The sequence below is a fragment of the Eleutherodactylus coqui genome, chromosome 13 (assembly GCF_035609145.1).
Source record: "Eleutherodactylus coqui strain aEleCoq1 chromosome 13, aEleCoq1.hap1, whole genome shotgun sequence".
In the NCBI taxonomy this organism is placed as follows: Eukaryota; Metazoa; Chordata; class Amphibia; order Anura; family Eleutherodactylidae; genus Eleutherodactylus; species Eleutherodactylus coqui.
Genome location: NC_089849.1, coordinates 7,965,763 through 8,105,762, shown reverse-complemented (window position 1 = coordinate 8,105,762; position 140,000 = coordinate 7,965,763). Strand labels below are relative to the sequence as shown.

The window sequence follows — 140,000 nt, the reverse complement described above, 5'->3', positions numbered from 1 at the left end:
CCCCACTCCCTCTTGAACGATAGCTGGGTGCCCCACTTCCTCTTGACCAAGAGCTGGGTGCCCCACTTCCTCTTGACCAAGAGCTAGGTGCCCCACTTCCTCTTGACCAAGAGCTGGGTGCCCCACTTCCTCTTGATCAAGAGCTGGGTGCCCCACTTCCTCTTGACCAAGAGCTGGGTGCCCCACTTCCTCTTGACCAAGAGCTGGGTGCCCCACTTCCTCTTGACCAAGAGCTGGGTGCCCCACTTCCTCTTGACCAAGAGCTGGGTGCCCCACTTCCTCTTGACCAAGAGCTGGGTGCCCCACTTCCTCTTGACCAAGAGCTGGGTGCCCCACTTCCTCTTGACCAAGAGCTGGGTGCCCCACTTCCTCTTGACCAAGAGCTGGGTGCCCCACTTCCTCTTGACCAAGAGCTGGGTGCCCCACTTCCTCTTGACCAAGAGCTGGGTGCCCCACTTCCTCTTGACCAAGAGCTGGGTGCCCCACTTCCTCTTGACCAAGAGCTGGGTGCCCCACTTCCTCTTGACCAAGAGCTGGGTGCCCCACTTCCTCTTGACCAAGAGCTGGGTGCCCCACTTCCTCTTGACCAAGAGCTGGGTGCCCCACTTCCTCTTGACCAAGAGCTGGGTGCCCCACTTCCTCTTGACCAAGAGCTGGGTGCCCCACTTCCTCTTGACCAAGAGCTGGGTGCCCCACTTCCTCTTGACCAAGAGCTGGGTGCCCCACTTCCTCTTGACCAAGAACTGGGTGCCCCACTTCCTCTTGACCAAGAGCTGGGTGCCCCACTCCCTCTTGACCAAGAGCTGGGTGCCCCACTCCCTCTTGACCAAGAGCTGGGTGCCCCACTCCCTCTTGACCAAGAGCTGGGTGCCCCACTCCCTCTTGACCAAGAGCTGGGTGCCCCACTCCCTCTTGACAAAGAGCTGGGTGCCCCACTCCCTCTTGACCAAGAGCTGGGTGCCCCACTCCCTCTTGACCAATAGCTGGGTGCCCCACTCCCTCTTGACCAATAGCTGGGTGCCCCACTCCCTCTTGACCAATAGCTGGGTGCCCCACTCCCTCTTGACCAATAGCTGGGTGCCCCACTCCCTCTTGACCAATAGCTGGGAGCCCCACTCCCTCTTGACCGGTAGCTGGGTGCCCCACTCCCTCTTGACCGGTAGCTGGGGGCCCCACTCCCTCTTGACCGGTAGCTGGGGGCCCCACTCCCTCTTGACCGGTAGCTGGGGGCCCCACTCCCTCTTGACCGGTAGCTGGGGGCCCCACTCCCTCTTGACCGGTAGCTGGGGGCCCCACTCCCTCTTGACCGGTAGCTGGGGGCCCCACTCCCTCTTGACCGGTAGCTGGGGGCCCCACTCCCTCTTGAACGATAGCTGGGGGCCCCACTCCCTCTTGACCGATAGCTGGGGGCCCCACTCCCTCTTGACCGATAGCTGGGGGCCCCACTCCCTCTTGACCGATAGCTGGGTGCCCCACTCCCTCTTGACCGATAGCTGGGTGCCCCACTCCCTCTTGACCGGTAGCTGGGTGCCCCACTCCCTCTTGACCGATAGCTGGGTGCCCCACTCCCTCTTGACCGATAGCTGGGGGCCCCACTCCCTCTTGACCGATAGCTGGGGGCCCCACTCCCTCTTGACCGATAGCTGGGTGCCCCACTCCCTCTTGACCGATAGCTGGGTGCCCCACTCCCTCTTGACCGATAGCTGGGTGCCCCACTCCCTCTTGACCGATAGCTGGGTGCCCCACTCCCTCTTGACCGGTAGCTGGGTGCCCCACTCCCTCTTGACCGGTAGCTGGGTGCCCCACTCCCTCTTGACCGGTAGCTGGGTGCCCCACTCCCTCTTGACCGGTAGCTGGGTGCCCCACTCCCTCTTGACCGGTAGCTGGGTGCCCCACTCCCTCTTGACCGGTAGCTGGGTGCCCCACTCCCTCTTGACCGGTAGCTGGGTGCCCCACTCCCTCTTGACCGGTAGCTGGGTGCCCCACTCCCTCTTGACCGGTAGCTGGGTGCCCCACTCCCTCTTGACCGGTAGCTGGGTGCCCCACTCCCTCTTGACCGGTAGCTGGGTGCCCCACTCCCTCTTGACCGGTAGCTGGGTGCCCCACTCCCTCTTGACTGGTAGCTGGGTGCCCCACTCCCTCTTGACTGGTAGCTGGGTGCCCCACTCCCTCTTGACTGGTAGCTGGGTGCCCTACTCCCTCTTGACTGGTAGCTGGGTGCCCCACTCCCTCTTGACCGGTAGCTGGGTGCCCCACTCCCTCATCACTAGTGGTTTGGATGACCCAGTCTCTCAGGACTAGTGGTTTGATATTCTAATGATGAGACATCCAGGCCTCATTGTCAGACACTTCCACCCACTTCTTGTTTTGTTCCTGCATTGCCCTTCTGTCCCACACCCTCTATTGCTTCCTCCCACGTTTATGTAAACCATCGCTCTCCCCATCCTTTTATGTTATCTACACTTCTGCTTATTCTGTCATATCAACAATGTACAATAAATGAAACACATTTTGTGATGTATCAAAGACAATGGTGTTTTTTGCTTGCAGCTTATATTGCAGAAGATCAAAGCTTGCAAGCAGTTGCTCCGCAGTCAGGCCTTCTTGGCGGTGCTTGCTTACATCCTGGCCATGGGCAACTGCCTGAACGAAACCACGGGCAAGGGGAAAGCCAAGGGCTTCCAGCTCTCAAGCCTGACAAAAGTGCGTATTATAATTTAACTCTGTCTCTGGGTTCCGTGACCGAGCTCTGCTCCTCCATCTCTAATATTTTGTAACTCAGGATCTGTATTGTATTGGAGCCTATTTCCGTTACATAATGTCCCCTCCATCATTGTGCAGACAACAAGCAACACGGTTGTTACATGTATTAGCACTTTATGAATTATTATGACCAGTGTTCTCCAGTCTTCTCAATGACCCGTTCATAGTTTGTGTAATGGTCCCGACCAGGAGAAGCCCAAGCCTTTATCCTGCCTGAGGCGAAGTGTGAAATGGCGCCCCACTCACAAAATATCCCTACTCATTTTACAGGCATTGAAAATGCCAATGCACAAGATACCAGGCACATGTGAATAACCGAGACTTATCTGAAATGACTGAGTAATAATGTCCCCAAGAGTGGCCTCAATAGTAAGTGCCCCTTTTAATGGCCTCAGTAGCAATAGTGACCCCCGTAGTGGTCCCAATAGTAGTAGTGCCCCCGATAGTGATTACAGTAGTAATAGTGCTCTAGTTACTGATCTAAGCTTTAATAGTGTGCCCCACAGTGGCCCCAATAATAATAGCATCCCCCATAGTGGCCCCAATAGTACGAGCATCATGCATAGGGTCCTCAATAATAATGGCATCCCCCATAGTGCTCCCAATAACAATAGCATCCCTCATAGTGGCCCCAATAGTAACAGTGTGCTCCATTAGGGTCTCAGTAGTAGTAGTGCTGCCATGGTGGCCCCAGTAGTAGTAGTGACTCCCATTGTAGCCCCAGTAGAGAACTTCTGGTCATGCAGCAACAACTATTCCACCGCTCTGGTTCACTGGCGGCTGCTGCTGTAATCGGTGTGATCCCTGACCTTCATTCCATGTGTCTGCGTTCCTACTCGCAGACACCAGGGGGAAGGTTAAGGGACACAATGATTACAGCAATGGTGGCTGCCAGTGGAATGGATCAGCGGACAGAGCGAGTGCAATTCCCGTAGGGTTGCTGCCCGGACGGCTTGCAGCTAGCAATTATTTTTTTACCAGCCGTTAATATGGCCGGTAAAAAATAATTACCCCCAGGTGGCAACAAGCCACTGCTCATTTTGAGGTACTGCCATCTGAGGTCAGGTCGCTTCCAGATAGGGTGCCCCTGGTCTCTACCCATCTTGTTATCTCGTTGCAACTCCTATTTTTCCTCTCTTCCCATCAACTCGTCTAGACATAGCAGTACGTTCCAATGATCTGGTCTTCTCATAAATGTCAATAGTAAGAAAAAGTGGTAGTGTGATTATTTGTGCTTCATGTAGAAGGTTTGTTGAATTTGATGAAAGTTCTACTTGTACGTGTTCCTTGATATTCATGGTCTTTTTGAAATCCTTGAGCAGACTATGGTTCTTTGGGCTCATCAGAAGAAATGTGATAGGGTGGCTACCCGTGTCTGCCACCCTCTTGCTATTGTGGGCAGACGCGGGCTTCATTCTGCTCCTCCTGTATGGACTCTTAGCTTCTACTTTCCATCAGCACTACAGGAGTCAATCCTCACCAGTATCCTCAGCCCAGCAGCAGGGTAATAGGCTAATGCACTCCTATTTTATTGAGCTGTGGATCCTCCTCTTTTGTTGGTGTGTGTTTGCCTCTGTCACCCAGCATAGGTCTCCTGTCTCTGACGTCTGTGTCAGCCCCGATTCCTGGACTTTTCCTGGATATGTTTGTTCTCTGCCTGCCCAAACTTTGCACTGTATTCTGTTTATAGTCTGGCCTGTTTTCACGGTGCTTTCATGGTACCTCTGACACCTGTGGGTCAGATACCAACCACACTGGGACTATTCCAGGAGGTAGTGGCCTGCTTGGTTTCTGGCAGCGAAGTCCAGATCTCTGTACAGGGGTTAAAGGGTGAATACCGGGGAACCGTCAGGATAACGCCCTTAGGATTAGCCCAAAGCCAAACCAGTTGATTGGCACAGTGGGTTCACACTCACTGTCCCTAACAAAATGATTCTGAAGTGAGGCCCCGGCTTGTCTAGCACCGATGACCGAGCCTTGTTGGATGTCGCTCAGATTGCTGGATTTTCCAACTGAAAGTGGATAAACACTGAAACTGATCGACAGAAGACTTGCCACGTGATTTATGTCGCACTCCGGCGTTATGCGGTTAATTTTCATACAGAAAAGTGCCAAACGTGAGAGGGTCAGGGGCTTTTACACTTAATATTGAGTGTTTCTCGACAACCTTTTGAGTCAAATATTGAGCTAAAAACTATGTCTTCAGCCAGCCAACAAGTAAAAAAAAGATTTTATTTATCAGATGTCGGACAACTTAACTTTTTCTCAAATCTTAAAGGAAATTTCCCTTCTATTTCTTTTTCCCATTTCCATGTTCTTCTTAGACTTGCTTGACTGTCAAGTCGCAAAAAGTTGCCAGCCTGGAAATCTTCACTTGAAATAACAGATGAGCAACCTCCATAACCTTCCACTTGCTCATGACCGCTGTTCCCCGTGTCATACACCGATCCGTGATCATGTTAATCTTGAGACGTGAATGAAAGTAAGAAATATTCCTGCCCAGAACCTGCGAATTCCACCTCCAAAGACACACATTTCATATCTTAAAGAAGTTCATATTTATGAGTCAATAAGTGATTTATGGCGAGGAAGCCATCGTATCTCAGCGTATCCAGAAGCTCTGTGGTAGGAGATCTAACACCTCATTCATCACTGAGAGAGATGCTGACCAAATCATATTTTACTGTTGGGCTTCCCGGTGGAGTTACCACAAAGCTATTAGAGCACACGGGATTAAAGAACATCACAATACGTAGCATGAGGGGGGCCGAAGGTCAGGAGCTGAGTGCGAAGATTTCTAACGTAAATCTCAGGCGTCACCGAAAAAATATAACTCCTCTGAAGCATCAAAGATACGGAAGCTGTGTACTCTGAACGAAGAAAAAAATGTATGTGTATATATAAACACTCTTTTAAAAACCCTCCGCCCCCAGAAAAAGTTGTCATTTTGCTGCAGACCCCATCCTGCAGTCCCATCTCAGGCAGATCTGTAAATGATGAGAGCTGTGGTGATTAGATGGACGGTCTTGTCACCGGAGGACCTAAACGTAGTTCTCCCTTGGCCTATAAGAGACTCTCGGAGGCCCCTTGTGTGTAGTGACCTCTTCTTCCGCTTGTAGAGCTTGTTGGCCACTAGACGCCTCTACGACACAGAGAAGTGATTTCACCCTGTTACCAGAGGGGGCGCATTATTGGAATGTGAGAAGCTGGATGGTCGTATCAATGAATTGTCCCCCACTGGCTGTTCTGACCAGACTGTTAGGGGGTGTTAGGACCAGTGGATGGGGGCACACAAGGTGTAGGACGCCCCCTACAGACCACCAGTAGAGAGGAGCATCTGACCAGACTGTTAGGGGGTGTTGGGACCAGTAGATGTGTGAGGGCACACAAGCTGACCGGGCTCAGGACACCCCCTACAGACCACCAGTAGAGAGGACTGTCTGACCAGATTGTTAGGAGGGGTTGGGACCAGTGTATGGGGGCACACAACGTGACTGGGCTCAGGACACCCCCTACAGACCACCAGTAGAGAGGAGTGTCTGGCCAGATTGTTAGGAGGGGTTGGGACCAGTGTATGGGGGCACACAACGTGACTGGGCTCAGGACGCCCCCTACAGACCACCAGTAGAGAGGTGCATCTGACCAGACTGTTAGGGGGTGTTGGGACCAGTAGATGTGTGAGGGCACACAAGGTGACCGGGCTCAGGACACCCCCTACAGACCTCCAGTAGAGAGGAGTGTCTGGCCAGATTGTTAGGAGGGGTTGGGACCAGTGTATGGGGGCACACAACGTGACTGGGCTCAGGACGCCCCCTACAAACCACCAGTAGAGAGGAGTGTCTGATCATCTGACAAGCACCAGCATTTCAACTGTTCCATTGACCTCCATCCAGAGACAGGGGGCGCCATTGTTACAGCCCCTATGTTCTTATGAGTCATTTCCAGGCGCTTGGCTGAAGGACATTTGGTTTCACGGTCCCTATTACATCTATGGCCCTTGACGCTACTCCGTTTGCAGTGATGTCGAGAACAATGAAACTTGATGGATTCGGGTTGTCTTAATGGACAAATCCAGGTTTAGTTTTGGCACTGACAACGGCTGTGTTCGTGTCTGGAGACCTCGGGGTGAGCGCCTCACTCCTGCCTTTGCTGTGGAGCGGCACACTGCCCCCTACTGGTGTGATGGTCTGGGGGCCATCGCATACGACAGTCGGTCCCCCCTAGTGGTGGTACAGGGATAAGGACAGCTCAGCGATATGTTCAGGACATCCTGCAGCCACATGTGTTCCTCTCATGGCGGCTTCCAAGAGGAAACAGGATAATGCTCAGTGGCACACAAAAGGGGGTCACAGGAAGCCCCCACAACATTGTCACACTTCCATGGCCGCATAAATTGGTCGAAACGCGTTGCACCTATCCATTGACCTCTTACATGAGGGATTTTATCTGTGCATTTCGGTATTTGGACTAATAAAGAAGATTAACTATTTTTGAGTGGGACTGGGAATCCTGCAGAGGAGTTTATATCCAGTGATTGAAAAGCTACTCTGGGACACCAAGGGTGGAGGTACACCCCGCAGTCTGACTACAGGGGAACCTCCCTCTTCTGAGTGATTACCCAGATTTTACTTTCTGCCCTCTTATTTGAGTGCTTAAGCATACATTCTAATATTCCTTTACCCCCACTGTACTGCAATCTGGGAGGCATTCATTTTTTCTGCATGTGCCCCTCTCCAGCACTGGTGGATTATAAGAGGATTTAAGAAGACTTATCTATACGATTCCTTTCAATGCGCTGTCCATACCTATCCTGTAATCATTTGTTGGGTTACATTTAACAATGAATGATTGTTTTCGCTGACTGTCATCTACTGAAAAGAACTAAACACCATCTAGCTGTTTTGCAGCAGGAAGCAGACAGCTCTGAACATTGCTCAGTGGCCCAGGTTAGTACTGCAGTCTGATTCCCATTAACTTCTATAGTAATATAGGCCAATGCACAAAGCTGTCAGCAGCATAACAGCTGGAGGGAGGAAACCCCATTAAAATAAAGCCTAAACAGGGTTCCTGGGTGCTGCTGATACAGGAGACAGGATACATCCAGAGAGAGGAAGAAGAAGATTTCTGTTTATTCAGGATCAATTACACTTTCTTTTACAGCTTCTTGACACGTAGTTTAACCCTTAATTTCAATTGTACAGAGGTCGTCCTGCCTGCCTGTTCTAGGGGTGTTCCAGGGAGGCCGCAGCTGATCTATGCCTTTTTTTGGTGTTGCGCCTGGTTCTACACAGCCCAGCCAAGTGAGCAATATTGCATCATGTTCTTAAAATTTTATTTTAGTGACACGCTGAACTTACTTTTTCTTATATTCTCAAGAAAGACCTTTTGTACATCGCCTGGAGTCACTGAGCGTGTACGGCCGGCTTGGAAGTCCTGTCTCGCTCTATTCGAAGCCTTCCCTACCAGTAGTTATGTTTGTAGATCCATGTTGTAGCGCCTCATTCAGTAAGCATTGGGCAGCGCCGGCCGCGGCTGGATGTTTGATTTCTGAGCACCGACAAGCAGAACGCTAGTTTGTTGGCTCCAAACTTTTTGCACTTTCGAATATAAATAAAACACATTGAAGTGGAGGTGAATGTAATGAGCAGCGCTGTTTGAAGCGTGGGGTGATCTGAGTGGTGGATCCTCATATCCTTATCTAACAGAAAAATGAAAGGAAAATAGCAACTCACTTCAAAGAATCTTAGGAGCAAAAGAAACGCAATGTTTTAAACTGTAATTACTGTAGGCATAAATTATTTTCACAACAAGCCAACAGTCAGCGGGAGGTGATGTCTGTATTACCAGCAAAGGAGAACAAAAGTACAATAAATGTTCAGTCTGGTCCTTGCCTCAACTAGAAGACTCAGGATGGTACATCAGACATTGGTGGATACTAAAACATATTAGATGAGAACCAGCGGTCAATCTATAGTTATTTTAACAGTGTTCAGAAATGGAACACTCAGTTAACACTAGGCAGATTTGTAATACTGCCTTTGTGAAAAATAGTGTAAAATTACAAGAGTTCCCCTTTGTACAAGAATAGAAGTACTATCATACTGCCCCCTATGTACAAGAATATAACTACTATAATACTGCCTCCTATGTACAAGAATATAACTACTATAATACTGCCTCCTATGTACAAGAATATAACTACTATAATACTGCCCCCTATGTACAAGAATGTAACTACTATAATACTGCCCCTTATGTACAAGAATATAACTACTATAATACTGCCCCTTATGTACAAGAATATAACTCCTATAATACTGCTCCCTATGTACAAGAATATAACTACTATAATACTGCCCCCTATGTACAAGAATATAACTCCTATAATACTGTTCCTATGTACAAGAATATAACTACTACAATACTGCCCCCTGTGTGCAAGAATATAACTACTATAATACTGCCCCCTATATACAAGAATATAACTACTATAATACTGCCCTCTATATACAAGAATATAACTACTATAATACTGCTCCTATGAACAAGAATATAACTACTATAATACTGCCCCTTTGTACAAGAATATAACTACTATAATACTGCTCCTATTCACAAGAATATAACTACTATAATACTGCCCCCTATGTACAAGAATATAACTACTATAATACTGCCCCCTATGTACAAGAATATAACTACTATAATACTGCCCCCTATGTACAAGAATATAACTACTATAATACTGCCCCCTATGTACAAGAATATAACTACTATAATATTGCCCCCTATGTACAAGAATATAACTACTATAATACTGCCCCCTATGTACAAGAATATAACTACTATAATACTGCCTCCCATGTACAAGAATATAACTACTATAATACTGCTGCTATGTACAAGAATATAACTATTATAATACTGCCCCCTATGTACAAGAATATACCTACTATAATACTGCTCCTATGTACAAGAATATAACTACTATAATACTGCTCCTATGTACAAGAATATAACTACTATAATACTGCCCCTATGTACAAGAATATAACTACTATAATACTGCTCCTATGTACAAGAATATAACTACTATAATACTGCCCCCTATGTACAAGAATATAACTACTATAATATTGCCCCCTATGTACAAGAATATAACTACTATAATACTGCCCCCTATGTACAAGAATATAACTACTATAATACTGCCTCCCATGTACAAGAATATAACTACTATAATACTGCCCCCTATGTACACGAATATAACTACTATAATACTGCCCCTATGTACAAGAATATAACTACTATAATACTGCCCCCTATGTACAAGAATATAACTACTATAATATTGCCCCCTATGTACAAGCATATAACCACTATAATACTGCCCCTATGACCTGATCGCAGAGTACGTCTGGGGGCACAATCTGTGCATTGTGAACAGGACTGTAAGAAACTGGAAATGAAACCCCAAGAGTTGGAGATGTCGTGTTGCGCGTTAGAAAGATCTTCTACAGATGAACATAATCAAACTACAGGTTTGCAGAATCAAGTTGCAGAGTTGAAAATACAGTTAGCAAAGAAAAATGGTGACTTGGAGTGCCAAATAGGTGAGCTCAAGGAAGAGCTGGAAATGGAGAAAGTTGCTTACAGCCGGGCAGAGAAGCAAGCAGGGATCTTGAAAGTCATACTGGGTTACAAGGAAAACCAGGAAGGACTCCATGAGAGACTGGTGTCCCAGCTACAGAGGAGCTTGAATGAGAAAGCTGAACTACATAAAACCCAGGTCTAGGAGCTGGAATGGAGTCATGCTGTAGTAATGGGGGAACTGTCAAAGCAGTTGGAGCAAACTAAAAAGGTGAAAGAAACGTTGAAAAGTTAGTGTATTGAGCTGACCCAAAAGGTGAAAAGGTGAAGGGGTTGTTGGAAGACCAACATGAATTTGAATGCAAGAGAAATGCAGTAGAGACGCAGCTTCAAGAGCTACAGGTAAAAGTCACTGAAGGTGACAGAAGGCAGACAGCGTTGTCTGAGAAAGTGAATAGACTGCAGGTGGAGCTAGAAGCTCAGACTGAAGAGTCTCAAAGGCTGGTACAAGAAGAGACGCAGCAGAGGCTTGGTCTTATTGCACACCTGAAGACTATGCAAGATGAGAGAGATGTGTTCCTCAAGCAGTTAGAGGAAGATTCAGAAACTAAGAGGAATATGTCAGAGCAGATTGCAACACTTCAGGCGCAGGTGTCAGTTCTAGAAGAGAAACTGGATGAGAACTCTGCATGCTGGGTCACGGTTGAAAAGCAAGACAGGGAAATCCTAGAAGGAGTGGAAACGATAAATCAGCTGTTTTGCCTTCAAACTGATGTCTATGATGAACTTGAGAAGTTTACAGTGAGTCTTCAGCAGGAAGTAGAAGACATTAGTGTGGAGCTTGGTCACCAATGTCAGATGGTGTCCAACTGGGAGAAGAAACAAAAGATGCGTGAACAGTGGCTTACTGAGAAGAAATCAGTGTCTCCTAAAGTTGCAAAAGAAGGGCTTAACAAGCGGGTGCGCACTAAAATGCAAGACTTGATTAGCGCTAAGACAGACTCTGAAAAAAAGAACCCTGGTACGGGAAAAGCTAAAAGGTGTGTCCAACAACCGGTAGAAGGAATAGAGACCTTGTTGGATAATAAGAAAGAGACTGAAGCGCTAACCTTGACGCGCACCCTGAAGGTGGTGTCAGAAGAAAAAGTGGTATTTCAAAAGTCTGCTAAGAATTAAGGCGTGAAGATGAAACCCTGGGAATCAGAGTCATATTGCTAAAAAAGAAGGTTCAGAGACTAGAGAGGTCTAGGGCCCAGTTCAGACAAGTGAAAAAAAGAAGATCCTGTTGAATTCTAAAAAGGAGATAAAAATTGTGAAAATCATTGAGAAAGTGAGAGCTGAGCTACAGATCGGAGGTGAGCAATCCTCTGAAGTTCAAGTGACCAAAGAGAAGACAGAAAGTGAAACTGCTGAAGCAGAGAAGGCCACGAAGGTAGCAAAGACTGGGGAAAAGGCCTCAGAAATTGCTCCTGCCCTGGATAAGGAAGTTGTGCAAACAAATGAAAGTATCTCTGTGATAGAGGGCACACAGATGGAAATAAGGGCACATGCCGCTACTGAAGTGCAGACGGAAGAAATAGCTCCTGCAACAGTTGAACAGATAAGTGATGTACAATGTAAATTATCCAATATGGAAGCTGAGAAGGTTGCTGTTTCAGTTGAGATGCAGAATAAGGACAAAGTCAGTGCTGCTGTAGGTGAGGACCAGAGTGATGTTCCTACCACAAATCATGTACACACAGAAGAAAATGTGAAGGTAGTTCAGGCTCAAGCAAATGGAAAGGTTCTTAGTGTTAGAGAACATAAAGAAATTGAGCTTGAGAAAGTGCCAGTTAGGGCGAGAGACCCCCGAGCCTGGAGTTTTGACCCTTGAGGGCCAAAAGAAAGTGTGATACAGCCTACGGCCTATATCAAAATGAGGGGGAGGGCATGTAGTGGTGCAGTATCAGAATGACCTGCAGAGCGTGCTAGTCAGGCAGTCTGATACCTGGAAAGTAAAAGATAGGGTTAACACCTGATGGGTGTAGCAGGAATTGGTTGCATAAAATCCAGTTCCTGCCAGAAGCAAGGGGGAAGTTACAGCTTGGCAGTGCAGGACAGGCTGCAACCTGAGGTCCAGTGTGGACCAGTTGGGTCTGTTACCCGGTCTGACGGAGGAAGACGCCCTCTCGACGCCCCAGAAGGGGGTAGTGACAGAACCCTGTGGTTTGTGAACCCCAAGCTTATGAGGACTGTGTATGATTTGTTGGATATGCTGTTAATAAAGGCTGGCAGGAGCCAGATCTAAAGAAACTTCTGTTGCTGGAGCCTGTTTTCACGTGAGGTGGCCATTCCGGTATCCCAAAGTGGGCAATCCTGTGGCAAGCAGACCCCAACTTGTCACATTGTGTAAATGTGTGTGTATATGTATGTATATATGTATGTGTGTGTATGTATGTATGTATGTATGTATGTATATGTATGTATGTATGTATATGTGTATATGTGTATATATATATATATATATAATATTGTGATGCTTCTCTCTTGGTTGCTCTTGGTTCTCTTCTATTGTGACATGTAGACCTTCTATCATGACTCTTTAGAAACTCTTCCTATTCTAGGAAGCGATGGGCAGCCGATCTGGAATCTAGAGCTCAGCTATCATAGAGGGGTTCTATCTGTCAGGATGTTCTGTAGTGATAGCCGCCATCTCCTCTCATACCGCTATTACTTGTGGATTGATCACCCGGCTTGTCATATATCCTCTGTGTTCTGTCGGCAGATGTCCCAGCTGGTGAGTAAGGAGAAGCGCTTCACCTTCCTACATGCCCTTGTGGAGCAGATCTTATTACAAGAGCCTGATTTGGCAAAATTTTCTCACGAGTTGACGGAATTTGAAGCCGTTCCTGGTGGTAAGAAGACAGAAAACATTATTCAATCGCATTCATAAAATCTCAGGCCAAGTACAAAGTGCATTGATTTAATGCCCCCTTTTTGTATTCATTTCTCCTGCAGCTTCCGTCAAAGGGTTGAACGCTGAGGTGGATGGTATGTAAATACGGCGGCTGGTAATTAACTGTCCTGGCTATTATCCAGGCAAATAACTGCTGGGGAACGGATGCAATCCCACCATCAGGGGGCATATATAGGGCAAAGAAGGGCCATAGCAAAGATGAAAAGGGGGCACCTTCCACAGCAGCTTGACAGCATACCTGCCCCCAACCTCTAAGCCCTGGTGTGTTATTGCCTTCATCTCTTTGGGTTGATTACGTTTGCTATTGTTACTGTTCTTTCATTACATTATAGGGGTTGTGTCCAGAGGTGCTCCAAGACTTTATGCTGCCTGTGGCAAAATGTGATTTCCCCCCCCCCCCCCCCTCCAAAAACAAACAAATATAAAACTTATTTTACAGGCACTGAAAGCCCCAATACACAAGACATCCAACATATATTTAAAGCAATTGAGACTTGTCTGAAGTGTCTGAGTAAAAGTGTCCCCCCCAGTAGTGGCCCCAATAGTAAAAGTGTCCCCCCAGTAGTGGGCCCAACAGTAAGTGTCCCTAACAGCCCTAGTAGTGATACTGACTCCATTATTGATCCCATTAGTAATCGTCACCCCATTATTGGCCCCAATAGTCCTAGTAACCCAGTCAGTGGCCCCAATAGTAATAGTAACCAGTAGTTATAATGATCCCGTTAGTTTTCCGAGTAGAAGTAATAGCGCCCATTATAGTGGCCTCAGTAATAATAGCGACATCCCCAGTAATTATCGTAAGGCCCATAGTGACTCCAGTAGTAATAGTGATCCTGTTAATTGCCCCAGTAGTAATAGTAACTGCCGTATTGGCCCCAGTAGTAATAATGTCCCCCATAGAGGCCCCAGTAAAAATTGTGACTACTATAGTAGTCCCAATAATAAGTATCCCCCCCACTGGCCTCCAGCCTGGCAGCGACCCAACAGGCGCTTCACTGATTCAGCCTGCAGCTGCAGTCTAGCAGCCACCACTGCTGACTATGTGACCTCTGACCTCTCCCCCCAGTGTCTGTGTTGCGCAAAGGCTGGAGTTTGAGTGGAGGAATGTAGATGCTGGGTGGAAAGGTTATGGATCACAGACTTGGCAACAGCGGCTGCCACCTGACCAGCACTGCAGGCTAGGTGAGTGAAATGCTTGTTGGGTTGCTGCCAAGCCGGCTCACAGCTGGCAATTATTTTGTACTGGACAAAGTAAATACCATCAGGGTGGCAACTGGCTGCCCCTTTTCAGCTCCTGTAGACTATTGCATGAGATGCCACTCTCTAGACGACTTATGATAGGGGCACCCCTGGATGTGTCAAGAAAATGGCAAGCTCTTCTCACCAGGAGAACACCCCTTGTTTCACACCACTGGCAAACAGTGGTTTTGGAAAATCTGGCAAATGCCAGCCTGACATTTCCCCTGCAGTGAAACGTAGTATAACAGAACGGAAGAAGGTCTGCCAGGATGGGAGCAACTCTTACTGAGTGGCTTTATGTTCTGAGACAGAGGGTGGTCATGAGAGGAGACATAATAGCTATCTACAAATATCTAAAAGGCTGTCCAACCTCTGAAGACTTCCATTGAAGGAGAACTCTCCACCTCCCATGGCAACCTGTTCCACTCATTGATCCCCCTCACTGTCTAATATCTAATCTGTGTCTCCTCCCTTTCAGTTTCATCCCATTGCTTCTAGTCTTTCCCTGTGCAGATGAGAATTGGGCTGATTCCTCTGCACTGTGACAGCCCTTCAGATATTTGTAGACAGCTATTAAGTCTCCTCTCAGCCTTCTCTTCTGGAAGCTAAACATTCCCAGATCCTTTAACCGTTCCTCATAGGACATGATTTGCAGACCGCTCACCATCTTGGTAACTCTTCTCTGAACTTGCTCCAGTTTGTCTATGTCTTTTTTAAAGTGCGGTGCCCAGAACTGGACACAGTACTACAGATGAGGTCTGACTAAGGAAGAGTAGGGGGGGATAAGGACCCCACGTGATCTAGACTCTATGATTCTCTTAATACATCACAGAATTGTGTTTGCCTTTTTTGCTGCTGCATCACACTGCTGACTCATGCTCAGTTTGTGATCTATTATTATATCCAAGTCCTTTGCACATGTGAGGCTGTATATCTCACTTACTGCCATTCTATATGTACTTTTTTCAATTTTCTTGCCCAGATGTAAGATCTTGCATTTCTCCTTGTTGAATACCATTCTGTTAGTTGCCACCCACTGCTCAAGCTTTTTTGATCTTTTTAAATCCTCCCTCCTAGCTTTGTGTCGGCAAATTTGATAATTTTGCGCTCAGTTCCTTTATATAAATCATTTATAAAAATGTTGACCAACACTTGGCCCAGGACAGAGCCTTGTGGTCCCTATTTGATACATTCTTCCACTTGGATGTGCAGCCATTTATGACCACTCTTTGAGTAAGATCCCTCATCATCTTTCTCCACCACTGAGAAGAGGCGATGCTACACTTGATCTTGACCATGTCACAGCTGCTCTGGAATAATGATGCCTCCAATATAGTAAGACTTTGGGCCTTTTATTTGCATGGGTTAAAGAGTTAGAAGAACCTGAAATGTGAACGCGGTAAATCCTGTCCCTTCCCAGCAGACTTAGTCCTAACCATGGAAATCCAGAGAGATGGAGCAGAAGGAAGAGATCAGGTCACACTCCGGGGATGGAGCGCATTATTTATCCATGAGATTCACATGACCTGATTACATAAGGGATATTTTTAGTCCCTCTTACTGTAGGCCTTGTATGGCGCGCTTCGGATTCAATCCACCTTGTGATGAAGAGCCGTTATTAGTTGTGCTTTTGTATTTGTAATTTATCTATTATTAGAATAAATATGTATCATTATGTATCTATTTGTAATAAAGTCTGTGGTGTGATACAATCCCCCACGCTCTAGAAGACTGTAATTCCTTTAATTTTTCACAAAATATTAGATTGCAAAACGTGTAACCGTCTGCAGGATGATGATGAAAAGGAAGTGCCTGCAGGAAGGATGATCCACCCAGGGCAGGAGACCTGGAAGCATCTGTAGGATGATGATCTTTTCAGAACAGGAGACGTAGCAATAGCAACAAGAGATGTGGAAGTGTCTGCAGGATGATGATCCTCTTGAGACCAGAGCCATGGAAGTCTTTGCAGGATGATGATTCTCTTGGGGCAGGAGAAAAAGAAGTGTCTGGAGGAAGAATGATCCACCCAGGGCAGGAGACATGGAAGCAGCTGTAGGATGGTGATCTTTTCAGAACAGGAGACGTGGCAATAGCAGCAAGAGATGTGGAAGCATCTGCAGGATGATGATCTTCCCAGGGCAGAAGACGTGGAAGCATTTGCGGGGTGATGATCTTCCCAGGTCATAAGATGTGGAAGCATTTGCGGGGTGATGATCTTCCCAGGGCAGGAGACGTGGAAGCGGTGGCAGGATCATGATCCTCTTGAGACTGGAGACATGGAAGTCTTTGCAGGATGACGATCCTCTTGGGGCAGGTACCATGCAAGTGTCTACAGGATGATGATCCTTCAGTGCAGAAGACGTAGAAGTGTCTGCAGGATAATAATATTCTTAGGGCAGGAGACACAGAAGAGTCTACAGGCTGAAACATGGATATAGCAGCAAGAGATGTGGAAACATCTGCAGAATGATGATCTTCCCAGGGCAGGAGAGGCAGAAGCGTCTACAAGATGATGATCCTCCTGGGAAGGAGATGTGGAAGCATCTGCAGGAAGATAATCTCCCCCCTGCAGGAGATGTGCAGCCCCTTCTCTGTGTCCTCACTCAGTATTTTTAATTTTTTTTTGTGTGTTCTTTTCATCTTTTTACATTTTTTGGTGTTTTTGTTGCTCAGCAAAAATTCTGTACAATAATTTGCAGATCCGCCATCAATGGTGAAATATTTTTATATATGTGTCTGTAAATATTTTGTCAGAATTGGGAAATATGCTGCATTCTGGTTCATGGACAACTTAAACTTTTACATAATGGAAGTATACTTTTCAGGGAGGCTTTTTTTTGGGGGGGGGGGGGGCTTGTTTTTGGGCAGCACATAGTTTTTGGGAGTAAACATATTTTTTTGGGTGAGGTCACAATGTTTAAAGTGGAGGGCAGATACTTCCTTAGGAGGTACTTATAATTATCAGATGGGGGAGGGCACACTTTATTTTTTTGAAGTGGAGGTCACATGTTTCAGGGGAGGGAGCTCACACACGTAGCTATCAGGAATCTATGAAGTCACCAATAAGCCTTGCCTTTTATATAAGGGTTGTATTGTCTTATTTTCATGCTTATTACGCGCTTTCACTTTCATATGATAATATGGAATTATTTAGTAACACTTTCAGTTTTAGGGCTCTCACCCACTAGCGTTTTTTTCACGCTGCAATATCGCTTCGTTTTTTTTTCCTGCAAACATCAATGGGACTTTCTAATGTTAGAATCGCAGAGCAAAAACATGTGATTTAACATTAGAAAGTTCCATTAACATTTGCAGTAAAAAAACGCAGTGATATTGCAGCGTAAAAAAAAACGCCAGTGGGTAAGAGCCCTAAAACTCAATACAGTCCAGACACCCAACCTCACAAGCACCAAATTTTTTCAGGGATGGATGGCCCTGTCCCACTATCAACTCACCAAGCACCCCCCAATCTTCATAACTCTGCTGCTGGCCCAAATGTCCCTTTATCAGCCCCCATCTAGCAGCGTTGGACTCCTCTGGCCTTCAGACCTGCAGTAATTCATTGTGTTGTAGATTTCACCAGCTGTTGAAATCGTTGCAGGAATATCGGCCCCTGCGGACAGGAAGCTTCTTGTAGTTGCTGCAGATTAGATGGCGGTGCTGACATGCTCTGACAGGAAGGGGTCAGCAATTCATGCTGCTTGCACCAAATTCTGCCCTCCCATCAGCAACAGTAATCTGCATCCATCTGACCAGGAGTTGTTTTCCCGCTGCTCAGTGATACAAGTTTTTCGCTCCTCTGCCCGCTGGAGTCTTTCTGTTTCTCTTAGACACAATGGCGCTTGAACTGGTCGTCTGCTGTTATACCATCCGTGCGGAGGAACGGCGAGTTGTGCGTTCGGACACGTTAGTTGGAGCCCCAGTGTTGTATTCAGCTGACTGTGTAGCTCCTGTTGGTCAGAACGATTCCTGACATCCTCCTCCGACCCCTTTCAGTGATGAGTAGTTTCCGGCCACAGGATCCCTTTTCGCTGCATGATTTCCTCCATCACACCATTCTCAGTATACGCTCCACACCGTTACATGATAAACAGGGGGTTTATGGTCAGTAGTAAAACCCCGGCTAGTCTAGCACCGATGTCCGGCCTCGTTGGAAGTCGCTCCGATCGCTGGATTTTCCCATCTAATGTGGATTCACACTGAAACTGATCCGCGGAAAACTGGTCACGTGATTTTATGCTGCACCCCGGGGTCACCAATCGGAGTCTATAATAAATGCCTGGGGGTCTAATAAAGGGGCCATCAGTGTCTATAAGCTGCCTCTGATGTTCTTCTGTTGTTCTGGCGTTCCTTTGTTCCACTGCCGTGTTATTGGCAGATCAGGTAACGGGGATACAAGCCATTAATGAAGTGCGCCTCTCCTGGGAGCACGTGATGGGTCTCATTACATCTAATTACACTGGAATCTCTTGTAGTCATTAATCAGGAGTCCATAAGTAGTGGCACGAGATGAAGTTCTACAGCCGAACGTGCTTTCTGGATCCCCATAAGAGAGCGCTGAAGCCGTGAGATCTCGGCTTTATTGCTATTCCTCCGTCTCCACCACGCAGAGCGGAGTGCGGACTGCAGGCATTAAAAGACTTCTATTGATTCCTCGCTGTTTAGCCGTAATCGATGCGCAGCTGCTGTTACTGAGCCGCGGCGACTTGTCACTTTAAGGACTGTTTGCTAAACAGACAACCGTCAACTATAACATAATTACTGTTAAAGAGCTTCTCCAGCTTACGGAGCGCGGCTCACCCAGCGAAGTGCACAGAGTTACGGCCGCGGCAGCGATTTTCTAATTATCTTATTTTCAGCAACATCTACACTGAAATGATTAAAGTCGTGTCTCGGCTTCGGACAATTTCTTGTCTGTTTAAAGGCTCCTCTGATAATGAGATGATCACATGGCGTCTCGCTGTTGGCAGCAGTCAGACGGATTTTGAGATTTCTTCTTAGTCTCCCTGCAGCGCCACCACAGGAGAAATTAAGCATTACACAGTTTTCACTTAAATCAATGGGCTGCCTGTGTAATGCAGTGACGTGCCTTCATTGGAAAAGGGGTGTGCCTTAAAGGGGTTGTTCAAGGGTAACTTTTGTTTTAATGGTTTAAAAGACTGGAACACCCCTTTAATGAAAGGACTCGTATGGGGGGGGGAAGGACAGAAGTTTTATGGATTTTATGTGAACAACTTTTTGAATGATTTATTATTATTAATCAATTTAAAAACCCTTTTTTCTCATCAGTTTTAGCGAAGCAGTTAGAATCCATCGAGCAGCACCGGAAGTCCTTCAAGAGTAAACACCACAAATCAACGGCGAGTGAAGAGCAGTTCCTGAAGGAGCTGAAGGTAAGTGGTGCTGATGGTATAAGTGCTCCGTGATCGGCGGCAGGGATGATACTCTGACATGGACGGTCACTGTGCCTTATATGATAGCTGGATGCAGTAAGCTTCCATGCATCGGACATTAATTAGTCCTGGCAGACCTGCGTTTGTAACGATATTCTGAATTATTGGAGATTCATAAAAAGATAAGAAAGTTTGCACGTTGTAGCAAAATCCGACTCTTTTCAGAGTCCCGTGCGCCTATAGTAGTCTATGGGAGATTGTGCGCACGGCACTTACAGAGTCAGATTGTTGTCCAGCATGCGGACCTCAGCATCAGGCAGCGCAGGAACCAGGAAGCCGGCGACTATGAAAAATACATCCCGGCTCCCCGTCAGCTCCACCAACAGGAGGATAAGTTAGTTATGGTGCTTGAGGCAGGGGGCCGGTTCCCCTTTAAGGGGTTTTTACCACTTTTAAGACCCAAGAACAAGCACCTTTGTCTGATTGAGTGGCGCGGCGGTCACAAGTGCGGGGCCACTTCACTCATTCTCAATGGGACTGCCGGGGATAGTCAAGCGCTTATACTATTCCCACCAGCCCCATTGAAATGAATGGAGCACCGCAAAAGCGCCATTCGATCTCCGTTTCCCTACAAGTGAGTCGAACGACCCAGCAGCGACAAGAAGAGGAGGACATGGGACCCTTGTTCCTGGCATTGGTGGGGGGCTTCAGGAGTTAGACCCCCATGGATTAGACCGCTGTCATTTATCCTGTGGACGGGTGATAAGACAGTTGTGGTACAATGCCACAATATATATACATATATACACATTATCTGCTGTTACAAATATACAGGGATATTCCACATGACCCCCCCCCCCCCCGCCCCCAGTGTGAGACCCTCACAACTCCGCTAAATGACACTCAGATACACAAGTTTGATATCAATGGAAACAGAAACTCAAATATCTTCATTTAGCAAAACAATGTAACAGTAAGACATCCTTGTGGTCCAACCAATCACAGAGCAGCGCTCATCTCTCAAGCTGCTGAGGTAAGATGAACGCTGCTCTGTGATTGGTTGGACAACAAGGATGTCGTACTGTTAGACAGTTTTGCTAAATGAGGCCCCAAAGTTCTATTCTGCCGTCGTCGTTGCTGGGGGGGATATGAGACAAAATGGCTGCCAGCGAAGACAGGAGAGCGTTTGTGTCCTTGATTTTCACGTCTCCCAGTCTGTTATTAGGGTAAAACGTCATTTTCAAACAGTTTGGTGAAGCTTCACCCAGCAGGCGCAAAATTTGTAAGCGGTGCTCCGATTGTAAGGAAAAAGATTGCATCGGTAAGCAAAAATCATCCGTCCGTGCACTGGTCAGCGTGAAAACTGTGGGGCGCGTCTGCGAGATTCACACCAAGTCTTCAGAAATCCAATGTCAAAGGAAAGAAAGAATCATCAAAGAACCCCACCCCCACCCTTGTTGTCCAGGAACGCCAAAGTAGTGAAGACGTTCTCCGTCAACACGAGGCTGAATGCAACGCTCTATAAAGTTTAGGATATTTATTAATTCAAATGAAGAAAAGTCAGCGGTGCGCCGCGTCACGGGGAAGGTGGATTGTCAAGCTGGAATAATATAGTGACACGTCCGTGATCTGCGGTAATGTGGGGGCGGAGCGAATGTGATTGCATTTACACAGTGGACCAACATGTAGGCGAGCAAACTTGGTGCTCAAGCATGCGTCCCAACGAAAAGGCGCCAAATGCAGGCGTGCATTCTAACAAGCGGAAATGGCACGCAGAAATGCACATCCCCTGGCGAGCGGGTCAGCGCGGGGTTATCGTGTGGCATCTGTCAGTAAATTAAAATGCTATATGAAGTAAGTAACGCCGAACCAGGAAGATACAGAACTGAAGAAGTCATTAATAAAAACAAGCAAATAGAAATATACAATGAGAAATAGGCACAATATTAAATAAAGGTAAAAAGCTTATGGGGTGCGGAGAGCGAGCCACACAGTGGGGAAAATACGGGAAGAATTGGGAAACTCAATGTGAAAATAATGAAAGTGTCGTGGAACACTTGAGATAATAATAATAATAATCTTTATTTGTATAGCGCCAACTAGAGATGAGCGAGCACCAAAATGCTCGGGTGCTCGTTACTCGGGACGAACTTTTCGCGATGCTCGAGGGTTCGTTTCGAATAACGAACCCCATTGAAGTCAATGGGCGACCCGAGCATTTTTGTATATCGCCGATGCTCGCTAAGGTTTTCATTTGTGAAAATCTGGGCAATTCAAGAAAGTGATGGGAACGACACAGAAACGGATAGGGCAGGCGAGGGGCTACATGTTGGGCTGCATCTCAAGTTCCCAGGTCCCACTATTAAGCCACAATAGCGGCAAGAGTGCCCCCCCCTCCCAACAACTTTTACTTCTGAAAAGCCCTCATTAGCAATGCATACCTTAGCTAAGCACCACACTACCTCCAACAAAGCACAATCACTGCCTGCATGACACTCCGCTGCCACTTCTCCTGGGTAACATGCTGCCCAACCCCCCCCCCCCCCCCGCACGACGCAGTGTCCACAGCGCACACCAAAGTGTCCCTGCGCAGCCTTCAGCTGCCCTCATGCCACGCCACACTCATGTCTATTTATAAGTGCGTCTGCCATGAGCAGGAACCGCAGGCACACACTGCAGAGGGTTGGCACGGCTAGGCAGCGACCCTCTTTAAAAGGGGCGGGGCGATAGCCCACAATGCTGTACAGAAGCAATGAGAAATATAATCCTGTGCCACCGCCATCAGGAGCTGCACACGTGGGCATAGCAATGGGGAACCTATGTGCCACACACTATTCATTCTGTCAAGGTGTCTGCATGCCCCAGTCAGACCGCGGTTTTTTATAAATAGTCACAGGCAGGTACAACTCCGCAATGCGAATTCCGTGTGCACCCACAGCATGGGTGGCTCCCTGGAACCCACCGGCTGTACATAAATGTATCCCATTGCAGTGCCCATCACAGCTGAGGTAACGTCCGATTAAATGCAGGTGGGCTTCGGCCCACACTGCATGCCCCAACCTGACAGGGGTTTTTAATTCATAGACACAGGCAGGTACAACTACCTATTGTGAAGTCCCTGTGGACCCACAGCATGGGTGGGTGCCAGGAAGCCACCGGCGGTACATAAATATATCCCATAGCATTGCCCATCACAGCTGAGGTAATGTCATGTTTAATGCAGGTGGGCTTGGGCCCACACTGCATGCCCCAGTCAGACTGGGATTCTTTAGAAGTGGACACATGCAGTTACAACTCCCTGTGGACCCACAGCATGGGTGGGTGCCAGGAAGTCACCGGCGGTACATAAATATATCCCATTGCATTGCCCATCACAGCTGAGGTAACGTCAGCTTTAATGCAGGTGGGCAAAAAATTAATTTGATTACACTGTAGGCGAGGGCCCCAAAAAATTGGTGTACCAACAGTACTAATGTATGTCAGAAAAATTGCCCATGCCCAACCAAGAGGGCAGGTGAAACCCATTAATCGCTTTGGTTAATGTGGCTTAACTTGTAACTAGGCCTGGAGGCAGCCCAGTTAAAATAAAAATTGGTTCAGGTGGAAGTTTCAACGCTTTAATGAGCATCGAAACGTATAAAAATTGTTTACAAAAATAATATGAGTGAGCCTTGTGGGCCTAAGAAAAATTGCCCGTTCAGCGTGATTATGTCAGGTTTCAGGAGGAGGAGCAGGAGGAGGAGGAGGAATATTATACACAGATTGATGAAGCAGAAATGTCCCCGTTTTTGATGGTGATAGAGAACGATGCTTCCATCCGCGGGTGCAGCCTACGTATTGTTTAGGTATCGCTGCTGTCCGCTGGTGGAGAAGAGAAGTCTGGGGAAATCCAGGCTTTGTTCATCTTGATGAGTGTAAGCCTCTCGGCACTGTCGGTTGACAGGCGGGTACGCTTATCTGTGATGATTCCCCCAGCCGCACTAAACACACTCTCCGACAGGACGCTAGCCGCAGGACAAGCAAGCACCTCCAGGGCATACAGCGCAAGTTCAGATCACGTGTCCAGCTTCGACACCCAGTAGTTGTAGGGGGCAGAGTCGTCACCGAGGACGGTCGTGCGATCGGCTACATACTCCCTCACCATCCTTTTACAGTGCTCCCGCCAACTCAGCCTTGACTGGGGAGCGGTGACACAGTCTTGCTGGGGAGCCATAAAGCTGTCAAAGGCCTTAGAGAGTGTTCCCCTGCCTGCGCTGTACATGCTGCCTGATCTCCGCGCCTCCCCTGCTACCTGGCCCTCAGAACTGCGCCTTCGGCCACTAGCGCTGTCGGAGGGGAATTTTACCATCAATTTGTCTGCCAGCGTCCTGTGGTATAGCATCACTCTCGAACCCCTTTCCTCTTCGGGAATGAGAGTGCAAAGGTTCTCCATATACCATGGGTCGAGCAGTGTATACACCCAGTAATCCGTAATGGCCAGAATGCGTGTAACGCGAGGGTCACAAGAAAGGCATCCTAACATGAAGTCAGCCATGTGTGCCAGGGTACCTGTACGCAACACATGGCTGTCTTCACTAGGAAGATCACTTTCAGGATCCTCCTCCTCAGGCCATACACGCTGAAAAGATGACAGGCAAGCAGCATGGGTACCCTCAGCAGTGGACCAAGCTGTCTCTTCCCCCTCCCCCTCCTCCTCCTCCTCCTCCTCCTCAACGCGCTGAGATATAGACATGAGGGTGCTCTGACTATCCAGCGACATACTGTCTTCCCCCGCCTCTGTTTCCGAGCGCAAAGCGTCTGCCTTTATGCTTTGCAGGGAACTTCTCAAGAGGCATAGCAGAGGAATGGTGACGCTAATGATTGCAGCATCGCTGCTCACCATCTGGGTAGACTCCTCAAAGTTTCCAAGGACCTGGCAGATGTCTGCCAACCAGGCCCACTCTTCTGTAAAGAATTGAGGAGGCTGACTCCCACTGCGCCGCCCATGTTGGAGTTGATATTCCCCTATAGCTCTACGCTGCTCATAGAGCCTGGCCAACATGTGGAGCGTAGAGTTCCACCCTGTGGGCACGTCGCACAGCAGTCGGTGCACTGGCAGATGAAACCGATGTTGCAGGGTGGCAGCGTCCGTGTGGGACTTGCGGAAATGTGCGCAGAGCCGGCGCACCTTTCCGAGCAGGTCTGACAAGCGAGGGTAGCTTTTCAGAAAGCGCTGAACCACCAAATTAAAGACGTGGGCCAGGCATGGCACGTGCGTGAGGCTGCCGAGCTGCCGAGCCGCCACCAGGTTACGGCCGTTGTCACACACGACCATGCCCGGTTGGAGGCTCAGCGGCGCAAGCCAGCGGTCGGTCTGCTCTGTCAGTCCCTGCAGCAGTTTGTGGGCCGTGTGCCTCTTATCTCCTAAGCTGAGTATTTTCAGCACGGCCTGCTGACACTTGCCCACCGCTGTGCTGCCACGACGCGCGACACCGACTGCTGGCGACGTGCTGCTGCTGACACATCTTGATTGCGAGACAGAGGTTGTGTAAGAGGAGGAGGAGGAGTGTGGTTTAGTGGAGGAAGCATACACCGCCGCAGATACCACCACCGAGCTGGGGCCCGCAATTCTGGGGGTGGGTAGGACGTGAGCGGTCCCAGGCTCTGACTCTGTCCCAGCCTCCACTAAATTCACCCACTGTTCCATCAGGGATATATAGTGGCCCTGCCTGCCTGTGCTTGTCCACGTGTCCATTGTTAAGTGGACCTTGCCAGTAACCGCGTTGGTGAGGGCGCGTACAATGTTGCGGGAGACGTGGTCGTGCAGGGCTGGGACGGCACATCGGGAAAAGTAGTGGCGACTGGGATCTGAGTAGTGCGGGGCTGCCGACGCCATCATACCTTTGAAAGCCTCCGTTTCCACAACCCTATACGGCAGCATCTCCAGGCTGATAAATTTGGCTATGTGCACGTTTAACGCTTGAGCGTGCGGGTGCGTGGCGGCGTACTTGCACTTGCGCTCCAACACTTGCGCTAGCGACGGCTGGACGGTGCACTGAGAGACATTGGTGGATTGGGCCGAGCACAGCGGAGGTGAGGGTGTGGGTGCAGGCCAGGAGACGGTAGTGCCTGTGTCCTGAGAGGGGGGTTGGATCTCAGTGGCAGGTTGGGGGGAGAGGCAGCGGTGCAAACCGGAGGCGGTGAACGGCCTTCATCCCACCTTGTGGGGTGCTTGGCCATCATATGTCTGCGCATGCTGGTGGTGGTGAGGCTGGTGGTGGTGGCTCCCCGGCTGATCTTGGCGCGACAAAGGTTGCACACCACTGTTCGTCGGTCGTCTGCACTCTTAGTGAAAAACTGCCAGACCTTTGAGCACCTCGGCCTCTGCAGGGTGGCATGGCGCGAGGGGGCGCTTTGGGAAATGGTGGATTATTCGGTCTGGTCCTGCCTCTACCCCTGGCGACCGCACTGCCTCTTCCAACCTGCCCTGCTGCTGCACTTGCCTCCCCCTCTGAAGACCTGTCCTCAGTAGGCGAAGCAAACCAGGTGGGGTCAATCACCTCATCGTCCTGCTGCTCTTCCTCCGAATCCTCTGTGTGCTCCTCCCTCGGACTTACTCCAATTACTACTACCTGAGTGATAGACAACTGTGTCTCATCGTCATCGTCCTCCTCACCCACTGAAAGCTCTTGAGACAGTTGCCGGAAGTCCGCAGCCTCATCCCCCGGACCCCGGGAACTTTCCAAAGGTTGGACATCGGTCACGACAAACTCCTCCAGTGGGAGAGGATTCGGAACCATTGCTGCCCATTCTGGGCAGGGGCCCGAGAACAGTTCCTGGGAGTCTGCCTGCTCCTCAGAATGTGTCATTGTAATGGAGTGAGGAGGCTGGGAGGAAGGAGGAGCAGCAGCCAGAGGATTCAGAGTTGCAGCAGTGGACGGCGCATAATTCTGGGTGGTCGATAGATTGCTGGATGCACTTTCTGCCATCCACGACAGGACCTGCTCACACTGCTCATTTTCTAATAAAGGTCTACCGTGTGGACCCATTAATTGTGAGATGAATGTGGGGACGCCAGAAACGTGCCTCTCTCCTAATCCCGCAGCAGTCGGCTGCGATACACCTGGATCAGGAGCTCGGCCTGTGCCCACACCCTGACTTGGGCCTCCGAGTCCTCGCCCGCGTCCACGTCCTCTAGGCCTACCCCTACCCCTCAGCATGCTGTATTACCAGTAGTGCAATAACAGAACGCTGTAATTAAATGTGCCGCTTATTGGCCTGTGGTTGGAGGCTGACTTCCCTTACGGAATGCACAGCAGAGCCAGGAAACAATTTTGCGCACGCCTGTAGTGAGACATAGGTGCGTATGACTGAGCTAGTGGAATTCACAGCGCAGAAGCAGTCAAGTGGCCAAAGGCCAGTAGTAGGCCTTAAGTATTTTGCTTCTATTTTTTTAAAATGCTGAACTGACACAGCAGACAGATACTGTAGGCAGCGTATAATATTATGTATACTGTTTTCCTCTGGCGGGATGGCAGCGCTGATGTAACAGACAGCAGATCCAGGAAACAATTTTGCGCAAGCCTGCTGTAACGCTTAGCTGCGTATTAATTAGGACTACTACCCCCAGCAGATAGATACTGTAGGCAGCGTATAATATTATGTATACTGTTTTCCTCTGGCGGGATGACGGCGCTGATGTAACAGAGACAGCAGATCCAGGAAACAATTTTGCGCAAGGCTGCTGTAATGCTTAGCTGCGTATTAATTAGGGCTACTACCCCCAGCAGATAGATACTGTAGGCAGCGTATAATATGTATACTGTTTCCCTCTGGCGGGATGACGGCGCTGATGTAACAGACAGCAGATCCAGGAAACAATTTTGCGCAAGCCTGCTGTAACGCTTAGCTGCGTATTAATTAGGACTACTACCCCCAGCAGATAGATACTGTAGGCAGCGTATAATATTATGTATACTGTTTCCCTCTGGCGGGATGACGGCGCTGATGTAACAGAGACAGCAGATCCAGGAAACAATTTTGCGCAAGCCTGCTGTAACGCTTAGCTGCGTATTAATTAGGACTACTACCCCCAGCAGATAGATACTGTAGGCAGCGTATAATATTATGTATACTGTTTCCCTCTGGCGGGATGACGGCGCTGATGTAACAGAGACAGCAGATCCAGGAAACAAGTTTGCGCGAGCCTGCTGTAACGCTTAGCTGCGTATTAATTAGGACTACTACCCCCAGCAGACACGCAGTAAACTGAAGACGGTCACAGGCAGCCCAAATATCGTATTTTTCCCCAATTTTTGGGAAAAAGCCCACTGCCTATATAGCCTGAATATCTCTTTCCCTGCCTCACCAGTACTGGCCCTATACTCTGTACAATGACTGCAGACTGCGGACGCAATGCTCTGCACGGCCGATATACAAAAAAAAAATTGTGCAACACTGCTAAAAGCAGCCTCCACACTACTGCACACGGTCAGATGTGGCCCTAAGAAGGACCGTTGGGGTTCTTGAAGCCTACACTAACTCCTAACGCTCTCCCTATAGCAGCTCCGGCATCAGCAGCACTTTCCCTGATCTCTGTCAGAATGCATCTGTGGCGAGCCGCGGGAGGGGCCGATTTATATACTAGGGTGACACCTGATCTCGCCAGCCACTCACTGCAGGGGGGTGGTATAGGGCTTGAACGTCGCAGGGGGAAGTTGTAATGCCTTCCCTGTCTTTCTATTGGCCAGAAAAGCGCGCTAACGTCTCAGAGATGAAAGTGAAAGTAACTCGAACATCGCGTGGTACTCGCCTCTAGTAACGAGCATCTCGAACACGCTAATACTCGAACGAGTATCAAGCTCGGACGAGTACGTTCGCTCATCTCTAGTGCCAACATATTCCGCAGCGCTTACATAGACAGGGGGGACACAGAAAGACAAAAGTACAAACATTACAGAACCACGGTTAAATAGTAATCAGTTGATGGAAACAATCGGGGTGAGGGTCCTGCTCCAACGAGCTTACATTCTACAAGTAATGGGGTGATGCAGAAGGTAAAGGGGCTGGAGATGTGCACGGTATGGCGAGGTGGAGAGTGAGGGGTTATATATACAGACAATGGTCAGACATTTAGCCGTGTGACGGCAGAATCGGTGTGACTGCAGGAAGCAGTTGATGGTGGCTGGTAGGGATTGCAGTCAGTAGGTCAGGGAGCATGTTATCAGGGGGGTACAGAGGGGTTTGTTTAGGGAATGCGGTATGCCTCCCTGAAGAGGTGCGTTTTTAGAGCACGCCTGAAGTCCTGCGAGTCCTGGGTTGCTCGGATAGCCTTTGGTAGTGCGTTCCAGAGGATCGGTGCTGCTCTGGAGAAGTCTTGGAGGCGGGAATGAGATGACTTAATTTCTATAAAAAACGTTATAAAAAATTCTAATGGATCAACTTATAATTTAAAAAATTAGATATATTTTTAAAAAGTAAATAATGTTCCAGAAGAGAAACGTGGGAAGTGAAAAATAAAATAATAGGCAGATGAGGCTTAAAAGTGAGAATTGGAAGGATGAGACGTGAGCGGAATAAAATCCAAATATAAACTTGTAGAATATTCCTATTATTAGATGTTCTCCGTTGAGGCCAGTCGGTACGAGCGTATCCAGCTGGAATATCCAATCCATTTCTTTAGATTTGAGTCTTGAGAAGTGACCCTGTGTTCCTTCCTCCAGTGGGGCCGTTCGCATCAAAGAGGTACCCTTCTGGTGCTTGCGGGAGACGCCTCGCATACGCTGTGTTTTTGAATTCCGTTCAAGATATTAAAGCAATGTTTGTTTATTCTGGTCCTGGGAGCGTTTACCGTCCTCCCGAAATACTGGAGGCCACAAGGACTCTGCAAGAAGACGGATTATATAACTTGAACTGCAATTAAGAAATTCTTTCAGATGGATGGGTCTATTCTCGCTCTCTAAAAAGATCTCCTTCCTTCCATGATAAATATTAAAACACCACTTACAATTCCGAACATTACGTCTTAAAGAGCCAGATCTGATACTCTTAAGTGGAACAAGAGAGGTTTCCTGATTTAGTGGACAAGAAGGGGCTAAAATGTTCTTCAAGGTTTTATTTTTATGGGAACTGACTGTTGGTTTTTGGACATATCATTCATGAGACAAGGGTCGAGGACGTGGACGTGGACGAGGTCGAAGACGTCCAAGTGAGGGTGTGGGCACAGGCCAAGTTCCTGGTTGTGGGGAATCACAGCTGGCTGCTGCAGGATGAGAAAAGAGGCAAGTTTTTGGACTCCCCAGCTTCATATCATAATTTATGGGTCTGCGTGCTAGACCTTTATTACAAACAGAGCAGTGCGAGCAGGTCCTGTCGTGGATGGCAGAAAACACATCCAGCAATGTATCGACCACCCAGTCTTCTAAAGCAGTCCACTACTCCCGGCCTAGGGACTGCAACTCTGAATCCTCTGGCTGCTGCTCCTCCTTCCTCCCAGCATCCTCACTCCATGAAAATGACATATTCTGATGAGCAGGCAGACTCCCAGGAGCTGTCCTCGGGTCCCTGCCATGAGTGGGAAAAAATGGTTCCTCTCTCACCTGAGGAGTTTGTCGTGACCGATGCCCAACCTTTGTAAAGTTCCCGGAGTCCGGCTGATAACGCTGGGGACTTCTGGCAACTGTCTCAAGAGCTTTTTGTGGGTGAGGATGATGAGACACAGTTGTCTGTCAGTGAGGTAGTAGTAAGGGCAGTAAGTCCGAGGGAGGAGCGCACAGAGGATTCAGAGGAAGAGCAGCTGGACGATGAGGTGACTGACCCCACCTGGTTTGCTAAGCCTACTGAGGACAGGGCTTCAAAGGGGGAGGCAAGGGCAGCAGCAGGACAGATTGGAAGAGGCAGAAGTGTGGCCAGGGGTAGAGGCAGGACCAAAGCGAAGAATCCCACAACTGTTTCCCAAAGCACCCCTTCACGGCAAGCCTCCATGCAGAGAGCTAGGTGTTCAAATGTGTGGATGTTTTTTAGTGAGAGCGCGGATGACCAACGAACAGTGGTGTGCAACCTTTGTCGCACCAAGATAAGCCGGGAGGCCACCACTACCAGCCTCACCACCACCAGCATGCGCAGGCATATGATGGCCAAGCACCCCACAAGGTGGGACAAAGGACATTTACCGCCTCCGTGTTACTCATAAAGATGAACAAAGGCTGGATTTCTCCAGACTTCTCTTCTCCACCGGCGGAAAGCAGCGAAACCTAATGATTCTTTTCACTGCAACAGGAGAAAAAAGCATACTCTATCACCACAAAAAAGGGGGAATTAGCTTTGTCAATCACTCTCGGATATTATTACTCCTCCTCCTAAAACAGCATGTTATCACGCTGAACTGCCAATTTTTCTGCAGCCCAAAAGGCTCTGTTATAATTTTTTTACAATATTTAAAAGTTTCAAAAGTATTTGTACTTTAACAGAAACCAATCTTTTTCACAGGGCTGCCTCCAGGCTCTGTTACAAATTAAGCAACAGCGAGCTGTATCTTTAAAAAATGTTTATGGGTTTCACCTGCCCTCGCGGTTGAGCAATTTTTCAGGGGTACACTTGTACTCTTGGTACACCAATTTTTCTGGCCCTCACCTATACTGTTATCTAACTAATTATTCCGGCCTTCGCCTACACTCATGGTACACCAATATTTCAGGGGTTTGACTATACTCTTGCTACAGAAATGTTACCGGGGTCCGCCTATACTTTTGCTGCAAAAAAATGTTACTGGGGTCTGCCTATACTTTTGCTACAGAAATGTTACTGGGGTCCGCCTATACTCTTGGTGCACCAATGTTTCAGGGGTTCGCCTACACTCTTGCTACAGAAATGTTACTGGGGTCCGCCTATACACTTGCTACTGAAAGGTTTGAGGGGTTCACCTATACTCTTGCTACAGAAATATTACAGGGGTTCACCTATACTCTTGCTACTGAAATGTTACAGGGGTCCGCCTATACCTTTGCTACAGAAATGTTACAGGGGTCCGCCTATACCTTTGCTACAGAAATGTTACAGGGGTCTGCCTATACTCTTGCAACAGAAATGTTACAGGGGTTCGCCTATACTCTTGCTACAGAAAGCTTAATGGGGTCTGCCTATACTTCTGCTACAGGAATGTTACAGGGGTCTGCCTATACTTCTGCTACAGGAATGTTACAGGGGTCTGCCTATCCTTCTGTTACAGAAATGTTACTGGGGTCCGCCTATACTTTTACTAAAGAAATGTTACTGGGGTCCGCCTATACTCTTGCTACAGAAATGTTACAGGGGTCCGCCTATACTGTGGGTGCACAAAGACTTCCCATTGCGTTGTTTTACCTGTCTGGCACAAATACACTGCCTGACTAGGGCAGAAATGTAGGCTGAGGTCCTTGGCAGAGTGAAACTCTGCCATGTTTGGGCACTCTGATTTCTTCTTGTGTAATACTATCTTTTTGTGCTCTGACAGCATAGGCGAGCCCAAGGAACTCAAAGACTTCCCATTGTGGTGTTGAGCTATCTGACACCTACACAGAATGAATAGTGTGTGGACACATAGATTTCCCATTGCTATGTAACTAGCGGCACCTTGGGTCACACAAGGTGGAGGCTGGGACCGAGCCTGACCCTGGGCCCACTCATATACTTCCCACACAGACTAATGCGGGTCCTACCTCGGTCATGGTTTCTTGGCCTTGTTATGCCACCTCCTCCTCCTGCTTGGGGTCAGGGGATCAGCACTGGGCAACAATTCTCTCGTGTTACCACAGTTATCTGAGACACTGGTTTGGGCCAAACAAAAGGAGCGTTACTGCATTAATGAGACATTCACAGCTGCACTAGCATCTGAGTCCGCTTTATGCCCATGATTACTGAGGGTGTGAGCTGAGGTGAAGGTCCTTGGCACAGTTAACTGCCTTGTTTGGGTGCTCTTATTTCTTTATGTGTAATACTTTCCTTGGGTTCCAGGGGCTTGTCTATGCTGTCTATGCTTCCCATACTGGTGTTTTACCTGTCTGGCACAAATACACTGATTGACTAGGGCAGAAAAGTAGGCCGAGGCCCTTAGCAGCGTGAAACTCTGCCATGTTTGGGCACTCTGAGTTTCCTCATGTGTAATACCATGCTTGAGTTCCTTGGGCTCGCCTACGCTGTGGGTGCACAAACACTTCCCATTGCGTTGTTTTACCTGTCTGGCACAAACACACTGACTGACTATGGCAGAAATGTGGACCGAGGCCGAGGCCCTTAGCAGGGTGAAACTCTGCCATGTTTGGGCACTCTGATTTCCTCATGTGAAATACTATGCTTGACGTCCTTAGACTCGCCTATGCTGTGGGTGCACAAAGACTTCCCATAGCGGTGCTTTACCTGTCTGGCACAAATACACTGACTGACTAGGGCAGAAAAGTAGGCCGAGGCCCCTGGTGGGGTGAAACTCTGCCATGTTTGGGCGCTGTGATTTCTTTAGGCGTAATACCATCTTTAAGTTCCTTGGGCTCGCCTATGCTGTGGGTGCACAAAGACTTCCCATTGTGGTGTTTTACCTGTCTGGAAACAAACACTGACTGACTAGGGCAGAAGTGTAGGCAGAGGCTCCTAGCATGGTGAAACTCTGCCATGTTTGGGCACTCTGATTTCCTCATGTGTAATACCATGCTTGGGCTCCTTGGGCTCGCCTATGCTGTGGGTGCACAAAGACTTCCCATTGTGGTGTTTTACCTGTCTGGAAACAAACACTGACTGACTAGGGCAGAAGTGTAGGCAGAGGCTCCTAGCATGGTGAAACTCTGCCATGTTTGGGCACTCTGATTTCCTCATGTGTAATACCATGCTTGGGCTCCTTGGGCTCGCCTATGCTGTGGGTGCACAAAGACTTCCCATTGTGGTGTTTTACCTGTCTGGAAACAAACACTGACTGACTAGGGCAGAAGTGTAGGCAGAGGCTCCTAGCATGGTGAAACTCTGCCATGTTTGGGCACTCTGATTTCCTCATGTGTAATACCATGCTTGAGTTCCTTGGGCTCGCCTATGCTGTGGGTGCACAAAGACTTCCCATTGCGTTGTTTTACCTGCCTGGCACAAATTCACTGACTGACTAGGGTAGAAATGTGGGCCGAGGTCCTTTTCAGGGTGAAACTCTGCCATGTTTACGCGCTGTGATTTCTTTATGTGTAATAATATCCTTGGGGTTCCTTGGGCTCGCCTATGCTGTGGGTGCACAAAGACTTCCCATAGCGGTGTTTTACCGGTCTGGCACAAATACACAGACTAGGGTAGAAATGTGGGCCGAGGTCCTTGGTGGGGTGAAACTCTGCCATGTTTGGGCGCTGTGATTTCTTTAGGCGTAATAGTATCTTTAAGTTCCTTGGGCTCGCCTATGCTGTGGGTGCACAAAGACTTCCCATTTATGTGTTTTACCTGTCTGGCACAAATACACTGACTGACTAGGGTAGAAATGTGGGCCGAGGTCCTTGGCGCCGTGAAACACTGCCATAGGCGAGCCCAAGGAACCCAAAGACTTCCTATTGTGGTGTTAAGCTATCTGACACCTACACAGAATGAATTGTGTGTGGACACATGGATTTCCCATTGCTATGTAACTCGTGGCATCTTGGGTCACACAAGGTGGAGGCTGGGACCGAGCCTGACCCTGGGCCCGCTCACGTGCTTCCCACACAGAGTATTACTGCATTGTGGAGATGTGAAGAAGTGCTGGCACCGGAGTCCCCTTAATGCCCACGTTTGCGGCTCCTGACTATTTTGTGCGCGCGCGCGTGGGGGGGGGGGGGAGGGGTGGACAGCCATGCCAGCATGTAACCCAGGAGAGGAGGCAGAGGTGTCACCCGCAGGCAGTGATTGGCCTTGGTTGCAGGTAGTGTGGTGCTTGGCTAAGATGTGCCAGCGCGTGTGCCTTGCTAATGAGGGTTTGTCAGAAGTAAATTGTTAGGGGGGTGACACCAGATTCTTGCTCCCATTTTGGCTTAATAGTGGGACCTGGGAGCCTCAGATGCAGCCATGCATGCTGCCCCTGCCCTACCCTATCTGTTTCTGTGGTGTTTCCATGACTTTCTGATGTTTTCTGGTGTTTGACAAGTCCTTCCCTATGCGGAGCATCGGTCCCATACAAAAATGCTCGAGTCCCCCATTGACTTCAATGGGGTTCGTTACTCGAAACGAGCTCTCGAGTATTACGAAAAGTTCGGCTCGAGCAACGAGCACCCGAGCATTTTGGTGCTCGCTCATCTCTACTGATTATAAATAAAATAATTATTATGTAGAATAAAATCAACTACTTCTAAAATAAATGCTCCTTGGTGTTGCAGCATAAGCGTCTCCTGATCCAATAAATGTTTCATCGCTTGGACCCCCAGGGAGAGATATTTGTATATAGCGATCTATCCTCAGGTGATGCTCATGTTCACTCCAGCCCCACGTTACCGCCAAATCCAACTTGACGTTCCACCTGTAATGATGATGATTTCTGGAATCGCTCCCCTCCCCCCACCAAGTGAGAACCTTATAACTTATAACTTGCCATTCAGCATTTCATTTTAACACATTGAGTGCAGAATTTTGTTTCTGTTTTATGCTTTTTATGACCAAGTCTCGCCAAGTCTCAGACCCCGTCCCATGCGCTCTCCTACTGGGCTGTCCTGTTGACAAAGTGTTTTCATCTACACACCTCCAAGGACCACGGGTGTGACGGCCATCAGGGAGGAGAGTCCTTCCTTTTAGTTTGTCTTTTTGTTATCAGAGAGCTGTCTTGCTTTTTAAATATGTGGATCTTCCTGCAAGAGTCTGCAAACTGTAATGCAAAGCGACGGACCATGGGGTCTCTAGTGATGAAGCCACCTTCTACCTTTTGGACAACAAAGGTGATGTCAGAATGTGGTGGAAGGGAACCACCTGCCTACGTGGGGTGTATGTGCCCTCCACCGCGATGAACAACCTGTAGGTACATGTACAGCCCCTTCTTTCTCCATGAGGAAACAATGCCAGGGATTTCGCACCGGACCGCCACAGATATGGCTTCTGCTGCAACTGAAACAGGAAATCCAAACAGGAGGCGCCCTCCCATTATCACAATGAGGCCAGACGTGATCTGCAACCACCAAAGAGAAGGATTGGCCGGTGGTGACGATAGTGACGTTCTTCCTTGGCCTCTACGTTGCCTTGACCTTACGCCTTGTGATTTGAACCTACATGCCCTCTTATCGCCCACCATGATTTGTGGCTTTCCAGAAGACACTGCATCCGTCCATCGTGATCCGCAACAATGTGTGTGGTGGGAACTACAGGCTCCATGTGTGTCCGGTGACAAAGGGGGTCACATTGATCTCCTCTGAGGGGAAACACATATTTGATGATGTGCAACAAAACTTTTTGAGTTCCTGTTTCCATAGATATCAAATTTCTATATCTGAGTGTCATTAACCCCTTAACGCTACAGGACATACGTTTACGTCCAGGCTGGGGGGTACTCAATGCAGAATGGCCTAAACATATGTCCTATGGATGGCGTAGTATCAGAAGTGAGCATGCACCATCCCGCAGCATGAGCCAGCTGTGACAGATAGCCAGCCTCCCACTGCCACAAAAGGGATCGAGAAGAATGGTGATCCCTGCTGTTAACCCCGTACATACTATAATCAATACATTACCATGGCAAACAGACACTGATGTTCTGGCCTGCCATGGTCTATTGTTGTAAGCGATAAGGCATTGCAGTACAGAAGTACTGCAGTGCATTATCATAGGGATCAAAGCTTTTATGGTTCAAGTCCCCTACAGAGCCATAGGAAATGGAAGGAAAATAAAAGTAGTGTAAAAAAACAAACAAAACGTTTTTTGTGCCCTTTTCACTGTTGTTATAAAAAAAAATGTAAAAATCCCCCATATTTGGTATCATCGTATCCATAACGACCTGTACCATTAATTGAACAAAGTATTTATCCGGCATGGCTAAAAATGTTAAATAAAATGAATGCCCTAAGGGCTTATTCCGATGTGCGCATATCGGCTGGGTTTTCACGCCCGGCTGATATAAGCTGTCCCTCTCTGCAGGGGGAGGAGGCGGGCCGGGAGCAGGGCACTGAGCTCTCACCCTCTCTCCACCCCTCACCACTGTTTGCAATGTGAGGGGCGGGGTGGGGGCGGAGCTAAGTTCCCCAAGGACACTAAAGGAGCCCATTAACAGGTAATGCATAGGGCATCATGTAGTTATGTAGAATGATCCTTATACCGTACACATTTGTCGTCCTAGGAGATAGTAGAACACTACGGCACGCAGCACGCCGAGCTGACCAGGAGGGCCGCGGAGATGAAGAAGCTGTACTCCGAGGTTCTGGTAATTATCACCTATAGGAGGAGTTATGTCAGCAATGCTGATGGCGGGATGTGCTGGAGATATTCCTCCGACCCGGACAAACCCCCAAGAATTACATTAGCACTGTAGGGTTTTCCAACCTGAGGGTCTCCAGCTGTGATGAAACTACAACTCCCAGCATGCTCTGAGAAATGATACATTACAAATAGCCATCTGACTGCAGATGCTCCCACTCACTGTACATGGCACGCTTCCCACTTGTTTACCCCCTACAGATCCCCCCCTGTTCCACGTTTGCCACAAACAGCGCTCATGGGGCTGCAGCTCCGGTTCTACATGATTTTGATGTCATTTCTTGGCTTTAGGCGTGACAGCGATATCGCCGCTACAAAATTGCAACAACCTTGCAGCTGTGTTCCCACGATTTTGTAGCGTCAGTGATATGTTTTTCTTGTGAAAAATCGCACATAGTTTCGCTGTTGCCAGCGAGAAGGTTAAGCCCCCCCGAAAATAAGCCCTAACTGCAGTCCCTGAAAAAAAAGGAATACTTACCTAAAAGGCTCGGTCCTCTCATGATCTTCTGTGGGCAAACGAGGACAGAAGGAGGCATAGCGGAGCTCCGGAGAGCAGCAGGAGGACCCGCACCGCGCCTGCAAGGTAAGTATGCTTTTTTAAAATTATTATTTAGGGAATGCAGCTAGGGTTTATTTTAGGGGTAAGGAAATGTATTGCATTGCACAAAATTGCTAGTTCATGAGATGCGATGTGATAAACAAAGGGGTTCCATAAGGAAACATGGGCTACAGAAGAAGAAACGCAAATCGCTCAATTATTGAGCATGCTGCAAATTTGTTTTATAGCCTCAGAGAAAACATTGCGAATGTGAACAAACCCAAAGGAAAGCAGGGCTTCACATACATGAGATTTGTAGCGCTGTCGCATCGCGAGAAAAATCGCATGATTTTGTCGCCCGCGTGAAAGCGGCCCTAAATTGACATCAGAGATCTGAAGTTTCAGGTGCTTGAAGTGGGTCAGGAATACTGGGTTTACAGCTATCATTTCAGCCTGTGTGTGCAGAGCGGGAGGGGGGGGGGTGTAGAGTGGGGGAGGGGGGTGTAGAGGGGGGGGGGTAGATTAATTCTCATGCCTCTCCTCCTTTCTCAGGGGAGAGTAACATGGACCTATCATCATGTTATTACCCGCTCCCCTTGTCAATCAGAGAATAGATTTGTTCTCTTATGTTCACATATGGTGGGAAAGCTCATCTAATCGGATTTAACCCTATAAATTCCACCGTCATTGCTGCGGCAACAACATGATTTTACAGAAGAAACTTTTAAAAGTGTATTTTTCCCCCTACATAATCTTTCAATATTGAAAAAGGAACGAAAAACTATAATTGGTGTTGCCACATCCGTACCAACTGCTACAATATTCACCAATGTAAATTACATAAAAACTGAATCCTTATATCCACGCTGGAGGCGGTACAACAGGGTACTAGAGCCTCCATGCCCCCCGTATCACATCTTGTATCCAAGCTAGAGGCGGTACAACAGGGTACTAGAGCCTCCATGCCCCCTGTATCACATCTTGTATCCAAGCTAGAGGTGGTACAACAGGGTACTAGAGCCTCCATGCCCCCCGTATCACATCTTGTATCCAAGCTAGAGGCGGTACAACAGGGTACTAGAGCCTCCATGCCCCCCGTATCACATCTTGTATCCAAGCTAGAGGCGGTACAACAGGGTACTAGAGCCTCCATGCCTGCCCGTATCATATCTTGTATCCAAGCTAGAGGCGGTACAACAGGGTACTAAAGCCTCCATGCCTGCCCGTATCATATCTTGTACCGCCTCTAGCTTGGATACAACAGGGTACTAGAGCCTCCATGCCTGCCTGTATCACATCTTGTATCCAAGCTAGAGGCAGTACAACAGGGTACTAGAGCCTCCATGCCCACCTGTATCACATCTTGTATCCCAGCTAGAGGTGGTACAACAGGGTACTAGAGCCTCCATGCCTGACTGTATCACATCTTGTATCCAAGCTAGAGGCGGTACAACAGGGTACTAGCGCCTCCATGCCTGCCCGTATCACATCTTGTATCCACGCTAGAGGCGGTACAACAGGGTACTAGAGCCTCCATGCCCCCCCATATCGCAGCTTGTATCCACGCTAGAGGCGGTACAACAGGGTACTAGAGCCTCCATGCCCCCCATATCGCAGCTTGTATCCAAACTAGAGGCGGCACAACAGGGTACCAGAGCCTCCATGCCCCCCATATCGCAGCTTGTATTCAAGCTAGAGGCGGTACAACAGGGTACTAGAGCCTCCATGCCCTCTGTATCACATCTTCTATCCAAGCTAGAGGCGGCACAACAGGGTACTAGAGCCTCCATGCCCCCCGTATCACATATTGTATCCAAGCTAGAGGTGGTACAACAGGGTACTAGAGCCTCCATGCCTGCCCGTATCACATCTTGTATCCACGCTAGAGGCGGTACAACAGGGTACTAGAGCCTCCATGCCCCCCCCCCATATCGCAGCTTGTATTCAAGCTAGAGGTTGTACAACAGGGTACTAGAGCCTCCATGCCCCCCATATTGCAGCTTGTATTGAAGCTAGAGGTGGTACAACAGAGTACTAGAGCCTCCATGCCCCCCGTTTCACATCTTCTATCCAAACTAGAGGCGGCACAACAGGGTACTAGAGCCTCCATGCCCCCCATATCGCAGCTTGTATCCAAGCTAGAGGTGGTACAACAGGGTATTAGAACCTCCATGCCCACCCGTATCATATCTTGTATCCAAGTTAGAGGCAGTACAACAGGGTACTAGAGCCTCCATGCCCGCCTGTATCACATCTTGTATCCAAGCTAGAGGCAGTACAACAGGGTACTAGAGCCTCCATGCCCCCCGTTTCACATCTTCTATCCAAACTAGAGGCGGCACAACAGGGTACTAGAGCCTCCATGCCCCCCATATCGCAGCTTGTATCCAAGCTAGAGGTGGTACAACAGGGTATTAGAACCTCCATGCCCACCCGTATCATATCCTGTATCCAAGCTAGAGGCAGTACAACAGGGTACTAGAGCCTCCATGCGCCCCCATATCGCAGCTTGTATTCAAGCTAGAGGCGGTACAACAGGGTACTAGAGCCTCCATGCCTGCCTGTATCACATCTTGTATCCAAGCTAGAGGTGGTACAACAGGGTACTAGAGCCTCCATGCCTGCCTGTATCACATCTTGTATCCAAGCTAGAGGCGGTACAACAGGGTACTAGAGCCTCCATGCCTGCCTGTATCACATCTTGTATCCAAGCTAGAGGCAGTACAACAGGGTACTAGAGCCTCCATGCCCCCCGTATCACATCTTGTATCCAAGCTAGAGGCGGTACAACAGGGTACTAGAGCCTCCATGCCTGCCTGTATCACATCTTGTATCCAAGCTAGAGGCGGTACAACAGGGTACTAGAGCCTCCATGCCTGCCCGTATCACATCTTGTATCTAAGCTAGAGGCGTTACAACAGGGTACTAGAGCCTTCCTTCAAGGTATTAGTTTAATTGATCCTATTGCTCTTATATTGTAATTACTTACTTATATCAATGCTAAAATCACACAAAGTTTCATCCGTCCAACAACTTCTAATGAAGGGATTGTTTTGAACAATGAGTGTCTCAGTGCGTGTGTATATATATGTGTGTGTGTGTGTGTGTGTGTGTATGTGTATATATATATATTCCTTCTAGGGGAGGGATTGGTTTGGCCAATATGTACATTCTGTACCAAGCGCGGATTCATTTAGCCAAAACCCAACCACAAAAACCCTCCTCCTAAAACAATAATAAGACCAAGCCCTCACACCCGGCGGCTGAGGTGGGTGTTCTCTACACTGTGACTCGTCCGGGTCTCTGACTAGTTTTCGGCCATTTTCCGAGGCGCCTGCAGCTTTCTATAAAAGCATTTCTTGGGAGTTTTGGTGAACTCTTATTTATGGACAGACGATATTTTGCAGCGAGTTGTCGGTATTTCTTGCTTCTGGTCCTTCTGACATCACAGATCCATTAAGTGACTTGATGCAAACATAATCCTTCTATCTCAGATCAGGTATGACAGGTATATAAATCCACTCATAATACCGCAGCCATTTACTGCGAGCGTTTCCTGCGCACAGCTGCTCCTGGCGTCTCCTGCATCACGGCCCCTATTTACTGCTTTTATAACAGTATGTATAAAGCAAGGAATCATCCGATGTTTTCCAGCACATTATCTGGTTTACATGGCAACAGCAGTGGATTACAGGAGACCGGCATATTACACAGCGAGGCAGAAGCGGGGCAGCGGATCGCCAAGTCACTTCACGAAGAAATGCCTATAGATAGTGTTCACAGGGCTGGAAGAGATAGTAGAGACTCATGGGAACAGAAACAGACCGAGTGCGGAGACCACTGCAGCACGCCATGTTGTCTGCTTCCTCCTACACACAGCCGCTTTACTGTTATTTAGCATCAAAAGGGTTAAAAAAATTATCAACTTAAATTAAACTTGTTACACAAATCCCGCTTCATTGGAGACAAAGTGGCCAAAAGTCGCTAATACTCCAGCGGCAGCTACTTTGTTACAATTATGTGGTTCCATTATTTGAAGTGCTTCCTGATGCCACAAACCGCCGCTGTTAGGCCATGTGGGTGAATATGCAGAGGGAGGATGGATGGGGTCCCAGGGTGTCTGTTACCTGGGGGTCCCCACCCACCGGGAGCCATTGCTATCTTTTAGAAGATCCTATATACATCTACATTGTGGGCAGCTGCTCTGGAGGCAAAAGGAGAGAGATGGAGAGAAATGGGGAGGGGGGGAAGGGACAGGGAGAGTGGGAGAAAGAGAAGAAGAGGGAAGGAAATTGGGAGAAAGGGACAGAGAGGGGGAGATGAAAGGGAAGGAGAGAGTCATAGAATCATAGACTGGTAGAGTTAGAAGGGTTCTCCAGGGTCATCGGGGCCACCCCCCTGCTCATCCCAAACAGATATTTGTCCAGTCTTTGTTTGAACACTTCCATTGAAGAACTCCCCACCTCCTGTGGTAACCTATTTGAGGAGGGTATAAAAGAGGGTAAAAGAGAAAGGGAAGGATAGAGGGGTGGGGGGTAAAAGACAGGGAGAGAGGGACACCGAGAAAGAGAGGGAGAGAAGAAAAGGGAATTATAGAGAGGGGGTAGAGAAAAGAGAAGAGGGGGAAGAGACAGGGAGCAAGGGAGGGAAGCAGAAAGAGAGTGGGAGAAAGGGAAGGAGAGAAACAGAGAGCGGGACTGAGAGTGAGGGGGGATGGGGGAACAGAGAGAAAGGGGTCAATAAGAAGGGTTGAGAGGGAGGGAGGGAGAAAAGAGGAGAGCAACAGCAGGTAAGAAAAAAAAACTGCTCCCAAAACTGCAAGATAGCCAAGAGGGTAGAAGGTGATAGGTAGCAAGTTTTCTCAAAAACTGCACAAAAATTGTACTGGAAAATGCCCCATGTTTAATAATTTATGGTGTGTGCCATAATGTGCCAGAACACTGGTGTCCATCTCTTATTATATATGCCCTAATAACAGGACAGAGTAGACAAGACTGGACTAGAGAACCAAGGAGCAAGACACAGGGACTGGGCAGACTAGACAAAACTGCAGTAGGGCACCAAGGAGTAAGACACACTGATTACGGGCGTAAACAGATGAGCTTATGTCGCAATACTCTCACTCCTGCGCAATTTTTTTCCGCAGTGAATGAGTGTGTTTTGCATACGTGCCTACGCAAAAACTGAGCAGGGGAATCGCCTCATCCTGATTTCAATGACTAATTAGCCTAGCACATAGCCAGCGATCGCAGGTATGTGCAGCATTTAGCTTGTACCCACACAAGTAGATATAGATGTTTGTACCTCCCTTAGGGGCTCTTTGGTGCACAAGATAGAATAGGTCCTATTTTTTTGTGCCCGCAAAAACAGCTATTGCAAAAGAGTGAGATTGAACTTTTTGAAATCAAAGGCTTCTATTCTCCGTGTTTTGCGGGTGGGATTTTCCCACGCAAAAAAAAAAAAAAAACGCAGTAAAAACGCTCACCTGTTTAAGCCATAAAGAGACAAGACTTAGCAAGAAAGGATCGAAACACACTGACTGGATGGAATAGGCAAGACTGAACTAGAGAACCAAGGAGCAAGACACACTGACTGGATGGAATAGGCAAGACTGAACTAGAGAACCAAGGAGCAAGCCACATAGACTAAAGAGACTAGACAAGAAAACCAAGGAGCAAGACACACTGACTGGACTAGAACTAGGTCATACAACCAAACAGGGTATTCTGGATAGAACATATGTTGTCACAGCTATCAACTGCACTGCAGTGCAGAAACCAAAAGTATTTATAGAGAAACTAACCAATCAAACCCTCCTCTCTGTAACGAGACTGAGAAGTGTGGTCCGCTGATCCCCTCCAACGGTTCATAGCTCCTGCTCCACCAACAAGTTAGCAGTTGACCTACCTCTTACTGATTGTAACAGTTCTCTCAAAAACACCGCACAAAATGCATAAGCACCACCAGGATCAATCATCTGGAGGACTGCAGGGTCTGATATCACAGGTTGGGTCTACTATCCACCATGACACATTATTTACATTATTTCTAATTGCAACTTTTCTTTTTTATGTCCTACAGCAGAAGTTTGGAGAAGCAGAAGACCAGGATTCGCAGGAGCTGTTTGGGTGGATTTCATCATTCATGAAAGAGTTCCGGAATGCTTATGTGGATTTACGACCTTCTCACTGACAACCCTCCTATGTATAACCTGTGACTAAGCCAAGGTATCACATCCTACTCAATGTTGCCACTGTCAGGATAGCAAGTGACTCGAACACCATCCTCCCAAGGTTTCATCTCAAGCCCTATTATGACAACGTGAAACCATCCTGATACGAAGCAGAGAGACCTATTAATGACTCCAGTGAGGCCAGGAGGAGAGGGGGAAGGGAAGTGACAACTGCTCTGGCCACACGAGTGATTGTATCTTCTCAGCTGTTGCATCAGACTTACTTTCCTTTTAATTTACATATAATTTATATTTTATTATGCCAATAACCCCCCAACTAGCATCACCTTTGTATTGTATTTGCGTTGCGCTCCCTCCCCCAACGTTCAGACCGGAGATGCAACGAAGAAAGCTATCAGTAGCAGTGAATACAAATGACTGTATCTCCAAGTGTAAATTAAAAGTTAATGCGGTGAGATTTGACTGTGTAATCATTTCGACTGCTGAAAATTGACACATTGTAAATCTCGGCATGTTTCACTCATTTATTGAAAAGATCATCGTATTTGTAATGAGTTTTGGGAAGTAAATTGTCTTCGGTCGGCAGATACCTGCGTTATTAGCAGCCTCCGAATCACCACCCCTGTTTTTATGCTAGCAGAGTCAGGAGCGGCGGCATCTAAGGTGCAGGAATCTAGGACAGCGGGTGAGGACCACTGGGTCACTGACTCACCTGACTTTGGGCTGCTCTAAGGGTGCAAGGTCTTCACCCTTTAACCCCTTTTTGAGGGACCTGGCCTTCGCTGTACATCACTTTCCCATTGCAGTCATAGATGGCATGGATGGGTCAAAAGGCATCCAAGTGTGGTGCAAGAAGACAGGGAAGGATATAGCATAGCAAGCTGAGGTTAGGAGAGGCAAAGACCATACAGCCCAGGACCAGGATTTTACTGCCAACCGCGGTGCGTTTTCTCATGTAACGGTGTGGAGAGTATACAGAGAATGGCGCGATCGAGGAAAAACATTCAGCAAAAGGGGATCCTGCGGATGGAAACAACTCATCACTGAAAGGGGTCGGAGGAGGATGTCAGGAATCGTTGTGACCAACAGGCTGCACAGTCAGCTGAATACAACGCTGGAGCTCCAACTAACGTGTCCGAACGCACAACTCGCCGTTCCTCCGCACGGATGGTATAACAGCAGACGACCAGTTCCAGCGCCATTGTGTCTAAGAGAAACAGAAAGATGAGACTCCAGCGGGCAAAAGAGCGCAAAACTTGTATCACTGAGCAGCGGAAAAACATCTCCTGGTCAGATGGATTCAGATCTCTGTTGCTGATGGGAAGTCAGAATTTGGCGCAAGCAGCATAAATCGCTGACCCCTTCCTGTCAGCTGGTCAGAACATGTCAGCACCGCCTCTAATCTGCAGCAACTACAAGAAGCTTCCTGTCCACAGGGGCCGGTATTCCTGCAGGACGGTGTCATCACATAGTGGAATCTACAAATTGCTGCAGTTCTGAAGGCCGAAGTAGGTCCAACACTACTAGATGGGGGCAATAAAGTCACTCAGTTATGTATCCAATCGAGAAAACATTTACAAGGACAATAAAAAAGACAATAAATAAAAACACAACAGCATTAAAGAGGAAATAAAAAGGGTTAATAAGCGAGAGAATATTATAAAATGAAATGAAATGTAAAAAGAAATTGAAAACAAAGTAATTGAATAACAGTCCGCCCCCCCCCCCCCCCCCCCCCCCCCTCCGGGGTTCAGTGTAATCGTCTGTTAGGGCGTCTAGATGCCTTATAGCATAAAAATGATTTGAATCGACCCTCCGGGCCCGGAGAGACACAGATGGCCGCCCCGCCTTTCTGACTACCTGAGGCGCACTGTACATTAGTATACATCATTAGTTTAAGGTCGGTGTCTTACGGTGAATGCGTATTTGCGCGTGCTGCAGTGCCGGTGTTTGCGTGCGTTCGCGTTCTTCTGTGTGAGTACCGGCATATCTTCCTGTACTTTTCCCGCCTGCGGGGTCTGTTTATTGGGGTTTGCATGGAGCGGATTCGGTCTTTATCCTGCTCCATACTATGCGGCTCTCAGTCCCTGTAGGTACTAGAATGAAAAGAGTAAAGAAAAAGTTGTAGTTATTATTGCAATAAAACAGGTGAAAAATTAAAAAAAATCTTTTCCCATATTTATGATAAAAAAAAGGAATCCTATATAGTGTCGCTGCGCCTGTAAAAGTCTGGTGTATGAAAGTAACATTATTGATCCCGCACGGTAAATGTCGTCAGGATAAAAAAAAACACCTCAGAATTGTGCGCTTCTGGTCACCTGATCTCCAAGAAAAAAGGAATAAAAATAAAATAAAATAGCTGCAGGACTTCAGAATGGTGAAAACAGAAACCGCAGGACGTCCCGCAAAAAACGAGCAGAACTGCGGAGACGGAAAGATGATAACGGTACGCAGAGGTGGAACTTGAAGCTGCCGGGCCTCGATGCAAAACTTGTAACAGGGCCCCCAACTATAATGCTTTACTCATAGTACTGGGTTCCCTATCTGGAGAAGAGAGGCCTTATGGGCCCCTCAAGGCTGCTGGGCCCGGGTGCAATCGCATCCCCTGCATCCTCTATAGTTACGCCCCTGACGTTACGGCGCTCAAGGACTGCATCACTAAGGGGTTAAAAATTAAAGAGGTTGTCCCCAATTGTCTTTTATCACCTATTCATAGGACTTGTGATTAAAGTCTGATCACTCCTGAGACCCCCACTGATCATGAGAATGAGGGTTCACCCACTCGCCCACAGTCACATGGAGATTGAATGGAGCAGTGGTTGGACATGCGTTGCGCCACTCCATTCACTTCAATGGGGCTGATGAAAATACCGTAGTGGAGTACACTGAAGATGACTGCACCGCTCAGGCACAGCCACCACTCAGCTCATACTCCTCCTCACTTCTGGTTGGTACATCAAGCCTATAGTAAGGGGGAGTGAGGGCTACAGGGAACCTGTTTTCAGGATTCTGAAGGGCCCCGGCAGTGAGACACTTACCAATCAGACCTATTCTGTCAGTATGGTACAACCCGTTTAACCCCTTCCCTCCCCGGGACATAAGCTTACATTATATGAATGGCGCGGGCTCAGAATCTGAGCCCATGCTATCTGCAGCAGCAGTCAGCTGAGGAAAAGACAATTACACCACCAAAATGATCATCTTTTAATCTATCGGACAAATAATAATTTCTAGATCTGCTATCTGTAGTGGACGTGGCCCTATTTATCATCTCATTGGTGGAAAACAATGGTGTGGTGCCAGCACTGGGCTTCCTATATAACTTAGATTCAACTTTGCCATTATTAGGATTGTCTGTAAGCCAAACAGCTAAACAAATTAAATGGTCATAATTATCATTAATATATCTAGAAAAAGCAAGAATACATATGGATGGTGATGAGCAGATTAGGAAGAATGTCATCTATATACCTCCCATACCACCAAACATGGGTTATAACTGGTTATGGGAGGTATACAGAGAACATTCCTATCACCAGGCCATATAGAAGTTGGGTAACGAATGAAGAAAAGACGAGCCCATTGGGCAACCACAAACCTGAAAAGAAGAACAATTATTGCTCTTGCTCATCATGACCTAAAGGTTGTGGGTTCAATCCCTGCATGGTTCAGGTATCTGGCTCAAGGTTGGCTCAGCCTTCCATCCTTCTGAGGTCAGTAAAATGAGCCCAGCTTGGTGGGGGGTAATAAACAAATTACCTGAAAGCGCTGTGGAATAATTTGGTGCTATACACATAACAAGTCCCTTCCCCCTTCTTTACATCTAAGATGTTTGTCCAGGACATACGCACCTTTATTACATCACACCTGTGGACCATTGGGGCGTTGTAGTACTACATGGCGCAGCTTATATTAATTATATCAAATACTTTGCAGCCTTTATTTAAAGGCATTATAGCCATCTGCAGTGGGGTAATGTACCATTGTACTCCCATTAGGGGTGGATACATTGTTAGGGTTTCACTTAGTCACCCCTTTTAGTTAGAGTGAGGTAGGGATAGGTTGCTGCACGTGGTTGCCCTTTTCAGAGCGGTTACTCTGCTCCATCACTTGTAGGTTAGTGTTTGAGCCCTGGTAGGGTGCCATAGGGTGTTTTATATTTAAGTTGATAAAAGTTATGCTTTATTGTATGACACAGAATCCCATAGACTGTAACTTTTAGCCTTATAACACCTGTCCTTCTAAAAGTGGATGGGGCTAGGCAAAAAAGAGGCGTGGTTGCACACAGCCCATCAGATCTACTATAATTTACGCTGAGCTGGCGTAGGTTTCGCTTTGGCCAATGGAATGGCCTATAGATGCATGAACCACCATGTTAAATTTGTTTTTCTGGCACAAAATGTATGTAGATGATGTACGAAATGCCACATCTCCCTATTTATGATTTTGTTACGGCATGCATCCATGCCCATTAATCTGCTCTGGCAGCCGCAAGGGGGTCGCAGTTGTGCTCCTGTTCCTTCCTCTGCTCCCTGTCTCAATTCTGCGTATAAAGCTCGCGCACGCTCCCTCCTTTACAAGACCAATGCACGCTCCCATAACTCATCCCCCTCCAATCCTGTTCCTGCACTCTCTATATAAGGCATCCATACCTAAGGGTGGATGCCTAAGCAATTGATCTCCTACTGTCAATTGTGACAAAGCCCCCGTTTCTGTTTGTTCTGGTTCTGAATCTTGCCTGACTTAGACAATTCTGACTTTTGTAGTTGCTGACCTCAGCTCTGTACTCTGACTTCGTTACTGCATGCTGCTGCCCAAACCTTCAGCTTGCCTCTCTATTATGCTCTTGTTCAGACCTGCAAGTACTGCGCCTCGGCCCAGTGCAGTATCAGCAACCTATCTGAGAATATAACCCGTTTCCCAAAAATAAGACAGGGTCTTATATTTAGTTTTACTCCAAAAGATTTTTTCTTTTTTACATGTATAGCTGCCTGGACACTATTTACATTGTCTTTTTATTAACTGTAACTAGGGCTCAATTTTGGAGTAGGGTTTATATTTCAAACATCCTCAAAAATCCTGAAAAGCATACTAGGGCTTATTTTCAGGGTAGGTCTTATTTTCATGGGAGCAGGGTATGTGCATGTAACAGCTTGGGGACCCCACAGCAAAGTCGGTATACTGCTTGGAGTGGTCATGCCTGGGTTTCCCCGTGTGCTGCCACCTCAGATAGTCCAAAGTCACACCAGTGTGTGGTAAGGCGGATCCACATCTGTCGGACTGACAGGTTTTCTTTTGCTCCATTTTTTCATTGTTGCTCATGAACTAAAAATAAGTGGATTGTGTTCTCGTCAGGATGAAGTTTTCGGACAAAGTTTTCTAGAACTCTTCGGGCGTTTGTTGAAAAACCCCAAGCTGTCAGATTTTATTTTGCTTGTTTAGTTTTAATTATTAATAACATGATATAATTAGGAATAAACCAGCAGCCACCTCTCTACTTATCTTGGCTGCAGGATAAGCTGAAATCTCAGCTCCCCTGTGACAGCTCCCTCCAGCAGACAAACAGAGCACAATGGAGTAAATTACACTGCGGATAAGAAGAGTTTTCTGTTTGCTTACAGAACTGATAACCGATAATGACTGTTGAACATGTAGATCATTCACCAAGGGCACTGCAGATGGTAATGCCAGCCCCCACCGCCCCCATTCTGGTTCATGGCACCAAACTGCTCCTACATCAGTCATTCACCATCACTTTTCCTTTTCCATACCTTTCCATGTACAGTAATAGCTAATTCATGGTGCACCAGAGAACGCTAAGTGCTAAGACATTTACATTTTATATACAGCTTTCCAGGAGGCTGACTGACATTGAAGAACAAACTGAAATCTTTTGGGGTGGAAGAAAAAAAATAAAATAATGTGGTTGCATAAATATGCACACCCTATAACTAATACTTTGGGGATGTACTCTTTGACTTTTTGGGTAGGTGCAGCATGGCACATCTTGACTTGACAATCTTTGCCCACTCTTCCTTGCAGAAGCTCCATAGTTGTCAGATTTCGAGGGCATCTCAGTGTGTAGAGCCCTCCTAAGGTCACCCACAGATCTTCAATGGGATTCAGGTCTGGGCTCTGGCTGTGCTATTCCAAAACTTTGATCTTCTGGTGATTTGTCCATCTGCTATGGGTTGTTGTCGAGCTGAAAGGTGAAATTCCTCTTCATCTTCATCTTCAGCTGAGGCCTGCAGGTTTTTGGGCAAAATGGACTGATATTTGGAACTCTTCATAATTCCCTCCTCCTTGACTAAAGCCTCAGTTCCTGCAGTAGAACAGCCCCCCACATAATGATACCGCCACCATCGTCACTTCTGATCTGGTAGTCTTCTAGTGATGGTGGTTTTGGCTTTACACCAAACATCCCTTCTGGAGTTCTGGCCAATAAGTTCCCTCTCGGTCTCATCAGACAGAACACGTTCTCTAGAGACTTCTGGCAGACCGGATGGAGGTTTTGGTAAAACATGGCCGGCTTGGATGTTCTTCTTTGTTAGAAAAGTCTTCCATCTTGCCCCCCACCCCCACAGCCGAGACATATGAAGAACATGGGAGATGGTTGTCACATGACTACACAACGAGGACTGGCCAGGAACTCCTGCAGCTTCTTTGGATTTGATCTTAGGTTCAGATCCAATGGATTTGCACAAACAACCGGTCACATTGAAGGCGGAAATACATCTGAAATTATTTATATTTTGTAACATAACAAAACCTGGTATTTTACCTGGGATGTGTAGACATTTTATACCCAATGTATCAACAACTCATTTCTAGTGATGAGCAGTTATTGGAATAAATGAGTCTGGAATTGGCTTAATTTTCAAAAAAAATAGTCGGTGTATCGAGATCACATTTCCCATTAAAGTCAACGGGAGTAAAAGTCATGTTCATAAATACGCCTTCAGAATGTCCCAAATCGCACAGGAAGCTGGTGGGAGCGGCTGGATGTTGCTCGGTAGTTAGTACGGTTACCTCTTAGTGCTGGGATCCTTGGTTTGAATCTCATCAAGGACAACATCTACATGGAGTTTGTATGTTCTCTTTGTACTTATTCTCTCTGAACAAGCATGGTGCCCCAATTGGTAACATTGCTGGAGTTCTAGGTTCAAATTTGTCCAAGGACAACATCTGGATGGAGTTTTCCAAAGTTCATGTAGATGTCCTTCATGAGATTTGAACCTAGGAGCCCATCATGACAAGACAACAGTGCTAACCGCTGAGCCACAGTCATTGGAAACAGACACATACATATGATGATTTTTGTTAAGAATCGCATTGGGCTGATCCGATTCTGTGAAAATTGATGTGATTTTATTGCCCGGCTGATCAAAATGAGCAACACTGCTGATTTCATGGATAAGTAGGTGGCCAAGACAAGCATCGGATGGCTTTTTGTAACTGTGATGGGTGGAGCTCCCCTTTAACAAACAGATACATATGTTTTGCACATAGGCTTGTACGCCTAGGACTAAATGACAGCAGCCGCTGCTGATAAGAAGCAGAAAAGGCTTCAAAATGAAATTATTTTCTGTGTCTTTCCCAAAGCCTCTCGGAAGATCAGATACGGAGGAGCCGTGCATTTTCTTCATAATGATCTTGGGTTTCAGCATCGGGCACCTTGTCATTCGCTCCCTTAATGCGCTTGATCCGGCAGCTCTGGAAGCGCTTCTGCAGCACGAGGCGTTTCCTAGGAAGATCGCTATCCTGCGGATGCCGTAATTCTCAGATTACAGTTCAAAAGGGCTGAAGTCCCAGAAGAAAATAAAACACCATAAAGACAAACGGCTTCTGATAAATTCTCTTTACTCCTTGATTTCTCTTCTTTTATTGCTTCTTTGTGGCCGCTATCTCTTTGCAATCTCGCTCATCCAGCCGTGGAGCCTCTGAGTGCTGGAGCCTTTACCACTGAGAAGAAAATATATATGGATGGCCAAGTGCGGCTGGAGAGATACGGCTCCGGGTGATAAAATGGATTTTTCATTGCGGGTTTAACTCATTATTCATCTCTTGCTGCCATGTTTATTAGTGACCGAACGCAATCGCCGATCCCGCATTCCGGCGCTCATTATGCTGATGCTTGTGCTTGAAGATGGCTCTAATGGAGCACAAGGAGGCGGCTTATTTACAGCAGATTAGCAAACTCCATATAGAAGAAATGATATTGCAGAGAGGAGATAAGATATGAAGACCCTTAGGGGGGGGGGGGGGTGAATTTCTGTGCATAAGGACAGTTTTATAGTAATAGGGTCCTGGGCAGCGACTCAAGTAGCCCCCACCCCTTCATATTGAGAGTTTTTCTAAAAGTTTAGAAGTGCGCACTATACTGCCACACCATGCCCACATAATAACAGCACCTCACTAATACTCCCATATAGTGTTCACAGATTGCATTATATAAAGCCCACACAATCATTCAATAGCCAAATATAGCCGTTCAATGCCTCAATAATATTCCAATACGGTGCTTAGCGGACGAGATTATGGAAATATTATTGTATAAATATAACCAGATAATGAAACATTTGCCATTTTTCTAATCTGTTTTTCTGATTTTATTCTCTTGTCTGTACAGGACTATGGGGGGCGGCCATCCTGTGTGTACATGACTATGGGGGCGGCCATCCTGTCTGTACATGACTATGGGGGCTGCCATCTTGTCTGTACATGACTATGGGGGCGGCCATCCTGTCTGTACATGACTATGGGGGCGGCCATCTTGTCTGTAGATGACTATGGGGGCGGTCATCTTGTCTGTAGATGACTATGGGGGAGGCCACCCTGTCTGTACATGACTATGGGAGAGGCCATCCTGTCTGTACATGACTATGGGGGCGGCCATCCTGTCTGCACATGACTATGGGGGAGGCCATCCTGTCTGTACATGACTATGGGGGCGGCCATCCTGTCTGTACATGACTATGGGGGCGGCCATCCTGTCTGTCCATGACTATGGGGGCGGCCATCCTGTCTGTCCATGACTATGGGGGCGGCCATCCTGTCTGTCCATGACTATGGGGGCGGCCATCCTGTCTGTCCATGACTATGGGGGCGGCCATCCTGTCTGTCCATGACTATGGGGCCGGCCATCCTGTCTGTACATGACTATGGGGGAGGCCATCCTGTCTGTACATGACTATGGGGGCGGCCATCCTGTCTGTACATAACTATGGGGGCGGCCATCCTGTCTGCACATGACTATGGGGGAGGCCATCCTGTCTGTACATGACTGTGGGGGCGGTCATCTTGTCTGTAGATGACTATGGGGGTGGCCATCCTCTCTGTACATGACTATGGGGGCGGCCATCCTGTCTGTACATGACTATGGGAGAGGCCATCCTGTCTGTACATGACTATGGGGGAGGCCATCCTGTCTGTACATGACTATGGAGGAGGCCATCTTGTCTGTACATGACTATGGAGGCTGCCATCCTGTCTGTACATGACTGTGGGGGCGGCCTTACTGTCTGTACATGACTATGGGGGCGGCCATCCTGTCTGTCCATGACTATGGGGCCGGCCATCCTGTCTGTACATGACTATGGAGGAGGCCATCTTGTGTGTACATGACCATGGGGGCGGCCATCCTGTCTGTACATGACTGTGGGGGCGGCCTTACTGTCTGTACATGACTATGGGGGCGGCCATCCTGTCTGTACATGACTATGGGGGCGGTCCTCTTCTCTGTAGATGACTATGGGGGCGGCCATCCTGTCTGTACATGACTATGGGGGAGGCCATCCTGTCTGTACATTACTATGGGGGCGGCCACCATATCTGTAAATGACTATGGGGGCGGCCACCCTGTCTGTACATGACTATGGGGGCAGCCATCCTGTCTGTACATGACTATGGGGGCGGCCATCCTGTCTGTACGTGACTATGGAGGAGGCCATCCTGTGTGTACATGACTATAGGGGCGGCCATCCTGTCTATACATGACTATGGGGGAGGCCATCCTGTCTGTACATGACTATGGGGGCGGCCATCCTGTCTGTACATGACTATGGGGGCGGCCATCCTGTCTGTACATGACTATGGGAGGAAGCCATCCTGTCAGTACATGACTATGGGGGCGGCCATCCTGTCTGTACATGACTATGGGGGGAAGCCATCCTGTCAGTACATGACTATGGGGGCGGCCATCCTATCTGTACATGACTATGGGGGCGGCCATCCTGTCTGTACATCACTATGGGGGAGGCCATCCTGTCTGTACATGACTATGGGGAGGCCATTCTGTCTGTACATGACTATGGGGGCGGCCATCCTGTCTGTACATGACTATGGGATAGGCCATCCTGTCTGTACATGACTATGGGGGAGGCCATCCTGTCTGTACATGACTATGGAGGCGGCCATCCTGTCTGTACAGGACTATGGGGGCTGCCATCCTGTCTGTACATGACTATGGGGGCGGCCATCCTGTCTGTACATGACTATGGGGGTGGCCATCCTGTCCGTACATGACTATGGGGGTGGCCATCCTGTCTGTACATGACTATGGGGGTGGCCATCCTGTCCGTACATGACTATGGGGGCGGCCATCCTGTCCGTACATGACTATGGGGGCGGCCATCCTGTCCGTACATGACTATGGGGGCGGCCATCCTGTCCGTACATGACTATGGGGGCGGCCATCCTGTCTGTACATGACTATGGGGGCGGTCCTCTTCTCTGTAGATGACTATGGGGGCGGCCATCCTGTCTGTACATGACTATGGGGGAGGCCATCCTGTCTGTACATTACTATGGGGGCGGCCACCATATCTGTAAATGACTATGGGGGCGGCCACCCTGTCTGTACATGACTATGGGGGCAGCCATCCTGTCTGTACATGACTATGGGGGCGGCCATCCTGTCTGTACATGACTATGGGGGCGGCCATCCTGTGTGTACATGACTATAGGGGCGGCCATCCTGTCTGTACATGACTATGGGGGCGGCCATCCTGTCTGTACATGACTATGGGGGCAGCCATCCTGTCTGTACATGACTATGGGGGCGGCCATCCTGTCTGTACATGACTATGGGGGCGGCCATCCTGTCTGTACATGACTATGGGGGCGGCCATCCTGTGTGTACATGACTATAGGGGCGGCCATCCTGTCTATACATGACTATGGGGGAGGCCATCCTGTCTGTACATGACTATGGGGGCGGCCATCCTGTCTGTACATGACTATGGGGGCGGCCATCCTGTCTGTACATGACTATGGGGGGAAGCCATCCTGTCAGTACATGACTATGGGGGCGGCCATCCTATCTGTACATGACTATGGGGGCGGCCATCCTGTCTGTACATCACTATGGGGGAGGCCATCCTGTCTGTACATGACTATGGGGAGGCCATTCTGTCTGTACATGACTATGGGGGCGGCCATCCTGTCTGTACATGACTATGGGATAGGCCATCCTGTCTGTACATGACTATGGGGGAGGCCATCCTGTCTGTACATGACTATGGAGGCGGCCATCCTGTCTGTACAGGACTATGGGGGCTGCCATCCTGTCTGTACATGACTATGGGGGCGGCCATCCTGTCTGTACATGACTATGGGGGTGGCCATCCTGTCCGTACATGACTATGGGGGTGGCCATCCTGTCTGTACATGACTATGGGGGTGGCCATCCTGTCCGTACATGACTATGGGGGCGGCCATCCTGTCCGTACATGACTATGGGGGCGGCCATCCTGTCCGTACATGACTATGGGGGCGGCCATCCTGTCCGTACATGACTATGGGGGTGGCCATCATGTCTGTACATGACTATGGGGGCGGCCATCCTGTCTGTACATGACTATGGGGGCGGCCATCCTGTCTGTACATGACTATGGGGGCGGCCATCCTGTCCGTACATGACTATGGGGGCGGCCATCCTGTCCGTACATGACTATGGGGGCGGCCATCCTGTCTGTACATGACTATGGGGGCGGCCATCCTGTCCGTACATGATTATGGGGGCGGCCATCCTGTCCGTACATGACTATAGGGGCGGCCATCCTGTCTGTACATGACTATGGGGGAGGCCATCCTGTCTGTACATGACTATGGGGGAGGCCATCCTGTCTGTACATGACTATGGGGGCGGCCATCCTGTCTGTACATGACTATGGGGGCGGCCATCCTGTCTGTACATGACTATGGGGGCGGCCATCCTGTCTGTACATGACTATGGGGGCGGCCTTCCTGTCTGTACAGGGCTATGGGGAGGCCATCCTGTCTGTACATGACTATGGGGAGGCCATCCTGTCTATACATGACTATGGGGGCGGCCATCCTGTCTGTACATGACTATGGGGCCGGCCATCGTGTCTGTACATGGCTATGGGGCCGGCCATCGTGTCTGTACATGGCTATGGGGCCGGCCATCGTGTCTGTACATGGCTATGGGGGCGGCCATCCTGTCTGTACATGACTATGGGGGCGGCCATCCTGTCTGTACATGACTATGGGGGGCGGCCATCCTGTCCGTACATGACTATGGGGGCGGCCATCCTGTCCGTACATCACTATGGGGGCGGCCATCCTGTCTGTACATCACTATGGGGGCGGCCATCCTGTCTGTACATCACTATGGGGGCGGCCATCCTGTCTGTACATGTCTATGGGGACGGCCATCCTGTCTGTACATGACTATGGGGGCGGCCATCCTGTCTGTACATGTCTATGGGGGCGGCCATCCTGTCTGTACATGACTATGGTGGCGGCCATCTTGTCTGTACATGACTATGGAGGAGGCCATCCTGTGTGTACATGACTATAGAGGCGGCCATCCTGTCTATACATGACTATGGGGGCGGCCATCCTGTCTGTACATGACTATGGGGGCGGCCATCCTGTCTGTACATGACTATGGGGGCGGCCATCCTGTCTGTACATGACTATGGGGGGAAGCCATCCTGTCAGTACATGACTATGGGGGCGGCCATCCTATCTGTACATGACTATGGGGGCGGCCATCCTGTCTGTACATCACTATGGGGGAGGCCATCCTGTCTGTACATGACTATGGGGGCGGCCATCCTGTCTGTACATGACTATGGGATAGGCCATCCTGTCTGTACATGACTATGGGGGAGGCCATCCTGTCTGTACAGGACTATGGAGGCGGCCATCCTGTCTTTACAGGACTATGGGGGCTGCCATCCTGTCTGTACATGACTATGGGGGACGCCATCCGGTCTGTACATGACTATGGGGACTGCCATCCTGTGTGTACATGACTATGGGGGAGGCCATCCAGCCTGTACATGACTATGGAGCGGCCAACCTTTCTGTACATGACTATGGCGGAGGCCATCCAGCCTGTACATGACTATGGGGCGGCCATCTTGTCTGTACATGACTATGGGGGCGGCCATCCTGTCTATACATGACTATGGGGGCGGCCATCCTGTCTGTACATGACTATGGAGCGGCCAACCTTTCTGTACATGACTATGGCGGAGGCCATCCAGCCTGTACATGACTATGGGGCGGCCATCCTGTCTGTACATGACTATGGGGGCGGCCATCCCGTCTATACATGACTATGGGGGCGGCCACCCTGTCTGTACATGACTATGGGGGCGGCCATCCTATCTGTACATGACTATGGGGGTGGCCATCCTGTCTGTACATGACTATGGGATAGGCCATCCTGTCTGTACATGACTATGGGGGAGGCCATCCTGTCTGTACATGACTATGGGGGAGGCCATCCTGTCTGTACATGACTATGGGGGCGGCCATCCTGTCCGTACATGACTATGGGGGCGGCCATCCTGTCCGTACATGACTATGGGGGCGGCCATCCTATCTGTACATGACTATGGGGGCGGCCATCCTGTCTGTACATGACTATGGGGGCGGCCATCCTGTCTGTACATCACTATGGGGGAGGCCATCCTGTCTGTACATGACTATGGGGGCGGCCATCCTGTCTGTACATGACTATGGGGGAGGCCATCCTGTCTGTACATGACTATGGGGGAGGCCATCCTGTCTGTACATGACTATGGGGGCGGCCATCCTGTCTGTACATGACTATGGGGGCGGCCATCCTGTCTGTACATGACTATGGGGGCGGCCATCCTATCTGTACATGACTATGGGATAGGCCATCCTGTCTGTACATGACTATGGGGGCGGCCTTCCTGTCTGTACATGACTATGGGGGAGGCCATCCTGTCTGTACATGACTATGGGGGAAGCCATCCTGTCTGTACATGACTATGGGGGAGCCCATCCTGTCTGTACATGACTATGGGGGAGGCCATCCTGTCTGTACATGACTATGGGGGAAGCCATCCTGTCTGTACATGACTATGGGGGAGGCCATCCTGTCTGTACATGACTATGGGGGAGGCCATCCTGTCTGTATATGACTATGGGGGCGGCCATCCTGTCTGTACATGACTATGGGGGCGGCCATCATATCTGTAAATGACTATGGGGGAGGCCATCCTGTCAGTATATGACTGTGAGGTTGACCATCTTGCCTAAGCTACATTTAATAGCATTAAGAGAATTTAGAGATGTGCTTTATAGCAACTTCATAGGCTAATCAAACAATGAGCTGGAGCCACTAATTGACTTTGTATGGGAGACTTTTATAGTAAGGTGAACAGACAGTCCCATTCTAGGACCCTGTCCCCCACTTTTGGGATGTCTGTAATATTGCTGGTCCATGTCTAAATAATACCACCATACAGTACCTAATACTGCCATATAGTTGTTCAGAGACTAGAGCACGTACAGCCCACAGAATACTGCCATTCATAACCCAAATAAAATAATCATACAATGCTTAAATAATACCACCATAATGTCCCTAAACAGCACTGCCTTACCATGCCCAAATAACATAGCTATTCAATACCCAAATAATACCACTATATAGTGCCTGGTACTGCCAAACAGATCACAACACAAAGCCCACAGAATACTGCCACTCAATACTCAATAATATTACCTTTCACTGCCGAAATAGTATAGCCATACAGTGCCTAATAATACCACCATATAGTACCTAAATAATATTGTCATACAGTGCCTAAATAATACTTAGAAATTGTGCCTCACTAGCACCACCATACATACAGAGACTGAATAGTACTGCCATACAGTTCTTAGTTAATAGTCCTATACAGTGTCTAAATAATACTGCCATGCAATGCCTAATAATACTCCCATATACAACATATACAGTCTACATAATGCCGCTATACCCATCAGTGGAGTGGCGCAGACATACCCATCAGTGGAGTGGCGCAGACACGGAGGATTGTGTGGCCCTGAGTTTACAGTTGCATAGCTCTGTGAGGGAAGCTCCGTGGGTACAAGCGCTCTACAGATTAGACAGTGGAGTGAGATTTTTTCAGCCCCCTTTGCTTCCCGGCTGCACCTGATGGTCTCACTGTTGGTGTCCCTTAGTAAATGAGGTCATTGACAATTGCCCAATTTGCCACATTCTAAACCCTACCCTCCCTTTACACTGAGGAGGGCATTTCCAAGACTTTCTGCCCCTGACTGCGTTGGCACTGGTGTCCTGCAGTCTCTGCTTTGCTGCGTTTTTCGTTATACAAGTATTGGTATAAGGAGCCCCTGGGGCCAGTTCCAGGTCTATGTGCCCCCTGGAGGGAGCAGAGATATAGAGGCTTCTAGGGTCACCCATTGGCCACTTTCTTTTATTCACTCATTTTTAATTACATTTGGGTTAGTCTGTGTCGGCTGTGTCATGCCAATGATGGGACTGAGTGATGACATCATCACGCAGCCACTAAGTGGTGATGATGTCACAGTTTTCAAAATAATAAGCCTGCTTATTTGTCAAAAGGTATCAAACAAATTAAATGTTGATTAGTCTGATTTATTTCCATGGGAGTTCTACCTGCAGAATCAGACCAGGCTGCTGCAATACGGACAGCAGTATCTGCACTGACAGCAGCCCGACAATTATAAGCCCCACAATGATCATCAGCGATGGACCCTCGCCAATCAATTACTGCTAACCTGTCCTGAGGATACGTCATCAATAGTAAAAGTCCCCGACATAGCCCTTAATGATACAGTAGCTACAATTTTGCTATATGGCCCTGGCATGGATGAGAGGGGAGGGCATTAAGCACCGGATCTCTTCCTTTACTCCCCTCTACACGCTGAGACTTATAGTTCTACAAGCTTTTGGACTATAAGGCATAGAGGGTCAGTTGTAGCCCAATGTAAATTGTAGACCACAAGTCAACAGTGGTGCCCACTACCGTCTGCCATTACAGCGCCTAGAAGACCATACCCCAACTTTCTACAGACCCTGAATGGTAAATACGTCTCATGCTGTTAGGTCACATGGCGTAATTTGTCTCAGATCTGACGCAGAGTTTGTGCCGAGTGCACATCAAATTTGTGGCAAATCTGTGGCAAAGGAGTGCATCATTCAGTGACGTCACTGCTTGATGCGGATCCCATGTGGAATCTGAGTCGGATGCGGATTAGCCCCTCTGAATGGAGCTAATCCGCATGCAGATCTGCAGCTACAGAAATGCAAATCCATGAGAGAAATCCACCCTAAGGCCTCCGGCATGCTAGAGCTTCTTCATCCATATGAGGTCCATTAAAAAAGTGGACAGCCCCCGGGCAGCATATTCTGATGCGTTTTATGGATGTCACTCGCCCATTCACCGCACACGGATGCCATCTATGTGTGTTACGTGTGATGTCCGGTTTTTTTTTTCAGCGGATGTGAAAAACTGTTGACAAGCAGAGAAAAAGATGGATACACGGACCAAATACGGAGGCTACAAAGAGCTGCACACGTATGCTCCGTGTGGATGTAACACGGACGTGCCGCTCACTTAAATGTGTCCTATTTAGCCACGGTTTTTATTCCAACATGGATTTCAATTGTGCGAGCATAGACTTACGTGTCCCCCGTTCTGCCCGTGTCGGTCTTGTTGTAGTTCTCTTATTTATACATGGAGCAAGATGGCCAGGATGAAGAGCACTGCAGGTCCCTTCCAATGATAGGGGTGCTGTAGTGCACAGAATTGTGGGAAAAGCCCCCCCCCCCAAAAAAAACTATGTAAATGTTAAAGGACTAGAGACCCTGTGTGATGCCTATGAGAGAGCGCCAGGCCCTACACTGGGCATATCAGTTATATCTGAAATGCTCCTTTAAGATTACAGGGATGTCTATAGTACAATAATGCATCCAAGGGTTAATATTAGGGTCTACTGAAGATGCAGCCAGGCTGGATTTGATGTTTTGCTGCAGACCCCGTCCTGTGGTTCCATCTCAGGCAGATGTGTAAATGATGAGAGTTGTGGTGATTAGATGGAAGGTCTTGTCACTGGAGATCCTAAAAGTGGTTCCCCCCTTGGCCTATAAGAGGCTCTCGGAGGCCCCTTGTGTGTAGTGACCTCTTCTTCCGCTTGTAGAGCTTGTTGGCCACTAGACGCCTCTACGATGCAGAGAAGAGATTTCACCCCGTTACCAGAGGGAGCGCATTATTGGGATGTGAGAGGCTGGATGGTCGCATCGATGAATTGTCCCCTACCGGTCGTTCTGACCAGACTGTTAGGGGGTGTTGGGACCAGTGGATGGGAGCACACAAGGTGACCGGGCTCAGGACACCCCCTACAGACCACCAGTAGAGAGGAGCGTCTGACCAGACTGTTAGGGGGTGTTGGAACCAGTGGATGGGGGCACACATGGTGACCAGGCTCAGGACCCCCGACAGACCACCAGTAGAGAGGAGCGTCTGACCAGACTGTTAGGCGGTGTTGGGACCAGTGGATGTGTGAGGGCACACAAGGTGACCAGCCTCAGGATGCCCCCTACAGACCACCAGTAGAGAGGAGCGTCTGACCAGACTGTTAGGGGGTGTTGGAACCAGTGGATGGGGGCACACATGGTGACCAGGCTCAGGACCCCCGACAGACCACCAGTAGAGAGGAGCGTCTGACCAGACTGTTAGGCGGTGTTGGGACCAGTGGATGTGTGAGGGCACACAAGGTGACCAGCCTCAGGATGCCCCCTACAGACCACCAGTAGAGAGGAGCGTCTGACCGGACTGTTAGGGGGTGTTGGGACCAGTGGATGTGTGAGGGCACACAAGGTGACCAGGCTCAGGATGCCCCCTACAGACCACCAGTAGAAAGGGGCATCTAATCAGACTGTAAGGGAGTGTTGGAACCAGTGGATGGGGGTACACAAGGTGACCGGGCTCAGGACACCCCCTAGAGACCACCAGTAGAGAGGAGCGTCTGACCAGACTGTTAGGCGGTGTTGGGACCAGTGGATGTGTGAGGGCACACAAGGTGACCAGCCTCAGGATGCCCCCTACAGACCACCAGTAGAGAGGAGCGTCTGACCAGACTGTTAGGGGGTGTTGGAACCAGTGGATGGGGGCACACATGGTGACCAGGCTCAGGACCCCCGACAGACCACCAGTAGAGAGGAGCGTCTGACCAGACTGTTAGGCGGTGTTGGGACCAGTGGATGTGTGAGGGCACACAAGGTGACCAGCCTCAGGATGCCCCCTACAGACCACCAGTAGAGAGGAGCGTCTGACCGGACTGTTAGGGGGTGTTGGGACCAGTGGATGTGTGAGGGCACACAAGGTGACCAGGCTCAGGATGCCCCCTACAGACCACCAGTAGAAAGGGGCATCTAATCAGACTGTAAGGGAGTGTTGGAACCAGTGGATGGGGGTACACAAGGTGACCGGGCTCAGGACACCCCCTAGAGACCACCAGTAGAGAGGAGCGTCTGACCAGACTGTTAGGAGGTGTTGGGACAAGTGGATGTGTGGTGGCACACAAGGCGACAGGGCTCAAGATGCCCCCTACAGACCAAAAGTAGAGAGGAGCGTCTGTTCGTCTGACAAGCACCAGCAGCTCCAACTGTTCCATTGTCCTCCATCCAGAGACAGGCGGCGCCATCATTACACCGATGTGTCTGTAAGAACCATTTTCAGGCACTTGGCTAAAGGACATTTGATCTCGCGGCCCACATTACATGTTCGGCCTCTGACCACCACCGTCGCCTCTGTGTGCAGTGATGTCATGAATGATGAAACTAGACTCTATGGAAGGGAATCGGATTGTCTTCAGCAATGGATCCAGTTTTAGTTTGGGCGCTGACAACTGCCATGTTTCTGTCCGGAGACTTCGGGGTGAGCGCCTCAATCTTGCCTTTGCTGTGGAGCGGCACACTGCCCCCTGCTTGTGTAATAGCCTGGGGGGAGATCACATACGACAGTCGGTCCCCCCTAGTGGTGGTACGAGGGACAATGACAGCTCAGCGATATGTTCAGGACATCCTGCAGCCACATGTGTTCCTCTCATGGTGGCTTTCAAGAGGCAGCAGGATAATGCTCAGCCGCAAACACAAGGGGGTCACAGGAAGCCCCCTCAATATTGTCACACTTCCGTGGCTGTCCGTTCGCCAGATTTATCACCAATAGAGCATGTATGGGACTATCTGGGACACAAACTTCCACAGCCTATGAGTCTGCACCATCTAGAGGCTCAGTTACAGCAAATATGAAGCGATATACCGCAGGATACCAGACAGAACCTGTATGCCTCCATGTCCCCCCGTATCACATCTTATATCCAAGCTAGAGGTGGTACAACAGGGTACTAGAGCCTCCATGTCCGCCAGTATCACAGACTGTATCCAAGTTAGAGGCGGTACAACAGGGTACTAGAGTCTACATGCCCAACTCACATCTTGTATCCAAGCTAGACGCGGTAGCGGTACAACAGGGTACTAGAGCCTCCATGCCCCCCCCCCATATCACATCTTGTATCCAAGCTAGAGGTCGTACAACAGGGTACTAGAGCCCCCATGCCCGGCTGTATCATATCTTGTATCCAAGCTAGAGGTGGTACAGCAGGGTACTAGAGCCCCCATGCCCCCTGTATCACATCTTGTATCCAAGCTAGAGGTGGTACAGCAGGGTACTAGAGCCTCCATGCCCACCGGTATCACATCTTGTATCTAAGCTAGAGGTGGTACAGCAGGGTACTAGAGCCTCCATGCCCGGCTGTATCATATCTTGTATCCAAGCTAGAGGTGGTACAGCAGGGTACTAGAGCCTCCATGCCCACCCGTATCACATCTTGTATCCAAGCTAGAGGTGATACAACAGGGTACTTGAGTCTCCCTACAAGAGGCCAGTTTTTTACAATAAGTGATCCCTTTGTTCTGATATTGTAGTCATTTACTTCTATCAAAGCTACAATCAGGCATAGAAAGTTTCATCCATCCGACCACTTCTAGAGGTGGGATGTTACTGACAATGAGGTACATTAGTTCAGATAATGCAACACATCGTTAGATGAACACCTGTTGTGTGAAATGCAAACTCAGCTCTGCTCCATCTCATCTTTCCTACTTATATGCAGTATTTGCTATGAATCCTTAATATTACTGGCTTTTCATTCTCTATCTATAAGGGCATGCTGGGAGTTTTAGTCCCATACAGACACTGCTCCTAATGACCGCTTGCTCTGTGCATGGATCACTTCTTGGCACGCAGACAACACACCCGCAGTTCCATGAACCGACCACTTGGCAGCGCCAGCATGTAACACAGCGCAGCAGTCATCTTTATAGAGGACTCGTGGATAGCGCTGCGGCCGCGCCGGTAATTGTTTTACATCCAGACTCTCTGCGCCGGGTCACTGCAGATTTCATTAAGATAATCAGTCGTAATGATTTACAGCATCCCCAGATCACAAGAAGATGAACAGCTGCAGATCCCCTATCATTTACTGATCCTCTCCATCATTGATTCCCCCACCATTGTCAGATTCCCCATCACTGACTGATCCCCCATTATTGTCTGATCCCCATCTTTGATTGATTAACTCATCATTGTCTGATCCCCCATCACTGACTGATCCCATCATTAGTAACTGAGACCCCGGCAGCTGCCTCCTCCCATGCTTTGGGGCACTATCTGATGGTTGTTGCAGGTTTGCTGTCTTTGATACGTTACCAGTCACATAGAAATCTTTCTTTGCAGATCTGTCTGTGTCTTAAGAAAGAAGTAAGTAATGGAGCTACAGCTGTTGTAGAACTACAAGTCTCAGTATCCATTACTGGCTGTGTGCTTCCACATTATCCATAACGCAACTTGCTGCATATTGTGACTCTAAAGGAAGGGTTGCAAATTTCTACATGTGCTAATAAAGATCAGTAATATTTTACTGCATGATTGAAGTGGTGTTATTCTTCACCTACAAAGATGGGATAGATAGATAGATAGATAGATAGATAGATAGATAGATAGATAGATAGATAGATAGATAGATAGATAGATAGATAGATAGATAGGTAGATAGATAGATAGATAGATAGATAGATAGATAGATAGATAGATAGATAGATAGATAGATAGATAGATAGATAGATAGATAGATAGATAGATAGGAGATAGATAGATAGATAGATAGATATGAGATAGATAGATATGAGATAGATAGATAGATAGATAGATAGATAGATAGATAGATAGATAGGCTTCCTCTGCTGTGCACATGCTGGTGCTTTCTTTGAAATTTTCTAATAACCACCCATAATATTTTATCATGTGATTTGAGTGCTGTCACATTTCTTCCTTTACCTAGATTTGATATTAAATAGATAATCAGTTATTAGATAGATGGAGATAATTAGTACACTTATCACGAGTTTTCCATACAATCTCAGTCTCCCCTTCAGTAATTAGTGGCTCTTTAACCCCCTTCTTATCTGGAAGATGAAGTTTGGATAAGACACGATTTGATTGTTGCAGACCAGATAGCCTCTCCCCCTCCCCTCCTTCTTATATGAGGTGTAAGGCTGAGGGCTGAGCTCCTTATATGAGGTGTAAGGCTGAGGGCTGAGCTCCTTATATGAGGTGTAAGGCTGAGGGCTGAGCTCCTTCTTATGACATAAGACTTGGGGGACTGAGGATTTGATGTGCAGTGAGATGAGAGCCTGGATCGTGGCTGCCGGCTGCAGAGTGGATCAATACCCCTGCATCTCCAGGATGATCTGATGGAGGTGGTAGTTCCATGATGGCCACCTCCAGGCTGCTGCTCCCGGAGCCTCCTCATCAGTAATTCTCTGTGGATGTGGAGTTGGACGAGGAAGAGTTGAGGATTTGGGAAGTGGACAGGAGACTCTTTCTTCCAGGAGTGGGAGGGGAGGGGGGCATTTTGGAAAGTGTGAGGCTTTTTTTTGGTTGGTGTTTTGTTCTTTGAGCTCAGCTGGTGAAGAGGAGAAGGACAGGATGCTGATCCCTCTGCGCTGCTGTGGGGCGCTGTCCGCGGTGCTGCTGGCGTCGCTCACCTGCGCTCTGCTGCTGCGAGCCGCCCAGGCACAGAACGACACGGAGCCCATAGTCCTGGAGGGCAAATGCCTAGTGGTCTGTGACTCCAACCCAGCGTCTGACTCCAAGGGGTCGTCCTCCTCACCACTGGGCATCTCAGTCAGGGCAGCAAACTCCAAGGTGGCATTCTCTGCAGTCAGAAGTACCAACCATGAGCCGTCCGAGATGAGCAACAAAACTAGGATTATCTACTTCGACCAGGTAAAGACTACTCTGTCTAATAACTGGTACCCTGCCTAATAGTACCTTGCCTAATAACTGATACCCTACCTAAAAACTGACACCCTGCCTAATAGTATGCTGCCTAATAACTGATACTCTGCCTAATAGTACCCTGCCTATTAAATGATTCCCTACCGAAAAGTACACTGTTTAATAACTGATGCACTGTCTAATAAGTGGTACGCTGCCTACTATAATTGTTTCCATGACTAATAACTGATACTCTGCCTCTCACAGGGGATACACTGAATAATAACTGATTCCCTAATAGTGCCCTGCCTACCATAACTGGTACCCTGCGTAATAATAACTTGCTTAATAGCTGACACTCTGCCTAATAACTGATACCCTGCCTGCCATAAGTAATACACTGCCTAATAGTACCCTGCTTAATAACTGATACTCAGCCTATTGCAACTGATACCTTGTCTAACAGTACCCTGACAAATAACCAATAGCCTGCCTAATAACCGATACCCTAATAGTACCCAGGCTACCATAACTGATACTCTAAAAGTACCTTGCCCAATAACTGATACTCTACCTATCACAACCGATACCCTGCCCAATAACCGATAACCTAATAATACCCTGGCTACCATAACTGATGCCCCAATATTACTCTGCCTAATAACTGATACACTGCCTAATAATACCCTCTCTAATAACGAATACCCTGCCTGTCATATCTGATACTCTGCCTAATAGTACCCTACCTAATTATCAATACCCTGTCTACCACAACTGATACTCTGCCTAACATAACTGATACTCTATCCTGCCTAATAACCTGCCTACCATAACTGATACCTTGCCTAATAGTTTCTTGCCTAATAACCTACCCTGTCTAACATAACTGATATCCTGCATAATGACCGATACCCTGCCTAGCCTAAACTAGTGTATATCCTTCCTAATAGTAAATACCCTTCCTAACATATAGTCTGTCTGCCTAAAGTGATACTCTGCTCAATAACTGATATCCTGTCTAATAATTGATATCCTGCCTAGCACAACTTATACCTCGCCTAATAGCTAATACTCTGCTTAGCAACCGATACTTTGTTTAAGCTGTACCCTGCCTAATAACTTAGCCCAATAGTTGAAATCCTGCATAACTGTCTATACCCTAAATAACACCCTTCATAAAATAGATACCCTGCTTAATAGTTATTACTCTGCTTAGCAACATATACTTTGTCTTAAGCTATACCCTGCCTAATAACTGATACCTTGTCCGATAACTGATATTCTGCCTAACACAATGTATACCCTGCCCAATAGCTAATACTCTGCTTAGCAACCGATTTCTTGTCTAAGGTACACCCTGCCTAATAACTGATACGTTTCCCGATACCTGATATCCTCCCTAAGATAACTTACACCTTGTCCAATAGCTAAAACTCTGCTTAGCAACCGATACTTTTCCTGAACTACAGCTTGCCTAATAACTGAGATTTTGCCCAATAACTGATATCCCGCATAACTGCCTATACCCTAAAGTAACATATCTGACACCCTGCCTAAAAAATAGATACCCTACTAAATAGTTAACACCCTGCCTACCAACTGTTTCCCTGCCTAATACCTGACACCCTGCCTAACTTCACTGATCAAGTATTGTATATATAGCTTGATGTAGCAACTAAAACATAACCTGCCTAACATTAGTGACACAGCGTGCACTCCTGATATACGGGAAATCCTGCCTAACACATAAAGTGAATAATAGCGGGGAGATATTCCGCCTTACACGAATGATAACTTCTATACAGCTCATGCAAGTAATTGCCTGTCTAACAATTAAAAAGTACACCCTACCTAAAATATCATACTGAATGACTACCTGTCTGTATTTATTGTGCCTAAATTCCTGGGGAAAGGACACCCCACGTCTCAAAAGTGGAAAAGAACAGTTTGTGTAATATTACCGACAATAGATAAACTGCCCGACAAATGGGATAAATGCTTCCTCCGGAGAAGTGGTATACAGTATACAGCAGCTCCAGACTCACGACTTGTAAGGTGTAGTCTGACTTCTGGGACTGGTAACAGTCATCCTGCCTGAAATAACAAGTAAGGGGTAAAGGGAAGTTTACCTAATATAAATCCCCAATGTAATAGATATGGCCCACTAATTACAACCAGTAAATACCTGATATTACAGCTATAACAGCAGCAGGATGGCTCCATAACAGATAGGGGATCGGTACTCAACATTGCCTGACTAGTGATTGCTCCCACCAGGTAACATTTACCTTTAGTGAGCTACTAGAGGCTACCAGATAGAGGATATAACCAGCACAGATAGCCTTCTCTATATACAGTATATATCCCCTCTCCCTAATATAACAGGTAAAGCATAGGCTACTTAATATAACAAATACAGCACGAGCCCCTCATATAATAGAATAAGCCCATTATAATAGATAAAGGACAGCCTTCTTAATATATCATGTAGAGGACAAACTCCTCGATATATATATATATATATATATATATATATATATATATATATATATATATATATATATATATATATATATATATATATATATATATATATATATATATATATATATATATATATCCCTCTTTGATACAATAGCACATTATAGCCTTCCTTATAGAACTAGTCACTTAGGCTAGGTGCACACTTGCATCTGCAAAAACAAAAAACAGACGTCTTTTCATTATTGCTCCATGCTCAGTTTGCTCAGTTTCTGTCTCTCCATGCCCTTTATTTTTCATATCTGCAAATAAACCTGAACATCATCCAGTTCTTTTTCCCTGCATCCTTTAAAAATAAATAGCCAGCACATGGACCGCATCCGTCTGCTGGCCGTTTTTTTTTCTCGCCAATGACTGGGATGGGCTCATCTGTAAAACGGATCAGATTAGTGCGTGCAATGAGGCTTTTTTCACACAGTCCAAGTCTGCATGAAGAAAACCTCACTAGCCTGTATTGCACCATAGAATAATACAGGTCTGTGTGTCACCCCCCTTTTTTTAAAGGAGTACATGCAGATGAAAAAAAAACCCGCCAATGTATCAGGGCCTTAGGGCTCCTACCCACTTTCGTTTTTTTAACGCTGCATTAACGCTGCGCTTTTTAAACGTGATTGTCAATGGGACTTTCTAATGTTAAAAACGCATCGCAAGTTTGTTCTTTGCGATTTTTGTGCGATGCGTTTTTAACTTTAGAAAGTCCCATTGACATCCGCGTTAAAAAAAACGAAAGTGAGTGGGAGCCCTTAGGCTTTGCCCACATGGGACGGATTTGCTGTGGAATGCCTGCAGCGACATTCCGTAGCAGGAAATCCGCATCACAAACAGAATCATTCAGTGTGGATTTTAACACAGATTTTGGTGTGGAGCTCGCCCCTTTATTGGAAGAGGTGGAATATCTGGTGCAGTAAGTGATATGCTGTGGATTTACAATCCGCACCGCATGCCAATTTCCCAATGGGTTTTGTGCATATTCTTTCTGCAGTATGTGGATGAGATTTTGAATATCTCCTTCACTTTGCTGCTACTGTATATACAGCGGATCTTCAGTGTGGAGGGTCTGTACGAAAACCCCACAGCAAATCCACCCCATGTGAGTTAGAAGACAGGCGAGGGATACGTGCTCAGAAGATTGGCTCCTCTGCAGTCCGAATCATTGTGATTACTGCCTGGTCTGGAGGATCAACAGGTGCCTGGCAGGAGCTGCTCCTCTACATTGTAATGCTGAGTGCACTGCAGTAAGTTCAGCAGGCAGGATCATCCCCCCCCCTCCCCCCCCTCTAAATAGAGTGCAGCACCTGATTAATATTTCATGCATCATATTCCTGGCTGCTGTAATTAAGCATTGATAACTATGGTCATATATTAATGCTGCAGCTACTCCTTCCTCATCCCTCCCCAGCTGTTGTGAAACTACAACTCCCAGCATCTCTTTGGTGTCTGCACGCTGTGGTGGAAATATAAGGCCTGCGCCACTTGGGCATATTTGCGCAGCGCTTTGTGTGTGCAATACGCAAGAAATAGAACCTATTGATTTCAATGCATTCCTTCACATAGGCGTATTTTGCTCGTGTATTTCATTCACACACACAAAAAATACGCAGCATGATCCATTTTCCTGCACATTGGCGCACGAAATAAGCGCACATTGAACTAATTAACTTAAATGCCCATTGCAATCAAGGAGAGCATGCTTGAGTGTCTTTCTACACGTGAAAATACGCACGGCTTGTGTACACAGAAAATACAGCGAAACACACGTAAGCGTGTGAAAAAGCACGACGCCCATCGCGCAAATGTGCTTAGCCTGTGTGATGCCGGCCTAAGTCTTAAATTCCCCCACGAGCTGTTTACAAGCTGCAGTAAAAGCTCGCAGCGTGCCCTGCAGTCGGGGAATGCACTCATAAAGCATCGCAGTCCCTGCCGCTGTTTAGGACCCGGTTGCTCGGCGCCGTCTTCGCTGCCTCCGTTATAATGAGATTTGTTGGCGTAAGTTAAAAAAAAGGGTTTGTGTGAATTTACCGCTGGAAATGAGCAAACCATTGAAAAACGACATGGAAAATTAAATGAAGTCATTAATTAAATCCCCGCCGTCGTGTTATGTAGTTTTCTGCAACTGAAGAGCGAACTGGTGAAGTGAGCGGTAGCGGACGCAGCGGGGGGCTCACCCAGAAGCCCCTCCGGCTCATCGTCTGAAGAGGGAGACTATAGGGTTAAATACTGCCTCCTTCACACTCGACAGGCATCGGGGTGCGGTCACACCTCACGGGGTTTGTTCACGTTTTTAATGCAGTTTCTGACTTTAAAATCAAGTGTGGATCATAAAAGGAGAGAAAAGTCGCGGCCGTCGCAGAGGAAGTCGATTTCTCTGGCGTTTTTTGATTTCTTTGCCTTTTTTGCCTATTGAGAAGCCTATGGGGCCTTAGCCTGGACGGAATATTCTGCAACAGCGATGCCATCCTGCGGAATGTTCAGCACTAGAGATGAGCGAGCACGCTCGGATAAGGCAGTTAGTCAAGCAAGCATCGCTCTTCTCGAGTAACTGCATTCTCGTCCGAGCAGGCTCGGGGGGGCGGCAGGGGTGAGCGAGGGGGGGGGGGGGATATCTCTTACTCTACCCCCACCTGCCCCCCGAGCCTGCTCGAACGAGAATGCAGTTACTCGAGAAGAGCGATGCTTGCTTGAGTAACAGCCTTATCCGAGCGTGCTCGCTTATCTCCATTCAGCACCAGAATCTGCCCTGCTAATGTGTGGAATTGAAAATAAGGCTGCTTTCACCTGAGCGACCAAAACGCGCAACTTTCTGGTGTTGTGATAGCGCTACAAAACGCATGTTTGTGAACCCCACGCTTTTCGAAGGTTTCCTTCACATTAGCGATGTCTAGAGAAAAGCAAATCGCAGCGTCCTCTATCTTCCTGCGATGTGCTATTTTTTATCCCCCATGTTTTCCTATGGAGCCTCCTTGTTTATCGCATCGCAACGCAAGAATTTGCCATTTTCGTGCGAGAAAACCGCAGGCAGCAGCGACGCGATGCACGATTTTTCACAAGAAAAAGCGCCGCTGACGCTACAAAGTCGTGGGAACAAGGCTGTGATATCGCAGCATGTGAAAGATGTCTAAGAGAATGCTGCGGACAGTCACTCATCACCATCCGCAGCTGCATGGATTTGGGTGTGGGATTCTGGGGCGGCATTGGGGTGTTAAAGGTCCCTAAAGCTGGTTTAACACTGCTGAGAAAATCGTGCGAGATTTGTGCGTCTTTTGAATGGAGTCGTATACATGAGAGTTTTTTTTCCCGCACCGTATCGTGGGGATAAGTCACGGCAAGCTCTCACTTTTTGCGTTCCTTGGAACACATTGCCCGTTGTTCTTCAATGGGACTATAAGCACATCGCACGGCCTGCCATACGTACACGCGAGTGTTCCCATTGAAGACAATGGGAAATACTTGCCCATCCTTTGCATCGCAACTTCCCTACATCCTGCGTCCGAGGATCAGAAAGTGTTTCCCATTGTTTCCAACTGGAAGCCTCCCATCGCGATTGCGTGCGCATCACACGGCGTATGATGTGTTTTACAGTCCCATTGAAAACAACAGGCAATGCGTTCCGAGGAACGTGCAAAGATGGAGCTTGCCATGACTCTTTCCCACAATGCAGTGTGGGAAAAAATCACTCATATATGACTCCATTGAAAAGAATGGGGTTCATATCCGTGCGAGATTTGTGCTCTCGCAATGCACAAATATCGTGCGAGATTCTCGCCCGTGGGAAACCAGCTTTAGGGACCTTTCGCACAGGACAGAATATTCCACAATGTCAAACGTGCGGATTTTGGTGAAGAGCTGAAAATGGCAGAATTCTGCTGGCAGTTTCACACAAAAATGCGCAGTTATTAAAGATTTTGGTGCGGCGTTCACGGACGGCACATTCTGCAATGCTGAGGTGGAATCGCTGCGAACATTCCCCAGCATTTACAGTCCAGAAATGCAGAAGAGGTTTCTAAAATCGCCTGCAGATGGAGCAGAGAATTTCCGCAATGAATCCGCAGCGTTTTTGAACGAAGTAGCGGATTCTAAATCCACAACATGTTGGTAATCGTACAGTCTGAGTTATAGTGTAAGGATAACTTCACACAGGCGTGAATCCCGACCCAGTATCGCACTCGCCAAGATGCGATTTCTCCGTGGATGTTTTTATGTCAAAACCGCCTCGCGTCACTTTGGGGAAGTAGCGATCCTCTGCTGACAGCCGCGGCGGCGGATGACAAAGTGTCCCCCATTGTTTTCAATGGGGAAACCTCACATCGTGTGCGCCTAGCGTGCGGTGCGAAGCTGCCGCTGCCCCACTGAGAACAATGGGCGCTGTGATGCGATGCAAGAGCACAAAGATAGGACCGAGAAGCGATGCATGAAAAAAATCACTTGTGTGTATGACCGCAATCAAAAGAACAGGGTTCATATCCGCGCAATGCACAAATTAATTTTCTCGCCCCTGTGAGGCTGGCTTAAGGGTATATTCGCACGGGCGGCTTTCTTCAGTTCCGCAATCTGACCAATTTTTCTTATGATTTTCACTGGATTTTTCTGCGTTTCTCCGATTTTTCAAAGTGCTTTTTTCATCTCTTTTGCACGTTTTTTACGTGTGTAAAAAAAAAAATGCATGATGAGTTCTTCACACTTTCTGGTTCTGCACACATTTAAGGTTACCATGGTTACATGCGCTAAAAACTAATTGCAGTCGCATCAAATAGCGCACTTCATTTTATTAAAGTTAGAATTAGACTCTTATGGGCGATTTTGTCTGAAAATCTGACCCGAGTTTCTTTTTGCTCGTCTGATTAAAAAAATCAGGTGATAAACATGTAGAGTAAAACGCCGAGTTTCACAGACAGAAGTTGGACAGGAAAACCGTTAGTGTGAACGTTACCTAATAGGCCTTTTGCACGGGCGGAATTTTTCCACATTCCGCAAACAAATCGGCACCTTTCCTGCGAATTCCCTAAGTCTCATTGCGGATTTTGAACTCTCATCCGTAATACGGTTGCAGATATGCGCCCGCGTCCTGGAGCTGTGCACCTGTAATACAGTATCCAACACTGAAGCTGTTACTAGGCGCTTGGCGAAGGTTTGGACGGAGGAAGCGCCAACTGTGTGAATTCCATCATTGTCACCATTATGTCTTTATTTAATAAAGCAACCCCCCTACACTAATGTGTCCCGCACTATGTGTCCCCCTATAGATGTGGTGAACTACAACTCCCAGCATGCCTGACAACATTAGTGTATAGTCTGCAAACTAACAGTGCGAAAGCTCTAACCCTCCGGCTACGGTCAGACTGTATCAGTACTATTGTACCTTGTCACCACCGGACGCTAGGGGCTGATAGCCTTACACGCCCCTTGTCACATGCCTGACTTCCCATTGGCTCATGGTCTGCTGTGTTTTTATTAAAAATTCGGCCCTCACATCTCCGCCTCCCTGGCGCTGGCTACTGCTGCCGCCGCCTCACAGCTCGGTCCAGCGCCGTGTGTTGCACTGCCAGCACACATCTCCCTCCACCGGCCTGGCGCTGCCCCACCAGGTGTATGGTACTGCTGCGTGCAGCGGGGTGTCTCAGCGCTGTGTGTTGCACTGCCAGCACACAGCTCACTCCCCCACCGCAGGGTTACTCACATCTCTGCGCCCCTGCTGCTGGCTGTTGCTGCCTCACACCTCAGTCCAGCGCTGTCTGTCAGCTGTGTATTGGGCTGCCAGCACACATCTCCCTCCACCGGCCCGGAGCTGCCCTACCAGGTGTTTGGTACTGCTTCCCTGCCTCCTCTCCCTTCAGGAGCTGTCACCGCTGCCCCTGCTTACTAAGAGGCAGATGGGGAGTGGAGTTATTGAGGAACTACTACTCCCAGCATGCAGTTATCATGTAGCTGAGCTTGTCCTGTCACACTTTGAGACTCTGTTGCTGTACATGGTGATAACCCACTTCTTAGCTAATTCAGTCGGTTTACCTGCAATCCTTTGTAACCCCACAGATAATGTAGTAGATGTGAGCTGCAGTCCCATGTAACGCCACAGATAACACAGTGATAACTGCGAGTACAGATAGTGTAGTAGATGTGACCTGCAGTCCCATGTAACGCCACAGATAACACAGTGATAACTGCGAGTACAGATAGTGTAGTAGATGTGACCTGCAGTCCCATGTAACGCCACAGATAACACAGTGATAACTCTGAGGACAGATAATGTAGTAGATGTGACCTGCAGTCCCATGTAACCCCACAGATAACACAGTGATAACTGCGAGTACAGATACTGTAGTAGATGTGACCTGCAGTCCCATGTAACGCCACAGATAACACAGTGATAACTCTGAGGACAGATAATGTAGTAGATGTGACCTGCAGTCCCATGTAACCCCACAGATAACACAGTGATAACTGCGAGTACAGATACTGTAGTAGATGTGACCTGCAGTCCCATGTAACGCCACAGATAACACAGTGATAACTCTGAGGACAGATAATGTAGTAGATGTGACCTGCAGTCCCATGTAACCCCACAGATAACACAGTGATAACTGCGAGTACAGATACTGTAGTAGATGTGACCTGCAGTCCCATGTAACGCCACAGATAACACAGTGATAACTCTGAGGACAGATAATGTAGTAGATGTGACCTGCAGTCCCATGTAACCCCACAGATAACACAGTGATAACTGCGAGTACAGATAGTGTAGTAGATGTGACCTGCAGTCCCATGTAACGCCACAGATAACGCAGTGAATCTTTTTATTATAAAAGTAAAAACCATAACCGGAGATAATAATAAAATATAATAAAATAACAGAAACATTTCCATAATACAAATGAGAAAAAGCACAGATACATATTTACAAAATATTACAGAAACAAGAGGGGAAAAAACACCTGGCCCCGCCGCACCCCAATCGAACATGTCTCCTTTATATAACATAATTTACACCAAATACAAAATATATTTAAAAAATGCAGAACCCCCCCCCCCCCCCCCCCCCCCGCGGCCCGCATACCCAAACCTACTAAAAAGAAAAGAAACACACATGGGTAAAAAAATCTATTTCTTAAACATCTATGCATTACCATCCCCCGCTCCACTGCCAACACCGACCAATCAGACTTGTAAACATATGAATAAAATACAATTCAAAAACAGATTGATTTATTTTTTAATTTCTACACCCACAACACATAACACAATAATACTACCCCCCCCCCCCCCCAACGAAAAACATGTAAGACATAATAACCCACAGCCTAACTACAAATGACAAAGTGACAACACCTCGGCCAAAACAAAAAGCTAGGGTGAAAGAACCCAGCCCCCCCCCCCCCCACACACACACACACTAGGGAAGAGTTCTCCAGGCTAGGGAACCCCAAAGCAAAAACCCCTCCAGAGTAAGGCCGCTGTCACGTTTCCATATGTGAACTCGTGAACTACTAACGGGACTCATGGACAGACATAAACCATGACTGATCCAAAGCCCCCACCCAGCATACCTACATGCATAAACAGATGGAATAGATATGGTATAAGGTATTGGTTCATATTTTGGCCAAGACACTTAAGCCCACGACAAGGGTATCCCTACTCTCACAAGTCAACGTACCCCTGAAGTCCTTCCTGCAAGTGGGGCAATCGTCCCAGTAGGGACGGCCCCACGTTGGGACCTGAGGACCTAATTAGCCCTAGATGGTAAATGATCAAGCAGACAAGACACAGCTCACACCAACACACAAGGGAATGCACACAACGCAGAACAGGACTGTTCATACCACATGTCCGGCCACATGCTCAGACCCAACAGAACACCATGCATGGAAGCAAACACCAGAGAGGCTGGTATGTGGACCAGTGGGGATTGGCTGACTGGAGAAACTCCTCACCTAGCCAGCTTAATTATCCCATACATGTGGCAGTGTGCTCCTGGATCCTCATAGAACTACAGGTCCTGACAGCACAACCTAACAGTCACCTTTGGCTCACCCAACCTCTCAGACTCCCGAGAACGCACATTTACCAGGTCACCAAGAATGTTCCTACTTACCTCTTCCTCGAGTAGGATTTTATGCTACAATGATACTTAACACTGTGCGTACCATGTGGAATACCGAACCACTATGCTTACTAAAAATAAAATATATCGGTCCCTCACCTCCCAGATCTCTGAATGTGTCATAATACCACTCAGCATAGGAGAGGTCAGCAAGTCAAGGCCAACTGATGGAAGCCCCTACCCTCTTGTATACCTCCTATATAAAAGGGACAATGACGCAAGAAGTGGTCCATGCTCTCCAGAGTGTTGCCACACGCCTCCTGGGGACAACCCCTTTCCTCAGTGTTCTTGTACTTTGAGTTGTCCCCCACATATAGCTCATGGAATCAGCATCAGGTCAAGTCCCAATACTTCAAGGGGAGTCTTACTGAATTTAAAAGACACAAACCTACCCTCAAATCCCGACTTGGACAGTCTTTGAGGATCAAAGGCCTCTGTAAGAGAGTTGCGAAAACCCTCTGGTCAAGCAGAAGCCTAGCCAGCGTCCTGACTTTCCCCAAGATCAGCCCCCACTGGAGTAAAACCTTCAGAACTGGTGCAACATACTCCATAGACTTCTGCAGTTGGAGAGTTGTTGGAAGAATCTTCTTACCCAATGTTTGAACATATCCCACCACTCTGACTTATTGCTCCTTTAAATAAACCTATCTATCCTAGACCTACAATTACTACGATTAAAGTAAGTGAACCCCGAGCACCCTGGGGTGTGCTGAACATGAGCATGCACAAGGAGTGCCTCACTAAGTATGCTATTTAATGCGACGCTATCATAGTCCAGACGGTCATTGGAACCCCCTCTATTACAGAGCCTTGTGATATTATTAATGTTTCTTCCAAAGACCACTTGCCAGCTTATAAAAAGGTAAGGCTTAATTCTCATGAAGAGGTCTTTGCGCCCCCACTTTGACTGAGGTCCATAGATATTAATAAGACTAGAGATGAGCGAACGCGTTCGTCCGAGCTTGATATTCGTGCGAATATTAGGGTGTTCGGGATGTTCGTTATTCGTGACGAACACCATGCGGTGTTCTGGTTACTTTCACTTCCTTCCCTGAGACGTTAGCGCGCTTTTCTGGCCAATTGAAAGACAGGGAAGGCATTACAACTTCCCCCTGCAACGTTTAAGCCCTATACCACCCCCCTGCTGTGAGTGGCTGGCGAGATCAGGTGTTCGCCTAATATAAAAGTCGGCCCCTCCCGCGGCTCGCCTCAGATGCGGTGTGAGTTAGATGAGGGACAGTGCTGTTTGTACCGGAGCTGCTGTAGGGAAAGAATTGGTAGTTAGTGTAGGCTTCAAGACCCCCAAAGGTCCTTATTAGGGCCACTGATAGCTGTGTGTTGGCTGCTGTTAGCAGTGGGATTTTTTTTTTTCTCAAAGTCGCCTCTGCAGACCGTTGCACCTGGCATTAGGGACAGAAGTGCTGCATAGGCAGGGAGAGTGTTAGGAGTGAGTGTAGCCTTCAAGAACCTCAACGGTCCTTTCTAGGGCCATATTTATCCGTGTGCAGTACTGTCCAGGCTGCTGTTAGCTGTGCTGCATTTTTTTTGGGCTTCTCAAAATCGCCTCTGCAGAGCATTCCACCCTCCATTGATACTGCAGGGAAAGAATTGTATAGGCAGGGCCACAACACAGTTATTATTCATAGAATATACGCAGTGCTGCCTGTTGGTGGGAAAAACCTGAAAACAAATCTATTTGTCCAGCCTCTGTCCGTCCTTACGCCTGTGGACACGTGTGAGCTGCGTGAAAAACATTGCTAAATCATACGCACCCAGCTACGCTTTACTGCTGGCTTCGCCATTTGCTTTCCTTAATTGGGAAAAAAAATACCTGCTCTGCCACAGTTAATAACTCTGCTACCCTCACGTTCTGTGACACATAAGCAGGGACACAGCGCAGTTATTAAACTTCTCAGGTTCATTGAATATACGCAGTGCTGCCTGTTGGTGGGAAAAAACTGAAAAGAAATCTATTTGTCCAGCCTGTGTCCGTCCTTACGCCTGTGGAGACGTGTGAGCTGCGTGAAAAACATTGCTAAATCATACGCAGCCAGCTACGGTTTACTGCTGGGTTCGCCATTTGCTTTCCTTAATTGGGAAAAAAAATACCTGCTCTCCAAGAGTTATAATAACTCTGCTACCCTCACGTTCTGTGACACATAAGCAGGGACACAGCGCAGTTATTAAACTTCGCAGGTTCATTGAATATACGCAGTGCTGCCTGTTGGTGGGAAAAAACTGAAAAGAAATCTATTTGTCCAGCCTGTGTCCGTCCTTACGCCTGTGGAGACGTGTGAGCTGCGTGAAAAACATTGCTAAATCATACGCAGCCAGCTACGCTTTACTGCTGGCTTCGCCATTTGCTTTCCTTAATTGGGAAAAAAAATACCTGCTCTGCCACAGTTAATAACTCTGCTACCCTCACGTTCTGTGACACATAAGCAGGGACACAGCGCAGTTATTAAACTTAGATAATTCATTCACTAGAGGCAGTGGGGCCTTTCGTTTTCCAAAAAGGGCAAAAATTATATTTGGCCTGCAGTCTTGCGCCAATTTATTTCCTGCCTGGGAAATCTAATCACTGGTAATACAGCATGCTGAGGGGTAGGGGTAAGCCTAGAGGACGTGGACGTGGACGTGGCCGAGGACGCGGAGGGCCAAGTGAGGGTGTGGGCACAGGCCAAGCTCCTGATCCAGGTGTGTCGCAGCTGTCTGCTGCGCGATTAGGAGAGAGGCACGTTTCTGGCGTCCCCACATTCATCGCCCAATTAATGGGTCCACGCGGGAGACGGTTATTAGAAAATGAGCAGTGTGAGCAGGTCCTGTCCTGGATGGCAGAAAGTGCTTCGAGCAACCTATCGTCTACCCGCAGTTCTGCGCCGTCCACTGCTGCCAATCCGAATCCTCTGTCTGCTGCTCCTCCTTCCTCCCAGCCTCCTCACTCCACTACAATGACACCTGCTCAGGAGCGGGAACACTCCCAGGAACTGTTCTCGGGCCCCTGCTTAGATTGGGCAGCAGCGGTTCCTCTCCCACCAGAGGAGTTTATCGTCACTGATGCCCAACCATTCGAAAGTTCCCGGGGTCCGGGGGAAGAGGCTGGGGACTTCCGCCAACTGTCTCAACAACTTTCTGTGGGTGAGGAGGACGATGACGATCAGACACAGTTGTCTTGCAGTGAGGTAGTAGTAAGGGCAGTAAGTCCCAGGGAGCAGCGCACAGAGGATTCGGAGGAAGAGCAGCAGGACGATGAGGTGACTGACCCCACCTGGTGTGCAACGCTTACTCAGGAGGACAGGTCTTCAGAGGGGGAGTCAAGGGCATCAGCAGGGCAGGTTGCAAGAGGCAGTGCGGTGGCCAGGGCCAGGGGTAGAGGCAGGGCCAGACCGAATAATCCACCAAGTGTTTCCCAAAGCGCCCCCCCGCGCCATGCCACCCTGCAGAGGCCGAGGTGCTCTAAGGTCTGGCAGTTTTTCACAGAGACGCCTGACGACCGACGAACAGTGGTGTGCAACCTTTGTTGCGCAAAGCTCAGCCGGGGAGCCAACACCAACAGCCTCACCACCACCACCATGCGCAGACATATGATGGCCAAGCACCCCACAAGGTGGGACGAAGGCCGTTCACCGCCTCCGGTTTGCACCCCTGCCTCTCCCCCTGTGCCCCAACCTGCCACTGAGATGCAACCCCCCTCTCAGGACACAGGCACTACCGCCTCATGGCCTGCACCCACACCCTCATCTCCGCTGTCCTCGGCCCCATCCAGCAGTGTAGTTCAGCGCACCGTTCAGCCGTCGCTTGCGCAAGTGTTCGAGCGCAAGCGCAAGTACGCCGCCACGCACCCGCACGCTCAAACGTTAACCGTCCGCATCGCAAAATTCATCAGCCTTGAGATGCTGCCGTATAGGGTTGTGGAAACGGAGTCCTTCAAAAGTATCATGGAGGCGGCGGCCCCGCGCTACTCAGTTCCCAGTCGCCACTACTTTTCCCGATGTGCCGTCCCAGCCCTGCACGACCACGTCTCCCGCAACATTGTGCGCGCCCTCACCAACGCGGTTACTGCCACGGTCCACTTAACTACGGACACGTGGACAAGCACAGGCGGGCAGGGCCACTACATCTCCCTGACGGCACATTGGGTGAATTTAGTGGAGGCTGGGACAGAGTCAGAGCCTGGGACCGCTCACGTCCTACCCACCCCCAGAATTGCGGGCCCCAGCACGGTGCTGGTATCTGCGGAGGTGTATGCTTCCTCCACTAAAGCACCCTCCTCCTCCTCCTCCTCCTCTGTCTCACAATCAAGATGTGTTAGCAGCAGCATGTCGCCAGCAGTCGGTGTCGCGCGGTGTGGCAGCACAGCGGTGGGCAAGCGTCAGCAGGCCGTGCTGAAACTACTCAGCTTAGGCGATAAGAGGCACACGGCCCACGAACTGCTGCAGGGTCTGACACAGCAGACCGACCGCTGGCTTGCGCCGCTGAGCCTCCAACCGGGCATGGTCGTGTGTGACAACGGCCGTAACCTGGTGGCGGCTCTGCAGCTCGGCAGCCTCACGCACGTGCCATGCCTGGCCCACGTCTTTAATTTGGTGGTTCAGCGGTTTCTGAAAAGCTACCCACGCTTGTCAGACCTGCTCGTAAAGGCGCGCCGGCTCTGCGCACATTTCCGCAAGTCCCACACGGACGCTGCCACCCTGCGCACCCTGCAACATCACTTTAAGCTGCCAGTGCACCGACTGCTGTGCGACGTGCCCACACGGTGGAACTCTACGCTCCACATGTTGGCCAGGCTCTATGAACAGCGTAGAGCTATAGTCGAATACCAACTCCAACATGGGCGGCGCAGTGGGAGTCAGCCTCCTCAATTCCTTTCAGAAGAGTGGGCCTGGTTGGCAGACATCTGCCATGTCCTTGGTAATTTTGAGGAGTCTACCCAGGTGGTGAGCGGCGATGCTACAATCATTAGCGTCACCATTCCTCTGCTATGCATCTTGAGAAATTCCCTGCAAACCATAAAGGCAGCTGCTTTGCGCTCGGAAACGGGGGCGGGGGAAGACAGTATGCCGCTGGATAGTCAGGGCACCCTCCTGTCTATTTCACAGCGCGTACAGGAGGAGGAGGAGGATGAGGAGGAGGGGGAAGAGACAGCTTGGCCCGCTGCTGACGGTACACCGGCTGATTGCCTGTCATCCTTTCAGCGTGTATGGCCTGAGGAGGAGGAGGAGGAGGAGGATCCTGAAAGTGATCTTCCTAGTGAAGACAGCCATGTGTTGCGTACAGGTACCCTGGCACACATGGCTGACTTCATGTTAGGATGCCTTTCTCGTGACCCTCGCGTTGCACGCATTCTGGCCACTACGGATTACTGGGTGTACACACTGCTCGATCCACGGTATAAGGAGAACCTGCCCACTCTGATTCCCGAAGAGGAAAGGGGTTCGAGAGTGTTGCTATACCACAGGACCCTTGCGGACAAGCTGATGGTAAAATTCCCAGCCGACAGCGCTAGTGGCAGAAGGCGCAGTTCCGAGGGCCATGTTGCAGGGGATGTGCGTAGATCGAGCAGCATGTACATCCCAGGCAGTGCAACAGTCTTTAAGGGCCTGGCCAGCTTTATGGCTCCCCACCAAGACTGTGTCACCGCTCCCCAGTCACGGCTGAGTCGGCGGGAGCACTGCAAAAGGATGGTGAGGGAGTACGTAGCGGATCGCACGACCATCCTTGGTGACGCCTCTGCCCCCTACAACTACTGGGTGTCGAAGCTGGACACGTGGCCTGAACTAGCCCTGTATGCCCTTGAGGTGCTTGCTTGTCCTGCGGCTAGCGTGTTGTCGGAGAGGGTGTTTAGTGCGGCTGGGGGAATCATCACCGATAAGCGTAGCCGCTTGTCAACCGACAGTGCCGACAGGCTAACACTCATCAAGATGAACAAAGGCTGGATTTCGCCAGACTTCTGTTCTCCACCAGCGGACAGCAGCGATACGTAAGCAATACGTAGGCTGCACCCGCGGATGGAAGCTACGTTCTCTCTCACCATCCAAAACGGGGACATTTGTGCTTCATCAATCTGTGTCTAATATTCCTCCTCCTCCTCCTCCTGCTCCTCCTCCTGAAACCTCACGTAATCACGCTGAACGGGCAATTTTTCTTAGGGCCACAAGGCTCACTCAAATAATTTTTCAGAACAATTTTTATAAGTTTCAATTAGCTTAAAAGCGTTGGAACTTTAACTTGAACCAATTTTTCGTTACACTGGGCTGCCTCCAGGCCTAGTTACCACTTAAGCCACATTAACCAAAGCGATTAATGGGTTTCACCTGCCCTCTTGGCTGGCCATGGCCAATTTTTGGGATGTACATTAGTACTGTTGATACAGCAATTTTTGTGGGCCCTCGCCTACAGTGTAATCAAATTAATTTTTAGCCCACCTGCATTACAGCTGACGTTACCTCAGCTGTGTTGGGCAATGCAATGGGATATTTCTATGTACCGCCGGTGGCTTCCTGGCACCCACCCAGGCAGTGGGTCCACAGGGAGTTAAACCTACATGTGTCCACTTGTAAAGAACCCCAGTCTGACTGGGGCATGCAGTGTGGGCCGAAGCCCACCTGTATTACGCACGACATTACTACCTCAGCTGTGTTGGGCAATGCAATGGGATATTTTTGTGTACCGCCGGTGGGTTCCAGGGAGCCACCCATGCTGTAGGTGCACACTGAGTTTTTAATACATCTGTACACTTCTAAAGAACCCGTCTGACTGGGGCATGCAGTGTGGGCCGAAGCCCACCTGTATTACGCACGACATTACTACCTCAGCTGTGTTGGGCAATGCAATGGGATATTTTTGTGTACCGCCGGTGGGTTCCAGGGAGCCACCCATGCTGTAGGTGCACACTGAGTTTTTAATACATCTGTACACTTCTAAAGAACCCGTCTGACTGGGGCATGCAGTGTGGGCCGAAGCCCACCTGTATTACGCACGACATTACTACCTCAGCTGTGTTGGGCAATGCAATGGGATATTTTTGTGTACCGCCGGTGGGTTCCAGGGAGCCACCCATGCTGTAGGTGCACACTGAGTTTTTAATACATCTGTACACTTCTAAAGAACCCGTCTGACTGGGGCATGCAGTGTGGGCCGAAGCCCACCTGTATTACGCACGACATTACTACCTCAGCTGTGTTGGGCAATGCAATGGGATATTTCTATGTACCGCCGGTGGCTTCCTGGCACCCACCCAGGCAGTGGGTCCACAGGGAGTTAAACCTACATGTGTCCACTTGTAAAGAACCCCAGTCTGACTGGGGCATGCAGTGTGGGCCGAAGCCCACCTGTATTACGCACGACATTACTACCTCAGCTGTGTTGGGCAATGCAATGGGATATTTTTGTGTACCGCCGGTGGGTTCCAGGGAGCCACCCATGCTGTAGGTGCACACTGAGTTTTTAATACATCTGTACACTTCTAAAGAACCCGTCTGACTGGGGCATGCAGTGTGGGCCGAAGCCCACCTGTATTACGCACGACATTACTACCTCAGCTGTGTTGGGCAATGCAATGGGATATTTCTATGTACCGCCGGTGGCTTCCTGGCACCCACCCAGGCAGTGGGTCCACAGGGAGTTAAACCTACATGTGTCCACTTGTAAAGAACCCCAGTCTGACTGGGGCATGCAGTGTGGGCCGAAGCCCACCTGCATTAAGCACGACATTACTACCTCAGCTGTGTTGGGCAATGCAATGGGATATTTCTGTGTACCGCCGGTGGGTTCCAGGGAGCCACCCATGCTGTGGGTCGACAGGGACTTCACAATAGGGAGTTGTACCTGCCTGTGTCTATGAATTAAAAAGCCCGGTCTGACTGGGGCATGCAGACACCTTGACAGAATGAATAGTGTGTGGCACATAGGTTCCCCATTGCTATGCCCACGTGTGCAGCTCCTGATGGCGGTGGCACAGGATTCTATTTCTCATTGCTTCTGTACAGCATTGTGGGCTATCGCTCCGCCACTTTTAAAGAGGGTCGCTGCCTAGCCGTGCCAACCTCTGCAGTGTATGCCTGAGGTCCCTCGTCATGGCAGACGCAATTCTAAATAGACATGAGCGTGGTGTGGCATGAGGGCAGCTGAAGGCTGCGCAGGGACACTTTGGTGTGCGCTGTGGGGGGGAGGGGGTGCGGTTGGGCAGCATGTAACCCAGGAGAAGTGGCAGCGGAGTGTCATGCAGGCAGTGATTGTGCTTTGTTGGAGGTAGTGTGGTGCTTAGCTAAGGTATGCATTGCTAATGAGGGCTTTTCAGAAGTAAAAGTTGTTGGGAGGGGGGGGGGCCCACTCTTGCCGCTATTGTGGCTTAATAGTGGGACCTGTGAACTTAGGATGCAGCCCAACATGTAGCCCCTCGCCTGCCCTATCCGTCACTGTGTCATTCCCATCACTTTCCTGAATTGCCCAGATTTTCACACATGAAAACCTTAGCGAGCATCGGCGAAATACAAAAATGTTCTGGTCGCCCATTGACTTCAATGGGGTTCGTTGTTCGAAACGAACCCTCGAGCATCACGGGAAGTTCGTTACGAATAACGAACACCCGAACATTTTGGTGTTCGCTCATCTCTAAATAAGACACAACTCTTGACCTCCCATGAGAATATCCAAGAACAGTCAGCTCCCTATTTGCAGCTCGAAAACTCATCTACATTCTACTTGTGAGGTCTTGAAAAAAACACCACCCCGCTATACGGCCAGGCTGCAAGAGACCAATAGGAGGCTCCACATCTCCACTCATGCCTAGCTTTGTATATGGCTGACAAATCTGTCAGCCTGGTCTCTTGCAAAAATAAAATGTCAGCTTCAACTCTGCATAGAAAATCAAAGGCCACAAACCTAGCCGCATCTGACTTAATGCTGGCAACATTAATGGATGCCAGCGTCAACAGAGTGCCGCCATCATTGGTGCTCAAGCTGGATGGCTTTCCTCTTACTCTCCCCTCCTATCAGATGAAGAAGTCTTTCCATTATTTATTTTTAGAGAAACGGAGACATTCCTACCCCCACTCACATCCTTACCTTAGGCTTCTGGCTTCAGGATAGCTCCCTTTCCAGAGGAAACCAAATCTCCCCCAGAAAGAGACCCAGCATCCCCTAGAGTTCCTTCCTCAAAAATCTTTGCCACCACCTCCGGCACCTCACCTCCAGCCTCTCCTCCTGGCAGGGAAGAGGAGGTGTTATTGAGGGCTTGGAATCGGTTAGAGAGGTCAACCAGAGGGGAACCACTTTGGCCTTCCTTTGGTATCTGTATCAGAGGGAGTGGGACTGAATGATCCCACTCTAGAGAGGAAGAACCCCTGTTTTTCCTTCTTGTTCTTCCCTTACCACTTTTCTTCTATCTTTCCATTTCTCACCATTCTCATCTATACTGTTTTCATGGGAGGATGTTGCAGAACTGGCAGCCACTTCTTTTCTCCATTCTTCTGGTTTCCTCATCCATATCACTATTCCTTGAGGTCTCAGCATTGGGTGCATTTCCCTGCCAGGGGCAATCCCGGATTCTTGGAACTTACCCCTCCACCTAGCAGTTTGACTCCTCTCCCACTTGGGCTGGTCAGGCAGTCTACTGAGATACCGTAGCTCTTCCTCTTCCCTGTTCCCACCAGACTTGCCTCCAGATGGATTTGCCTGTTGGCAAAAGAGAGAGGAAGGACAGTAACTGGATGGGTGCTCTAACATACCACACAAGTTACACCGAATGTCTCCACAGGATGAGGATGGATGATCTCTTCCCTCACACACATACTGTCATTCTGGCAGGAAATTGCTTGAACCACAAAATCCCACCACTCAGGTTATGTCTGACATCAAACAAGGAGGTCCTGAAGGGGTGGATCAGGTCAAAGATGTCACTCACCTTAAACTCTATCCCAATGAGAAAGTCTTCCACCCTGGCACTGTTAGGGCAGGCACCACTGCCTCCCTAACAGAGACAGACCACATTCCTCCTGGATCCCCCCTTGACCAGCTGTAGAAAGTGACCATGCCATCTTCCTGCCTTTGCTCTTGGAAGGGCCCTGTGCCAAATCTATCTATCCAAAAAGACAGGTTTCATTCTTCATCCTCTTTAGTGATCAACCTCTCTCCTCTCTTTAAGGCCGACAGGAAAAGACAATGAAATCTTGGGTCCCTAAAGCCAGGAAGTGAAGGTCCCCCCCCCTTATTTCAGCAGCAATTCTCTAATAGTTCCTAGGATCCACCACTGTCGGGAAAACAAATAAACTAGAGACCCCACTCCACCTCAAATCACCAGACATAACTCCACCAGCCACTCCAGAACTAGCCACAGCTCCTCCAGACACTTCTGCCCCACCTTCCTCACTTGTTAGTCTTGTACATTCACTCTTTCCCCTTACTTTTCCCAGATAATCCTCTGCCAGCAGACACCGCAACATTTAATACTGCATTAATCAGATTTACCACACCACTCTCTATCGTGCTGCTCCCTTCTTTCCTTTCACACACCTCCATGTTTTCTACATCATTCTCACTCTTCTCTGTGAGCAGACCAGTAACAGCTCTCCTCTTAGAAGATGGAGTAAAGCCCCATTTACATGCAAAGATGATCGCTCAAAATTCGTTCAAAAGATAGGATGATTGACAGTTTGAGTGATCATTTGCATAAGCTGCTAATGGGCACTAATGCCCACTAGTAGCTTATTAGCTTAATTTCCATGTAAATGAGCCTCCCTGAGCTGTATGCAGAGAGCAGCATGTGGTCTGTTATCTGCATGCCACCCCTTTGTTCTGCCACGGGACTGCAGCAGAATACAATGTTCAGCACTCCCATGAAGAATCACAGCGTGCGGTCCCTGCTATCAGCTCTCCCACCAAATGATGGATTTTAAACTCAACTAAAAATCATAGTTTGGGCAAGAAGCAACGATTATCGCTCAAAAGACATCATTTGAGAGAATTTTGAGCGATAATTGTTGTCTGTAAATGGGGCTTAAGAGGCACTTGGCAACACAGAGGGCCTCTAACACCTTCCCCCTCCAAGAGGAGAGCTGTTACTGGTCTGGTTGCAGAGAAGAGTGAGAATGATATTGAAAACATGAAGGGGAGCAACCTGAAGGGGTGCAACCCAGGGTTGGCTTTTTAAATATAGTCTTCTCCAAGGCACCAGCCCTCTCCACCCCCATTTAGTAATGTGGGAAAAGGGACTTTCAGCTGCACACATGAGAAGGCCTTTGGCCCCGTTCCCTGCCACCATGACCAATGTAATCCTGAGGAAAGAATTCCAGCGGAAAATTTCACAAATACTTAGGGAAACGGACCCTTCAGCTGCACCCACAGAAGAGCCTTCAGTTCCACTGCAATCACATATTTACAGCTTCGCTAACAACCACTGGGAATTTTAAGAATTTTAAGGAGGCCCCCAATTCCTGACCACCCAATACATCTTTCATCTTTGCAATGGGGCCACCTGGCACCAGGCAACCACCTTTCTTTAAGCCCAATGCAGGGTCTTTCTGCGAGCCACTCAATGCTGTATGACCCCCTCACCTTTTCTTCCACCTTCCTAGAATGCTTGGTTCCCCTTCCCTGGGTCATTGCAGGGACCTGCTGAGGGCCACCCAATGCCCGATACCCCCTCACTTTTTCCACAATCCCTTTTGATACTTTTGAGTCACATGGCGACAGATGACCCCCACGCTTAAAGATCTCACTATTAGATACTTTCCATTGCCCCTCCTGTTATTAAAATCCCGGTGGGGGGTGGAGGGGGGGGGGGGGTCTGGACCCTATCACTCTTTCTATTCCTGTGCACTGAATCCACATTAGCAGAGTCCAGGCTGGGTTGGACAAGGGAGCTACTGATGCAGCTACCTCCCCCCATGGCTTGGGGGCTTGTCCTGAGAGGTTGACATACCGGTACTTCAGATGGGTGATCTTTTTGATACCTTTTTTCTTCTTAGCCCAGGATTCCTATTGAGTAAGGTCATTCCGAAAACAGAGACCCTCCATGCCTCTACGGCATTCCAGGTGCTTTATATACGCCATTAGCCTTCCTCCCGGGCCATTGTCCTCGCCCTCTTTCCTAGAGGAGTGCAAGCTTGAAATGACAGTTATTTGCCCGGCTGGAAGCTCAGTGCACAGGCTCTGCTGACTTTCCACTGTCTGCAGTTTTCTGGCAGGGGCCTGCTCCAAGTTGGACACCGGGTCCTTCCTATCATTACAGACCCCAGCCAGACCCGGCTGAGACCCTTCAAACCAGTCATCATTCACCAGCTTTTCTGCAAAGGGACCTGCACCCTTAAAGATGGCCGTACTTCTCTCAACCAGGGTGAAGATCTCTCCCTTTAGATCTTGGATGCCCTGGTTGTATTAGGCCCTCCTTGCTTCACCTGAGTTGTTGGCCAGAGACCAGGCTTCTCGCAACTCCTCCTAGAGCCCTTTCATGGTGCCATCCAGCCTCACAGTACTGCATGGTTCTCGTAGCTATCCTGGAGGCAAAGCTGTTTACATTCTCCAGGGGCTGCAATGTGCCACAGTCCTCAATAGTAGGACTGCAGTCTCCCCCAGAAGCACCTGGCCTGCCTCCAGGAGAGCCTTTACTGTAACTCTTTGCTGCCAGGGTCCCGGAGGGCTGCAATCCCTCATCCTGGTTATCCTGACAGCCACCTTGGGTAGTCTATACGAGGGGTGAAGGAGACACATTAATGCACCTCTGGCTCGATCTCCTCATTCCCTCATGGGTAGCTGGTTGCAATGCATCCCCACCCTCTGCCGGCCTACCCCAGAGAGTGTGGGGAGTAGGCCTCCCTCTAACCATAGCCCAGGACCTCGCCCTCCCTTGGGTAGGAGAGAGCATATGTCCCAGGCCCTGGAGGTAACAGAGGGAAGCTTGGAGCGGCAAGTAACCGCATACAGGTGAACCACATGTGTCAACAGTTCCAGGTACTCTCAAGCAGATGGGTACCTGAATCTCCTGCAGATGATGGTGGGTGACTTCCTGGGTGGTCTATCCGTGTCGTAGCAGAAGGAGGTCATTGCGAGTACTTGCCTTACTGCAGTCCTAGCAGCAGTCCCACCGGACTTAGAGAGACGTGTAAAGCAGATTTCTGCTTCTCACATGCTGCCCTTCAACTTTGCAATTGATTTTCACTCTCTTACAGGGGCCAGAGAACTAAATTGAAATTCATTTTCCGGGGCCCCCAGGGGCGTCATACCATTGTGTAGCACATCCATGCCTTCCTATTCAAATACTCTATTGTTACTTTACTATAGGACAGCAGTAATGAGATGTAGCGCTGGATCCGGCTCTTTGAAGTTACCCTGTATAACCAGAGCAAGAAAGAATGATTGATTGAATGAATCATTCATCCATCCATTCAGTCAAGGAGCCTGAAATGGGTTATTGGCAGTTTCTTAAAGGACTTGATTAGAAAGTTCTTGAGTGTGAAATATCTACAAATCAGATTATGGAGTGAGTGAGTGAATCTCTGTTAGTGGTGATTTCTTGACGTTCTTCACTAGATATTCCAGGTTTGTTTGGAGGATTTAACTGAGATTATGAATGAAATGAATGAGTGTGAATTCACATGGGCATCGCTGTGAGAGAAAAAAATCGGACATGGAAATAGACTTATTGAAGACAATGGGGCTTATTTCAGTGGAAGTTGTGGACGTCTCGCTTGTGTGAATGAATACTGGATGTGAGCAGCTCCACATTGATGTGTCTTCCGCTCGTGTCGGACATTGTTCTGCTGCTTCCTAATGAGGTTGATGAACTTACAATCATCCCTCCATTATCAGTGCAGTAATTAAGGAGATTCCGACTGATAATGAGACAATACATTATAATCATTTACTTCACCAGGAAGCCAAGAGACTAAAAACCTTCAAAACCTTCCGTGATCCAGTGAGCCTTACCTTAATTAACTTTGGGTCTAATTATAAATATGTCTCCATTATCACTGGCCCCGAAACTCATCCACTGCTTTACAGATATATGGATGTTTTTGGTTCATTTTTAATCTGCACAGTGTACAAAAACTGCATTTGGAAACCATCAACAAGCTGGTTAGTTACTGTTGATAGATCCTATCCTTGGTTCATGTTTATTCTTCTGTGAAAGTCCGGCCCATTAAAGGGATTATTGATGAGCCTGTCCATAAGATAGGCCTTTAATAGCAGATTATAGAGGTGAAAAGGGCGGGTGTAGCGTCCAAGACAGGAGGCCGATAGGAGCTGCTGTGTTTGGATGTTGGAGCAGGATAGAGGTGAGCAGCCAAAAAGGTGTGGCCATAAAGTAGGGCAGGTGCTGCCGGCTTCGTATGCGGGGGGACCAATGGTCTTAATGGCGTCTGTGAAATTGGAGAAGAGGTAAAAAAAACTATGACTCATGCGCGATCTATAGTCGGTGTAGTCTTATAGCACTAACAGGTTATATACTCTGTAGAGTATAAGTTAACGTATGAAGCGCCAAATGACGATTTAGTAGAGTTAAAGGGGTTTTCAGGCAGTCCGCTGTCAGAGCTGGGATACACCGGGGTCAGAGTGGAAGCCACTGCTCCGACCCCTTTGATCCACCATTCACAAGAGGTCATGTCACAGCTCAACTTCTCCACCCTCTGCACCGTGACAGCACTTCCCTAAAAATCATCCCTAGAATGTGGTAAAAATAAAAAATAAATTATACTCACCTCTCCTCAGCTGCCGGGGCTCTGGCGCGTCCAGCCTGTCTTCTCCCTGAACTGCTCTGAAGCTCTTTCAGCAGACGGGGATTTAAAATCCCCGCCTGCTGAAAGGGCTGTATCTGATTGGCTGAGCACTCAGCCAATCACAGACAGCTCTCAGCCATTCATTGAATGACAGATGAGTGCTGCCTGTGATTAGTCGCAGCATTCAGCCAATCACAGGCAGTACCTGGCCATTCATAGAATTCAATGAAATTCTACAATCAGGAAATAAAACAGTTTTACTATATGGGTATAATTAGTAAAAAAATGTTGGTAATACATTCCCTTTAGGAGCAATTCTCTGTGAAAGGGATCTACATGGGAATTCCATTACCACTCATGCACACCCTGTCGCTTCTACATTAGGGCGAGGGACTGAAAACCCATGTAGATGCCATAATGAGATACAAGGTGGTTGACATTCTTTTAGTCTCATCAGTCCCTTTTGGTTTTTGTCAAGTGGGTTGGTAAGACACCAAGCTGTACATTTAAGATTTAGGTGGAGTAACGCCTTAAAGTGAATCTCCACTTTCATCATACAGCTGGTTTTAAGTCCAGCATTCTGCGCTGATCAGTTTCCCTCTATGTCTTTATAGGATGGCGAGTTCCATTTTTCTGATACAGAGCTGTGAATCCCCTGCAGAGACTTAGGACTCTTACCCACTCGCGTTTTTTTAATGCTGCGATATCGCTGCGTGTTTTAAAGACGAATATCAATGGGTCTTTCTAATGTTAAAAGCGCATGGCACAAAAATCGCAAAGCACCAACTTGAGATGCATTTTTAACATTAGAAAGTCCCATGGACATTTCTGTTAAAAAAAACGCAGCGATATCACAGCATTAAGAAAATGCAAGTGGGTGGGAGCCCTAAGAGATACATGGTAAAATTCTATCTTCCTGCAGCCACCACTAGAGGGAGCTCAAGAGATCACTGCATACTGTGTTGTTACTGAGTTCTATGTATGCACCGTATGCAGTAATCTCCTGAGCTCCCTCTAGTGGTGGTTGCAGGCAGACAGTGTTATTATGTAACTGTATATCTATGCTGGGGATCTGGAGCTCCATAACAGAAAAATGGAGCCCTGACTGCTATAATAATAGTGGATGAGGATAGAGGTTCACCTTAAGTAATATCCAGTCACATCTTCAGGTCTAAAGGTGCAGATCTCCATAACTCACTGTCCCTTTGTATCATAGATCTTAGTGAACGTGGGGAACTTCTTCACCCTGGAATCGGTGTTTGTGGCTCCACGGAAAGGAATCTACAGCTTCAACTTTCATGTAATAAAGGTTTACCAAAGTCAAACAATACAGGTAAGTGGCCGCTCTATACCCCCAGGGGCTTCTTTCCTGCGTATAAGGAAATGGTCAGAATCTGAGGCTGCGGTGAGCGCCGCTCTACAGCTGCTCTCTGTGCTGCAATACACAACTGGAGATCCCTGAGGAGAATGCTGCAGCTCTGGGGGCCCCAATACACAGGATACATGTTTAATTGTATTATTTCCCAATGACAGGTTTGTAGCTAAGTGCAGTGATTACAGTGCAGGTACCTCCAGTGATACTGAATACAGTGCAGGTACCTCCAGTGATACTGAATACAGTGCAGGTACTTTCAGTGATCGCAGGTCTCCTCTAATCGGTGTCACCTACTTTTGTTTTTCTTCTTCATCGAGGCCCAGACCACCATAATGATTTCTTCCACCAAATTGTGTCTCTGCAAAGAAGCTCACTATCCTGCTGCCACAGTGTTCCTCTCAGAGCCCCTACACAGAAATATAGTGCCCTTTTGTGCCCCACACAGTAATAATACCTCTTTGTACCACCCACATGCTATAATAGTGCCACTTACACCAGTACACACTGTAATAGTGCCCTTTGTACCCCAACATATGCCCCTTATGCTCCCATACTCTGTAATAGTACCATTTAATTACATAAAAGCTTTCTTCTGTAATTGTAATTATTTTGTGTCAGTCTCTCACACTATGTGCCGAGTGGCAGCATGTGTCACTTGAATCATCCTCCCAGGTCCCCTCCTCTCTGGCATGTCGGACAGGAGGAGACCCAAGAGGATGATTCAACTAACAGACGCTATTGATTAGTACACTATGTCAAAGACAAACATTAATTACAGCAAAAGCAGCCTGTAGTGCAGTAAGGGGGGCTGTGGGTGCCTTTAGCTTATGAGCCCAGTTGCAACTACAACTGCTTTGACACCTATAACAATGCCACTGCTCAATGACATGGAAGCTACATCACATCCTGGGAGGGGGGGGGGGGTACACTTTTGAGACATAGGATCTGGTGTTATTATTATAGATATATTACTGATTTCTGCACTGATTACTTATACAATGTGGTCAGATTGTATGTAAGACACTCGCTGTCGCCCTCATCCACTCCTGACTCGACAACTGCAACTGTCTATTCATTGGCCTCCCCCGCACCAGACTCGCTCCTCTCCAATCCCTACTAAATGCGGCAGCTAGACTCATTTTTCTATTCCGCCATTTCTCAGACTCCTCTCCACTATGCCAGTCGCTGCATTGGCTGCCCATCTACTGCAGAACTAAATTTAAAGTCCTCACCCACAAAGCTGTCCATGGCGCCAGCCCACCGTACATCGCCTCCCTCCTGTCTGTACACCACCCAGCCCACACACTCCGATCCGCTAACGCACTCAGACTAAACACCCCTTTAATACGAACCTCACACGCTCGCCTACAGGACTTCACCAGAGCAGCACCCATCTTCTGGAACGCTCTACCCCAAGGCATCCGGACAATCCCAATGCACAAAACTTCGAACGCGCCTTAAAAACGCATCTCTTCAGGGAGGCATACCAAATCCCCTCATCTAGTCCCCCTGCCCTCCCCTATGGCTCCCCACACCTTTCACCCTGCTTATCTCATATGACCTCTACCCCTGCACCTCCTTACCGCCCCACCCTGTTTACTTTCTAATAACTGATTTCCACATATAATTCCCGTACCGCCTGTGTTCCCCCATGCTAATCCCTCCCTCCCTGGTACCACCTGTATTGCCCCCACCCTGTTGACTTTAAACTGATTGTATATCACATGTAATTGTTGTATTGTCTGGGTTTCTCCAATGCTAGAAAGTGCTGCTGAATAAGTTGGCGCTATACAAATAAAGATTATTATCGACAAACACAATGGGGCGTGTGTATTATGCCATGTATGCGGTGGGGGGGAGGGGTTACACCCACCAAGCTGGAGCTTGATGTAACCCCCTAAAAAGTCATTTTGGGAATTACAACAAAAGAGCAACTTTTTTGCTCCAGAATTCTGGTGCAAAATGTTCAATCCACTGCCCCATAATGTTTGTCTATAACTGACTAAGGGCACGTTGCACCAACCAAACTGTTGATCCAGGTTTAGTTAAGCAGCGATCAGCTGCTGAACTTAGTTTAAGTTGCATGTGTTGTGCCAGCACTTACTGACATAAGATTTGCAAAACTTAGTTCATTTGATCTGCAATTAAAGCTTGAACTTTGAAATTTATTGTGCACGGGGATTGGTCACTGTAGTCCAGTAAGTGAAGTGAACTATCAGCCTAGTCCACCATCTTGGATGTTGGCTGCTAAACTAAGTTAATAGAATCCTAGAATGGTAGAGTTGGAAGGGTCCTCCAGGGTCATCGGGTCCAACCCCCTGCTCAATGCAGGATCACTAAATCATCCCAGACAGATAATTGTCCAGCCTCTGAAGACTTCCATTGAAGGAGAACTCACCACCTCCTGTGGCAGCCTGTTCCACTCATTGATCCACCTCACTGTCTAATATCTAATCTGTGTCTCCTCCCTTTCAGTTTCATCCTATTGCTTCTAGTCTTTCCTTGTACAGATGAGAATAGGGCTGATCCCTCTGCACTGTGACAGCCCTTCAGATATTTGTAGACGGCTATTAAGTCTCCTCTCGGCCTTCTCTTCTGCAAGCTAAACATTCCCAGATCCTTTAACTGTTCCTCATAGGACATGATTTGCAGACCGCTCACCATCTTGGTAACTCTTCTCTGAACTTCCTCCAGTTTGTCTATGTCTGTTATAAAGTAGGGTGCGCAGAACTGGACACAGTATTCCAGATGAGGTCTGACTAAGGAAGAGTAGAGGGGGATAATGACCTCACATGATCTAGACTCTATGCTTCTCTTAATACATCCCAGAATTGTGTTTGCCTTTTTGGCTGCTGCATCACATTGTTGACTCATGTTCAGTCTGTGATTTATTAGTATACCCAAGTCTTTTTCAGATAGATAGAGAGATAGATAGATAGAGAGAGAGAGAGAGAGAGATAGATAGATAGATAGATAGATAGATAGATAGATAGATAGATAGATAGATAGATAGATAGATAGATAGATAGATAGATGGATGGATGGATGGATGGATGGATAGATAGATAAAGGGTTTCACCACCAGTATCTGAGGAGTGCGGCAAACGTTACTCTAAATTACTCTCAACAGCAAATTCTTCTTTTGCTTGAAATGTTACTTTCATTTCAAGGCTGCAGATGATGCGCAGGCGCTCTGTCTATCTATGTATCTATTTGTCCATCCATCATCTATCTATCTGCTATACAGAAGTCCTCTCAGACAGTCTGCTGCACTGATCGGGCTCACATGCTGTTTTTTCTCTGCAGCTTTATTTGAGCTTTTTACAGATCCGCAGATTTCATTCTTACAGACAGCAGGGTACGGGGACAGACACTCAGTAAACATTTAGCATCTTTTCCTGTGATGTTACATCTTAAAGTGACATTACATATTTGTTAAACATTCCCTGTATACAATATTAAGTAAATACGGGAACTGTATCTGCATCACTTGTCTTTAGTTTGTTTTTCCAAAGTTTTGAAAAGAAAGCAACATAGAATCCATCTGATCTGGTTTGTCAAAAGGATTTAGAGCGCCTCATGTTTTCCAGTTTTTATTGCTATTTACACAGGCTGATGTCTCAGATGTACTTTGAAATGAAAGCAGAGAACAAATAAAGAAGTTAAGATGACTAAAGATAATGGAGTAACTTTGTTTCACCCAATTCCATCTAGATGTTTGTCTCTTCCCAGTCGCCCCTCCAGCTGATATAACAGCTTTACATCATTGAATCATTTCTTCTGTAATTGCATTCAGATATTGTTCAGAAGTTTATTTCCAACGTTGTTGCAGAAGTTCCCACAAATGTGCTGCACTTGTAGGTTGCTTTGCTTTCACCCTTCTGTCCAGTTCATCCCATATGAGCTGAATGGGGTATAAGTCTGGGGACTGTGCAGGACATTCCATTCTTTGACACCTACCTTTGACACCGTTCACCTACTCAACAGCGTACAAAACCCTGTGAGATGTACCAAAGATGTCACATTGATTCCTCAGTCCATAAGACCTTCTTCCACTCTTCAGTAGTCCACTGGAGGCGTTGCTTGGCCTAAGCAAGGCTTTATCTTATTGTGTAGTCTTAGCAGCGGCTTTCTTATGATCTACCTGTTAGACCTGCAGACAGAAGTCTCTTCATCGTACGAATGGAGACTTGTTTATTGCTGCATTAAGCCGTGCATGAAGACTTTGTGCTGTGAGGCGCCGGACACGCAAAAAACGTGTCATCTGATTTTGTAGTGGCCTTTGGTCTGCCAGACCTCTTCCTGTTAGAGTTTCCTCCAGTTTCCAAGTGCCTTTTGACAGTATAAGGATCTGTACTGACGGCCACCTTGGTATTCTTGGCAATTTCTCAGTAGGGCCGGCCTAGGCTTCTAATGGTTATAATTGTCTGTCTTTTTTGGTTAATTGCCTTTTTCTTGCCATTATGACAGCAACGTGCTTCGTCCTGAAGAGCTAAACTGTCCAAATCCTGCCCTAGGGGGTGTTGTAATGCAGACTGTTCCAGCACTGGTTATGTAGAATCAGAGGGTTTGAAAGTCATCTACAAAAGTTGAGACACTTGTAGGAATAGTTTGCTTCCTTTACTGCAGAGCAGACGTCCTTGATGTGTCCTGAAAAAAGCCCTTTGCTTAAAATCATAAATTTAGACTATTGTTGCGCTTCAGACTAAAATTTTATAACATTTTTATGTTTAACTTACTTTTGAACCATTTCACATTATTTGCTTAAACTGTGTTATGTAAAAAAATAACTGGAAAATCTGAGGTGTATGTGTTTTTGATGAGTAGTGTGTGTGATCGATGTAGTACATTGGGTGCATAAAGATGCCTTCATACAGGGCAGAAGATTCTGCAGGATGCTGCGGAATATTCTGCTGTCAAAGTCCACAAGTCTAAATGCCCCATTGCCATCAGAATTCTGCCATTTTAGATTCTACATCCAAATGTTCACGTTAGACATCTGGTAGCGGATTGTCCTGCATGGAGGAGTATTCCAGGCACCCTGTGAAATATTCAGTCCCATGTGAAAGCGCCCAAAAGAGATCCATCTCTATATCGATCAATAGAAACATGGCAGCTCTATTTGTGGATACATTTTAACCATCAACAAGCTGCTATTAACATCTATTACTTTGTGTCCATGTTTACAACTTTGGGTACATAAAGATATCTATCTATCTATACAAACATGTCAGATGTATCAATCAGTGACAACATGGAAACCATCAACATGCTTCTATGGACTGATCTGTTACTTTGTGTCGTTGTTTAACATTTGCATACATAAAGAAATCTTATCTATCTATCTCATATCTATCTATCTCATATCTATCTATCTATCTATCTCATATCTATCTTTCTATCTCCTATCGATCTATCTCATATCTATATCGATCTATCATCTATCTATCTATCTATCTATCTATCTATCTATCTATCTATCTATCTCTCTATCACATATCTATCTATTTATCTATCTATCTATGCCATATCTATCTATCTATCTATCCCATATCTATCTATCTATCTATCTATCTATCTATCTATCTATCTATCTATCTATCTATCTATCTATATCATATCTATCTATCTATCTCCTATCTATCTATCTATCTCCTATCTATCTATCTATCTCCTATCTATCTATCTATCTATCTATCTATCTATTATCTATCTATCTATCTATCTATCTATATCATATCTATCTCATATCTATCTATTTCATATCTATATATAGCATATCTATATATAGCATATCTATCTATCTCATATCTATCTATCTATCTCATATTGATCTCATATATATCTATCTCATATCTATATATCGCATATCTATCTATCACATATCTATCTATCTATCTATCTATCTATCTATCTATCTATCTATCTATCTATCTATCTATCTATCTCCTATCTATCTATCTATCTATCTATCTATCTCATATCTATATATCGCATATCTATCTATCACATATCTATCTATCTATCTATCTATCTATCTATCTATCTATCTATCTATCTATCTATCTATCTATCTATCTATCTATCCCATATCTATCTATCTCATATCTATCTATCTCCTATCTATCTATCTATCTATCTATCTATCTATCTATCTATCTATCTCATATCTATCTATCTCATATCTATCTATCTATCTCATATCTATCTATCTATCTATCTATCTCATATCTATATATCACATATCTATCTATCCCATATCTATCTATCTATCTATCTATCTATCTATCTATCTATCTCATATCTATCTATCCCATATCTATCTATCTATCTATCTATCTATCTATCTATCTATCTATCTATCTATCTATCTATCTATCTCATAAATATCTATCTCATATCTATCTATCGCATATCTATCTATCTATCTATCTATCTATCTCATAAATATCTATCTCATATCTATCTATCTATCTCATATCTATCTCCTATCTCCTATCTATCTATCTATCTATATCCTATCTATCTATCTCCTATCTATCTATCTATCTATCTATCTATCTATCCCATATCTATCTATCTATCTATCTATCTATCTATCTATCTATCTATCTATCTATCTATCTCCTATCTATCTATCTCCTATCTATCTCCTATCTATCTATCTCCTATCTATCTATCTATCTATCTATCTATCTATCTATCTATCTATCTATCTATCTTATATCTATCTATCTCATATCTATATATCAAATCAAAGTAAAAGAACCAGGTTAGCGCTCCTGAGTGGAAAGGCTTATTCAAACAGTGTGTGAAAAATATGTTAATCACACTCACCCGGTGTTTGGTAAGGACCTTATGCAAGATCCCTACCAACACCCCTTGATCCAGGAGAGCCTGTAGAATGAGCTGTCGGTGGGTCCCTTAAAATCCCTCTGGGCTAGACAGGGGAGAGATCTGCAGGTCCTCCGTCTCTCTATCTCGAGAGCCGCTAAAGTTGAAAGCTGTATACTTATAAAAATAGGACACCGCGCTCCTGGGAATATCCACCCTCCGAACAACCGTCTCTTTCTTTCACTCCGTTTATTGAGACAACGCGTTTCGTCGATTACGACTTCATCAGGTATATCTATATATCACATATCTATCTATCTATCTATCTATCTATCTATCTATCTATCTATCTATCTATCTCATATCTATCTATCTCATATCTATCTATTTCATATCTATCTATCTCATATCTATATATCACATATCTATCTATCTATCTACCTATCTATCTATCTATCTATCCCATATCTATCTATCTCATATCTATCTATCTATCTATCTATCTATCTATCTATCTATCTATCTATCTCCTATCTATGTATCTATCTATCTATCTATCTATCTATCTATCTATCTCCTATCAATCTATCTATCTATCTATCTATCTATCTATCTATCTATCTATCTATCTATCTATCTATCATCTATCTATCTATCTATCTATATCATATCTATCTCATATCTATCTATTTCATATCTATATATAGCATATCTATATATAGCATATCTATCTATCTCATATCTATCTATCTATCTCATATTGATCTCATATCTATCTATCTCATATCTATATATCGCATATCTATCTATCTATCTATCTATCTATCTATCTATCTATCTATCTATCTATCTATCTATCTATCTATCCCATATCTATCTATCTCCTATCTATCTATCTCATATCTATCTATCTCCTATCTATCTATCTATCCCATATCTATCTATCTCCTATCTATCTATCTCCTATCTATCTATCTATCTCATATCTATCTATCTCATATCTATCTATCTATCTATCTATCTATCTATCTATCTATCTCATATCTATCTATCTATCTATCTATCTATCTATCTATCTATCTCATATCTATCTATCTCATATCTATATATCACATATCTATCTATCCCATATCTATCTATCTATCTATCTATCTATCTATCTATCTATCTATCTATCTATCTATCTCATATCTATCTATCTATCTATCTATCTATCTATCTATCTATCTATCTCATATCTATCTATCTCATATCTATATATCACATATCTATCTATCTATCTATCTATCTATCTATCTATCTATCTATCTATCTATCTATCTATCTATCTCATATCTATCTATCTCATATCTATCTATTTCATATCTATCTATCTCATATCTATCTATCTATCTACCTATCTATCTATCTATCTATCTATCTATCTATCTATCTATCTATCTCATATCTATCTATCTATCTATCTATCTATCTATCTATCTATCTATCTATCTCATATCTATCTATCTATCTCATATCTATATATCACATATCTATCTATCTATCTATCTATCTATCTATCTATCTATCTATCTATCTATCTATCTATCTATCTATCTATCTATCTCATATCTATCTATCTCATATCTATCTATTTCATATCTATCTATCTCATATCTATCTACCTATCTATCTATCCCATATCTATCTATCTCATATCTATCTATCTATCTATCTATCTATCTATCTATCTCCTATCTATCTTTCTATCTCATATCTATCTATCTATCTATCTATCTATCTATCTATCTCATATCTATCTATCTATCTATCTCATATCTATCTATCTATCTATCTATCTATCTATCTATCTATCTATCTATCTATCTATCTATCTATCTATCTATCTATCTATCTATCTATCTATCTATCTATCTATCTATCTATCTATCTATCTATCTATCTATCTATCTATCTATCGGAAGGCAGCATCCCTGCAAGGCAATGTCAGACTTTTTTAACAAGACGTATAACAATGACTGGGCATTGGAATCCAGAGCCATATTAACCCTGCACAGCCATCTGTTACACACTATGTTACCTCTTCCGTTCATAAAGTCCGTGTGACTCCAAGGCGCTGCATCAGCGTAATGTAATAATTATTCCAGCAAATATCTTTATTACACAAATCAGAACTTTCGGTCCGTTTCTTCCACTTTGATGTCTTTTCTTGTCTTTTCTTTTGAACCTGAATCATTATAAAAACATGATTTTTAAGCAGAGACAGAAAAGAATCCCATTTGCCGTGTTTTCATCCGTCCTCAGCGTATCTGCGGTTGTGGAAAGGTCGCCATTGTTCGCACTTAAAAGCGCATAAAATATCAGAAATAATCTACATAAAACATTTGTTCTGTAGGTTTCATCTCGTTACCTTTCTTGGAACGTTTATGGTAATTATTCTTAAACAATGAACAATGTTTCCAATTGCAACAAATGTATCGCGCCGTCCCGGAATCCGAATGATAACTAGTAGGGATAATGGCCCCAATTTAGGTGATGTGGGTGATTACTGCTCTTCAGGTCTGATCGCTTCCTTAAGGGTCGGCCTACAGTGGTTTTATGTGTGACATTTAGGCTTTACATCTGCTATACACACTGAAAGGCCACTTTATTAGAGACCCCCAGCTAGTAATGTGTTGGACTTCCTTTGGCTTTTAGAACTGAAGCAATTCATTGTGGGTCCATCCGCAGGTATCAGAGGACTCGGGATGTGCCAAGAAAACCTTCCCTGCACCAGTACTGCACCTCCTGCCTGTGCAGCCTGTTGGTGAGAATGATTCCTGACATCCTCCTCTGACCCCTTCCAGTGACGAGTTGATTCCATCCACAGGATCCCCTCTAGCTGGATGCTTTTTCTCGATTCCGTTATTCTCCATACACTCTCTATACTGTTACAGGAGGAAGGAATGCTTTCTCCTTACACTGAATTACACTGAGTCTTTCCCCATAAAACTATATATCAATCTGCTCAGCTCCTCCCGCTCTATAACATGGTACCTCCAATGTGGGCAATGTGTTCCAGCTGACAGATCCCCTTAAACCCTTTTAAGGATGAGGCCATTTTTTCCATTTTCAGCTTTTTCTTCCCATTTTTAGAAATTTATAACTCCTTTTTTAGCAATCCACGCAGCTGTCTGAGGACTTGTTGTTTTTTGCAGGACGATTTGTACTTTCCGATGGTTGTGTGTAACGTACCATATAATGTACTGAAAAGGTGCGAGAAATGGAAAAAAGACTTAAATTCTGCCATCTTTAGAGGGGTGGGTGTTCATTTCTATGGTGCACACACTGCAGCAAATATGACATGATGGCTTTATTCTGTGGGTCGGTACGATTACAGCGTTATCACATTTCTGTATTATTTTTTTCTGTACTTCTGTTATTTTCTTCCACAGATATATATGTTTTTCATTATTGTTTTCTGCTGCCATCTTCTGACCACCATGGGGCATCATGTGGCGCAGAGCATTAAGGTAGCAGTATGCAGTCCTATGCTCTGGCTCAATACCTAAAGGTTGTGGGTTCAATCCCTGCATGGTTCAGGCAGCTGGCTCAAGGTTGACTCAGCCTTCCATCCTTCAGAGGTTGGTAAAATGAGCCCCCAGCTTGGTGGGGGGTAATCAATACATTATCTTAAAGCACTATGCAAATAACAAGTCCCCCTTCCCCCTTTACCCCCTAAGTAACTCATAACTCTTTTATTTAGCTGTCGCTGTCTGAGGGCTTGCTGTTTTTTGCGGGACGAGTTGTATTTTTCAATGATGCTAATTATCCTACCTTATAATGTACTGAAAAACTTATAAAAATTGTTATTCAATTGTAGTGAAAAAAAAAAAAATCGAATTTCCACCATCTTTCAGTGCGTTTTGTTTCTACGGCGTATACCCTACAACACAAAGGACGTGATAACTTTATTTTATGGGTTAGTACGATTACTACGATACCAAATTTATAAAGATCTCTTTCGCTGTACTAACTTTTACGGGGGGGGGGGGGGGGGGCTGATAAGTCTTTGGCTTTACCCAGAAATAAACGAGATAGGAAGATGAAACTTTCCATTACTTCCACATCCTCTCCACTGGTGCCAACACACTTCTTACATCGGGATTCCAACCTCTGTAAGCCTTGCAAAAAGAAGGATTTCGGTTGTGCCTCAAACCAGTCATCCATAGCAGCCATGGCATCAGAAATGGGGTGAAATGTGCTCGCCTTGAGGTGTTTCTTCAGGTTTGGAAACAGATGATAGTCGGAGGGAGCTAGATCTGGTGAATAAGGTGGGTGGTCAACCAGCTGGAAGCCTAGCTCCACCAGTTTTGCCGTGGTCGCTTGTGCAGTGTGAGTCTAGGCATTGTCTTGCAGGAACAGGATTCCTTTGGACAGCTTGCCGCGCCTTTTGGCCTTCAGAACTGCCTTCAATTGTTCCAAAAGTTCAATGTAATCCCTTGCATTGATGGTGGAACCATTGTGAAGGTCGTCCACTAGCAGCACGCCCTCCTTATCCCAGAACACAGACCCCATCACCTTAGTGGCTGAGAACCACTGGGCCTCCACTCTTCTGACTGCTCCCCCTAGTGGTAGCTGTATATATCTGTACACAGACGCCATCACCTTAGTGGCTGAGAACCACTGGGCCTCCACTCTTCTGACTGCTCCCCCTAGTGGTGGCTGTATATATCTGTACACAGACGCCATCACCTTAGTGGCTGAGGACCACTGGGCCTCCACTCTTTGACTGCTCCTTGGTTTCAGTGTCATACAGATAAACCCAGGTCTCATCCATAGTGACCAGTTGGTCCAGGAAGTTCTTATCAGTCCGGAAAAGCTGACAAATGGACCGGGAAGTTGTCACTCGATGCTTTTCTGATCTGTTGTCACACATTTGGGGACCCACTTTGCAGATGGCTTCTTCATGGATAATGACACAAACACGTTCACCAGAAACCCCCATGATGTCGGCTATTCCTAGAGCTGAAATTGGCCGATTCTCCAGTATGAGGTTGTGCGCAGCATCGGCGATCTCCGGAACAACAACCTCTCTCGGTCGTCTAGGACGTTCCCCATCATTGGTGCTGAAGTGGCACCCAGTTCATAACTGTAGACTATGAAGGGCATTGATCCCCCAATGTCTGCCACACATCACCAGAAATATCCTTTTCGGACTTTATCACTCCTCTGCTCCCATTGGCTGTGAATATCGCCTTAGACTCCGCCATTTTGTTTTCCCGCGTGCCGAGATCACTGTCGCCATAAGCTACAAACACATATATTAGACACATAAGGCTTTCATGTGATGTAACATTCGTTACCATAGAAACAAAAAAAAGAACACAAAGCCAAAGACTTATCAGCACCCCCTCGTAGTTTTTTCAAAAATATGTAATTTTTTACAATTATTTTCTGCCGCCATCTTCTGACCGCAATAACTTTTTTATTTTTCCGTCGACATAGTTGCGTGAGGCTCATTTCTTCAGGGTGACCAAAAAAGCGCAATTCTGGCATTCATTTTTATTTTTTTCTGACGACGTTCAAGATGCGGGATAAATAATGTGTTACTTTGATAGATTGGACTTTTACGGACACAGCGATATCAAATATGTTATTTTTTTGTTTTATTATTTAGATTCTTTTATAAAAAAAAATATGGCAAAAGGTTTTTTTTAAAACATTTACTTTCTTTATAATATTTAGTAAAACTACTTTAAACTTAACTTTAACTTTTTTTTAGTCTCCAGAGGGGACAAGAACTTATGATGCTTTGATCGCTCCTGCAGTGTGATGTAATGCCGTATCATTACATCATACCACGATCTGACAGGCACTCTATCAAGCCATGCCACATGATAGGCAGTCGGCAATGACAGCCCTGGGGCGTTTCAGAAGGCCCCCAGCTGCCATGACAACTCATGATTTTATTGGGGGGGGGGGGGGCTGTATAAGACCCCTAAATGGTAATCGGGGCATTAAAAGGGTTAACAGCTCTGATAATTAGCAGTGCAGCTAATCAGAGCTGTAGCGGGCAGGTGTCAGCTGGAAGCAACAGCCGGCACCCGCATTGTATAGAGCGGGGTCAACCTGCGATATATACCCTAAACATGCAGGCCGTAACTGTAGTCCCGTGTTGTCAAGGGGTTAAGCTGACTCATTGTGTAAACGCTCCCCACTCAGCGCTTCCCATTGTCCTTCAGTTTGAATGCTCTGCAGCAGCGCTGACAACCTTCGTGGGGACATCAGCGCTCCTGCAGTCATTTAGAATACTGTTGCCCCATGTAAGAGGGCCTTTACCAGATTGCTCCCTGCGTCTGTCCCCCATCTGTCCGGTAAACACCAGGCAGACTCTGCGGCACCCGGGGGTGATAATGCATTTATCACAGGGTAAAATGTAAATGTGGATTATGGTCATCTGAAGGCCCCGCTCAGCAGCGGTTATACAGTGAGGGTATCGCGTACTCGGAGCCTTTACTCCCGTCGCTGTGCGACCCCCGTATATATGCATAGCCGATCATCTATCGCTTATCATGTTCGGTGGATTCATGATCTGAAACATGGCGTCCATAGCTTCCCCCTGGGGAAATATGGCTGACATATGGATGATCTGCGCATATTCTCAGTACTCCTATCGACGATGTAAAAAGAAGGCCGGTGGAGGTGGGACTCAAAGTGGGCCCCCTCCCCAATTTGTCGGACTAAGGAGCGGCATCTACATGCGGTCTTTCTGTGCAGGCTCCACTCACCAGGACTACTCAGAGCGACATAGATGGATATTTTCTATTATTGCATCCCTCTTTGTTGTAAACTGTTTCTGTGTATTTGTAGCTCCACCCCTTCTGTAAATGTCTCCTTTTGTATATTTTATCTAAGCACTGCTAACCCATTTTTAGAATAAAGCTTTAAACTAGAGATGAGCGAGCATACTGGTCCGAGCATTAGGGTAATCTAGATGCTCGTTACTAGAGGCGAGCACCACGCGGTACTCGAGTCAATTGCATTTCCTTCCTTGCATGTTTAGTGCCATTTTCTAGCCAATAGACATTCGGGGAAGGCATTACCACTTCCTGCTGTGATGTGCCAGCCCTCTCACCCCCCCACAGTAGTGAGTGGCTGGCGAGATCAGGTGACCGCCGAGTACTTAAAGGGGTTGTCCCGCGAAAGCAAGTGGGGTTCAGCACTTCTGTATGGCCATATTAATGCACTTTGTAATGTACATCGTGCATTAATTATGAGCCATACAGAAGTTATTCACTTACCTGTTCCATTGCTGGCGTGCCGTCTAATTTCAGCGTCTAATCGCCCGATTAGACGCGCTTGCGCAGTCCGGTCTTCTCCCTGGTGAATGGGGCCGCTCGTGCCGGAGAGCTGGTCCTCGTAGCCTTGCCCCGTCACGTGTGCCGATTCCAGCCAATCAGGAGGCTGGAATCGGCAATGGACCGCACAGAGCCCACGGTGCACCATGGGAGAAGACCCGCGGTGCATCGTGGGTGAAGATCCCGGCGGCCATCTTAGTAAGGTAAGGAAGAAGTCGAAGTCGCCGCAGCGCGGGGATTCGGGTAAGTACTAAACGTTTGTTTTTTTTAACTCATGCATTGGGTTTGTCTCGCGCCGAACGTGGGGCCTATTGAAAAAAAAAAAAATCAGTTTCGGCGCGGGACAACCCCTTTAAACTGGTCCCGTCCGCGGCTCGCCTCAGACGCATGCTGGCAGAGGTTAGGGATAGTGCTGCTGCTGATATAGGGACAGTGTAAGAGTAGGATCCTGTCATCAAGAACCCTAACGATCCTTCTTAGGGCTACTCATCGTGGGCATTACTGTTGTGGCTGGCTGAGAGCAGTAGTGCACCAATGTTTTTTTTTTTAAGCATCTCGGGCTGTGCAGGCCATTTCAGCTACACTGTTCTGTGTCTGCAGTGTATTATGCAGAGTTTAGGGACAGAGCTGCATATATAGGGAAAGTTATACAGTCCTGATCCTCCGTACAAGAACCCCAATGGTCCTTCTTAGGGCTACATGTGACCATGTGCTTTACAGTTGTGGCTGGCTGGGAGCCGTAGTGCACCTACTTTTGTATTACGCATCTAGGCCTGTTCCCAGCCTTTCAGTAATAGCGTTCTCAGCCTGCAGTGCCGTACAACCAGCTCTCACCGTGAAACTGCACTCTAATATTTCCTAGCCTACTGCAAACTACCTCATTTATACCGTTCTGTGTCTGCAGTGCATTAGACAGAGGTCTTACCGCTAAACAGTACAGTAATATTACCGGGGCCACTGCAAAGTATTTCAGCTCTGCCGCTGTGCAGAGCGTCTCACAATACCCTTTTTTTGGTCGGGTTAAGATCGCCGCAGTTACCAGCACTATCCACTGGCTTTAGAGTCTTCTCCCACTCCATACAGCCTCTATTATCTACAAGTCTCTGCGAGCGGTAAATTACCCCTAGGTATCAGCGCAAGACAGTGGTCACAGCATAGAGCCTCCGCTATCTACAAGTCTCTGTGTGCGGTGAATTAAGCCACAGTTGTCAGTGCTGTACAGTGGGGTAATTTATTTGGGCCCTGCTCTATTCTTAATCTGCCATGATGAGGAGTAGGGGTAAGGGTCGAGGACGCGGACATGGGCGCGGACACAGACGTCCAAGTGAGGGTGTGGGCACAGGCCGAGTTCCTGGGCATGGTAAATCACAGCCAGCTGCTGCGGGATTAGGAGAAAGGCAAGTTTCTGGGCTCCCCACCTTCATATCACAATTTATGGGTCCGCGTGGTGGACCTTTATTACAAACAGAGCAGTGCGAGCAGGTCCTGTCGTGGATGACAGAAAACGTGTCCAGGAATGTATCGACCACCCAGTCTTTAACGCAGTCCACTACTCTCGGTCTAGGGACTACATTTCTGAATCGTCTGGCTGCTCCTCCTTCATATTCTGAGCAGGCAGACTCCAAGGAACTGTTCTCGGGTCCCTGCCCTGAGTGGGAAAAAACAGTTCCTCTCTCACCTGAGGAATTTGTCGTGACTGATGTCCAACCTTTGTAAAGTTCCCAGAGTCTGGGTGATGAGGCTGGGGACTTACGGCAACTGTCTCAAGAGCTTTTTGTGGATGAGAATGATGAGACACAGTTGTCTGTCAGTGAGGTAGTAGTAAGGGCAGTAAGTCTGAGGGAGGAGTGCACAGAGGATTCGGAGGAAGAGCAGCTGGACGATGAGGTGACTGACCCCACTTGGTTTGCTAAGCCTACTGAGGACAGGCCTTCAGAGGGGGATGAAAGTGCAACAGCAGGACAGGTTGGAAGAGGCAGTGGAGTGGCCAGGGGTAGAGGTAGGGCCAGAGTGAAGAATCCCCCAACTGTTTCCCAAAGCACCCCCTCGCAGCAAGCCTCCGTGCAGAGGGCTAGGTGTTCAAAGGTGTGGATGTTTTTTTAGTGAGAGCGCGGATGACCGACGAACAGTGGTGTGCAACCTGTGTCGCACCAAGATCAGCTGGGGAGCCAACACTACCAGCCTCACCAACACCAGCATGCGCAGGCATATGATGGCCAAGCACCCCACAAGGTTGGACAAAGGCCATTCACCACCTCCGGGTCACACCACTGCCTCTCCCCCTGTGCCCCAACCTGCCACACAGATCCAACCCCCCTCTCAGGACACAGGCACGAGCGCCTCCCAGCCTGCACCCACACCCTCACCTCCACTGTCTTCCACTCCATCCAGCAATGTCTCTAAGCGCAGCGTTCAGCTGTCACTAACACAAGCGGTGGAGCGAAAGCGCAAATACGCCGCCACCCACCTGCATGCACAAGCTTTAAACATGCACATTGCCAAATTAATCAGCCTAGAGATTCTGCCGTACAGGCTTGTGGAAACAGAGGCTTTCAAAAACATGATGGTGGTAGCGGTCCCGTGCTACTCGGTCACTATTTTTCCCAGTGTGCCGTCCCAGCCCTACACCAGCACATCTCCCGCATCATAATGTGTGCCCTCACCAATGCAGTTACTGGGAAGGTCCACGTAACCACGGACACGGGGACAAGTACTGGCAGGCAGAGCCACTATATCTCCCTAACGGCACATTGGGTGAACTTGGTGGATGCTGCGACCGAGTCAGAGCCTGGGACCGCTCACGTCCTACCCACACCCTGAATAGCGGGTCCTACCTCAGTGCTGGTATCTGCGGCGTTTTATGCCACCTCCTCCAAACACTCCCCTCCTCCGCCACGTCTACCTCTCAATTAAGAAGTGTGAGCATGTCGCCAGCAGAGAGTAGCCCGTGGCACGGCAGCACACCGGTGGGCAAGCGTCAGCAAGCCATGCTGATACTAATCAGCTTAGGTGACAAGAGGCACATGGCCCCCGAGCTGCTGCAGGGTCTGACAGAGCAGACCGACCTCTGGCTTTCGCCGCTCAGCCTCCAACCAGGCATGGTTGTGTGTGACAATGGCCGTAACCTGGTGGTGGCTCTGCAGCTCGGCAACCTCACACACGTGCCATGCCTGGCCCACGTCTTCAATCTGGTGGTTCAGCAGTTTCTGAAAACTGCGTCCACTTGTCTAACCTGCTTTCAAGGTGCGCTGCGTCTGCTCACATTTCTGCAAGTCACCATGGATGCTGCCATCCTGAGGACCCTGCAATGTCCGTTTCAGCTGCCAGAGCACCGACTGCTGTGCGACATGCCCATACACTGGAATTCTACGCTGCACATGTTGGCCAGGCAGTACGAGCAGCATAGAGCAATAGTGGAATACCAGCTGCAACATGGGCGGCGGAGTGGTAGTCAGCCTCCGCAATTCTTTACTGAGGAGTGGGCATGGATGGCAGATATCTGCCAGGTCCTCGGAAACTTTGAGGAGTCTACACAGATGGTGAGCGGCGATGCGGTAATCATTAGCGTTACTGTCCCGCTGCTTTGCCTGCTGAGAAGTTTGCTGCTAAGCATACAGGCCGACGCTTGGCGGTTGGAACAGGAAATGGGGGATGACAATATGTCGCTTGATAGCCAGACCAGCCTCGTGTCTATATCTCAGCACGTTTTGGAGGAGGAGGAGCGGGAGGGGTAGGGGGAGGAGGAGAAGGGGGAAGAGACAGCTGGCAACGCTGCAGAGGGTACCCATGCTGCTTGCCTCTCAACTGTTCAGCGTGTATGGGCTGAAGAGGAGGAGGAAGATTCTGAAAGTCCTCTTCCTAGTGAGGACAGCGATGTGTTGCACACTGGGACCTTGGCAGGGTAACACTATCCAAGGCCATTGCCAGCGTTATGACTCCCCAGCAAGACTGTGTCACCACTCCCCAGTCAAGGATGAGTCGGAGGGAGCACTGTAAAAAGATGGTGAGGGAGGACGTAGCTGATCGTACCACTGTCCTCTGTGATGCCTCTGCTCCATACAATTATTGGGTGTCAAAGCTGGACACGTGGCACGAACTTGCGCTGTACGCCCTGGAGGTGCTGGCCTGCCCTGTCGTTACCGTCTTGTCAGAGAGGGTGTTTAATGCAGCGGGGGGAATCATCACGGATAAGCGTACCCGTCTGTCAACTGCCAGTGCCGACATGCTTACACTCATAAAGATGAACAAAGGCTGGATTACCCTTACTTCTCTTCTCCACCGGCGGAAAGCAGTGGAACCTAATGATTCTTTTCGCTGCAATAGGAGAAAAATGCATCCTCTATCACCACATAAAAGGGGGAATTAGCTTTGTCAATCACTCTCGGATTTTATTACTCGTCCTCCTAAAACAGAATGTCATCATGCTGAACTGCCAATTTGTCTGCGGCCCAAAAGCTTCTGATTAAAAGTTTTTTACAATTTTTCAAAGTTTCCAAAGTATTAATACTTTAAGAGAAACCAATTTTTTTTCACAGGGCTGCCTCCAGGCTCTGTTACAAATTAAGCAACAGCGAGCTGTATCTTTAAAAAAATGTTTATGGATTTCATCTGCCCTCGCGGTTGAGCAATTTTTCAGCGGTGCACTTGTACTCTTGGTACACCAATTTTTATGGCCCTCGCCTATACTGTTATCTAACTAATTTTTCTGGCCTTCGCCTACACTCTTGGTGACCAAATTTTTTCAGGTGTTCACCTATACTCTTGGTACACCAATGTTTCAGGGGGTTCGCCTGCACTCTTGCTACAGAAATGTTACTGGGGTCTGGCTATACTCTTGCTATAGAAATATTACCGGGGTCCGCCTATACTCTTGCTACAGAAATGTTACTGGGGTCCGCCTATGCAGTTTCTACTGAATGGTTTGAGGGCTTCGCCTATACTTTTGCTACAGAAATGTTACTGGGGTCCTCCTATGCAGTTTTTCCTGAATGGTTTGAGAGGCTCGCCTATACTCTTGCTACAGAAATGTTACTGGTGTCCGCCTATACTCTTGCTATAGAAATGTCACTGGGGTCCGCCTATACTCTTGCTACAGAAATGTTAATGGGGTTCGCCTATACTTTTGCTATAGAAATGTTACTTGGGTCCGCCTATACTCTTGTTGTAGAAACGTTACTGGGGTCTGCCTATGCTCTTAATACAGAAATGTTACTGGGGTCCACCTATACTCTTGCTACAGAAGTGTTACTGGGGTCCGCCTATACTTTTGCTACAGAAATGTCACTGGGGTCTGCCTATACTCTTGCTACAAAAATGTTACTGGGGTCCGTCTATAATCTTGCTATAGTATTGTTTCTGGTGTCTGCCTATGCTGTGGGTGTACAAAGATTTTGCATCACAGTGTTTTACCTATTTGGCACAAATACACTGCCTGACTTGGGCAAAAATCTGGACCAAGGCAGAGGTCCTTGGTGGGGTGAAACTCAGCCATGTTTGGGCACTCTGATTTCTTCATGTAATACCATCTTTGTGCACCCACAGCATAGGCTAGCCCAAGGAACTGAAAGACTTCCCATTGCGGTGTTGAGCTATCTGACACCTACACAGAATGAAGAGTGTGGGGACACATGGATTTCCCATAGCTATTAACTCACGCACCTTGGGTCACACAAGGTGGAGGCTGGGACCAGGCCATACCCAGGGCCTGCTCACGTACTTCCCACACAGAGTATTGTGGGTCCTACCTCGGTCATGGTTTCTTGGCCTTATTATGCCACCTCCTCCTCCTGCTTGGGGTCTGGGGATCAGCGCTGGGCAACATGTTTTTTCTCTCGTGTTACCACATTGCTGTGGGTGCACAAAGACTTCCCATTGCTGTGTTTTACCTGCCTGGCACAAACACACTGACTGACTAGGGTAGAAATATGGGAAGAGGTCCTTGGCAGGGTGAAACTCTGCCATGTTTGGGCGCTCTGATTTCTTTATGTGTAATACTTTCCTTGGGTTCCAGGGGCTCGCCTATGCTGTGAGTGCACAAAGACTTCCCATTACGGTGTTTTACCTGTCTGGCACAAATACACTGACTGACTTGGGTTCCTCCTCATCCAGTCCGCACTTATACATAGACATGAGGGAGTTGTGGCTATGAAGCGAGCGTGTGGCATGAGGGCAGCTGAACGCTGTGCAGGGAAACTTTTCTGTGCGCTGTGGACGCAGGGTCGTGCGGGGGGGGCTGGACAGCAATGCAAGCATGTAACCCAGGAGAAGAGGCAGCGGTGTCACCCGCAGGCAGGGATTGTCCTTGGTTGCAGGTAGTGTGGTGCTTAGCTTGGTTTGTCCCAAGTAAATTGTTATGGGGGTGACGCCAGACTCTTGCCCCCATTTTGGCTTAATAGTGGGAACTGGGAGCCTCAGATGCAGCCATGCATGCTGCCCCTGCCCTTCCCTATCCATTTCTGTGGTGTTTCCATGACTTTCTGATGTTTTCTGGTGTTTGACAAGTTATGACCTATGCGGAGCATCAGTCCCATACAAAAATGCTCGAGTTGCCCATTGACTATAATGGGGTTCGTTACTTGAAATGAGCTCTCGATCATTACGAAAAGTTCGACTCGAGCAACGAGCACCCGAGCATTTTGGTGCTCGCTCATCTCTACTTAAAACGTTAGTAGTCGTCCTCGAAGGCTGTAAGAGATCCATAATCCCAAAGTGAGTTAGTTTGAAACCAAGGTGGCCGACATACCTGTCAGAATCAGTCAGTGGTGGCAGCGAGATGTGTTGGGCATGCAGGGTGCGATCTGAGTTCTCTGCATCCGTCCCATTTGAACATTCTTTTGTCATGAAAAGTGAAATAATGCGCAATAATACAAGAGGATTTCTATATAATATAAGACTTCTTGGTCCAGAGCCCAACAACTTGACCATTTTTTTTTAAGGGTGAAGAGTGATGGGGGGGGGGGGGGGGCGCTTTTGTTTTCTCTCAGCCCATCTGTAAAATCTTAAATTAATTTGCTCCCTTTCTACATGATTTTTATGGGCTCGTCCTTTATGTAAATTGGTAGAAGTGACTATAATGCGGTGCGTGCGAGATAACGGCCTCCTTTATGGCGCAATAATTATTTTAAAATGGTTTTGCCGGAGTTGCTGAAGTTAATGGGAAACTGGAATTCTACAAGACGCATTGCAGTGATGGAACATTATTATGCCGAGCTCCCACATTATAGCATAGTGATAAGAATATTTATAATAGCCCCAGGAATTACATTGGGACACGCTTCACCCAAGGAATCACTTGTTTCATACCGGTCTGAAAACTGTCTGGGTCGAACATGTTAATTTACTTCAAAACGAGCACCGCACTCATGGCGGGCTCTCCCACTCAAACTGGGGTGGCCACATTCTTCTGTTGTCACTTCTGGATCTTGCAGCTACAGCCTTGGTGCTGCTTCAGGAGAAAGTCCTTCTCAGGGCGGACACCCACTGGCGTTTTTTTCTCCACTGCGCTGCAAGAGTAAGTGAAAACTCTCGCAGCGCAGTGCGAGAAAGCAAACGGGATCACGCCGGGATATCGCAAGTCTTTTAAATGGGGCCAACGGCAGCAGCGCTAACCCCATTGAAAAGATATGGAGAATGCCGCGGACTTCTGCCACAGCTGTAACAGCTGTGGCAGAAGTGCAGCATGCTATCCCATTGCTTTCAATGTGATCCACGCTGCTGCCGGTCCCATTGAAAGCAGTGGTTTGTAGAAAACCCTGCAGTATGATTTTCGGGGAAGGGCTTGAAATATAAGCCCTTCCCTGAAAAGCATCAATAGGTGGTAAAAAAAATTACTCACCTCTCCGCCGCTTAGACGCTTCCTCCGGCTGGCTCCCCGACACTACTGTCCAGCACTTTCAGCAGGCAGGGATTTAAAAATCCCCGCCTCCTAAAAGGGCTGTGCTGATTGGCTGAGGACTCGGCCAATAGCAGCTAGTGCTTAGGTATTGGCTGAGCGCTCAGCCAATTACAGATAGGGCTTAGCTATTCATTCATGAATAGCTAAGATAGTGCTATTCATGAATAAATAGCTAAGCCCTATCTGTAATTGGCTGAGCGCTCCGCCAATCAGCACAGCCCTTTCAGGAGGCGGAAATTTTTAAATCCCCGCCTGATGAAAGTGCTAGACAACAGTGTCGGGAGTCAACCGGAGGACACGTCTGAGCGACGGAGAGGTAAGTAATTTAAAAAAAAATAAATTTACCACTTGTTGATGCTTTTCAGGGATGGGCCTATATTTCAAGCCCTTCCCTGAAAATCGTACTGCAGGGTTTGCTACAAACCACTGCTTTCAATGGGACCGGCAGCAGCGCCGATCCCATTGAAAGCAATGGGATAGCATGCGGCACTTCTGCCACAGCTGTGACAGCTGTTACAGCTGTGGCAGAAGTCTGCAGCATTCTCCATATCTTTTCAATGGGGCTAGTGCTGCTGCCGCTGTCCCCATTTAAAAGACTTGCGATATCCCGGCGTGATCCCGTTTTTTTTCTCGCACTGCGAGACTTTTTGCTTACTCTCGCAGCGCAGTGGGAAAAAAACGCCAGTGGGTGTCTGCCCTCAAGGTGTCCCTGGGGTGATAATGAGCTCTACTTCATCACGAGACCCAAGTGCTCTCAAACATTGGTGTTCTCAGCCATTTCTGAACCGCTAATCAGGAGCCCATGTTCGACAAGAGGGCATCGCTTTCCTCCACTGTCTTTTCTGAATACCGAGGACTGTAGGCTTACCCTTGAAACTGAGAGCCATGCAGGAACTCCCTTGCATTGAGCCAGAGAAGCAGCTCCACCACATTATGGATCCTCCACCATGTCTAACTGCAAGTAGGGGGCACTTTCCTTTATCAGGTTTGTTTTGTAATATAAGCATATTGCTGATCTGCATTGCCAAAGAACTTTAGTTTCGTTTCATCTGTCCATAGAACATTTTCTCAGAAGTCTTGTGACTTTTGCCAAAATTCAGTGGGGTCCTCTTTGGCTTCTGCCCGTAGAGCCCCTTTTGCTGCAGTGTCTTGTACAAGATGAAACCGTCATGCTGTATCTTCCTGAACCTGAATTTCCTTAAACATTTGTTGTGGTTTCTTTGCCACATTTCTAACCAACCTTGGTTGGGTGCTATCCTCAGTTTTCCTCCTTCCACAACGTTCTGGAAGGTTCTTTAATGTTCGACAAGTAGAAAATGTCTTGGAATTAAGCCCCATTTACTTGCAATGATTATCGCTCAAAATTCGGCCAAATGAACGATCTTCACAGATAAACGGCCGCCGTTGTGTGTAAACACTTCAATTTTTCACTCTTCAGCTGAACAATGGTTCAGCTGAAGATCAACATCCTTCAGCTGGAGAGAAATAGCAGAGACTACATGCTGTGATTTCCATGAGAGATACTGATTACATTGTATTCAGCTGACAGCCCATGTGAAGACAATACAGCTGATTGCAAAGTCCGGACCACATACTGGGATTTGCAAACAGCTGCTGGAAACTTATTTACATGCAAATGAAGCTGATAAAGTGCTAATGAGTATTATTGCCTATTAGTACTTTATGCAAAACAATTGCTAAATCTATCAATCTTTCAATCATTTGAAAGATTGTCTTTGCATGTAAATGAGCCTTTAGTCTAATTTGGTCACCATTAATCGTGTCCTGAGTCATGTGTTTTATATTTTGCTTCCTTTTTGTCCTGCAGTTTTCTTTTTTTTCTTTTGGTGTCTTGTGTTTTTCTGTACAAACATACAAGTTTTTATATATCTGAAAAGGGTCATTAAACACGATACATAAGGAGCTATTTTACATAGTGTACTTAAAGGCGATGTCTGATTGTCAACCATTGATGGCCTATCTTCAGGATAGATCATCAATAGTCGATCAAGGGGGGTCTATTGCCAGAGACCCCCCGTCAATCAGCTATTCACTGGACCTTTAAACTTGTGCACTGAGCTGATTTTGGCAGAAAGCAGACAGCTCCATTCCTACTGCAGTGGGCAGGCTTGGTATTGCAGGCTCAGCTTGCATTGAAGTGAATAGGAACTTTGTAGTACCAAGCTTGGCCACTGCAGTGGGAATGGTGCTGTCTGCTTCCTGTGGAAATCAGCTCATTGTATGAAAACACTGACTCTGCAAACTATACTTCATCAGGAGTCCCAGGTGGCAGACGCCCATCGATCTATTATTGATGGCCTGTCAGTTGTTTAGGACTGGCCAACCCCTTTTATATTCAGCAGGACCAATATTGTTCATCCCAACTGTATATTCTGGCTGGATTATTGATTGGTATAAATACAGGAGGCTAGAAGAAGGAACGTGACTGTTGATTATTAATGAGTTATCTTTCCCTCTGAAAGATGGCTATATAATATTCGCAGTATAAGTGTCAGCAGTGTGGATATATATGCATATTCTCTGTGTATATTGAACATTAGTACCTATAAGGAAACACTCTGTGTGTATATAACCCGCTCATTAAAATATGCAAGGCAAACAATGAGCTCCTCTCAAGATTTAATGATAATTTATTGCAGGATTGACATTTTGGTCCTTGGATCAGACCTTTCCCTGGAGAATCTGGCATGAAATTAGCGCAATAGTAAAGTCCTTTATTAAGTCTACACAAGATAAATATAGAGCGGAGGAAAGGAGAGATACCGGGCTCTGCTCAACGCTCTGGTGGGGAGGGAAGGAGAGAAGGAAGGAGAGAAATCAGGCTCAATGTTCTGGTGAAGAGAGAAGGAGAGAAGGAAGGTCAGATATTGGGCCCCGCTCAGTGCTCCAGTGCAGAGGGAAGGAGAGAAGGAAGGAAAGCTATCAGGCTCTGCTCATCGTTCTAGTTTCATTTTTTGAATTTCAATCACAGAAAACGGACATATATTTACTGACTAAGGAGTGCACATAGCTGCATCGTCTCACCATGCAGGTAGCTGACTACCAAATGAGGGAGCTAATTGCACCTGTGAGGGATACCGATGAGACAGTCACTCACACAGCCTCTTAATATAGAGGGGGGTGGCTGCTTGGTGTATACTCCCACTCAGAGTAGATACAAAGTGGCAGACCTTCTGATACATGTAGTTCACCATGCAGACCAGCAACCTATTAATGACGCCATGATAATTCGGCGGGTTGCCCTGCACCTCAAACAGTGAACCACATTGGTACTGCCACCCTGGGCTCCCTCTGGAGTTTCAAAGCCGCACTGCATGTGAATAATAGATAATAATAATCTGCATGGTGAACTACATGTATCAGAAGGTCTGCCACTTTGTATCCACTCTGTGTGGGAGTATACACCAAACAGCTACCCCCTCTATATTAAGAGGCAGTGTGAGTGGCTGTCTCATCGGTGTCCCTCACAGGTGCAATTCACTCCCCTATTTGGTAGTCAGCTACCTGCATGGTAGGAGAAGGATGCATCTATATGCACTCCTCAGTCAGTAAGTAACGGCCATTTTCTGTGATTGTTTTTAAGTTGTTATATTTCCCCTTCTTTGATGCATTTTTAAATTTAATTTAATAAAAAAAAAAAATATATATATATATATATATATATATATATATACATTTTATATTAATTTAGCAAAAATGTTTTTGATTTAGTTGTCCAACTATTACTGAGAATGAAGGGTCCCAAGTTCCCAGACGCAGCTGGAGAGCTGGATGAACGGCACCATTGGGAACAATCGAATGTTCACACTTGGCTTTTTTTTTGGATGTTTCCTTTTCCTTCTATGGATAGTGGCTGTGCCTGTTTATCCACGAATAGCGACTTGGAGCCCCTCATAATGGTGGGGTTGACAGACATCAGACATCCATCTACCATATCTAATTGACAGTTTAAAAAAAAGTAACAAAGAAATAGTGTGGCAACACATCCAATTACTGTAATCAAACAATTATTTTGTAATTAGAACTCAAAAAAACAAAAAGATGGTCAAGGACCCTCCTGCTGACCTCTCGTTGATATCTCTAAGTCAACCTTGGACCTCAAACTGACAAAGACATTTTAAAGAAGTGGTAAAACATCTTACCATTTCAAAATGAGTTTACTTGATGCCCAAACGTTCCTTTACCCATCATCATCGTCTGTGTAACTACGCCAGTGATCTGCCAAAGAATGAGCAAATACTCGCTTGTTAGCTGATCATTCTTTATTAGAGATGAGCGAACGTACTCGTTACGAGTACTTACGCACCCGAGCACCGCCATTTTCGAGTACAGCAGTACTCGCGCGTAAAGATTCGGGGGGCGCCGTGGCGGCACGGGGGGTAGCAGTGGGGAGTGGGGGGGAGAGGGAGAGAGAGAGGGCTCCCCCCTGTTCCCCGCTGCTCCCCCCCGCACCGCCGCGCCTCTCCCCGCCCCCCGAATCTTTACGCCCGAGTACTGAAGTACTCGAAAATGGCGGTACTCGGGTGCGTAAGTACTCATTACGAGTACGTTCGCTCATCTCTATTCTTTATGCAAGCATAAAATAGTTTTCTGGTTGGCTGCACATCTCTGTGTGAACCAGGAATTGTACTGACAACAAGTGATAGCTATCTGGAGATGATCGATCGTAGTAAGGATTGTTCATCCTCATCTAGCTGATCATCTGCAAGTGTAAAACATTATTAATGAGCCCCGATGAACATGCTCATGGTCGTTTGGCGCTCATTATCACAGCCAGATGATTTGCCTGTATAAGAGTAGATATACAATGACTTAAGCCCCATTTACACGCAGCGATGATTGCTCAAACGACAGTCTGAGTGACAGCTTTGGCCGATCATTTTGCATAAACTGTTAAGTAGCTACTCAGCTAATTAAGAGCATTAAGAGCAATAAAGTGTGCAAATAAAGCCTTAGCTTAATGCAGTTAACAGCCGTAGGGCTCTTATCTGCTCTCAGTTCCTTTGTTCTCCAACGGGAAACAATGCTATCAGCACTACCCATTGAGAACTGCTGATAAGGCCGAACGACGATTTTTAGGTTGGCCTGAATTTAAAGGCCCATTTACACGAAGCAATGATCGCCCAAAAATTCTTAAAAAGCGATCGTTTGAGTGATCATCGTTGCATCTAAATGCACTGCTAGCTGATCGTTAAATTCAGTGCAACCTAAAATTCATCATTCAGCCTTATCAGTAGTTCTCCACGGGGAGTGCTGATAGCATTGTTTCCCATCAGAGACCAAAGGAGATGAAAGCAGATAAGAGCCCTCCGGCTATTAACTGCTTTCAGCTAAAGGCTTCATTTGCACACTAAATAGCTATTGAGTAGCTGAGTAGCTACTTAAAAGTTTATGCAAAATGATTGCTCAAAGCTGTCACTCAAACTGTCGTTTGAGCGATCTTTGAGCGACCATCGCTCCGTGTAAATGGGCCACAACGATCAGCTAGCAGTACATGAAAAGTCCACGATGGCCATGCATTTAGACGCAACAATGATTGCTCAAGCGATCGCTTTTTTGCAATTTTTGAGCAATCATCGCTCCGTGTAAATGGGCCTTTAGATTAGTGGAAGCCTCAAAGCCCTCTTAGATGGGCTGATGATTGTGAAAAAGAGTTCATTATAACACTTGTACACCCAACCATTTTCCCATGTAAACAGGGCAGCAATCAGCCAACGAGCAAATGATCACTTGTCGACTGATTATATCTTTTCTGCAACCTAAAATGCAATGGCTCTCAGCAGAGATAGGAAAAATGTGCTGCCAAACGGGATTAATCAGTCTCATGAATGATCATGTATCCTCATAGAGTCTGAATCAACTGTGTAAAAGGCCAGTTAAGTGAGTTCCCATCTCTGATTGTATATCGATTGAGCTACAATGTTGTAATAGTCACCAACAAAATGTATTTTTGATGTTTTTAGTCATGATAATTACTCAATATCTCTTGTTCTTCAGGTCAATCTGATGCTCAACGGGAAGCCGGTCATCTCAGCTTTTGCGGGGGACAAAGATGTTACTCGTGAGGCAGCTACCAATGGAGTTCTTCTGTATCTGGATAAAGAGGACAAAGTTTACTTAAAACTAGAGAAAGGCAATCTGGTTGGCGGTTGGCAGTACTCCACCTTCTCTGGTTTTTTGGTGTTCCCTCTGTGAAGTCTGTGACAATCACCCTGGTGTGGGATACTGAACAAACCCTTCACCTTTGTAATTCGAAGATCATTTCTTGTCATCGATGGATTGGTGTCTCTCTTGACTAACTTCTCATGGTGGAACTTGGAGTCGAATTCCAAAAAAAAAACATTTCAAAGAAAATATTTTGTGTGTTTGCAGTATATCTGGAGTCCATCAGACAATGAATATATATGCCTAATGTTACAAGTCTAAAGCTGCCTGCAACTTCTATTCATCAAAAGGAATTTATTTGCCTAAAAGGCAACATAAAATGTCACGGGACCAGTGCAATGGGGACAAAGGAGGTCGATTAACTCATTTAATGTTCAAGACTTTGATAGAGGATTGTTCTATTGCTGATATGTAATGAGAGCCTAATGTTATTACTAAGACTACTTCACGATGTTGGTTGTGATTGTCCCGGTTTCACTAACGTTGTTAACAAAATGGATGATCAAAAACGTACATTTTTATGTAACCTCGCGAATGTGTAAAGCTAACCAACTGGTTGAGAGTTAAAGGGGAAGTATCATTGCTTGTGGAGCTTTCAGTTCTCTTAAAGGCAACCTGCAGACTTGTCTCGCATGTTCTCCTTATTCGCCCATTGTGTGCTCTGTATTGACTGTTACAGTACGGTTTCTACATTGTAGCAGCTTGAGCTATTTTCTTGATAACAAGCCCAATTCTCATTGGTCTTCTGATAGGGGTGTGGTCAGTGTAACATTATGATGTGATTAATTGAGTTTTCCTTTAAGTGAAAAAAAAAGTCCCCCAATTTGGCTGTAATATATTTTCTATTACTAGATGGGTGCCACCATAATGTTAGGATATGCCCACCTTAGAAACCATTTTTTATTTGCTCCAATATAGCAAAAATACAACATGAGCCAGCTTTTTGAGCTTTGCAAATAGTCTTAATTATAAATCTCCTGCCGTTTTTGCACACAGCTCCTATGCAGAGTGTCTCTGAACGTTCCAGGCTATAAACATATCCTGATCTTGCAGTCATTTATCTTGCTAACCTCCTCCTGAGCACCATAGAGGCCTCTGTGATCAGTGCAAGACAGTACTATCCACACACAGCATGTTATGTATCCCTGAGGAGATTTCTTAGTTGCATATTTCTGTCATAAATCAAAGTTTGCACTGCCAAGTCAGCATGAAGGAAGGAGCAGACATAAAGACACTGGGAATAGCATTATGAGAAGTGAGGGGAAGACAGCACAGCTTTTCAGGGAGCAACAACTGAGCTCTGAACCTGCAGCTCCACAAGCAAAATGTCTGAGAAAGCAGATGAAGAGCAAAACAGAAATCAGGCAACAACATAGAGCAGCCTTAATCTCTCCAGGTAGTTTTTCATTCAAAACCACTGAACAAAGATGCATATAACCTTCAAGCTAGTCCACCATATTCTCATGTAGACTTCACCCACTGAGCTCTGAAGCTGCACCTTCAAAAGCAAAATGGTTGAGAAAACAGATAAGAAGCGAAACAGAAATCTACCAATAACATAGAAAAGTCTTAATCTCACCAGGTAGTTTTTCATCCAAAACTACTGCACAAAAGATATCCATACCATTTAAGATAATCTACCATATTCTCAAATGGACTCCGCCCACTGAGCTCTGAACCTGCAGCTTCACAAGCAGAATGTCAGAGAATGGAGATCCTAGAAATATAAGGAACAAAGCAGAAATCATCCAACAATATGGAGCATCCTGAATCTCTCCAGGTAGTTTGTATCCAAAACTACAAAGCAACACATACCCTTTAAAGTGAACCTGTCACCTCTTTTCCAACCATTAAATTATCCCCAGCATGCTGCCAACCACCTAATCACCTTTCCTAATGCATATTCACAATTGACAATTATACCTTAGGAAATGCACTTTATAAAGCTTCCTCATTGTGGGTGTGCCTGGACATTGCAGCTGCCCAAATGATTTATTAAAAAGCTGCCTCTCTGGCCTTTGATTACTTGTGCTTGACCCTCCACTATACCATCCACATGGCCATCCAAATCATTTATACTGTCATTATGGAGTTGGGTCAGATTTTTTTTCCTTCAAATGAGCTAAATTGGCTTCTGCCTCATTTGTTGTTTTTTTGCCTTCCTCTGGATCAACAAGAGAGGGGGCTTGATGCAGGCTGAACTAGATGGACATTGTTTTCATTCAGTCTAACATACTATGTTACTATGTATGTTACTATGTTATGCATGCACTGCCCATCCTGGAACCAATGCATGCACAATTTATTTTGCCCTGCTGTTGATCGCCTCCTCAGCTTCCACCGTGCACACACTACTCTGTGATCTGACTTCCAGGATACCGATTCCTCAATCAGCACTGGCGCGGCAGAATCCCCTAACAATGGAGGGCACCTCTCTACAAAGGCATCAAAGGAACATTTACAAAAATAAGTGAGCACAAACATAAGCATACTAGTAAAAAAACCCTGTAGGTCCCTGCCTGACTGATTTTATATGGCCATGAGATTTAGATGGCCATGTGGATGACTTAGAGAACATTATCCATATCAATTATTGGCCAGAAGGGCAGGGTTTCAAAAAGTCCTTTAGATAATTTCAAGATCTAAAGAGACCCTCAGGGGTGTGAAGCGCTTATTAGCATATGGTCTGAGAGCTTTCTGAAATTTGAATGTAATTGGCAATTATGACATTAACAAAGATAGTTTGGTGGCAGATAGCGGGCTAAGGATGATAAATGTCCAGATAAAGATGCGAGAGGTTCCCTTTAAGGGAATCTACCTGTCACGCAGCAAGTGTGGACCCACTGTGTCACTGACTGATTTGACTTTAGACTATCCATGTGTGCTGCATCTAGGATTTTTTTTTTACCCTTTAACCCATTTTTAAAGGATTTTATCTTCTTCACAAAGGCCCCAAGCCTGCTTCCCTAGTAGAAGTCTTGATGCAGTGACAGCTAATACAGGCAGTTCAGAGGCACTGAAGCTACTGGAGGGATAGACAGGGACGTAGCCGATATACAGGTTGAGATCAAGACAGGTGGAGTTCATGCAATAAAGTGAGACAGACAGAGCATCAGAGGAGGCCACAGTCGGGTAAACTGCAGTAAAAGATCAGAGCAAGGTCAGGAGGGGCAGAATGCAGGAAAGCTGGTTACACAAGCATGTTCAAAACTGAACAACATACAGAAAACAAGAACACCTTCACAGAACTGAACGGAACCTATTGCTTAGGCACCCTCAAATGGAGAGGGTGCCTTATATATTCCAGGAAGTATCAGGATTGGCTCGGGATGGGAAAGCTAGGGAATTTGCTCTTTAAGAGGTGAGCCATGCACGCACCCTATAGACAAAAAAAAAAAAACAGCCAAGAGCACAGTGTGGCATCTGCTGCACATGAGACTAGAAGGTTGCGAATGGCCATAGGGGGATGTAAGGAGAGGTACCGCCGGCCACGGCCAGCATCCCTAAACATCATCTTCACATGTGGACTACACCACTAGCTTTCTTGTTTCCCAGTTTCAAAAATTTCAGAATTAATTCTGACATCTTGAGACAAAAAAGTGGATAAAAAGGAATGCGGTAATATTTCCCCTTTAATCTCTTCGATCACTTCTGATGTCTAAAAAATAGAAAAAAAGTTTTTGCAAGGTGTTTGTAAGCAGCATGCTCCCACAATAAAACAAATAGATCATAACAATGACAAGAAAATGCTTACCCAACACTTAAGTCATTCATCTTGTCGAGCTCGGCAAAAAGCAGCTTTGCCCTGCAGGACGGCTCAATCTCACCACTCAAGTTTAATTAGCATGATTGATCATATGCACTTTATTAGAAACCTGGGGATGGTTTTTTCTACCGGCGGAATCACTTTTACCAGCCCGCAAAGAGGTTCTTGTTTTTTTTTTTTTTTGATACTGTATCTTATAATTTATTGATTGCACATAACTTATCAGTTGATGCCTTAAAAATGATGAAATGATATAGTAAATTATGGAAAAACAAAAAGAAAATACAAAAATCATCAGTCGTAGAGACGTTAGTCAATAGCGAGTCTATTTGTAGAGTAGAAGTCAATAGATTTATGATTACCTCTCATTGTCACAATGATATATAATAAAAGTTCATCTGTTACAGAAATTTTGACCTTCGAGTGTTAAAAAATAATTTAAAACAAAATCTCGATTGTAGTTTGAAGACAAAGTCGTCTGACGGTTGACCAGAAAGTGGTAATCGTTCCACGCTAAGTTCCTTAATCATCAAAGTCTTTTTAGGCAACAAGGAAAAATGCTAAATTGAGAAGAAATGGATATTTTTGGAGATGTTTTACCCCTGAATCGATGGTTCCAACCAATATTTTTGATAGATGCAATGCACAAAAGAATACTGTCACGTCCATGTAGCATATTCTGTTTGGAGATTTGGTTTGGTCAAATAAATGTGTTGCTGTTTTTACCAAGAGGCAGGGTGTTTATTGTGGGCATCACATTTGGGGGTGTACTATTGACATCAGATGCATTCCATGACTCTTAAAGATTAGAGATTGAAATACTTACCTAACTAGTCCGATCAAGTGGTGCCAATACCTCTACTTCTGGCTTAGTTCTGACACTGGGTCCAGAGCATCTGCTATCTACCCAGTGCCGGTGACATCATCAGACCAATAGTGGCTACAAACTTGAGGAATAAATCTCTTCTACGACTTCATACTGATACTGTAGGATTAAAGGGGACTACTAAAGACAGACAAGTTCAAAGTGTTCAGCTATCTCTGGCAGTCCCATTGAAACGAATGGACTGGAGGTATGTATGGTCAATCACCACTCGATTCACTCGGAGACCTTCAGGATTGGTGGGGGTCCCAGCAGTTGGACCCCCACTGATCAAAGAGTTATCCCCTTTCCCATGGATACTGGATGACTTCATTTGGTGGGACATCCTCTCTAAAGGTCTTATGGTGTCAAGACACACCCACCAGTTCTTTTTGCCTTTTGGACAGGCTCTTTAAACAAAAAAACACTCCCTCATACAGTCATATAACTCCAGATATGTGTCCCCTGGGAGCAAAACCTTCCTCCACATCAATCTTATGAGAGAACCGAACTAGTAGAAGCCTGTTTCGGGTCAAACTTAGCTAAAAGTTTGTTTCAGCATGAACTGCAACTGAGCTTATACCAAAGTACTACTCGAAACATGGATCTACTAGTTCGGATTGCTCAACACTAGTCCTGAACACTGGTGTACAACATTGTCTAATGGCCCATTTAGACAGGACGAATGTTGGGCAATTGTTCCTGCACCTACTTGATCTGGTGCATGGCAGCTAGTATTGCGGGGTCACAGTGGGAAGGCTGGAGATTTCTCTCCTCACTCTACCCCCGCCCCTCTCCATGGAGTAAACATAGTAACATATTATGTAAGGCCGAATGAAGACAATGTCCATCTAGTTCAGCCTGTTTATCCTCCTGTGTTGTTGATCCAGAGGAAGGCAAAAAACCCCAAGAGGCAGGAGCCAATTAGCCCTTTTGGGGGAAAAATTCCATCGCGACTCCCTAATGGCAATCAGACTGTTCCCTGGATCAACCCCTAATAGTTCCTGCCTGCCTGTATACTCGGATTAACAATTAACCTAAGATTTATATTCTGTAATATTCTTACGCTCTAGAAAGACATCAAGTCTCTCTTAAACTCCTCTATGGATTTCGCCATCACCACGTCCTCAGGCAGAGAGTTCCACAGTCTCACTGCTCTTACAGTAAAGAACCCCTTTCTGTGTTGGTGATGAAACCTGCTTTCCTCTAAACGTAGCGGATGCCCTCTTGTTACCATCGCAGTCCTGGGTATAAACAGATCCTGGCAGAGATCCTTGTATTGTCCCCTCATGTATTAATACATAGTTATTTGGTCGCCCCTTAGTCGTCTTTATTCTGGGGTGAATAATCCCAGTTTTGGTGCCTCTCTGGGTATTCCAGTCCCGTCATTCCATGTATTAGTTTAGTTGCCCTTCTTTGAACCCCATCCAGCACTGTAACATCTTTCCTGAGCTCCGGTGACCAGAACAGTGTGCAGTATTCCATGTGAGTCCTGACAAGTGCCTTATATAGTGGGAGGATAATGTTCTTGTCCCTCGCCCCTATACCTCTTTTAATGCACCCCAAGACTTTATTAGCTTTTGCAGCAGCTGACTGGCATTGGTTGCTCCAGTTAAGTCTACAGTCCACTAGTACTCCCAGGTCTTTTCCATATCACTTTTCCCTAGCAATACCCCATTAAGTGTATATTGATGACATCCGTTTCTCCTGCCCATGTGCAGAACCTTACATTTTTCAACATTGATCTTCATTTGCCATTTTTCTGCCCAAGCCCCCAGCTTATCTCGGTCCATTTGTAGCCGCACATTGTCCTCCATTGCATTGATTATATTGTATAAATTTGTGTCATCTGCAAATATCGATATTTTACTGTATAGTCCCTCTGTCAGGTCATTGATAAATATATTAAACAGAATGGGCCCCAATACTGAACCCTGTGGCCCCCCACTAGCAACGGTGGCCCAATCAGAGTACGAACCATTTATTACCACCCTCTGCTTTCTATATCAGAGCCAGTTCTCTACCCAATTACACACGTTTTCACCCAATCCGAGCTTCTCATTTTATATATCAGCCTATTATGCGACACGGTGTCAAATGCTTTAGAGAAATCCAGATATACGAGATCAATAGACTCATCCAGGTCCAGCCTAGAGCTTACTTCATCGTAGAAGCTGATCAGATTGGTCTGACATGATCGACCCTTCATAAACCTGTGCCTATTCCGTTGTTTTCCTTGAGGTATTCTTCGGTGGCGTCTCTCAGAAACCCCTCAAATATTTTTCAAGTTACTGAAGTGAGACTTACAGGCCTGTAGTTACCAGGCTCACTTTTAGACCCCTTTTTGTAAATGGGAACCACATTGGCAATGCGCCAATCCAATGGTACAACCCCAGTCCTGATAGTATCCACAAATATTAGGTATAGCGGCCTAGCTATCACATCACTTAGTTCCCTTAGTACCCTTGGGTGTATTCCATCCGGGCCTGGCGATTTATCGATTTTAATCTTCTTTAACCGGTTCCGCACTTCCTCCTGCATTAGGTATGAGATATTTTGTGTGGGGTTCATTTTATTCCCCTGCATCTCATGTGGCATTTCCTTTTCGTTTGTGAATACGCTTGAAAAGAAACTATTTAATAGGTTTGCCTTCCCTCCATCATCTTCAATGATTTCTCCTGCATTATTTGTTAAAGGGCCAGTGCTCTCGGTGCAAATCCTTTTGCTGTTAATATAGTTGAAGAATAGTTTCGGGTTGTTTTTGCTCTCTTTGGCGATCAGTCTTTCTGCCTCCTCCTTAGCAATTTTGATCTTATCTTTGCATATTTTGTTTTTTTCCCTGTATGATTTCAGCGCTTCTTCGCTGCCTTCTTGCTTTAGTAGTTTGAACGCTTCCTTTTTTTCGTTTATTGCCCCTCTTACCGTCTTGTCGAGCCACATTGGTTTCCTTTTAGTTGAGTTTCTTTTATTTTTAAAGGGAATGAACTGCTCACATGAGGTGATTAGGATCCTTTTAAACTTTTCCCATTTGCTGTCTGTACTGTTATTTTTGAGGATGTTGTCCCAATTAATGTTACCGATAGTAGTTATAAGACGATCAAATTTTGCTTTACTAAAGTTTAGTTTATTTGTCGCTCCCTGATAAGGCTTCTTATTGAATGACAGCTGGAAGTTGATTATATTGTGGTCACTGTTCCCCAAGTGCCCCTCAACCTGTACTCCCTTTATTAGGTCCGGTTTGTTAGTTAGTGCTAAGTCCAGAATGGCCCTCCCTCTTGTTGGTTCCCGCACAAGTTGGGTAAGGTAGTTATCTTTAATTGTTCTCAAGAACTTATCACCCCTGTGAGATTTGCAGGTTTCGTTTTCCCATGTTATATCTGGATAATTAAAGTCCCCCATGATAATTACTTCATTGCGGTTTGACACCTCTTCTATCTGCCTTAGGCCTCGGTCAGACGACCGTTTTTTGCCACGATTTGCGGATGCGCATGCGATCTGCGCATATATAGAACCCTTGCTTCGCAATGGGATCGGTCACATGGCCGCTTTTTATGCGGATGTCCAATAAATTATAGGACACGAGGAATCGCAGATCGCGCCTATCTGCGTTCTGCGATTCCTTTTGTTCTATATATGCGCTCAAGGGGGCCAGCAGCAGCAGTGCCGACCCCTTTGAGAACATATACTATAAATATCATTCTCCTCTGCCACAGCTGTAACAGCTGTGGCAGAGAAGAACGATGTTCGCCCATTGAATTCAATGGAGCCAGCAATACAGCCGGCTCCATTGAAAGCAATGGGCTTCCGGCGAGTGCAGGATGAATTTTCGGGAAGGGCTTAAACATATAAGCCCTTCCCTGAAAACCATCCAGAAATGTGTAAAAATAAAAAAAATATATATACTCACCTTGTCCCTGCAGCCGGAGTTCAGCCACGGTCGGCCGGCAATTCTGAACTGCTCTGTGTAGTATTCAGCAGGCGGGGATTTAAAATCCCCGCCTGCTGAATGGGCTGCCTCTGATTAGTCACAGCCCTCACCAATCAGAGGCAGCTCTCACCCATTCATGAATTCATGAATGGGTGAGTGCTGCCTCTGATTGGCTCAGCGCAAGGACCAATCAGGGGCAGCTCTCAGCTGTCATTCAATAGCTGAGAGCTGCCCCTGATTGGTCCTTGCACTGAACCAATCAGAGGCAGCACTCACTCACCCATTCATGAATTCATGAATGGGTGAGTGAGAGCTGCCTCTGATTGGTGAGGACTGTGACCAATCAGAGGCAGCCCATTCAGCAGGCGGGGATTTAAAATCCCCGCCTGCTGAATACTACACAGAGCAGTTCAGGAGAACTGCCGGACGGACGCGGCTGAACTCCGGCTGCAGGGACAAGGTGAGTATATATATTTTTTTTATTTTTACACATTTCTGGATGGTTTTCAGGGAAGGGCTTATATGTTTAAGCCCTTCCCGAAAATTCATCCTGCGCCCGCTGGCAGCCCATTGCTTTCAATGTAGCCGGTTGTATTGCCGGCTCCATTGAATTTCAATGGGTGGACAGAGCTGCTTTGATCGGGCCCATTTCGCCGAAAACGCTGCTAGCTGCAGATTTTTCGGCGAATCGTCGGCCCGGTCACGCGATTTGTGGATGCGCAACCGTCATACGATCTGCAAATCGCGGCAAAAAACGGTCGTCTGACCGAGGCCTAAGGGTGACTACCCACTACAGTTTTTTTTCACTGTGAAATTCACAGCGTTTTTTTTTTTCTGCAGGGGTCTATGGGACTTGTAATGTTAAAATCGCGATCGCGCAAAATCACGATTTCGCGGTAAATTCGGATTTTGCACGATCACGATTTTAACATTACAAGTCCCATAGACCCCTGCAGAAAAAAAAGTCACTGCGAATTTTGCAGTGAAAAAAATGTAGTGGGTAGTCACCCTTAGTAGTAAGGTTTCAGTTTCTTCTGTTACTTTTGTGGTCTATAGAAAACCCCTATCAGGATTTTGGTATTTTTTTTCTCCCTGTATTTCTACCCACAGAGATTCCACATGTTCATCTTCTGCATGTATATCTTCCCGTAGCCTTGGCAATAAGTAAGATTTAATGTACAGACATACCCCTCCCCCTTTCTGGTTTCCACGGTCTCTTCTGAAGAGGTTGTAACCCTGCAAATTCACCGCCCAATCACACTTATCATCCAGCCGTGTTTCTGTTATTCTGACTATATCATAGTTTTCCTCGGCCATTCTCGCTTCAAGCTCACCTACATTACCAATCAGACTTCTTGCATTCGTCGTCATACAATTTATACAGTTTTTATTGTTCTTTAAATTCGTTTGGTTGCTAATGGTACTATTGGCTGATCTATCAGTTCTAACTGTACTAACCCCACCCCCTGCTCGACCCCCATTCCCATTGCTTAGACCCAGGTTGCTAGCTACACTGACTACTCCCTTATTTCTCTTTTTGCCCTCCACCCAGTTCCTAGTTTAAACACTCCTCTAGGCTTCTAGCCATCTTCTCCCCCAGCACAGCTGCACCCTCCCCATTAAGATGCAGCCCGTCCCTACGGTAGAGCCTGTAGCCAACAGCAAAGTCAGCCCAGTTCTCCAGGAACCCAAATCCCTCCTTCTTACACCAACTCCAGAGCCACTTGTTTACCTCCCTAAGATCCTGCTGCCTTTCTAGTGTGGCCTTAGGTGCAGGTAGTATTTCCGAGAAAACTACCCTGGAGGTCCTCCCCCAAAGCTTGGATCCTAAGTCCCTGAAATCATTTTTGAGGGCCCTCCATTGACCTCTAATTTGTTCATTGGTGCCAACGTGCACCATGACTGCTGGATCCTCACCAGCCCCTCTCAGTAATCTGTCAATCCAATCCGCGATGTGTCAAACTCGAGCACCTGGAAGACAACACACCGTTCGACGATCCCGGTCTTTATGGCAGATTGCCCTATCTGTCCCCCTTATAATTGAGTCCCCCACCACTAGGACCTGTCTAGACTGCCCTGCGCTTCCCATCTCCATCTCACTGGAGCAGTCATCTCCCTGGCGTTCAGAGGGCATGTCGTGCTGCAGCGGTGCTGGCTCTGTAATGGCATCCCCCTCATTCGCCAACGTTGCAGCCTTGTTGGGTTGTGCCAGTTCAGGACTAGCCTTCGTGGTTCTCTTCCCTTTACACCTCCTGTCACTCAGCTAGCTGCCTGCTCCCCATCTCTTCCGTACTACCATCCGCCCCCGCCTCTACCCCAGCGAGTGCCTGCTCAGTGAGCACGTAGCTCCTTTCCATGATGTCAGTGGCTCTCAGTGTTGCCAGTTGCCCATTTAGATCCAGGATTTGGGCTTCTAAATGTGCGACGTGCACGCATCTTGTGCAGCAGTATGCACCCTCGATCGGGTGATCAAGGACCGCATACATTGCACAAGTAGCACACTGGATGACATTGCCAGGCATGGAGCTCATCCTAATGGGGATCTACAATTTACTTGTGGAATTAGTGAAGATAGACTTGTTCACACTCCGCTAACACGCTGCCGCCTATGCGCAACCGCTCACATGCCGCCGCCTATGCGCAACCGCTCACATGCTGCCGCCTACACACAACCGCTCACACGCCGCCGCCTATGCGCAACCGCTCACATGCTGCCGCCTACACACAACCGCTCACACACTGCCGCCTATGCGCAACCCCTCACACACTTTTTTTTTCCTCTCTCACTCAATCACCCAATCCTGCTTCACTTACACTTTGCACACAGACAATTATACATTCACACTCTAATACACTCTAATACCCCCTCCCTTAGTCACTAACAAACATAGCAGCTGTTCAGTATTGAACAGCTGCTATTTACACTGAACGATGATCGTTCAGCTCATCCTTCATCGTTTATGCTGCATATGGCGCTGGACGATGAGCTGAACGATCATTGTTTAGTGTAAATAGAAACCGTTCAGTACTGAACGGCTGCTATGTTAAGTCAATGGAGAGGGGCGGGGAAGCACGAGGAGAGAAATCTCCTGCAGCCTATCCGCCCCCCTGCTGGCTGCTCTGTGAGCGAGCCAGCGATACTAGCTCCTGTGCAACAGCACCGCAACAAGTGTATGTGGCGCGAGGGTCGGGCATCATTTGCCCGACATTCGTTACATTTAAATGGGCCCTAAGAGGCATAACAGCCTTGTATTACACCCTCAGTGTGATCGATATGTACTCTCAGAGTGTTATCCAGGCTTTCATGGCTTGAAGGGTGCGTTTACACGAGCGCATAAACGGCGCGTTTTTGCGCCCAAACGTATATACGTGACCATCTGAGGCAATGGTTTCGAATGTATTCGTTCACATGGGCGATTTTAGGGCGCGTAAAAACGGCAACCCGCGGAAAAACGGACATACGCGACCGAAATACGTGCCGGCGAATATTCGATGGCCGAAAAGACCGTTTGAAAAGTAGGAACAAACGAAAATACGCTTCCTAGCTCTGGTCGTGATCGGCAAAAAACGTTCTTTCCGGCGATTATACGCTGCGCTCGTGCGAACGCACCCTTAGACAGTGGAATACATTAGTTTTACATGGTTTGGTGAACTTTCAGTTCAGTTCGAACTCATTTGGACTGAACTGAATTTTTTTCGGCAAACTGGCCAAACTGCTTATCACTACCTACGAAGTTTATTTCTGCCCCATGAAAGGAATGCTGGGAGATAAGCTTAGAATATCACTAATAATGGTGGCACATTATGTGAAGACATGTAAGGTTTCTAATGGTTCTGCCTAATCTCTTAGTGATGTGGCCTATTTTAGAACTGAGGACACAACGATTTTGGAGGGGATGTTCATCTCCGCTTTTTATGTTTCCATTGACACCGCGGTATGAGGGCTTGTTTTATTGGTACTATTGTTTGGCATGGTGAGCTGTAGTTTTTAATGGCATCATTTATTGGCTACATATAAGGTATTGTATAACTTTTAATAATTTATTTGCGTATGGCGGGAAGAAAAAAACAATCAATTCTGCAATTATTTTTTGTTTTTTTACAGCGTTAATCCTGCAGCATAAATGACATCCGTTTTTTTACAGGTGGATATAATTTCAATACCAATGCAAAAACAGAGAAGTGAGATATGTTTATACATATTTTTCATGCACAAAGGTTTCCATAGCCTTTAAGCCAATAGTAATATAGGGGGTTTCACTCCTGTATTGGAGCTTCACCGTGACACGTCAATTCATATATCTCCTCGGATATATACTTTCAGTAATGTGTTGGACCGCCTTTGGTCGTCGGAACTGCAGTGATTCATGGTGGCGTCCATCCATAGATATAAGAGCATCCAGGTTGTGCCAAGAAAACCTTCCCCACACCAGTACTCCACCTCCACCAGCCTGGCAGCAAGGGGTCATCAATTCATGCTGCTTGTGGCAAAATGTGGCGAATTAAAGGGGTTGTCCCGCGACAGCAAGTGGGGTTAAGCACTTCCGTATGGCCATATTAATGCACTTTGTAATATACATTGTGCATTAAATATGAGCCATACAGAAGTTATTCAATTACTTACCTCCGTTCTCGCGCTGTCTCTGTGTCCCCGTTGTCATGGTGCCGACTAATTTCTGCCACAGCATGCCATTTTAGCCGCGCTTGCGCAGTCTTCTCTCTTCCCTCTGTGTACGAGCTTCTCCAGCGTGCCCGCGCGATACAGCTCGTCTGCGCATGCGCAGACGAGCTATCACTGTACGGGAGCGCGCAGGGGCGGCTATTCAGCTCCCGGCGTCCCTTTAAACAGGGGTGATTCACCCCGAATCAGCAACAGCCAGCCGGGACCATCCAGGAGCAGCTAGCCGGGACGATCAGCAGCCAGCCAGGACGATTAGCAGCCGGGAGCCACTCGGGATCAGCAGCCGCCAGCCGGGACGAACGCGATACAGCCGCCTGGGTAAGTGAGTTGTCTGTGGGATGCTGTGGGTGCTGTGGGAGCTGGGGGGTGAGGTGTCTGCAGTCCTGTGGGTGCTGTGGGCGCTGGGGGGGTGAGGTGTCTGCGGTCCTGTGGGTGCTGTGGGCGCTGGGGGGGTGAGGTGTCTGCGGTCCTGTGGGTGCTGTGGGCGCTGGGGGGGGTGAGGTGTCCGCGGTCCTGTGGGTGCTGTGGGCGCGGGGGGGGTGAGGTGTCTGCGGTCCTGTGGGTGCTGTGGGCGCTGGGGGGGGTGAGGTGTCTGCGGTGCTGTGGGCGCTGTGGGGGGGCGGAGGGGTGAGGTGTCTGCGGTCCTGTGGGCGCTGGGGGGGTGAGGTGTCCGCGGTCCTGTGGGCGCTGGGGGGGTGAGGTGTCCGCGGTCCTGTGGGCGCTGGGGGGGTGAGGTGTCCGCGGTCCTGTGGGTGCTGTGTGCGCTGGGGGGGGTGAGGTGTCCGCGGTCCTGTGGGTGCTGTGTGCGCTGGGGGGGTGAGGTGTCCGCGGTCCTGTGGGTGCTGTGGGCGCTGGGGGGGTGAGGTGTCCGCGGTCCTGTGGGCGCTGGGGGGGTGAGGTGTCCGCGGTCCTGTGGGTGCTGTGGGCGCTGGGGGGGTGAGGTGTCTGCGGTCCTGTGGGTGCTGTGGGCGCTGGGGGGTGAGGTGTCTGCGGTCCTGTGGGTGCTGTGGGCGCTGGGGGGGTGAGGTGTCTGCGGTCCTGTGGGTGCTGTGGGCGCTGGGGGGGTGAGGTGTCCGCGGTCCTGTGGGTGCTGTGGGCGCTGGGGGGTGAGGTGTCTGCGGTCCTGTGGGTGCTGTGGGCACTGGGGGGTGAGGTGTCTGCGGTGCTGTGGGCGCTGGGGGGGGGGGGTGTCTGCGGTGCATGAATGAATGAATGCATGGCTGGATATGTGTGCATAAGTGCGTGCGGATGCATGGATGGATGATGCTGCATGAATGAATGAATGAATGAATGCATGCATGCATGGATGGATGTGTGCAGGCCGCATGGGCGTTTGGATGAGGCCACATGGGCGGATGTCTTTGTACGTGACGATGCGTGTGTAGGGGGTCTATAAATGAAGACCAAAATGCGAATGTTGCCTAAGTGCAAATTTAGAGGAAATATTATATTGAGTAATCATTGAGAACCATAATAATCCTTTACACACAGACTGTCTAGTAAATCAGCATGAGTTCTAGTCTATTGTTGTTCATTGCTTAGTCTTTATGCAAGATGAAAAGAAGGCATTTCCAAATATTCCCTCATACTAAGTGTCAAACTACTTTTGCTGACCAAACCCTCATTCCTACAGATTACCATATGGCTGTAAATCAAAAGCCTTCTATACAAAAGGTATCAGCAAAACTGTTTGAAGTGTACAGACGGCTCCATAGTGTCTGATTGCATTTCTTCCCAAATCAGAATGTAATCTTCGAGGTCCATCAACAATTTGCACATCAAAAGAGATGGCATTGTTTCTAGTTTACACCTCCTCGGGAGTCAGCACATTGTTGATAAGTTGGGATTCAGTAAGATAGCTGAATAAAATCTAATTAATCGTACATTTAGTATTCTAAAATCAATATTCAAATAAACGCTTGAATATACTTTTTTACATATGATTCTATATGCAAATTCTACTAGCAACTTCCGGAATGTTTTACATATAATACATAACATTATATAACCAAATAACTAATGTCACATTTATTACAATGTTTCATTATCTTTCTTATGTTAGGGGTCAATCAATATTTTTAATAACCTATCACGTGCATAAGTCTGTGTGGATGCATGGATGAGGCCGCGTGTGTGCGTGCGTGCGTGCATGCATGCGTGTTCAGATGGATGGATGTGTCTGCTGGTCTGTAGCTGTGGGTGGTTTGGTTGTTGTAGCTTAGCATGTCTGTTGATCTACGCCTTCTTGTCTTTAAAATGCAGAGCGTATACGTTGGAGCGCATCGGTGGCCATTGGAGATTCCAGGGTTTGGACTCGTGATATTCTTCCGAAGTCACTACAGGAAGGGTGAGTATTTGCACCACACTTTCTTTCCCACACACAGCAGATCAGTCACTTTACAACACAAAATCACAATGCCTAGCTGCGTGGTTCCAACTTGCACCACATACTGGAAGAAGGGAGGCGAAAATTGTCTGCATGTATTTCCAACGAATATCGAAAAAACAAGACTTTGGCTACAGCAGGCTCCTCACATCTTTGTTGACGTTGAAGAGTGGCTTACTAAGATGTCCCAAAAAAAAGATCCTTACAGTTATCGTTTGTGCAGCAAACATTTCTTGGAGGATTGCTACATTACAGTCAGCGACCGTAAGAAATTGAAGCCCGATGCTGTGCCAAGTATATTCCCAACAGCATTGGAAATTGAGACCCTGTTAGCGAAGAAAGCTAAACGTTCAAGAAAACGCAGAAGAATTGGGGAGACGCAGCAGCCAGAAATTTCAGCCACAGAAACTTCGCGGGAAGACACTTCGCGGGAAGACACTTCGCGCGAAGAATCTACCCTGGTTGCACCTAGCGCGGTTCAAGAAATGACAGTCGACGTGTATCTCCAAGGTGATGAAACACAGCTAGAAATTCCTCTGACAGTAATCAGTGAAGGTCGTACAGTAGATGCAAAGGTAATCATCAATTTCAAAAGACAGTTTGAGCTAAGAGAAACCGACAACGAAGCAAGCAATGCCGGGAGGGGTAAATGCAAGTCCTGTCAAGCAGCGGCAAATAAATCGCAACACAGGACACAACTCCAGTCAAGAAACATTGGCATCCAATGCAATGAAGTAGAAGCCAGTCCACACCGGAATCCAATTTCATTTAAAATCCCACAGGGCACTCCGTGCTCTTCTACACCTTTAAAAACCAATATGGGTAATACTGCCTTCCAAGACATACGAGAAGAGAGCCCAATATCCAAAACAGCAAATGAGGCCAATAGAATCAATATGCAACCCTCAAGTTGCAATATTGCTTCTACTTTTGAGGAAAGCCTTTCAAGTGTTTTTTCTGATGATCCAAACGACTCGACATTCAGAGCATCGCAAGCATCGGAGAGTTCCGGTAGTGAGGATTTTGCCATTCCTTCTGATTCCGAAAACCCCTTGAGCTACCCCTTACCAGAATTTGAAACCTTAGCTCCAACAGAGATGGACCCATCCGCTGAAGAAAAGTACATAGTTTTCAAAAGCTCCTTGATGCGTTTATTTTCAATGATCCCTTGCCCTTACCGAAAGCAATGCTGTCTTAAACTAACTCATGTCAAGATTTTCCCAAAGGGATCAATGGTAATTGTTAAATCTTTCTGTGAAAGAGGCCACACCTGCAACTTGTGGCGAAGCCAACCACTCATCCACAATTGCCCGGCGGGGAACATTTTACTTGCTTCCAGTGTCCTTCTCAGCGGATCTAATTTTGCAAAAGTTAGTAATATGCTATATATTCTGAAACTTCAAGGAATCTCAAAAAGCACTTTCTACCGCCACCAACATCACTTATTATTCCCAGTGATAGATAATCATTGGATGCAGCAGAGGGCAAATCTAATAGCAGAAATGAAATCAACACCCTTGTATTTAGCTGGCGATGGGCAATCAGATAGCCCGGGTTTTTCTGCAAAGTACACCGTTTATACTTTTTTGGAGTTGAACAGCAAAAAAATTTTGGGCTTCACGGTGGAACAACTTGTTCCACCTGCTTCGTCAGTTTCGCTCGAAACCACTGCATTCCGGAAAACACTACTTGAATTGATCGCCGATGGATTAAACGTTCAAATAGTCGCAACTGATCGGCATGTCTCCATACGTAAGGTAATGCGCCAGGAATTCCCAGAAATTTTGCACGAATTTGATGTCTGGCATGTGGCCAAAGCTGTCGGCAAGCAGTTGCTTGTGGCTTCCAAAAGCACACACTGCGCAACCATTTCCCCGTGGATATCGAGCCTCAAAAATCATCTGTGGTGGTGTTCGCTAACCAGTCAAAAAAATCCCGAATTACTGGTAGAAAAATGGAAATCGGCAACAAATCACATTATCGACGTTCACGAGTGGGAGAACAATGCCCAATATCACCGCTGCAGTCACGCCCTTCTTGAACCAACCACCTCTTGGTTAGCCCCTAACAGTACAGCACATAGCAAAGTCAAGACCGTGGTTCTGAAAACAAGTTTACTGAAAGACATCCGCCATCTTTCCAATTTTTGTCACACTGGCGATTTGGAGATTTTTCACGCCAGTGTATTGAAATACAGGCCCAAACGAATTCATTTTTTTTATGACGGAATGGTGGCTAGAACGCAACTTGCTGTTCTAGACCACAATTACAACGTAGGTAGGATTCAAAAACTCAGAAGAACGCAATCAGAAGACGGGATAGAGGACCGGAAGTGTTACCGAGTGGAGTACTCCAAAGCACGGAAGCAGTGGATTTTGAAAGCTCTTTATGAGCCTAAGTCCATTGCATTTGTATTTGACATAATTCGTGAGATTGTGATGTTCGCCAAAGGTGAGATGTCCATCTCCTGGCATTCAAAATCCTCAGAATTCCCACATAATATTGCACCTGTTGTGAAACCCAGTGAAGAGGAATTGGTTCACAAATTTCAAAGTCGCTTTCCAAGGTAATCCCGAAAAAACTTTGGTGGGTATAAAAAAAAAAAAAATACACACTTTAACCAAAAATTTCGTAATATTTTTGTATCAGGTGCAACTATTGTTTCATGTATGTCTATTGTAAATCGGTGAACTACAATTTTCAACGG

At 47.0% G+C, this 140,000-nt stretch overlaps 2 protein-coding genes across 3 annotated transcripts in view; both read left to right on the top strand.

Moving 5' to 3' along the window:
- LOC136587617 (formin-H-like) overlaps positions 1 to 44,532 on the top strand; it is a 106,057-nt gene extending 61,525 nt beyond the window's left edge. For both annotated transcript variants that reach the window (XM_066586315.1, XM_066586313.1), the window contains exons 12-17: positions 2,551 to 2,703; positions 13,118 to 13,247; positions 13,351 to 13,383; positions 19,838 to 19,941; positions 37,208 to 37,291; positions 43,964 to 44,532. In XM_066586315.1, coding sequence (XP_066442412.1) covers positions 2,551 to 2,703; positions 13,118 to 13,247; positions 13,351 to 13,383; positions 19,838 to 19,941; positions 37,208 to 37,291; positions 43,964 to 44,074 — 615 coding nt within the window. In that variant the 3' untranslated portion in view covers positions 44,075 to 44,532. The remainder of the gene's footprint in view (positions 1 to 2,550; positions 2,704 to 13,117; positions 13,248 to 13,350; positions 13,384 to 19,837; positions 19,942 to 37,207; positions 37,292 to 43,963) is intronic.
- A 21,826-nt stretch (positions 44,533 to 66,358) lies between these two features.
- CBLN4 (cerebellin 4 precursor) lies at positions 66,359 to 126,104 on the top strand. The gene is made up of 3 exons (XM_066586647.1): positions 66,359 to 66,700; positions 93,258 to 93,374; positions 121,503 to 126,104. The coding sequence occupies exons 1-3, from the start codon at positions 66,401 to 66,403 to the stop codon at positions 121,698 to 121,700; spliced, it is 615 nt and encodes a 204-aa protein (XP_066442744.1). The 5' UTR covers positions 66,359 to 66,400; the 3' UTR covers positions 121,701 to 126,104.
- Positions 126,105 to 140,000: the final 13,896 nt, after the last annotated feature.

Coding starts and splice junctions, on each gene's coding strand:
- CBLN4 (XM_066586647.1), top strand. CDS start 66,401: ATGCTGATCCCTCTGCGCTGCTGTGGGGCGCTGTCCGCGGTGCTGCTG. Junction 66,701..93,257: donor GGATTATCTACTTCGACCAG/GTAAAGACTACT, acceptor TTTGTATCATAG/ATCTTAGTGAACGTGGGGAA. Junction 93,375..121,502: donor ACCAAAGTCAAACAATACAG/GTAAGTGGCCGC, acceptor CTTGTTCTTCAG/GTCAATCTGATGCTCAACGG.